The 131982-nt window shown below is 38.0% G+C and overlaps 12 protein-coding genes across 23 annotated transcripts; 9 read left to right on the forward strand and 3 right to left on the reverse strand.

The window, feature by feature from the left end:
- The first annotated feature begins 33977 nt into the window (after nt 1-33977).
- On the forward strand, nt 33978-38503 carry LOC122036269 (probable methyltransferase PMT24). The gene is made up of 8 exons (XM_042595550.1): nt 33978-35779; nt 35860-36009; nt 36448-36718; nt 36822-36932; nt 37011-37185; nt 37468-37740; nt 37822-38016; nt 38103-38503. Exons 1-8 carry the CDS (start codon nt 34250-34252, stop codon nt 38320-38322), a joined length of 2925 nt encoding a protein of 974 aa, XP_042451484.1. The 5' UTR covers nt 33978-34249; the 3' UTR covers nt 38323-38503.
- A 128-nt stretch (nt 38504-38631) lies between these two features.
- On the forward strand, nt 38632-44339 carry LOC122036268 (kinesin-like protein KIN-7J). 6 transcript variants are annotated; one of them, XM_042595544.1, is made up of 14 exons: nt 38632-38769; nt 39756-40006; nt 40139-40228; nt 40301-40401; nt 40476-40589; nt 40646-40727; nt 40816-40883; nt 41009-41068; nt 41147-41271; nt 41542-41875; nt 42009-42116; nt 42196-43200; nt 43375-43706; nt 43789-44339. In XM_042595544.1, the coding sequence occupies exons 1-14, from the start codon at nt 38747-38749 to the stop codon at nt 44111-44113; spliced, it is 3018 nt and encodes a 1005-aa protein (XP_042451478.1). In that variant the 5' UTR covers nt 38632-38746; the 3' UTR covers nt 44114-44339. The 6 variants fall into 6 exon arrangements, with proteins under 6 accessions (XP_042451478.1, XP_042451479.1, XP_042451480.1 ...); XM_042595545.1 differs by having other exon boundaries at nt 43792-44339; XM_042595546.1 differs by having other exon boundaries at nt 42229-43200.
- A 1586-nt stretch (nt 44340-45925) lies between these two features.
- On the forward strand, nt 45926-52527 carry LOC122036281 (CDPK-related kinase 3-like). Of its 2 annotated transcripts, none has more exons than XM_042595562.1 (11): nt 45926-46622; nt 48333-48463; nt 48739-48780; nt 48858-48966; nt 49072-49150; nt 50380-50676; nt 50813-50922; nt 51202-51309; nt 51467-51529; nt 51917-52084; nt 52161-52527. In XM_042595562.1, exons 1-11 carry the CDS (start codon nt 45963-45965, stop codon nt 52299-52301), a joined length of 1908 nt encoding a protein of 635 aa, XP_042451496.1. In that variant the 5' UTR covers nt 45926-45962; the 3' UTR covers nt 52302-52527. The 2 variants fall into 2 exon arrangements, with proteins under 2 accessions (XP_042451496.1, XP_042451497.1); XM_042595563.1 differs by having other exon boundaries at nt 46505-46630.
- A 292-nt stretch (nt 52528-52819) lies between these two features.
- Nucleotides 52820-57535, forward strand: LOC122036261 (protein TILLER ANGLE CONTROL 1-like). Of its 2 annotated transcripts, none has more exons than XM_042595533.1 (5): nt 52820-55018; nt 55140-55206; nt 55312-55904; nt 56003-56098; nt 57256-57535. In XM_042595533.1, exons 1-4 carry the CDS (start codon nt 55013-55015, stop codon nt 56057-56059), a joined length of 723 nt encoding a protein of 240 aa, XP_042451467.1. In that variant the 5' UTR covers nt 52820-55012; the 3' UTR covers nt 56060-56098; nt 57256-57535. The 2 variants fall into 2 exon arrangements, with proteins under 2 accessions (XP_042451467.1, XP_042451468.1); XM_042595534.1 differs by having other exon boundaries at nt 56027-56098.
- A 1489-nt stretch (nt 57536-59024) lies between these two features.
- On the reverse strand, nt 59025-63091 carry LOC122036276 (RNA-binding protein 1-like). Its single transcript, XM_042595560.1, has 6 exons — nt 62869-63091; nt 60951-61072; nt 60658-60868; nt 60522-60583; nt 60348-60429; nt 59025-59549 (listed from the first exon to the last, which is right to left on the reverse strand). Exons 1-6 carry the CDS (start codon nt 62975-62977, stop codon nt 59449-59451), a joined length of 687 nt encoding a protein of 228 aa, XP_042451494.1. The 5' UTR covers nt 62978-63091; the 3' UTR covers nt 59025-59448.
- A 2240-nt stretch (nt 63092-65331) lies between these two features.
- Nucleotides 65332-72018, forward strand: LOC122036265 (E3 ubiquitin-protein ligase BIG BROTHER-like). Of its 2 annotated transcripts, none has more exons than XM_042595541.1 (8): nt 65332-65754; nt 66874-67032; nt 68780-68984; nt 69109-69173; nt 69255-69299; nt 69644-69765; nt 70098-70203; nt 71942-72018. In XM_042595541.1, the coding sequence occupies exons 2-8, from the start codon at nt 66907-66909 to the stop codon at nt 71975-71977; spliced, it is 705 nt and encodes a 234-aa protein (XP_042451475.1). In that variant the 5' UTR covers nt 65332-65754; nt 66874-66906; the 3' UTR covers nt 71978-72018. The 2 variants fall into 2 exon arrangements, with proteins under 2 accessions (XP_042451475.1, XP_042451476.1); XM_042595542.1 differs by lacking the exon at nt 65332-65754 and adding an exon at nt 66153-66452.
- A 2202-nt stretch (nt 72019-74220) lies between these two features.
- On the reverse strand, nt 74221-74963 carry LOC122036228 (putative disease resistance protein At3g14460). The gene has a single exon (XM_042595492.1). It carries the CDS (start codon nt 74959-74961, stop codon nt 74221-74223), a length of 741 nt encoding a protein of 246 aa, XP_042451426.1. The 5' UTR covers nt 74962-74963.
- A 1340-nt stretch (nt 74964-76303) lies between these two features.
- Nucleotides 76304-86789, forward strand: LOC122036267 (F-box protein PP2-A13-like). 3 transcript variants are annotated; one of them, XR_006127341.1, is made up of 5 exons: nt 81047-81181; nt 83075-83270; nt 83453-83571; nt 85198-85274; nt 85337-85660. XR_006127341.1 is itself a non-coding variant. In XM_042595543.1 (4 exons), the coding sequence occupies exons 1-4, from the start codon at nt 76598-76600 to the stop codon at nt 85342-85344; spliced, it is 522 nt and encodes a 173-aa protein (XP_042451477.1). In that variant the 5' UTR covers nt 76304-76597; the 3' UTR covers nt 85345-85660. The 3 variants fall into 3 exon arrangements, 1 of the variants encoding a protein (XP_042451477.1); XR_006127340.1 differs by lacking the exon at nt 85337-85660 and adding an exon at nt 86217-86789 and having other exon boundaries at nt 81105-81181; XM_042595543.1 differs by lacking the exons at nt 81047-81181; nt 83075-83270; nt 83453-83571; nt 85198-85274 and adding exons at nt 76304-76915; nt 77006-77124; nt 78007-78083.
- A 5270-nt stretch (nt 86790-92059) lies between these two features.
- LOC122036289 (phosphatidylinositol 4-kinase gamma 5-like) lies at nt 92060-95430 on the forward strand. 2 transcript variants are annotated; one of them, XM_042595571.1, is made up of 3 exons: nt 92060-92298; nt 92995-93078; nt 93265-95430. In XM_042595571.1, exon 3 carries the CDS (start codon nt 93281-93283, stop codon nt 95189-95191), a length of 1911 nt encoding a protein of 636 aa, XP_042451505.1. In that variant the 5' UTR covers nt 92060-92298; nt 92995-93078; nt 93265-93280; the 3' UTR covers nt 95192-95430. The 2 variants fall into 2 exon arrangements, with proteins under 2 accessions (XP_042451505.1, XP_042451504.1); XM_042595570.1 differs by having other exon boundaries at nt 92995-95430.
- Nucleotides 95431-120308: 24878 nt separating this feature from the next.
- LOC122036241 (protein CANDIDATE G-PROTEIN COUPLED RECEPTOR 7-like) lies at nt 120309-121974 on the reverse strand. The gene has a single exon (XM_042595508.1). The coding sequence runs from the start codon at nt 121931-121933 to the stop codon at nt 120491-120493; it is 1443 nt and encodes a 480-aa protein (XP_042451442.1). The 5' UTR covers nt 121934-121974; the 3' UTR covers nt 120309-120490.
- Nucleotide 121975: 1 nt separating this feature from the next.
- Nucleotides 121976-126392, forward strand: LOC122036240 (DEAD-box ATP-dependent RNA helicase 7-like). Its single transcript, XM_042595507.1, has 14 exons — nt 121976-122627; nt 122910-123044; nt 123135-123275; nt 123354-123465; nt 123681-123751; nt 123872-124026; nt 124119-124230; nt 124322-124423; nt 124505-124565; nt 124653-124824; nt 124909-125005; nt 125085-125179; nt 125319-125452; nt 126009-126392. The coding sequence occupies exons 1-14, from the start codon at nt 122199-122201 to the stop codon at nt 126251-126253; spliced, it is 2061 nt and encodes a 686-aa protein (XP_042451441.1). The 5' UTR covers nt 121976-122198; the 3' UTR covers nt 126254-126392.
- Nucleotides 126393-126805: 413 nt separating this feature from the next.
- LOC122036272 (sorbitol dehydrogenase-like) lies at nt 126806-129405 on the forward strand. The gene is made up of 6 exons (XM_042595554.1): nt 126806-127032; nt 127123-127190; nt 127285-127521; nt 127784-128074; nt 128594-128781; nt 128867-129405. The coding sequence occupies exons 1-6, from the start codon at nt 126918-126920 to the stop codon at nt 129057-129059; spliced, it is 1092 nt and encodes a 363-aa protein (XP_042451488.1). The 5' UTR covers nt 126806-126917; the 3' UTR covers nt 129060-129405.
- The last annotated feature ends 2577 nt before the right edge of the window (nt 129406-131982 follow it).

The raw sequence follows: 131982 nt of genomic DNA on the forward strand, positions 1-131982 counted from the left end.
GGATTATCACATCGCCCGATGACTCCAACGATGCGGGCTCGATCGATTCTGGCTCGGACAATTATGGCTCGATCAATGCTTGCTTCGATGTTTTCTCGACCAAATAAGGTTTATCGATCATTATTCTGGAAGTCGGAAGAGAGTACTTGTGGCGAGCAGTGTCAGCAACCAGAACTAGAGAAGCCATGGAGCCAGCTTGTCCCAGACAAAAGGTATAAATCGGTTAAGAACATAATTTCATGATCTCCAAAATGGAGAATGTTTTTAAAACGTCTCCTCTATCGGAACTTATGAGGAGACTAATAGGCCGCTCGACGTTTTTAATCTGCATCTTTATCATCGAATCTACGGCCTTGGAAGCCGTATTTTCTGCGATTTCTCTGAACAAAAGAATCCGTCAATCCTAAAAGATATGAGAAAATACCTTACCAGAAGACTCAACTGGAACATTCGATGTTGCACCACGACCGATGCAATAGAAGCATCGAGATCGTCGGACAAAATTGGAGAGGAGGAGAGGTGTCATAGTGGCTTCTCTGGTTCTGGCTACGGGCACTCCCGACCACGGAAGCCGATAGCCAACAACTTCTCGGTGTTGATACAGTCTGACCTGGCTGTTGTTTTGATGTTGACACTGATTTAAGTTTGTATCAGATGTTAATTGAACTGATCAAGGGTGATCAGGTGGAAGGAAAAAGTCCAAGTTGGAAACTTGGCACGCGGAGTCGGAGAGGGCTCGGTAGCTCGTTCTCCTGACTAGGTCAGAGAGGGCTAGGTAGCTCGCTCTCTGGACCTGACTAGGTCAGAGAGGGCTCGGTAGCTCGTTCTCTGGACTTGATGGAGTCGGAGAGGGCTCGGTAGCTCGTTCTCCTGACTAGGTCAGAGAGGGCTAGGTAGCTCGCTCTCTGGACCTGACTAGGTCAGAGAGGGCTCGGTAGCTCGTTCTCTGGACCTGATGGAGTCGGAGAGGGCTCGGTAGCTCATTCTCCTGACTAGGTCAGAGAGGGCTAGGTAGCTCGCTCCGGACTGACTAGGTCGAGAGGGCTCAGAGGCTCTCTCTGGACCCGATGGAGTCGAGAGGGCATGGTAGCTCGTTCCTGGATTAGGTCGAGAGGGACCTAAGTGAACATTCCATGGCACATTGGATCGGTCGGTAGACCCAGTGACACATGAATTAGTGGATCGGTCGGTCGATCCGGAGAATTCCATGGATCGGTCGATGACCGATCGGATGACACTCGAGCACATCGAGTAAATCTGATCGGTCCCGATCGATCGAAAACACTCGAGCACACGGGTGCAATCTGATCGATCCGTGAGACCGATCGTGAGAAGAAACTGCGAAGAGAGAAAGGGTGGATCGGTCGGTGACCGATCCACTCAATCTAATCGGTCCCTACGATCGATCGACCTCGCACCGATCGTGATGTTGCCCGATCGGTCCAAGGCATGTGATCGATGCGGTGACCAATCCACACACTCGATTTGTTCATTTGATGATTCCTTCACCGCTTTTGATATACCTCATTCATTTATGTGATATAATCCTCTGTGCTGTTAGCTTTTGAGTTTGCAGGTTAACATGTATCATTCCAAGCCTAATTTCAAATTAAGTTCATAAGAGGAATGCGACAAATGGTCTTTCTTTGGTTTCAGCATGGTGCATTCGGTATCAACGGATCACGTGATCCGCGCGATCCGCTTGACTCACGGGATTGGTTCAAGCTCGAAGACGCCATGATGACCGTGATATCATTGGTGTGAGTTCGAGAGACCCGGTAAGGAGGAAGAGGGATTGGTTGCAGCGATGAATCGGTGACAGCAGAGATCAGGTTTGAGAAGCAGTAAAAACAGCGAGAGGAGAGAATAGAACACAACAAGAGAAAGCTTGAAAGAAAAGTCTGTGCTGTGGTGTGAAGTTCTTGAGCTCTCGGGTCAACTGCGATCTCTGTTCTGCTACTGATCCTCGCGTGGTTGTAAGCATTTTTATTCTCCTTTGCCACCGAGCTTCTGTAAGTCTCGTGCTTTAACTTAGATATTTCTTGAGACGTTGTGGGGAGGTTACTCCACCGAGAAGGAGGATTTGTAGCCGGAAGTTATCTGGGGTGCGATCTACCGAAGATCAAGGAGTCGTCCACCTTACGGACACGCCGAGGAGTAGGGGCAAGTTATCCCCGAACCTCGTAAATCCTAGTGTTAGTGTGCTTGTGTTTTTGTTTTCCTTTAGTTGTCTAATTCCGCTGTGCTAACAATTATCTGTGTAGAAGTTTTGTTTAAGTTTTTAAAAGGGGCTATTCACCCCCCCCCCCCTCTAGCCATCTAAGATCCCAACAAGTGGTATCAGAGCGAGGGGCTCTTTGATTCGGATTAACACCCAAAAGAGCAAACAAGGATGGCTATGAAGGAAGGCTTTAGCACAAATCGATCACCCTACTTTGAAGGAGCAGATTTTCAATATTGGAAGGGTCGCATGGAGTATTACCTCAAGACCGACATTGCCATGTGGTTCTCAGTCAAGGAAGGTTTCACACCACCAAAGGATGAAGAAGGTAAGGAACTCGATTCGTCAAGGTGATCTACCGAACAACTCCGCAAAGCACAAGCCGATGCCAAGGCTATGATCACCTTGCAATGTGGAATCGCCAAGGACCAACTCGTCAAGGTAGGTCCGTTCTCGAGTGCCAAAGACCTATGGAACAAACTCATCGAGCTCCAAGAGGGAACTCGAGATTCTCGGATTGCCAAGAGGGACCTATTCTTGAATCAACTCCAAAATCTAACCATGAAGGACAATGAAACGGTAAGTGAGCTTCATGGGAGATTCAAGGAGATCAACGGTCTACACTCTTGTTAGAGTGTATACTAAAAGCCTAGCTTTTGGTATAAACATTTATCTAGAAATAAGAATCACATTGGTCAAATGTCTACATTTATGATAAATGTAGTTGTTCAATTAATTTATATTGTAGATAACATGGTGTGTGGTGTCACACACAGAAGATCATGTTATCAGTACCTTATAAATTATAAACAGTAGCTCACGACCATAATGGAAAGGAACAAACCATTGGAAGGTCGTAGTGTAATTATGTATTAGTTTATCTTAACTATATAATTACACTAGTACACTTAGAGTGTATTGAGTAGGACCATTAGAGGTCGTTTCTTTTATACTGACTTTATAAAGAAACAAAGACCTCAGTTATTATGGAAGTGTGTGCTCTTAATCCTAATATAATAACAAGCACATATATTTGATATTTATTTCTTTAATTTATCAATGGGTGAGATTTAGTTCGATGAATCAATAAGCCCGATAAGTTGGGAAATGATATCACTTATAGTGTGTGTTGTTGATTATAGAAGGAAACTGTGTCCTAGTAATCTAGGTTGAGAATGTCCCCAAGAGGAGCTCATAAGGATTGTCATGTTAAACCCTGCAGGTGGACTTAGTCCGACATGACGATGAAGTTGAGTGGTACTACTCTTGGAGCTAGATATTAATTAAGTGAGTTGTCAGTAACTTACTTAATTAGTGGACATTTGTTATCTTAAACACAGGGAGACTAACACACTCATAATAAGAAGGAGCCCAAAATGTAATTTGGGATTGGTGCGGTAGTTCAATAATAGTTCTTTAGTGGAATGAATTATTATTGATGAAATTAAGTTGTGTGTTCGGGGCGAACACGGGATGCTTAATTTCATCGGGAGACCAAAACCAATTCCTCCTCTCAGTCCCTATCGTAGCCTCTAGTATATAGAGATTTATACCCACCGCATACCCACCTTCTTACCCATCCAATGGGGCCGGCCAAGCTAGCTTGGAACCCAAGCTAGGGCCGGCCAAGTCCAAGTGGATGAGGCATGTAGGTGGCCGGCCAAAGCATGGGTCCCAAGCTTAGGTGGCCGGCCACTAGAATATTTAAAAAGAATTTTTATTGAAATTATTTCTTATGTGGATATCATGATTTTAAAAGAGAGTTTAAAAATTAAAAATTTCCTTTTATAGCTTTCTACAAAAGATTAAGAAAAGAGATTAATCTCTTTCCTTATTTGTAGTTTAAAAGGATGGTTTTAATTTTTGGTAAAAACTTTCCTTATTTGTAAATCACCTACATGTTTAAAAGAAAGTTTAAAATTTGAAATCTTTCCTTATTTGTTGATTAAAGGAGGATTTTAAATTTTAAGAAAACTTTCCTTTTTAATCATGTTCATGATTTAAAAGAGAGTTTAAATTAAATATTCTCTTTTATAAGTCTCTACAAAAGATTAAGAAAAGATTTGATATCTTTCCTTATTTGTAGTTTGAAAGAGATTTTAATTTATAAAGATAACTTTCTTTTTATCCACATGTTTAAAAGAAAGATTTTTAATTTATTAAATTTCCTTTTTATAAACCAATCATGAAGGGATAAAAATTGTTAGAAATTTTTATAAATTTCTGAGACAATTTAGGAAGTTTTAATTAATTTAAATTTTCCTTGTTTTGGGGAGAAGAGTGGCCGGCCATTGAAAATTTAAAAGAGAAAATTGTTTTAATTAAATAAATTTTCCTTTTTAATGGCAAAAGAATTAAGGAAGTTTTTATTAAATTTTCCTTATTTGCCAAGACCAAGGATTATAAAAGAGGGGGTAGAGGTGCATTCATGGTTGAACAACTCTATTCTATTCTTCCTCTCTTTTCCTCCTTGGTGGCCGGCCCTAGCTTCTTCCTCTTCTCTTCTTCTTGTGGCCGGCGGCAATCCCTCTTGGAGCTATTGATGGTGGCCGGTTCTAGCTAGGAGAAGAAAGAGAGAAAGGAGGTTTTATTTCTTGCATCCCTTGGAGCTTGGTGGTGGTGGCCGGACCTCTACTTCTCTTGGAGAATTTTGGTGGCCGAAACCTAGAAGGAAGAAGAAGGTGCTTGGTGGTTCTCATCTCGGAAGATCGTTGCCCACACAACGTCCGAGGTTAGAAGAGGAATACGGTAGAAGATCAAGAGGTCTTTCTAAAAGGTATAACTAGTATTTTTTCTTTCCGCATCATACTAGTTATTTTTGGAAATAATACCAAATACAAGAGGCTTACGATTCTAGTATTTCGAATTTATTTTCGATGTAGTGTTCTTATGTTTTCTTCTTTTCCTTATGATTTGATTGTTCCTTTTGGTTAACCTAAAGTTATTTTAGGAAATTAAATATTATTTTTCTATAAAAGGTTTTGTCTAGTCGGTGGTGGTTGCTCCCATATCCAAGAAGGCCATGTGCCTCGCCACGTCAGTACTGGGAACCAATTATGGAAATTAATATTTAATGGAATTAATAACTTAGGTGATTTGGATCGAACGTGTTAAGTTCCGCAGGAGATCCAAGTCAAAACCTAAAAGAACAAATAGATTAAGTTTTGGATCAAACGTGTTAAGTTCCGCAGGCGATCCAAAATTTAATTTAAAAGAACACATGGTAGCTAGGAAAAGGTTCAGACCTTTGTACAAAATTTTTGTACAGTGGAACCTCTAGGCTTTCCGAGTAGCAACCAACAATTGGTATCAGAGCTAGGGATTTGCCTCTGTGTATTTGGTATTAGTTTAATTATGCACATGTCATACATAATTTAGGCAGGTTAATAGTAGGATGTGCTAACTTTGTGGATGCAGGATCCAACTATTATGGCTTATAGTTATTATGTGTGTGATTGGACCCTTGGACATGTCAAGGGCATTTTATTGTGTGTGCATGATTGTATTATAAAATACAGCAGGAGCTGTATTTAGTTTTATTAGGATTTTATTTTTTGATCTAGATACATGTACATTCCTTCGAGGAATATAGGATCGAAAAATGTAAAAATTCTATATATGTCGCAAATCGAATCTTGCAAGGCGTGGAACTTTTTGAGGACCAGAGGCGCAGCGGAACAAGGAGCAAGATGGATGCGACAACTAGACCCGGTGGCAGTGGCCAAAGATGGCAGCAGCTAGGGTTGGTGACACACGGAGGATAGCAATAGATAAAAGCCATAATAGTTGAAAATTAGATTTTCTATTTATTGCTTTTATATTGTGTTGTGTGTGTATGTTAGTATACATAGACTAGTATAGTTAAAAATTCTTCGTTTATAAATAACTAAGTGGGAGAGGGATTTTTAAATCCCATGGTCTCCATTACTGGTTTGTAAGTGATGCAAACAAGCTTGCGCGTTGGCTCTGAGTGCCTTCCTCCATAACGGATGAGCTTGTTGTGGATCACTAGAACAGACTTCCAATTTTGGATGACTATAGGAAGTTAATTAAGAGCGTGTGATCTTCCCCAACGGAAGGGGCATAATCTTATTAATGGACTTAGTGTCAAGTAATGGTATACACTTAGGCACGTCTAATAGTATCCTCCCCATCGGAGTCACTGCTATTATTTGTGTGACTGAAGAAAACCAACTATTAATTTGTCAAATAAATAGGTTGACAAGATAATTAAATTAAAAACCCCTCTTACAAATGTTTGATTTTGTATACGTCCACACTAACGTGGCATACAAAATTCACGGTGTTTGAGGTAATTTTATTTGTCATAAAGATTTATTGACAAGATAATTAATGGGTAAAACCCTCCTCTTACAAATGTTTAAATTTTGTATACGTCCACACTAACGTGGCATGCAAAATTCATGGTGTTTGAGGTGTTGGTGAATTTAAATAATATTGTTTGAGGAATCAATGTTATTTTAAATTCAAAGAGTTTTGACCAAATATTTGATCAAAGACAGATCAACTATTAATTTTATTTGTCATAAAGTAAAGTTGACGAGATAATAAAATTAATGAATAAAATCTCCTCTTCGATTTTGTATATACAAAATTCATGGAGATTTTAAGGAGTTGATCTTGACCAAATATTTTTGTGATTCTTAGGATGTTTGTCAATCCCTAGTAGTCATACTATAGAAAAAGACTTAGTAGTCCCAATTGTAATGATTGGAAATAGGACTTGGACATTAAGGTAGACTGTCTTCTTAGAACTAAGAACAATTTAGGTGTATTTAATTCATTAGTTGAAACATGTCTAGTGGTGTTATCTACCGTAACCTGGAGTGTAGATACAAGATGCCATTAATCATGTCTGCAATTCATTGGGTTCCAGGAAACCCGACAACTAAATGAAAGGTAAATCACCGTCCACATGGGCACTACTGTAAAAGTGGTAGTTATTGCAGTGTTTATCCTTTGATAAGAATAAAATATGGATTTTAAGTAATTGTTTTTACGTACCAAGTTTAGAAAGAACCTGATTTCAATTTCTAAACTATTATAGATATTGTGTCTATTTTGATAACAAAGTTGTTATCAAGAAAAATAGGGAAGTTATCTATTCTGGTATGATGGTTGACAATTTATAATCCAATAACTCCCACGATGCAACAAAAGGAAATTAGTAACACATCTTCTAATTTTAAGAGAAAGCAACCTTCAGAAAAGAACCAATTATATCTTTGGCATCTAAAAGCTAGGTTATACTTGAGTAGGATTCATTGGTAGCTGATGAACTTTTGGGTTCATTGGTAGTGGAAATCTTTCCAACCTGCGAGTCTTACTTAGAAGGAAAATAACCAAGAAGCTTTTAAGTGCAAGGGGTATGAAGTCAAAGATATGTTGAAATTGGTTCATTCTGATTTGTGTGATCCTATGACTATCCAGACAAGAGGTAGTATTGAATATTTTGTCTATTTTATAGACAACTATTCAAGATACAAATAAATTTACTTAATGTGCCGCAAGACTAAGTACTTTGATTAGTTCAAAGAGTACAAGGCTGATGCGGAGAAATGTTAAAGTAAAAGCCACTATGGTAAGATTGTAGTGGCAAGTACCTCTTGGGAGAATTTAGGAGTCACTTATCAGAAGTTGGATTTCAATCCCAACTAACTGCATCTGGTACACCCCAACAGAATGATGTGGTAGAAAGAAGGTATAGGACTCTTATGGAATAATTAGATAGATGATGAGTTATTCAGAAAATTACCAAATTTGTTTTAAGGATATGCTCTGGAAACGGAAGTGAACTAGTACCTTCCAAAGTCATAATTCTCTACTCATATAGAGTTGCTGAATAGGCGTAAGCCTATTTTGAAGCATATTCGGATTCGGATAATCCAGCACATATGAGAGATAATGATAAGTTGGATAGGAGTTCACTTGTTTGTAAGTTATCCTAGATAAATAAAAGTAGGTTTATAGTCTTAAAAATCAGAAGGTCATTGTTAACATCAATGACTGTTTTTTAGAAAAGGACTATATAATGAACCACGTGCTCATAAGTAAATTTGTTCTTAAGGAAATAATAAAAGACATGTCTAATCTAGTACCAACTGTACAAGATGAGATACCACAAGAAAAACTGCAACACGTATCACAAATGATACACAATTGCAGAAAATGCCTTGTCGTAGTGGGAGGGTTGTAGAGCAACCTTAAAAGATTCATGTTTTGGGAGAGTTTTTGGACTCGATTCCTGAAGGACATGAACCTGATCTCCGGACATATGACGATGCACTCCAAGATAAATATGCAGCACCTTGGCAAAGAGTAATGAATAATAGAATTAGAATATATGTATTCTAATAAAATCTGGAAGCTTGTAAAACCACCAAGTGGTATAAAAGCCTTTGGGTGTAAAAAGTCTATAATAGGAAAAGAAGGATAGATAGGAAGGTAGAAATCTTCAAAGCAAAGCTTGATGAAAAAGGAAACTTTTTTCACTGGTAGCCATGCTAAAATCTATCTGGATTCTTTTATCTATTTGGCAAGTGGATGTCAAGACAGCATTCCTTAATGGAAGTCTTAAAGAAAGCATCCATATAAAGCAACCAGAAGGGTTCATTGCAGAGGGCTAAGAGCATCTTGTGTAAGCTCAATCAGTCTATGGACTGAGGCAAAGCTTCAAGGTCTTGGAACATCCGGTTTATCAAAGTAATCCAGACCTATGGATTTATTTAGTAACCGGATAAGTCTTGTGTATACAAAAGGCGTGATGGAAACGTGGTGGTATTTCTTGTACTATACATAGATAATATTTTTGGTAGTTGGAAACAATATCAAAGTGTTGTCAGTAGTAAGGGTATGGTTGTCCAAACAATTCGATATGAAGGACTTGAGAGAATGTATATATTCTTGAGATCAAAATAATAAGGGATCGCAAGAAAAGAATATTTTACTTATCCCAAGCTTCATACATCGGAAAAATCCTTGCTCGTTTTAACATGCAAAACTCCAAGAAAGGTTTCTTACCTTTTTAGGATGGAGTAACTTTATCTAAAGATATGTCTCTGTAGACATCAAAGGAGATAAAGGAAATAAAGGCAGTTCTTTGTGCTTCGGCTGTCGGAAGCCTAATATATGCTATGCACGAGATCAGAAATCTGTTTTGCCAAGGGCATAGTTAGCAGATATCAAAGTAACCCTGGACAAGGATAGTAGACTGCAGTAAAGCATATAGTACCTTAGAAGCACTAGAGATTATATGCTAGCTTACAAGGCAGTTAATTTAGTCCTTGTGGGTTGCATGGATTTTGACTTCCAATCGGATAGGGACAATAATAAGTCAACCTCGGGGTTTTGTGTTTACTTTAGGAGGTAAAGTCATAATTATGGAAGAGTGATAAGCATAGGTGTTTTTCTGGACTCCGCCATAGAAGCTTAGTATATGGCAAGCCTCTGAGGTAGCCATAAAAGCTGAATGACTCAATAACCTCAAGATAGACTTAGATATGATTTATGGTTTGTCCAAAGATTATTACAATTTATTGTAATAATGTTGGTGCAGTAGCAAACACGAAGAAACCATAAGTCTATAAGGCAAGTAAACACAATAGAGCGCAAGTACCACCCAATACGAGAAATCGTATAAACGAGGAGAAGTTGTTGCCGCCTAGATTGCATCAGGTGATGACCTATAGATCCTTTCACTAAGGTCCTTAAGGCAAGAGCTTTTGATGGACATGTTGAAGAGCTAGGAATCAGATGTATGGCAGCAGATATGGCAGCTTAGTCTTTTAGTATAAGTGGGAGATTGTTAGAGTGTATACTAAAAGCCTAGCTTTTGGTATAAACATTTATCTAGAAATAAGAATCACATTGGTCAAATGTCTACATTTATGATAAATGTAGTTGTTCAATTAATTTATATTGTAGATAACATGGTGTGTGGTGTCACACACAGAAGATCATGTTATCAGTACCTTATAAATTATAAACAGTAGCTCACGACCATAATGGAAAGGAACAAACCATTGGAAGGTCGTAGTGTAATTATGTATTAGTTTATCTTAACTATATAATTACACTAGTACACTTAGGGTGTATTGAGTAGGACCATTAGAGGTCGTTTCTTTTATACTGACTTTATAAAGAAACAAAGACCTCAGTTATTATGGAAGTGTGTGCTCTTAATCCTAATATAATAACAAGCACATATATTTGATATTTATTTCTTTAATTTATCAATGGGTGAGATTTAGTTCGATGAATCAATAAGCCCGATAAGTTGAGAAATGATATCACTTATAGTGTGTGTTGTTGATTATAGAAGGAAATTGTGTCCTAGTGATCTAGGTTGAGAATGTCCCCAAGAGGAGCTCATAAGGATTGTCATGTTAAACTCTGCAGGTGGACTTAGTCCGACATGACGATGAAGTTGAGTGGTACTACTCTTGGAGCTAGATATTAATTAAGTGAGTTGTCAGTAACTTACTTAATTAGTGGGCATTTGTTATCTTAAACACAGGGAGACTAACACACTCATAATAAGAAGGAGCCCAAAAATGTAATTTGGGATTGGTGCGGTAGTTCAATAATAGTTCTTTAGTGGAATGAATTATTATTGATGAAATTAAGTTGTGTGTTCGGGGCGAACACGGGATGCTTAATTTCATCGGGAGACCAAAACCAATTCCTCCTCTCGGTCCCTATCGTAGCCTCTAGTATATAGAGATTTATACCCACCGCATACCCACCTTCTTACCCATCCAATGGGGTCGGCCAAGCTAGCTTGGAACCCAAGCTAGGGCCGGCCAAGTCCAAGTGGATGAGGCATGTAGGTGGCCGGCCAAAGCATGGGTCCCAAGCTTAGGTGGCCGGCCACTAGAATATTTAAAAAGGATTTTTATTGAAATTATTTCTTATGTGGATATCATGATTTTAAAAGAGAGTTTAAAAATTAAAAATTTCCTTTTATAGCTTTCTACAAAAGATTAAGAAAAGAGATTAATCTCTTTCCTTATTTGTAGTTTAAAAGGATGGTTTTAATTTTTGGTAAAAACTTTCCTTATTTGTAAATCACCTACATGTTTAAAAGAAAGTTTAAAATTTGAAATCTTTCCTTATTTGTTGATTAAAGGAGGATTTTAAATTTTAAGAAAACTTTCCTTTTTAATCATGTTCATGATTTAAAAGAGAGTTTAAATTAAATATTCTCTTTTATAAGTCTCTACAAAAGATTAAGAAAAGATTTGATATCTTTCCTTATTTGTAGTTTGAAAGAGATTTTAATTTATAGAGATAACTTTCTTTTTATCCACATGTTTAAAAGAAAGATTTTAATTTATTAAATTTTCTTTTTATAAACCAATCATGAAGGGATAAAAATTGTTAGAAATTTTTATAAATTTCTGAGACAATTTAGGAAGTTTTAATTAATTTAAATTTTCCTTGTTTTGGGGAGAAGAGTGGCCGGCCATTGAAAATTTAAAAGAGAAAATTGTTTTAATTAAATAAATTTTCCTTTTTAATGGCAAAAGAATTAAGGAAGTTTTTATTAAATTTTCCTTATTTGCCAAGACCAAGGATTATAAAAGAGGGGGTAGAGGTGCCTTCATGGTTGAACAACTCTATTCTATTCTTCCTCTCTTTTCCTCCTTGGTGGCCGGCCCTAGCTTCTTCCTCTTCTCTTCTTCTTGTGGCCGGCGGCAATCCCTCTTGGAGCTATTGATGGTGGCCGGTTCTAGCTAGGAGAAGAAAGAGAGAAAGGAGGTTTTATTTCTTGCATCCCTTGGAGCTTGGTGGTGGTGGCCGGACCTCTACTTCTCTTGGAGAATTTTGGTGGCCGAAACCTAGAAGGAAGAAGAAGGTGCTTGGTGGTTCTCATCTCGGAAGATCGTTGCCCACACAACGTCCGAGGTTAGAAGAGGAATACGGTAGAAGATCAAGAGGTCTTTCTAAAAGGTATAACTAGTATTTTTTCTTTCCGCATCATACTAGTTATTTTTGGAAATAATACCAAATACAAGAGGCTTACGATTCTAGTATTTCGAATTTATTTTCGATGTAGTGTTCTTATGTTTTCTTCTTTTCCTTATGATTTGATTATTCCTTTTGGTTAACCTAAAGTTATTTTAGGAAATTAAATATTATTTTTCTATAAAAGGTTTTGTCTAGTCGGTGGTGGTTGCTCCCATATCCAAGAAGGTCATGTGCCTCGCCACGTCAGTACTGGGAACCAATTATGGAAATTAATATTTAATGGAATTAATAACTTAGGTGATTTGGATCGAACGTGTTAAGTTCCGCAGGAGATCCAAGTCAAAACCTAAAAGAACAAATAGATTAAGTTTTGGATCAAACGTGTTAAGTTCCGCAGGCGATCCAAAATTTAATTTAAAAGAACACATGGTAGCTAGGAAAAGGTTCAGACCTTTGTACAAAATTTTTGTACAGTGGAACCTCTAGGCTTTCCGAGTAGCAACCAACAGTCATTGAAACGGTCTACACTCTGTGGACGAACGAGTGGAGAATCGCGATCTAGTAAGGTACGCTCTTAAATCTTTTCCTAGGAATGCCTTGTGGTCATCTATGGTAGATGCCTACAAGGTATCCAAGGATCTTTCCATTGTTAAACTAGATGAATTTTTCTGTGAGATGGAACTTCATGAGCTTGCTAACAAAGGTCAAAAAGAGAAGGGTATTGCTTTATTTGCAGGACCAAAGAGCAAGGAGGGAAGAAGGAAGAAGGAAAAGAAGAAGGAAAAGGAGATTTCCTCATCCACCTCTTCCGCCGAATCCGATGATGAAAGTGGATCATCATCAAGTGAGATGGCGAACTTCGTAGGAAGGATTATGAGAAGAAGCCGAAGATACAAAGGAAAATGTAAAACTAATGATCAAAATTTTGATAAATCTAATGTTATATGTTATGAGTGTAGCAAGAAAGGACACATTCGGAGCGAGTGTCCGAAGTTAAAGAGGAAGGAGGAACGAGCCAAAAAGAAGGAGGAAAGAGGCAAGAAGAAGAAGGCTCTCAAGGCCACTTGGGATGAGTCCTCATCAAGCTCATCGGAGGAAGAAGAGAAGATGGAAAAGAGCACACGACAATTAGCACTCATGGCAAGGGAGGTTTCGGACTCCGAAAGTGAGGGAGATTCGAGCGACGATTCAACCGCGGCTTCATCATCGTCGGATGATGAAGAGATAACCTCTTCTCATATAGAAAAGTGTTATAAGACTCACTCACTTATCTACATTGCTTAAAAAGTCAAAAACAGAAAATAAAGTGTTAAAAGAAGAAGTAAAAACCTTAAGGACCCTTAGGGAAGATGAGGTCGATGACCTACATCTAGAAGTCCTTGAGGATGAGAACAAGGCGTTAAAGGGTGAGGTTGAGAAACTCAAGAAAATGCTTGAGAAATTCTCAACTAGCTCTAAGACTCTAGACATGATTCTAAATGCCCAAAGGGCAGTCTACAACAAGGCCGGGCTAGGGTATCAACCCAAGGAGTCGAGTTTCATTTCTCTAATGTCTAGAACTCAAAATAGTAGATCACATGTTTCTAGGGCTCATGGAACTAGGAAAGGTATGACCAAGGCATGGGTTCCTAGGTCTTTTGTTGTAGAAGCATTAGGTCCCAAGATTTGGGTACCTAAAACCTCTATCTTCCGTGTCTTGTAGGCATTGGTCGAGGGGAGCATCTATCAACTTGGTTTGTTGATAGTGGATGCTCCAAGCACATGACCGGGGACAGTATACAACCATTCAAAACAAAAGTAGAGGTAATGTGTCTTTTGGTAATAATGGTAGCCTTAAGGTTGTAGGAGTTGGAGACATTCATATATCCGAATGTCTCCGTATCAAGAATGTCCTTCTAGTCAAGGGGATGACTTTTAATCTCCTAAGTTTCAGTCAATTGTGTGACACGGGTTACACAATTGAATTTCATTCAAGTCAATGTTTGGTTAAACACATTGACACACTTGACACGGTACTAGTAGGCACAAGGGTTGATAATATTTATCAAGTATCGTTTAAAAGTGCTACTAATGCTTTGATTAAGTGTTTCATGTCGAAAGAAGAAGAGTCTTGGCTATGGCATAGAAGGTTGGCACATGTAAACATGAAGAACATCCGGAAGTTGGCCAACCAAGGATTAGTGCGAGACTTACCCAGCATCAAGTACCAAAAGAACAAACTATGTGATGCATGTCAAATGGGTAAGCAAACAAAAGCATCTCATAAAGGTAAAAGCACTGTGAGTACATCTACTGCCTTAGACTTATTACATATGGATTTATTTGATTGTAACAATGCTATTTCATTGAATGGTAGTAGATATTGTTTAATAATTATTGATGATTTTACTAGATATACATGGACTTTCTTTTTAAAAACTAAGGATCAAACCATAGATATTTTTATTTCCTTTTGTAGAAGAACTGAAAATGAAAAATCGACAACAATTAAAACCATTAGAAGTGATCATGGTGGTGAATTTCAAAATCATAGGTTTTTAGAATTTTGTCAAGCAAAAGGGTATAGACATGAGTTCTCAACTCCAAGGACCCCACAGCAAAATGGGGTTGTGGAGAGAAAGAACCGAGTCTTACAAGAGGCTGCACGAAGCATGCTCAATGAGTACTCACTACCGAGTTACTTGTGAGCTGAAGCTGTGAATACAGCTTGCTATGTGCAAAACCAAATCCTGATACATAGGTTTTTAGGAAAGACTCCCCATGAACTTTAGTTTGGAAAACCACCTACAATTAAACATCTTAGGGTGTTTGGTTGTAAGGTGTTTATTTTGAACACCAAGGACCATCTTGGAAAATTTTCGGCCAAGGCTGATGAAGGGATACTGGTCGGGTACTCGCTCACCAGCAAAGCCTATCGGGTCTACAACAATAGGACTAAATTGATTGAGGAGTCCTCTGATGTAGCTTTTGAAGAAATCCCTAACTCAAATGATCAATCAAGGGACGTAGGAGAAATTCAATTTGAACTTAGAAGGCTAAGTTTGAATGATCAAAACATAGAAAGAGTCGAAATTGACTCTGATGGTGATGAGCAAAGGCAACAAAGAATTCAATCTGACTCTTTGCCTGATATCGAGTCCTTGCCTGTGCCTAGTGAGACCAGTCATGAGGCACCACCAACACCAAGACAATCTAGGATAGCCACTAGTCATCCCCAAGACCAAATTGTGGGAGACATCCACCAAGGGGTTAGGACTAGGTCATTCTTTAGAAATGAGTCTAATGAAGTCGCATTGATTTCAAAGATTGAACCAAAATTAGTTGATGAGGCATTGCGCGATCCTGATTGGATCATAGCTATGCAAGATGAGTTAGGTCAATTTGAAAGGAGCCAAGTGTGGGACTTAGTTCCTAGACCTAAGAAGACCACCATTATTGGAACTAAATGGGTCTTCAAAAATAAGTTAAATCAAAAGGGAGAAGTTGTAAGAAACAAGGCAAGACTGGTAGCCCAGGGCTATAGTCAAGTCGAAGGTCTCGATTATGATGAGACTTATGCTCCCGTGGCCCGATTAGAGTCCATTCGTTTGATGCTAGCTTTTGCTGCACATAGCGGTTTCAAGCTCTATCAAATGGATGTTAAATCTGTCTTCTTAAATGGGTTCATTAAAGAAGAAGTCTATGTTGAACAACCACCGGGATTTGTGAATACCGAAGCTCCAAACCACGTGTACAAGCTCAAGAAAGCACTTTATGGGCTTAAGCAAGCACCACGAGCTTGGTACGAAAGGTTGTCAACGTATTTACTAGAAAAGGGATTTGTGAGAGGCCAAATAGACCCAACACTATTTCTGCGTAGAGATGGTGAAAATATTTTTGTAGCCCAAGTGTATGTCGATGACATAATTTGTGGATCAAATAACAAGGGCTATTTGAATGACTTTATTTCTCACATGGAAAGTGAGTTTGAGATGAGTCTAGTAGGAGAATTGACATTCTTCCTTGGACTTGAAATCAAACAAACTCGAGATGGAATTTATGTCCATCAGACGAAATACACTCAAGAGATGCTCAAAAAATTCAAAATGAGTGACTCTAAGGAAGTAACCACTCCAATGGCGACAAGCACTCGTCTTGACAATGATGAGAGTGGGAAACCAGTTGATCTAACGCAATATAGAAGCATGATCGGTAGTCTTCTATATCTCACAGCTAGTCGACCGGACATACTTTTTGCTGTGGGTATGTGCGCTAGATATCAAGTTTGTGCCAAGGAATCTCATTTAACTGCAGTAAAGAGAATTCTGAGATATCTCAAAGGCACAATGAGAGTAGGACTGTGGTACCCTCGTACGGAGTCTTTTGATTTGATAGGCTATACCGATTCCGATTATGCTGGATGCAAATTGGATCGGAAAAGTACTAGTGGGGGTTGTCAATTTTTAGGTTCATCATTGGTCAGTTGGTCAAGTCGGAAGCAACATTGTGTTGCTCTCTCCACGACCGAGGCTGAATACATTGCCATGGGAGAGAGTGTATCACAATTGTTGTGGATGATTCACACTCTAGAAGATTATGGACTCTCGTATAAAGGAGTGCAAGTGTTGTGTGACAACATTAGCACAATAAACCTAACGAAAAATCCAGTCCATCACTCAAGGACCAAACACATTGAAGTGTGTCATCACTTCATTAGAGATCACATAGCTAGGGGAGACATTGCACTCACATATGTTGAGTCAAAGTCAAACCTAGCCGACATTTTCACCAAACCCCTCTCGGAAAATGAATTTAGTCACTTAAGGAGGGAGTTGGGGATGTGTTTGGCTCAATAAGTCCTTTTGACCACATCATGATCACTAAGGACCATTGAAATGACAAGAGAAATTGGGAAAATAATTTGGATTACTTGGGAACATCTCACACAAACTATAAGGTTTAACAAAATATTTTTGTTTGCTAGAAATGGGGTGAGATGCTAGGATCAACTAAATTATTCAAAATGTATCATGCATCCCTTGAATAATTAGATTGAAGAGATATAGATTGAGTATGGGGAAGACCTTTACACAATTCATGTGTAATTGGTTCCTAGATCTTACTCATATATTCCAACCAAGGAATCTTGGTTGGACCTATGTCTAGAAATTCTCTAACCTTGTTGTGTTGATTGATACCATTGCTTGATACCTTCCTGTTTGAATTTAGGACAAGTTGGTGAAAAAAAAAATATTTTGACAAACTTGGAACTATTCATTGCAAGGATATATTTAGGTCAAGTTGATTGAAAATTTCAATATATTTTGACAAACTTGGAACTACTCATAACAAGGGGATATTTTGAACCGATAGCCTGAGTACTTGTTTCACTATAAATCATGTTTTCAACAAACAAGCAAACAAAGTAAACTTATTCAGCACATCTGTTATGATGTATCTGAAAAAGTTTCGCGCCCTAAATAATTCTAAACCATTAGAGCTCCTCATTAGAAAATATTCATTGGTATCACTGAATATATTCTGTGGGCTCTCCGGATCCTAGGTTCTGAACTTGGAAGCTGTTAAACCAAAATTTCAGAGCTTTTGATAAGAATTTCAGAGGCTGAAATCGCTGACTATCAGATACTGATCGGTCCAGGGACCGATCAGGATGATATCTGATCGGTCTCTACGACCGATCAGGGGCGTATGCTCAGTTACTGATCGACCTCTGATCGGTCCAGGGACCGATCAGGAGGTTCCCTGATCGGTCTCCACGACCGATCAGGAGGATATGGCACGCGAGGCTCCCTGATCGGTCTCAACGACCGATCCAGGAATTCCCTGACCGATCAGGACGTTCCCTGATCGGTCAGGATTTCTCCTGATCAGACAGCCGTCCGATCTTCTGATCTTCTGACCCTCTTTTAACTTCTCCCCATCCCTCGCTCTCTCATTTCACGCCGAAACCCTAGCCGAACCCCTCCTCAGTCCCGACTCTCCTCTTCATCCTCTCCGAAAACCTCAGATGGCGCCCAGGTAACTCTCCTTCTTCCCGAGATTTGTTCATTCTTAGCATTTTGGCTTCTTTTCACAGTTTCTCTATGTGTGTTGTCTCGGTTCTCTCTGTGTGGCTCCCGTGGACTCCCATTTGCCCCGACCGTGTCCCAATCTTTATCTATTTAGGAAGAAAGCAGCCGGTGAAGGTTCTTCTAAGTCCCCAGCTGAGAAATCCAAGTCCCATGCACCCTCCCGACATCAACCATCCTCCTCTTCAAGGTTTCCGAACCAACAATTTGAACAGGCCTTTCAACAGAGGACTTTCAAGCTGCTTCCATGTCGATCTGTAGATCGAAAATTCATGGATGAGTTTTGTCCCACTATAACCGAGACCCTAGCCTACTATAAACTTGATTCTTTAGTCTACTTAGAGAGGGATATCAACTATGACTTAGTTTCGGAATTTTACAACAATCTTCAGCAGATCGGTATTGGTGCTTATAGGACCAGAGTTGCCAAAAGGACTGTTGATTTCTCCATTGTAGAATTCTTTGAGTATCTGGGTTGTCGGAAGTCTTCAGGAGATCCTTTTTCTCTGTATCCTGATTTACCGGACCCACTACCTGTTGGTTGCTACTCGGAAAACCTATAGGTTCCACTGTACAAAAATTTTGTACAAAGGTCTGAACCTTTTCCTAGCTACCATGTGTTCTTTTAAATTAAATTTTGGATCGCCTGCGGAACTTAACACGTTTGATCCAAAACTTAATCTATTTGTTCTTTTAGGTTTTGACTTGGATCTCCTGCGGAACTTAACACGTTCGACCCAAGTCTCCTTAAGTTATTAATTCCATTAAATATTAATTTCCATAAAAGGTTCCCAATACTGACGTGGCGAGGCACATGGCCTTCTTGGATATGGGAGCAACCACCACCGACTAGACAAAACCTTTAATAGAAAGCTAATATTTAATTTCCTAAAATAACTTTAAGTTAACCAAAGAGAACAATCAAATCACAAGGAAAAGAAAAGACAAAAGAACACAACTTCGAAAAAACATATTCGAAATTCTAGAACGTAAGCCTCTTGTATTTGGTATTATTTCCATAAATAACTAGCATGATGCGGAAATAGAAATTACTAGTTATACCTTGTAGAAAAAACCTCTTGATCTTCTACCGTATTCCTCTTCTAACCTCGGACGTTGTGTGGGCAACGATCTTCCAAGATGAGAAACCACCAACCACCTTCTTCTCCTCCAAGCAAGGTTCGGCCACAAAAGAAAAGCTTTACCAAGGAGAAAAACCAAAATACTAACCAAGCTCCAAGAGATGCTAGCTTTCTCTCCTTCTTCTTCTTCTTCTCCGAGTAGTATCCGGCCACCACAAGAACTCCAAGGGAGAGGGAGAGGTTCGGCCACCACAAGAGGAAGAGAAGGAGATGATGGCCGGCCACACCAAGGAACAAAAGAGGGAGAGGAATAATAGATGTTGTGTCTCATGAAGGCACCCTCACTCCTTCTTTTATATTCCTTGGCCTAGGCAAATTAGGAAATTTAATTACAATAAAATTTCCTCAATTTTCTTGACATGATTTAATTTAGAAAAATAAAATAAATTTTCCAAATCAAACTTCAATGGCCGGCCACATCATTGGAGAACAAATTGGACAAGTTTTAATCAACAATTAAAACTTCCTAATTTGTTTCCGGAAATTTTAAAAAATAAAATTTCTCTTTAAAATCTCTTCATGGTTGATAAAAGGAAATTTCTATAATTTTAATTTTATCAACATGTGAATAATTTTTAAAGAAAAAAAATAAAACATCTCTCCAATCTACAAATAAGGAAAGAGATCTAATCTCTTTCTTTAATCTTTTATAGATCTTTTACAAGAGAGATATTTTAATTTTAATTCTCTTTAAATTATATCTTCCACATAATAATAAAAATTAAAATTAAACCCTTTTTAATTTAATTTGGCCGGCCCCACTAGCTTGGGTTCAAGCTAGGTCACCCAATTTTATACCTAGGCCGGCCCTAGCTTGGTTCCCAAGCTAGCTTGGCCGGCCCCCTTATTGGTGGGTATAGAAGGTGGGTATAGGTGGGTATAGAACTCTATAAATAAGAGGCTACGATAGGGACCGAGAGGAGGAATTGGTTTTGGTCTCCCGATAAAATTAAGCATCCCGTGTTCACCCCGAACACACAACTTAATTTTATCAATGATAATTCATTCCACTAGAGAACTATCATTGAACTACCGCACCAATCCCAAATTACATTTTTGGGCTCCTTCTTATTATGAGTGTGTTAGTCTCCCTGTGTTTAAGATATCGAATGTCCACTAATTAAGTGAGTTACTGACAACTCATTTAATTAATATCTAAGTCCAAGAGTAGTACCACTCAACCTTATTGTCATGTCGGACTAAGTCCACCTGCAGGGTTTAACATGACAATCCTTATGAGCTCCTCTTGAGGACATTATCAACCTAGTATCTCTAGGACACAGTTTCCTTCTATAATCAACAACACACACTATAAGTAATACCATTTCCCAACTTATCGGGTTTATTGATTCAACGAACTAAATCTCACCCATTGATAAATTAAAGAAATAAATATCAAATATATGTGCTTGTTATTATATTAGGATTAAGAGCACATACTTCCATAATAACCGAGGTCTTTGTTCCTTTATAAAGTCAATATAAAAGAAACGACCTCAAATGGTCCTACTCAATACACTCGAGTGTACTAGTGTAATTATATAGTCAAGATAAACTAATATCTAATTACACTACGACCTTCTAATGGTTTGTTCCTTTCCATTTTGGTCGTGAGCTACTGTTTATAATTTATAAGGAACGATAACATCATCTTCTGTATGTGACACCACATACTATGTTATCTACAATATAAATTAAATGAACAACTACAAACAAATGTAGATAATTAGACCAAATGTGATTCTTTATTCATAATAAATGTTTACAAAGCTTAGGCTTTCAGTATACATTCCAACAATCTCCCACTTATACTAATGACTAAGCTGCCATATCTTCTACCATACATCTGATTCCCATTCCTTCCACATGCCGATCGAAAGCTTTCAAGGGCCTTAGTGAAAGGATCCGCCAGGTTATCCGATGCAATCTTGGCGATGACAACTTCTCCTCGCTCACGATATCTCGTATCGTGGTACTTGCGCTCTATATGTTTACTCGCCTTATGAGCTCGTGGTTCCTTCGAGTTTGCAATTGCACCGCTATTATCACAATAAATTGTGATGATCTTGGGCAAACCAGGAATCACATCTAAGTCCATTAGAAAGTTCTGAGCCATACGCTTCTTTAGCCGCCTCGAGGCTGCTACATACTCGACTTCCATGGTTGAGTCCGAAACGCATTTCTGCTAACACTCCTCCATGAAATGGCTCCACCTCCTAAAGTAAACACATAGCCTGATGTAGACTTCATGTTATCCCTATCTCGATGGAAATCAATCCGTGTAACCCACAGGGAGCGGATCGTCTGCTTGGTAAACTAGCATATAATCTCTAGTCCTTCTCGTGTACTTCAATATATGCTTTACCGCAGTCCAATGTCCTTGTCCAGGTTACTCGATATCTGACCATGGCAAAACAGATATCGGTCTCGTATATAGCATTGCATACATTAGGCTTCCTACACCAAGCATAAGGAACTGCTTTCATGTCCTCTATCTCTTTTGATGTCTTTGGAGACATCTCTTTAGATAGAGCTACTCCATGTCTAAAAGGTAAGAAACCTTTCTTGGAATCTTGCATGCTAAAACGAGCAAGGATTGTATCTATATATGAAGCTTGGGATAGACACAACATTCTTTTCTTACGATCCCTTATAACTTTGATCCCAAGAATGTGTGCACATTCTCCTAAGTCCTTCATATCAAATTGTTTGGACAACCATACCCTTACGTCTGATAATACCTTGACATTGTTGCCAATTAACAAAATATCATCTACGTATAGTACAAGAAATACCACCACGTTTCCGTTACACTTCTTATATACACAAGACTCATCCGGACTTTGAATAAATCCATATGACTGGATTACTTCATTAAACCGGATGTTCCAAGACCTTGAAGCTTGCTTCAGTCCATAAATGGACCGATTGAGCTTGCACACTAGATGCTCTTTGCCTTTTCCAATAAACCCTTCTGGTTGCTTCATATGGATGTTCTCTTCAAGACTTCCATTAAGGAAAGTCCTTGACATCCATTTGCCAAATCTCATAATCCATATGAGCAAGAATGGATAAGAGTATCCGGATAGACTTAAGCATGGCTACTGAAAAGGTCTCCTCATAATCGATTCCCTCTTTTGAGTGTACCCTTTGCAACAAGCCTAGCTTTGAAGGTTTCTACCTTCCCGTCATCCTCTTTTCCTTTTGTAGATCCACTTGCATCCAACGGCTTTTACACCATCGGTGGTTCTACAAGCTCCCAAACCTTATTAGAGTACATGGACTCTATTTCGAATTCATTGCCTTTTGCCAAGATCCATCTATATCTTGGAGTGCTTCATATATCCGGGGATCGGGTTCATGTTTACCCGGATCAAGTCCAAGACTCTCCCAAAACATGAATCTTTCAGTCGCTTCACAACCCTCCCACTACGACGAGGCACCGCTGTGGTTGTGTATCATGTGTGACACGTGTTGCGCTCTTGTGATACTTCATCTTGTCCTGTTACTGAAGTAGACATGTCCTCTAAGTTCTTCTAAAACAACTTTGCATCGGGCTTGTGATCCATTATATAGTCTTCTTCTAAAACCGGCATTGGTGCTAACAATGACCTTCCGTCTTTAGGACTATAAAATAAACCACCTTCGCTTCCTTTGGGATATCCTACAAACACGCGAACTTCATACGGGATTCTAACTTATCAAGATCTGGTTTCAAGACATGTGCCGGACTACCCCAATCCGAATATGTCTTAGATGGGCTTTCGCCTATTCCACAATTCTATGGGAGTAGAAGAAACTGAATTAGAAGGTACTAAGTTCGAACGTATACTGCTGTTTCCAGAGCATATCCCCAAAACGAATTTGGTAATTCTGAATAACTCATCATTGATCTAACCATCTCCATAAGAGTCCTATTCCTTCGCTCTGCCACACCATTCTGTTGGGGTTCCGGACAATTGGGATTGAATCCGGCCTCGATAAGTAATTCCTAAACTCTTCTAAGAGATATTCGCCACCACGATCGATCGTAGTGTCTTGATACTTTACCTAGTCGTTTCCACATCACCTTGTATTCTTTGAACTTATCAAAGCACTTTGACTTCGCATTAGGTAAATGTATCCATATCTTGAATAATCGCCCATGAAAGAGACAAAATATTCAAAACCTCCTCTTGCCCGGACGGACATAGGACCACACAAATCGAGTGAACCAATTCTAACACTTCTTTGGGTCTATACCCCTTGGCCTTGAACGGCCTCTTGGTCATTTTACCTTCCAAGCGATTCACAAGTTGGAAAATTTTCCAACTCTAATGAACCAAAGTCCATCGGCTATAAGCCTCGAATCCTACTTAAGTTAATATGACCAAGCCTTAGATGCCAAAGATATGCTTGGTTCATTTCGGTTCTTTTCTCTTATTAGAATTAGAAGATGAGTTATAAATTTCCATGTTTTGCTTTGTGGAAGAAATTGATTTAAAGTATACAAATTGTCAACTAATGCACCAGTAGATAATCACTTTATTTCTTTTAATAACTACATCATATTAAAGGAAACTGAATATCCATCTAAAAACAGTTTAGAAACCAAATTAAATTCTTTCTAAAACCGGGTACATAAAGACAATTTCTTAAAACCAAATTCCTATTTCTACTAAAAGATAAGTAGACGTCTCCCACTGCAATACTGCCACCTTAGTAGCATTGCCCATGTAGACGGTAATTTCTCCTTCAGATAGTCGTCGGGTTTCCTGGAACCCCTGCAAGGAATTGCAGACATGATCAGTGGCTCCGTATCTACACACCAGGTGCTTGTAGATAACACCGCTAAACATGTTTCAACAACTAGAGTATGAGATATACCTTTGTTTTGGTTCCTACAAGGACAACCGCCTTCCAATGTCCCGCTCGCTTACAGATGAAGCATTTGCCCTTCTTCTTCATTCCAAACTTTAAATCCGACTGAGATTTATTCACTTTCTTTCTTGAACCCTTGTTTCTTCTTCTTCTTCCTTTCGGTTTAGAAGTAGAACCATTTTCAAGATAGTGAATTTGAGCATTGTGACGAAATAATCCTTCAGCTGCTTGAAGTCAGGAGTTCCGCTAATGAATAAACCCTCTTATTCATATTATAGTTCAAACGAAACTTCTTAGCGTTTGGAGGATCATATCGATCCGGGTTTCCCATCAATTTCTCCTCCAAGGATCAGTATCTCGTTCGGATAAGCCATCATCTTTAGGATATGATCCTCACAGGAGTACCCTCTTGCATGGTCATCATTATCTTTCTCATGGCTTCTTGCCTAGAAGCCCTATCTTGATGACCAAAGAGTTCCTTGAGATTGTTTATAATATCATAGGCGTTGGTAAATCTTGATGTTGCAATACATTTGACATTGAAGCCAAAATGTAACACCGCGCCATCTCATCCGCTTTTACCCATTTCCTATGATATTCAATCTCCTCTTGGGTAGATTCACCATGGGTGCATCAGGGCAATCTCAGTCAAGACATATTTATAGCTTTCAGTAGTAAGAACAATGTCCAGGTTTCTTTTCCAATCTATGTAGTTTGGTCCAGTAAGTCTATTCTGTTGAAGTATGATGGACAGTGGGTTGAAAGACATCCTAAGAATCACAAATAACTTTTGGTCAGAACTCTAAATTTAGAATAATATTGATTCCTCAAACAATACTATTTTAAATTAACCAACACCTCATAACACCGTGAATTTTGTATGCCACGTTAGTGTGGACGTATACAAATTCAACATTTGTAAAAGGAGGGTTTTAACCCATTAATTTTATTATCTTGTCAACCTAACTTTTTGACATATAAAATTAATAGTTGGTATCATTTGGTCACACAAATAATAGTAGTGACTCCGTTAGGGAGGATACTATTAGATGTGTCTAAGTGTATACCATTACTTGACACTAAGTCCATTAATAAGATTATGCCCCTTCCGTTGGGGAAGATCACACGCTCTTAATTAACTTCCTATAGTCATCCAAAAATGGAAGTCTGTTCTAGTGATCCGCAAACAAGCTCATCCGTTATGGAGGAAGGCACTCATAGCCAACGCGCAAGCTTGTTTGCATCACTTACAAACCAGTAATGGAGACCATGGGATTTATTTAAAAATCCATCTCCCACTTAGTTATTTATAAATGAGGAATTTTAACTATGCTAGCCTACTAAACTTGTAAACTAACATGCACACACAGCATAATATAAAAGCAATAAATTGAAAATCTAATTTTCAACTATTATGGCTTTTATCTTTAATTGTCCTTCGTGTGTTGTCATCCGAAGCTGCTGCCATATTTGGCCACCGCCACCGGGTCTAACTGTCGCATCCATCTTGCTCCGAGTTCCGCTGCGCCTCTGGTCCTTAGAAGGTTCCACGCTTTGCAAGATTCGATCCGCGACATAAATAGAATTTTACATTTTGATCCTATATTCCATAAAAGGAATGTACATGTATCTAGATCAAAAATAAAATCCTAATAAAACTAAATACAGCTCTGTATTTTAATACAATCATGCACACACATATAAATTGCCCTTGACATGTCCAAGGGTCCAATCACACACATAATTAACTAAAAGCCATAATAGTTGGATCCTGCATCCACAAAGTTAGCACATCCTACTATTATCCTGCCTAAATTATGTATGACATGTGCATAATTAAACTAAATACCAAATACACAGAGGCAAAACCCTAGCTCGATACCAATTGTTGGTTGCTACTCCGGAAAACCTATAGGTTCCACTGCACAAAAATTTTATACAAAGGTCCGAACCTTTTCCTAGCTACCATGTGTTCTTTTAAATTAAATTTTGGATCGCCTGGAACTTAACACGCTTGATCCAAAACTTAATCTATTTGTTCTTTTAGGTTTTGACTTGGATCTCCTGCGGAACTTAACACGCTCGACCCAAGTCTCCTTAAGTTATTAATTCCATTAAATATTAATTTCCATAAAAGGTTCCCAGATCGACGTGGCGAGGCACATGGCCTTCTTGGATATGGGAGCAACCACCACCGACTAGACAAAACCTTTAATAGAAAGCTAATATTTAATTTCCTAAAATAACTTTAAGTTAACCAAAGAGAACAATCAAATCACAAGGAAAAGAAAAGACAAGAGAACACAACTTCGAAAAAACATATTCGAAATTCTAGAACGTAAGCCTCTTGTATTTGGTATTATTTCCATAAATAACTAGCATGATGCGGAAATAGAAATTACTAGTTATACCTTGTAGAAAAAACCTCTTGATCTTCTACCGTATTCCTCTTCTAACCTCGGACGTTGTGTGGGCAACGATCTTCCAAGATGAGAAACCACCAACCACCTTCTTCTCCTCCAAGCAAGGTTCGGCCACAAAAGAAAAGCTTTACCAAGGAGAAAAACCAAAATACTAACCAAGCTCCAAGAGATGCTAGCTTTCTCTCCTTCTTCTTCTTCTTCTCCGAGTAGTATCCGGCCACCACAAGAACTCCAAGGGAGAGGGAGAGGTTCGGCCACCACAAGAGGAAGAGAAGGAGATGATGGCCGGCCACACCAAGGAACAAAAGAGGGAGAGGAATAATAGATGTTGTGTCTCATGAAGGCACCCTCACTCCTTCTTTTATATTCCTTGGCCTAGGCAAATTAGGAAATTTAATTACAATAAAATTTCCTCAATTTCCTTGACATGATTTAATTTAGAAAAATAAAATAAATTTTCCAAATCAAACTTCAATGGCCGGCCACATCATTGGAGAACAAATTGGACAAGTTTTAATCAACAATTAAAACTTCCTAATTTGTTTCCAGAAATTTTAAAAAATAAAATTTCTCTTTAAAATCTCTTCATGGTTGATAAAAGGAAATTTCTATAATTTTAATTTTATCAACATGTGAATAATTTTTAAAGAAAAAAAATAAAACATCTCTCCAATCTACAAATAAGGAAAGAGATCTAATCTCTTTCTTTAATCTTTTATAGATCTTTTACAAGAGAGATATTTTAATTTTAATTCTCTTTAAATTATATCTTCCACATAATAATAAAAATTAAAATTAAAATCCCTTTTAATTTAATTTGGCCCCCACTAGCTTGGGTTCAAGCTAGGGCCGGCCACCCAATAATATACCTAGGCCGGCCCTAGCTTGGTTCCCAAGCTAGCTTGGCCGGCCCCTTATTGGTGGGTATAGAAGGTGGGTATAGGTGGGTATAGAACTCTATAAATAAGAGGCTACGATAGGGACCGAGAGGAGGAATTGGTTTTGGTCTCCGATAAAATTAAGCATCCCGTGTTCACCCCAACACACAACTTAATTTTATCAATGATAATTCATTCCACTAGAGAACTATCATTGAACTACCGCACCAATCCCAAATTACATTTTGGGCTCCTTCTTATTATGAGTGTGTTAGTCTCCCTGTGTTTAAGATATCGAATGTCCACTAATTAAGTGAGTTACTGACAACTCATTTAATTAATATCTAAGACCAAGAGTAGTACCACTCAACCTTATTGTCATGTCGGACTAAGTCCACCTGCAGGTTTAACATGACAATCTTTATGAGCTCCTCTTGAGGACATTATCAACCTAGTATCTCTAGGACACGCTTCCTTCTATAATCAACAACACACACTATAAGTAATACCATTTCCCAACTTATCGGGTTTATTGATTCAACGAACTAAATCTCACCCATTGATAAATTAAAGAAATAAATATCAAATATATGTGCTTGTTATTATATTAGGATTAAGAGCACACACTTCCATAATAACTGAGGTCTTTGTTCCTTTATAAAGTCAGTATAAAAGAAACGACCTCAAATGGTCCTACTCAATACACTCTGAGTGTACTAGTGTAATTATATAGTCAAGATAAACTAATATCTAATTACACTACGACCTTCTAATGGTTTGTTCCTTTTCCATTTTGGTCGTGAGCTACTGTTTATAATTTATAAGGTACTGATAACATCATCTTCTGTATGTGACACCACATACTATGTTATCTACAATATAAATTAAATGAACAACTACAAACAAATGTAGATAATTAGACCAAATGTGATTCTTTATTCATAATAAATGTTTACAAAGCTTAGGCTTTCAGTATACATTCCAACACTACCTCCTCCTTTTGATGTGTCACCTGATACCATTTATGAGTATTTCTTTGGACATCCTAGACCAGATGGACTGGATGAGTTGGATGTCGAGTTTTCCACTTTTGCGGCCCTGAGACTGTCTCCTCCTGACTATATCCTGTTTAAGATAGTCACCAATTGTCTTCTTCCGATCACATCCAAACCTTTGGCAGAGATCCGATCATACCACTGCCTGATGCTCTATGGCTTGCGTCGCCGTCTTGATTTTGATATCATGGCGAGCATCTATTGTTCGATCATCTCTTATTCTCAGCCTAGCAGCTCCACCATTTATATGCCTTATGGGCATATAATTACAGATTGGCTCGAGACCCTTCAGATAGATGTGTCTAAGGGTAGGATAGTGAAGATGGTTAGACAGGACTGCAGACTTGGGAAACGAGCATTTTCCAAGTCCGGTATCTTGGGGGAGAATGGGACGGTTCGGTGGAAGGATGGGAGAGTTCTGGGAGAGCTACCACGGGCACTTCCTCGACAAGCTGCTCCTCCTCCTCCTCCTGTTGCTGGTGAGGCCGACCCTGACCTGCGGTGGCAGATTGCGGAGCTGGAGAGCCGTTTCGATCAGCACGATGAGCTACTGGCAGCTGAGCTCCATGGACTGCGCGTACGCATCGACCAGCGCTATGATGATCTCCGCAGTCAGCAGCTGGTGACGCAGCAGCTGCTTCTGGGCTGGATGGCCAACTACCCACCTCCGCAGCGTTACTATGGTCATCCACCTTCGGGCTCCAGCATACCTCCTCAGGGTTACGAGCCTCCTGCAGATGATGATGATGCTCCTCATGTTGAGAACGTTGATTGATACAGTCTGTGTGTCACCTTGTCTGTCTGTATTTTTGTATGCTATTTGATGGATATCTTTGTCTGACCTGATACTTATGCTACTCATATATTATGCTACTCTTATATTTTTGCTATTCATTTGTCCATTTCTTGCTTTTACTTATGCTTCAGTTCATATTAATATGCTGTTCCTATGCCATAATTTGATTGTATCTTCTGTCTTTCTTATTGTCATATTGTGACCTTAGAGGGAACTCTAGGTACATTAAGAGAAGGCAGTATGGGTTAAGGGGAAGCCTTTTGAGTTTTTGTCACCTCATTTGCACCTTTTCGGTGTTTGACAAAGGGGGAGAGGATACCTAAGTTTAGAAATGTATGAAAGCTTGATTTTAGGGGAGATGATAACGGGAAGGATCTTGATTCCCGTCATTGACTTGGTGGTGTATCCATCTTAGGGGGAGGATCTTGATTCCCCTAAAATTATGAAAATAAGAATATCTCTGATCTAAACTTAAATCGTGTTGTCAAACAACAAAAAGGGGGAGATTGTTGATACAGTCTGACCTGGCTGTTGTTTTGATGTTGACACTGATTTAAGTTTGTATCAGATGTTAATTGAACTGATCAAGGGTGATCAGGCGGATGGAAAAAGTCCAAGTTGGAAACTTGGCACGCGGAGTCGGAGAGGGCTCGGTAGCTCGTTCTCCTGACTAGGTCAGAGAGGGCTAGGTAGCTCGCTCTCTGGACCTGACTAGGTCAGAGAGGGCTCGGTAGCTCGTTCTCTGGACCTGATGGAGTCGGAGAGGGCTCGGTAGCTCGTTCTCCTGACTAGGTCAGAGAGGGCCCGGTAGCTCGCTCCCTGGACCTGACTAGGTCAGAGAGGGCTCGGTAGCTCGTTCTCTGGACCTGATGGAGTCGGAGAGGGCTCGGTAGCTCGTTCTCCTGACTAGGTCAGAGAGGGCTAGGTAGCTCGCTCTCTGGACCTGACTAGGTCAGAGAGGGCTCGGTAGCTCGTTCTCTGGACCTGATGGAGTCGGAGAGGGCATGGTAGCTCGTTCTCCGGATTAGGTCAGAGAGGGACCTAAGTGAACATTCCATGGCACATTGGATCGGTCGGTAGACCGATCCAGTGACACATGAATTAGTGGAACGGTCGGCAGACCGATCCAGTGAAACTGAGTTCCATGGATCGGTCTGATGACCGATCAGATGACACTCAGTAGCACACTGAGTGAAATCTGAGATGACACTCAGTAGCACACTGAGTGCAATCTGATCGGTCAGGGAGACCGATCAGGAGAAGAGCCTGCAGAAGAGAGAAAGGGGTGGATCGGTCAGGTGACCGATCCACACTCAATCTGATCGGTCTCTACGACCGATCAGAATGGCCTCAGACCGATCAGGATGTTACCTGATCGGTCCAAGGCACTATGATCGGTCTGGTGACCAATCCACACACTCTGATTTGTTCGCTGTATCAGCGATTCCTTCACTGCTTTTGATATACCTCATTCATTTATGTGATATAATCCTCTGTGTTGTTAGCTTTTGAGTTTGCAGGTTAATAGGTATCATTCCAAGCCTAATTTCAAATTAAGTTCATAAGAGGAATGCGACAAATGGTCTTTCTGCTGGTTTCAGCGGCGCATGGTGCATTTCAGGCATCAACGGATACTGCTGTGATCTGGCTGCGATCTGCTTGACTCCTGGGGATTGGTTCGAGCTCAGAAGACGCCAGTGATGACTGTGATATCATTGGTGTGAGTTCAGAGAACCAAGGTAAGGAGGAAGAGGGATTGGCTGCAGCGCTGATTCGCGCAGTTTTTGACCAGATCGGTGACAGCAGAGATCAAGTTTGAGAAGCAGTAAAAACAGCGAGAGGAGAGAATAGAACACAACAAGAGAAAGCTTGAAAGAAAAGTCTGTGCTACGGTGCGAAGTTCTTGAGCTCTCGGGTCAACTGCGATCTCTGTTCTGCTACTGATCCTCGCGTGGTTGTAAGCATTTTTATTCTCCTTTGCCACCGAGCTTCTGTAAGTCTCGTGCTTTAACTTAGATATTTCTTGAGACGTTGTGGGGAGGTTACTCCACCGAGAAGGAGGATTTGTAGCCGGAAGTTATCCGGGGTGCGATCTACCGAAGATCAAGGAGTCGTCCACCTTACGGACACGCCGAGGAGTAGGGGCAAGTTATCCTCGAACCTCGTAAATCCTAGTGTTAGTGTGCTTGTGTTTTTGTTTTCCTTTAGTTGTCTAATTCCGCTGTGCTAACAATTATCTGTGTAGAAGTTTTGTTTAAGTTTTTAAAAGGGGCTATTCACCCCCCCTCTAGCCATCTAAGATCCCAACACTCGGGGCTCGACAACTATGACAGATCGTGACCTAGTCGCGATCTTACCTAGCGACGACGATAGAGAGATTTTAATTTTGAAGAAGAGATTATTTCATGCTTAGGTATCGCTCTAATACCATTGTTGACAGTGCTAAGCATGAAAAACAGTAAATACCTAAATTGTAAACACTTACAACGATCTCTTGCAGATCTGCAATCGGTGCTGGTAAGATTTGCTGACGGAAGAACGATCACAGAATCGGAAAGTTCTTCATGGTTCAAAAACCAAATCCCTCTTGCGAGATTGGACAAACCAATCTTGAATGCTCTTCTATCCTTTTACAATCTTGTGCGCATGGACGAACCTTACACAGTGACCTTTCCCATATGGGACGAACCCTTTCTCAATTTTGCACACGACAAGTCCCATCCCCCTTTTTTTTTTGCTTGGACGCATATATATATTGAGGAAGATGACTGTTTCTCTTCCTCCATTAATGGGGAAATGAATGGGCTAGAAGATTAAGGGGAAGGGGTGCCCTTTAATCTTCCAACATTCTCCTTTCATCTACCAACAATGCTCTTAACCGCGGTGTGTTTAATGAGGTTGGTGTAGCTGTGAGATACCATCTTCCGAATAGTTTTGAGTTCTTCGTTAGGATCATCACATCGTCCGATGACTCCAACGATGAGGGCCCGATCGATTCTGGCTCGGACTATTTTGGCTCGGTCAATGCTTGCTTCGATGTTTTCTCGGCCAAATAAGGTTTATGGATCATTATTCTGGAAGTCGGAAGAGAGTACCTATGGCCGGGAGTGCCCGCAGCCAGAACTAGAGAAGCCATGGAGCCGGGTCTTCCCAGACAAAAGGTATAAATCAGACAAGAACATAACTTCATGATCTCCAAAATGGAGAATGTTTTTAAAACTTCTCCTCCATCAGAACTGATGAGGAGACTAATAGGTCGCTTGGCGTTTTTAATCTGTATCTTTATCATCGAATCTATGGTCTTGGAAGCCATATTTTCTGCGATTTATCTGAACAAAAGAATCCGTCGATCCGAAAAGATATGAGAAAATACCTTACCAGAAGACTCAACTGCAACATTCAATGTTGCACCATGACTGACGGAATAGAAGCATCGAGATCGTCGGACAAAATTGGAGAGGAGGAGAGGTGTCATAGTGACTTCTCTGGTTTTGGCTGCGAGCACTCCCGGCCACGAAAGCCGATAGCCAGCAACTTCTCGGGGCTCGACAACTATGACATATCGTAACCCAGTCGCGATATTGCCTAGCGACGCCGTCAGAGAGATTTTAATTTTGACGAAGAGATTATTTCATGCTTATGCATTGCTCTGATACCTTTGTTGACAGTTCTAAGCATGAAAAACAGTAAACACGAAAACTGTAAACACTTACAGCGATCTCTCGCAGATTTGCAATCGGCGTCGGTAAGATTTGCTGATGGAAAAATAATCACAAAATCGAAAAGCTTTTCATGGTTCACAAACCAAATCCCTCTTCGAGATTTGACATCTTGAATATTCTTCTATCCTCTTACAATCTTGTGCACATGGGCGAATCTTGCTTAGTGACCTTTCCGATATGGGATGAACCCTTTTTCAACCTTGCACACAGCAAGTCTCATCTCTTTTTTTTTTACTTGGATGCATATATATATATATATATATATATATATATATATATATATATATATATATATATATATATTAAGAAAGATGATTTTTTTTTTTATTAATGGAGGAAATGAATGAACTAAAAGATGAAAGGTTCAACATTTATTTCTCTAACCCACGCCTATCTTAATATACTTATATTTCGAAATCGTTTAAGTTTTATCATATGTATAAAAAAAAACTTGTTGAAAGATTATCATTATCAACTTTAATCAGTGTGCGAAAACTCACTACGATTCATTGTTTGCTATTCTATTTGATCCTTAAATTTTTTTGGCTATTATCTCAAAAAAAATAAAATTTAAAGTACTCTTTATTATTATTATCAATATGAAAAGAGTCTTTTTTTTATATATTAAAATAACATTTGTGCTCCATTTTAGAGCTATTTGAATTGATAATTTACTTCTTTGATAAAACATAATGCACTTTTGGCCTTGTTTTATTTAAAATAGCATTACTTTAAAATTGTTTTATATGAAAAATATTATGGAAAACGGATAAATTGTGAAGGGTAGAAATGAAAACTTCCCTTTCTTTATGATCCTTGGCGGCGGTAGGATACTGGATCACCGGCACCGCCTTCCTCTCCGCTCCAGCGCTCGTCGCCGGCGAGCGATTCGGTCTCTGTCTCCCGCGTTATTCGAGCTCCTCTCCCATCTCTGAGGCTGTGGATCTCTCCGATTCCTGTGCGGGCCTCCGAGCCTGAGGGATCTTGCGCCATTTGGACTCCAAGAACCGATCCTTCCGCCCTCCACTTGTCACCTCTGCGACGCCCTCTTCCTCCTCCTCAAAAGGAGTTGCCTAGGGAAAGGGAGACGACCAATGGCCGGATTAGCCAGGAGTTCTCGCGTGGGTAAGCGCCATGCCTCCTCCACATCCATGTCCTCCTTCTCCTACTATGTCACCATCGTAGTTTTCGTCGCCTTTTGCATCGTCGGCGTGTGGATGGTCTCTTCATCTAACGTCTCCCCGCCTAGATCCACAACTGCTGCTCGTGTATCTTCTTTTTCCTCCTCCAAATCTGGCGCTTCTCGCATTGTCGCCTTCAGAGATCCTCCTCTCGACACGGAGGAGGATTCGCAGAGCAGCCTACATGAAATCTCCACAAAGGGAAATGGTGACAGCGTTGACGAGGACGAGAAATCGGGTTATAAGATATCTTCATTGAGAGAATGGAAGGGATCCGATCGAGAAAATGAGGGCGAAGAGGATGGGAGCAAGTCCATTGTTGAAGATGAATCTAAAGGCAAGCAGGAGGCTGAGGAGGTAGATGAGTCGCCAAGGGGCGGAATGGAAGAGAAGAAGGAAGACGAAGAGGGTAAAAAGAGCGGCGACTTGGACGGAGGAACCGAGGAGGAGGGCAAGCGGCTGAGCGAGGAGGCGACCCATGAACTGGAGCTGAGAGAGCACGACGATCAGCTGCCCTCCGGCGGCGACGGCGACGGTGACGGCGAGGGGAACAAGATGCACCAACCGCAGCAGATTGAGGGCGAAAGCCAAGAGGAGCAGACACACGAGGAGCATCAGAGGCAACACGACGAACAGCTCCCGCAAGACAGCCAGGAGGAGCAAATACAGGAAGAGAACCAGAGGCAACGCGACGAGCAGCTTCCGGGCGATAGTCAAGAGGTGGAAAACCAAGAGGAACAGCAGAAGCAACAAGACGAACGGCTTCCGGGTGACAGAGAAGAAGACAACCAGCAAGGACCACTGCAGACGGCACTTGACAACATAGCCGAGGAGGACCGTGAGCAAGTCGAGGAGAAGATACGACAAGTTACCAATGAGAATGGGCAAGAAACAAATGCGGCAGAGGAGGGGCAACAGGAGAAAATAGAGGAAGAATCACTAAATGAGGGGCAGCAGCATCAACAAGCAGAGACAGGAGAAAATTCAGAAGACCAGCAGCATCAAAGCATAGAAATTGGAGGCGATGAAGAAGGCCAGCAGCAGCAGCAGCCATCAGAACGACAGATGGAAGAGGAAAGTTCAACTGAGCCAAGAGAAGTAAACAAGGAGCCACAGAGTGACGAGAGCCGCGTTGAATACTCTGATAACAATAAGGAAAGGAGAAAAGAGGAGGATTTGCGATCGATCGAAGAAGGTGGTGGTGGTGATAACGTGGAGGGAAGCGTTGGGAATTCACTTGGAGAGGAGTGGAAGCTGTGTAATGTTACTGCTGGTGCCGATTACATTCCTTGTCTTGACAATGAGAAGGCCATCAAGAAGCTGCACAACTTGAAACATTTCCAGCACCGCGAGCGGCACTGCCCAGAGGAAAGTCCGACATGCCTGGTTCCCCTTCCTGTTGGGTACAGACGATCCATTGAGTGGCCAAAGAGTAGAGATAGGGTAATTCTACCACTCTAATATTCGTTGCACATATATATATCTTTGGTACATTGAGGTTGTAATTGCTCCTCATGTTTCAGATATGGTACAACAATGTACCTCGCACAAAGCTTGCAGAAGTGAAGGGACATCAAAATTGGGTCAAAGTTGCAGGAGATTACTTGACGTTCCCTGGAGGTGGAACGCAATTTATACACGGGGCACTTCACTATATAGACTTCATTCAGCAGGTACAATAGTTATTTAGCAAGTCTAGGATTGAATTTGCTATAAATCATGATTGGTTTCAGTCTTTAGCCTAATTTAGTGATAGTATACTTATTTAGCTCATATAGACTATCCCAAGTATCCTACACCGTACAACATCCGGTACAACATCCAGTATGGAATGTAATTGGGTACATCATGAGGCACTAAATTGGGCAATGACGCAATATTGATGCTCTATTCATGTTTTTCTGATATACTAAAGAATCTCCCAAAGGTATTTAAACCATTTTCTGAGATACTGAAGATTGGCTAAAGGGATCAAATTCAAGGATATTGCCAAATTCAACAAGATAGCTATGTGAACTTGAACCATTTTTGTATTGATAAGATTGTGGGATTAACTCACATTGATTTTCTTGGTTTGCATGTGCTTATATAATCACTTATTTTGATCGCAGTCTGTACGTGGTATTACATGGGGCAAACATACACGTGTGATACTGGATGTTGGCTGTGGTGTTGCAAGCTTCGGAGGCTATCTCTTTGACAGAGATGTTCTTGCAATGTCTTTTGCTCCAAAAGATGAACATGAAGCTCAAGTTCAATTTGCACTTGAACGAGGAATCCCCGCAATATCCGCTGTCATGGGCTCTCAGCGTCTACCATTTCCCAGCAATGTCTTCGATGTTGTTCACTGTGCACGCTGTCGTGTCCCATGGCATGCGGAAGGTACTTGTCTCAACTTTCAGCTCTTCCTCTGGTTTCAATTTTCTTGTTACTTTGATTCTTGTCATTAATCAATAATGTCGGATCACTTAAATTAATGGTACAGGCGGCACTCTTCTCTTAGAACTAAACCGTGTCTTACGACCCGGGGGATTTTTTGTCTGGTCAGCGACACCAGTCTATCAGAAGCTCCAAGAAGATGTGGAGATCTGGAAAGGTTTGTTTCTTAGAGTTTGCCTTGCTTTGCTCCATCTAACAGAACTTTGTAAACAAAATTATAACATTACTATTTCAGCAATGCGATCTCTCACTGCATCCATGTGCTGGGAACTTGTTGCGATCAGAAAGGATAGATTGAACTCTGTTGGAGCTGCCTTCTTTCGGAAACCTGTTTCAAATGAGTGCTATGACAAGAGAAAGACTAGCAATCCACCCATGTGTAAAGAGACTGACAATCCCAACGCAGCTTGGTAAGATTCACTACAACAGTATCTTCTTTATCCTACAAAAATCTTATATGTTTCTTGAGATATACAACTTTATGTTCTTCAATTGTTTCTTGATTTCTGGAGGTTTTAAGATCTGATCGGTTCTAAGCTCCATTATAAGTGATGTCAAGTTCAAAAGTGAGTAGACACCTGTGAGGATAAATGCATCACTAGTTGCTATGAAACGGATTGACTTTCTTTGAACTGAGAATCCCTTTCTCTCAATCACTCTTGTTAATTACAGTTGCTATGATACCATTCCAGGTACATTCCCTTGGAAACCTGCATGCATAGAGTTCCAGTCGAACGGTCAGAACGAGGATCGCAGTGGCCCAAGGACTGGCCTCTCAGATTGCAGGTTCCCCCTTCCTGGTTGAATAGCTCTCAGACAGGAGTCTATGGGAAGCCAGCTCCTGTCGACTTCAAGGTCGACTACGAACACTGGAAGCGAGTCGTGGAGAAATCTTATCTATCTGGTTTGGGCATCAACTGGTCCAGAGTCAGAAACGTTATGGACATGAGATCAATCTATGGAGGGTAGGGTAAACTTACTCCAACAATTACCAAGGAAATTCTCTTTTGCATCTAAACAAAACCTTCCTTTATTATTTCTATCAGGTTCGCAGCTGCACTCAAAGATCTAAAGATCTGGGTGATGAATGTTGTGAACGTCGATGGCCCGGACACACTGCCAATCATCTACGAGCGTGGGCTTTTCGGCATATACCATGACTGGTGTGAATCCTTCAGCACCTACCCGAGAACCTACGACCTGCTGCATGCCGATCACTTGTTCTCGAGCATAAAGAAGAGGTTTGTGTTTCACCACCTCCGCGACTTGTTTTCGAGCAGAGAAAAAAGTATTTTTGACAGAACTCAAATCTGCGTGTTCTTTTCAGATGCGACATTGTGCCTTTGATAGCTGAGGTCGATAGGATAGTGAGGCCCGGTGGGAAAATTATCGTCCGCGACGATTCTGCCACCGCGAGTGAAGTGGAGAGTCTGTTGAAATCGCTCCACTGGAACGTACGCCTGACCTTCTCCAAGAACCGAGAGGGGGTGGTTTTCGCAGAGAAGTCAGATTGGCGGCCCAATAAATTAGCTGCTGCTGCTGCTTGAACGGACGCGATCGGCAAGAACATCATCTCCCGTGTCATCGCCACCTTGCCATTTCTTTGGTTCGGTTTCAAATTTTCTGATTTACTTGAGTAAATCATAGTTTTCGAAAATTTTCACTCTTTATGCTATCAGATTTTGTAAGTTTCAGCGCGTGCAATTAGAATTTAATGCATTTATGGCACATGATCTGTCGGGGAGCCGCTTCGCCGGGGGGGCTGGATCCGGACGTGGGGTAGCTGCGCCGGCGATGGAGGTGGTTGCGAGGCTGGTAATGTCGAACATCCCGGGGCTGCGAGGCAGGATTTCGCGCTGGCGTTGATGGCGAAGATGGCGGCGCTGAGGGAGGCGGGGATGGAGGACTCGCCCCCGAGCTCCGGTGGCGGCGGAAGGGGCTAGGAGCTCTGGGACCGTAGGAATTGCTAGAATGCGCGGCGCCTTCTCGAATGGGTATTTCTAAAATTAATTATTATTTATTTTAATTGCTTAAAGATTTTTAAAATAATTAAGGATATATTATTACTGAATATTATTCGCTCTCACCCATGTAATTAATCCTCCACGTGTCACATTGTCCCATTCTCAACAAAGTGATCAACAACAAAAAAAAAAATAAAAATCCAACTATAATTCTTATATTATCATTGTACGTTGAATTCGGATTCATGAATTAGTCAGGGCACTAATAAACAATCTATTAAACACCACATGGAATGGTTGTTCGGTGCCCGCGAGAACAGGGGAGGAATTAAATTGAAAGCGATCGATGAGCAAATCGCTACTAATTTAGTTTAGTTTAGTTTAGTTTCCTAAAGAATTTAAGTGCAATAACTCGCTTTATTTTTTCACTGTCCATAAAAAGATCAATTTTATCCATGGAACAAATTTGTCCTTCATCCCCCCACCTCCCCCGTAACAAGGACGGCGAGCTGGGACAGCTCCGCTTCTGTACTTGCTCTGCCTTCCCTCCACAATGTTTAACTTTTCTTTTCTCCTTCGAATGGCATCAAGCTTCCCATGTGAAATCTGTAATTGAAAAAGGCTGGTAAAGGAAAAGCTGGGAGTTGAAGGCGGGATTGAAGCCCATGGCGGGGACCATACGATCCACGGAGAAAAGACGAAGCTTCAGCGACCACCCACACAGTCGCGAGAAGCAGTTGAATCCAATTAATGGGGACGGCCGCTTCCCGATCCTCCCCATCCTCAAAAGATCAGGTTTGGAGGCGCAGAAAAAATTGGATTTTTATTTTTTGGGGGGACGGCGGAAGAAGAAAATAACCCTCGCGAGGGGTGGGGCTCCCTGCGATTCTTCTTCTTCTTCCTTCTCGTCCTCTAAAAAAAATCCCCATTTCTTGTTGGATTTTTTAGGTCGACGCGTGCCGCATTGTCTTCCGCACTCCATGTTTAACTATCTGGAAGATCTTCGTTTTATGCAGGTCGGAGTGCGTTAAGGTTTCGATGGAGAGCGTCGCCGGCGAGGAGCAGGCGGAGAAGGCCGAGGAGGTCGGCGGCGGCGGCAGGGGAAAGGAGGAGAGAATACTGGTCTCCGTCAGGGTGAGGCCGCTCAATGCCAAGGAGATCGAGCGCAATGACACCGCGGATTGGGAGTGCATCAACAACACCACCATTGTCCTGAAGAACAGCAACCTCCCGGATCGATCTGTGTATCCAACAATGTTTACTTTTGGTAAGTGTTCTCCAAATTGCATCTTTTACTTTTCTTGACTTCTTTCTTGGTCGACTAATCTTTTTCTAGCGCATCTATATCTTCTTGTATGGCTAATACTTTGTCTTCTTTCTTTCCTTTCCATATCGATAGATAGAGTATTTGGGTTCGAATGCAGCACCAGAGATGTGTATGAACAAGGAGCCAAGGAAGTTGCTCTGTCTGTTGTCACTGGAATTAATGGTACTAATTCTCTTTTTCTTCTTCAAAATGAGAGAAAAACTTTCATTCCTTGTGCTTTCTCATTTCATTCAGCAACTATTTTCGCCTATGGACAAACTAGCAGCGGAAAGACATACACTATGACCGGGATAACCGAGCATAGTGTCGCCGATATCTATGATTACATCAAAAGGGTAACAAGTTCTACTTTCCTGCAATTAGCTTTCTGTTCTTGAATCTGTATGATTAAATTGCTTTGATTCCACAGCACAAAGAGAGAGAGTTCGTCGTGAAATTCTCAGCTATGGAGATATATAATGAAGCAGTTAGGGATCTCCTCAGTGTGGAGGCTTCCTCACTTAGGCTTCTCGATGATCCAGAGGTAGAGTTCTCTTGATACTCATTTCAGTAAACAATGTGATCTTATTGTTTTTGTAGAGAGGAACTATAGTGGAGAAACTTACAGAGGAAACTCTTAGGGATGAAAACCACCTTAAGGAGCTTCTTTCCATTTGTGAAGGTGTAGCACACTATCTCCTTCATAATTATACATAGTTTGACCTAGAATGCTATATGCTTACTGTTTTTTTTTTTCCGTCGTACTGCAGCTCAAAGACAGATAGGGGAAACCGTGCTGAACGAAACAAGCTCTAGATCTCATCAGATACTTAGATTGGTTAGTTCCTTTAGTCGTATCAACTAGAATTTGCACTCTTCCAACATATTATCAATCACCTTATTCCCATGTTGTTTGGCTTTGGCGGTTATGTTATTCTAATGTTCTTTATTTTTTTATGCCAGACAATCGAAAGCTCGACTGGAGCGTTTGTAAGTAGAAATAGCTCCGTAGCGGCAACCGTGGTATGGTTTTTGTTCGTAGCCAAATTATGATATTTCAGAATGTAAAATGCCACATCTGAGAATGTTTCCTTTGGACAGAATTTCGTAGACCTTGCAGGTAGTGAGCGTGCATCTCAAGCCTCATCTGCTGGAGCTAGACTAAAAGAAGGTTGCCATATCAATCGAAGCTTGCTTACCCTTGGAACTGTTATCCGAAAGTTAAGGTTGTTTAACTCTTTTACATGTATCCAAGGATTTTAGTCTTTTTTGATCCTTTTGATTCTATATAACCTTTTAAGTAAACACACGTATTTGGTGTTCTTTAATATTGTGAAATCCAGTGTTGTTTGATCTATTTTGAGTCATAGTACATGCTTTACTTTGGACGCATTTATGATTACTACTAAAAGACACCTTAAATTCTGTTCTTAACATGATCTAATGATCTAATTCACACTTTTATTGCATGATCTAATGATCTTATGTTGCTGCAGTGAGGGAAGAAATGGGCATATTCCATATCGAGATTCAAAACTGACACGTATATTACAATCATCCTTGGGGGGTAATGCAAGAACCGCTATTGTCTGCACGATGAACGCTGCTCATAGTCACGTTGAACAGTCCCGGAACACCCTCTTGTTCGCAAACTGTGCAAAACAAGTAGTCACAAATGCACAGGTGAATGTGGTGATGTCTGACAAGGCATTGATCAAGCATCTACAGAGAGAAGTCACCAGATTGGAGAGCGAACTCAGTAATCCAGGATTAACCTCCCGCACTACCCATTTCGAAGCTCTAAGGGACAAAGATTCACAAATCAAGAAGGTCATTAAAGAGATAATGTTTTAGCTCTTAATGCACCAACGTTCAACTTTCTACAACCAAAAGTTTTTTTTACCTCACTTCATCGGAGCTTCTCACTATATTCTGAATGTTGTTTTTCTAAATCCTCATACAGATGGAACGAGACATCATAGAGCTGATGCAGCAAAGAGATCTTGCTCAGTCTCGTCTCGATGATTTGCTTAGAGCCGTAGGTGACAATGAACAAGCTTCAAGACTATGGGTATGGTTCCAAAACAAGTTCACCAAAAGTGTCCTATAAGTCGTCTTTGTCTTGTTAAAGTTTGTTTATATTTGTGTAGGATGAATTGAGTCAGTCTTCTATAGTATCACAGATGCAAAATACCCAAGAAGATGTGTGCTCGATTTCTGGAACATCTAGAGCCGCATATCGAAGTCCAGATTTTTATTCTACAAGATTGTCCAGCTCATCAGGCATTGCATATCAAAGTCCAGATACTGAATCTAGAAGATTTTATGATACATCAGGCACTGCATATCAAAGTCCAGAAATTGAATCCACAAGACTTTGCACGTCACACGAAAGCAATTACGAAGATGAAAATCATTTAGAGCTCCATAGGAAACTGGACAATGATCATGACATCTCACCTAGGCATTCAGTTAGTAGTTCTGCAACCAGCGGAATGATCTTACAGTGGCGAAGGGGCAAGGGCTTTAAATCCACGCAAGAAAAAATTGAAGATCACTGCAAGGAAGTTAGGTGTATCGATATGCATGCTTTGAGCACGAGCAAAAGCGAGGAATCCAGTGCTGCATCAATGATTCAAGACAATGATAGTCTACCATCTCAGGGCGAAGTGACTGACACAACAAAGCTTGAAAATCCTGGATCACATCATGGGGTCGGCATAGATTCAATACCTAGGATGGAGCAACCAATGGATACCACAACAAGTGCAGTTGGCGTTATCATAAAACCATGTGCCGGTACTTCATCTCTGCTGCCCAAAATGGATAAAGTAATGGCCTCTGGGGAGTCGGCACAAACTAGGAGTGGTAATAGCCATGGGATGCTAATGATTGCTTCATCTTTTTCATCTGAAGATGAGACACAACTTGATGCCATATCAGATGGTGTTTTAACAAACACGTCTGAGTTTGGTCATCATGCAAAAAATGTGGCACGTTCGCATGAAGAATCTCACAGAACTATCGAAGTTTCAGGTGATGTGGTCGGAACCGGGGATATTTTGATTGTTCATGAGGACAATGCGACAAACATCAGTAATTGTTCTCCAAGGGTTGTTCAGAGTCAGCATCACAGGGAATTACGTGATGATCAGGTGAGAAATCTCCCTTCTAACATGTGATACCCTTCTTTTATAACCGCATAATAAACCGATGCACATTTGTCCATGTAGGACTAGTGGGCGTGAAGCATCCTAACTTCGATGTCTGCAATTATGCACCTAACGTGCCATTATGCTAATCAGTTTCACTACTGTTTCTTGTTTTAGGAGAACCAAGACTCACAAGTTGAAGATTCTGAAGTTGAGAAAACTATGATGGATGTGGGAATAGACTCAGTACTTTATCCGGTTGAATCTCCTTCAAGATGGTCATTTGATTTTGAGAGGAAGCAACAGGAGATAATTGAGATTTGGCACGCCTGCAATGTGCCCATGGTCCACAGGACCTACTTTTTCCTTCTTTTCAATGGCGATCCAACCGACCCCATCTACATAGAAGTGGAACACAGAAGGCTATCGTTTCTGCAAAACACATCGTCTCATGTTCATTGTGCCACAGCAATAGCACCTGAGAGTAGCCGAAATCCTACTTCTTCAAGGTACATCTCTTCCCTCGTTCCTTCTCTTTCGTCATTCAAACTAGATTTGTATCGTAATACTAGTGCCATTCAAATTTTTCAGCAGCCTAAGGTGTCTCCGTCGCGAAAGAGAAATGTTGTACAAGCATATGCAGAAGAAGCTAACTCTGCAAGAAAGGATCTCATTGTATACCGATTGGGGAATCAATCTTGACTCCAAACAGAGGAGATGGCAGCTCACCCAGCGCATCTGGACCCAAACGGACATGGCACATGTCAAGGGGAGTGCTTCCCTTGTGGCGAAGCTAATCGGTCTCGTGGGGCAAGGGCAGGTCCTCAAGGAGATGTTTGGACTCAGCTTCCTACCACAACAAACTAATCACAAATACTTCATCTGGAAGAACAAAAAGTCAACTTCTATTGCATGATCCACAATTAACTGCCATGGACAGTTTGACTTCTACTAATTACATATATATTTTAATCTTTTTTTTCTTCTCATTTCTGTAATCTTGTGATTCTTTAATTATGGACTCTACCTTGGTTTTCTCATGAACTTGGACAAAAATATGATGATGGTGAAATAGGAGATAACATTTTATGTAGAGTGATTGCATTATGATTATAAATTATAAAGTCTCGGCATCAATTAAAGTTTTATGTAAAAAGTCAACTACGGGATGTAAAAGTCAACTTCTTTACCCTCTTTATAAAAAATAACTCCTAGACTTTCAAAGTTAAAAATGTTGAATAAAAGTAAATGGAGAAAATGTGGAAGAGCAAAAAGATTTCATTGTAAATGGGACTTTAGTCTCATATTAGGAGTGTCATAGTATGATGGTTGATTTATATTGATTTACATGCATTGAAGATGTGTATAAATGTATGGGGAGAGGTTTTCTCTCACGTGTGGGTAGTGGTGCAAATTCAGTGTTCGGATTGCATTGAATCATGTTGACTCGTGTGCGGGCATGATTTGTGCTCGCCGAATGCTGGCCCGATCGAGTCAAAATTCGTCCAAGTGGAATAGAGGTTGCGATCACATGTAAAAACACATAGACGCAGCGAGCAACTCTTGCTCGACAGAGTGCTTGTGAAAGCCATCGCCGGAGGTGGGGGCGAATCTGTTTCAAGGAAACTGTATTAGTTGCAAGCCTCAGTCTGTTTCCCAGTCGGCCTCTCCACTCGCACAGCCAGCTCGACCGACCTGTCTGCCTGCTTCGCCCGGTCGGCCTGACTACTTAGACTGAGTCCGATAAGTCGCTCTTCAGCACGTAGCAGAAACTAGCCCCTGCTGAATTTAGATTTTATAATTTTAAATTCAGCTAAGTCTCTAAAAATCTCCGACAACAAATTATTTTTGTCCAACAAAAAATACCTTTAAATTTTATTTCCCTAATTAGTAAACATCTCTATTAAAACTTTAGAAAAAAGGAAAATGAAAATAAAGGTAGAAGAAAAGTAGCAATTGCATTAATACTATTCACAAGGAAACATATGGAGAGTATGCTTTACCTTTTTCTTTATATAGGTGTTGACTTTGACTTTGAGCTCGTGACTGCTTAGTTTTTAAAATTGGTCAACGTGGATCTAAACATCAATCTTTTATTGTTTATATAGAATACTTCAATTTGCTCTAAAAAAAATGACAAGGACCTAATTCAAAATTTTCGAAAGACAAGCAGCTCATTGGAATATTTTCCTGGGGCCCCCACTCGGATTATTGTAAATTTTGGAACGCGAGATCGCGCACTGCGCGACGCGCCGTGTTCGCGGAGCGAATTCGGCAACCCAAACCCGAGGCCGTCTCCATCCCCTGCACGAATGGAGACTGGTCTCTATGCCGGCTCATTAGTAATTCGCCACGTGTCGATTTTGATAGGTATTGTTCACCGTTATAACAAGTTGCTGTCTGGAAAGTGATAGGGGATTTTAATGGCGATGGGATCTGCAGAAGCGAGACCGAATTGGATACTTCTTCTTGGCTCACTCCACCTCGGGACTTTATGAATGGACCCTTCAAAAAGTAGAAATTCCATTCAAAATGCTACCCAAGCTACGATATCTTCAAATATTAAATTAATAAACTTTATGTATTATAGTATTAAAACTATTAGTAATATGATTAATAGATATCAAATTTTAACATAAATTATATTAAAAAAATCATACACTTGTCATTATTTAGTAAAGCAGCAAATTTGAAAAGTTTGGAAGGGTCTTCATAAAAATAAGATGAAGTAGAGGGCGTAAAGTGAAACGTTCACGCCGCATTTAATGCCACCTCTGTTCATGCTCCTCCTCCTCTCTTCGAGCGCCGCTTCTTTGACTGCCCTCGTCGAGACCGTCGAATCCCAGCGACGGAGGAGAAATCGAGGCTGGAGGAAGCGGCGGGCGAGGGCCATGGGGCAGTGCTACGGCAAGAACGTCTCTGTCTCCGAGGACGACGGCGCCGCTCAGACCTCGGCCAATGGCGCTGGAGAAATCGTCCCGGGGACGCCCGCCAGGAAATCCCGGGGTGGCGCGACCGCGCCTCTCTACTCCTACGGCGCCGGTGCTGCCTGGCCTAGCCCATACCCGCAGGGCTCCGCCAGTCCTCTCCCCGTTGGTGTCTCCCCCTCGCCCGCCAGGTCCACCCCCCGGCGATTTTTCGGGAGGCCTTTTCCGCCGCCGTCCCCGGCGAAGCACATAAAGGCTGCTCTCGCGAAGCGGCAAGGTCCCCCGAAACCTAAAGATGGGCCAGTCCCCGAGGACGGGACTGGGGAGGGGGAGAGGCCGTTGGATAAGAACTTTGGGTATAACAAAAACTTTGGGGCGAAGTATGAGCTGGGGAAGGAGGTCGGAAGGGGCCATTTCGGGCATACCTGCTCGGCTACTGCTAAGAAAGGGGAGATCAGGGGTCAGCTTGTTGCCGTCAAGATTATCTCTAAAGCTAAGGTGCGGTGGTATGTCCAAAACGTGAATTTTCTCTGATTTTTTTTCCCTCTCTTTTCAACCTTGACGAATTGTTTAACTATTTCCAGATATTAGTGATCCAATACTAGACGATCAATTAGAAGATCCAATGTCTCTTTCATCTCCTCGTTTGTAGTTTAGTGCGTGTTTTTTCCGACTTCTGACTGTTAATTCTGTGTTCGACTTTTTGTACGTTGTTTTTCTCTGTTTGTCCTTTCCTATGTGCTTTTTGTGTCGAGTTTGGAGAGAGATTGGCACTGACACAGGTCCTTTTATGAGCTGAAATGTCACGAGATTCTCTTGTGACAAAATTAAAGTGATAGAAAAACAATTTAAAGACGAATAGTTGAATAACAGTTCCAATCTATTTGTCGTCGCATTGCATGTTCTTATGATTTTAAGCACATGAAAAACTGTCTTCATCAAAACGGTTAAGCCCATCTGAGCCTTCTAAACCTCCTCACTGATTAAACAACCTCTATGATAGGTCTAATTACGTTATTGCAACAGAGAAAACATTCCAACATTGCTTATTTGTCTCTCTTATTTCTGATTGATTAGTCAAACTTCCAGATTATAATTATTCCATGGAAACTCTGTGGTCTTATTACATGGGCTTTTCCTGACATAGTATCTCGTTAGTATGTCCAATTAAACAAAGAATACATCTGTTGAGTTGTATTACTGAATAAGCTCATATTAGAATGACCCGCCAAACATTTTAAATTTTGGACAAGCTACTAATTATTTATGTTTTGCTAAATTCTTGTGAAAAAGTTTGTTGCCATAAAGAAATTATATAATCAAAACAAGCCTTATTCCCCTAATTATTTGGGGTTTGTTCCATGTATCTTTCATGCTGTTGAGCTTACTGCAAGATTTCTATAGTAATGTAAGCTCTTTAAAATGACTCTTAGCTTAACTTACCTGCTCTACAAATGGAAGGGTGTAATCTATTTCTTTGAATTCCCAGTACTGTCTTACAAAAATTTCAAATCTTCTTTGCAATAACTTGAAAGGACCTGGTCTTAGCCATGTTACTGATATCATAACTTCACTTTCACAACTAGCATGATATAAACACTTAGATGATCCAACATTCTTTCTGCACAGTATGTTATCCTTAGTAAGTTATATTGTTGCAGTTAAGTCACCCGCTTTTTTTTACCTGTAACTCAATGCATGCAAGTTAAACTTTGAAAATCACTGTAATTTTTCTTCTTGTAGTCTCAGCTATAATGTTTTTTTAGACAGATTGGAAGTGCTTCTATTTATGTTGTTGAGTTCTATTGGTTCCTTTATTTTTTTTGGTGAAAAGCATTAGGCAATTGGTAACACCACAGTTTGTCAACAACTGAGTTGGTTTGCTTGTTACTGCCAAGTTTATATGGTTGAGCTTTGTATAGTCCTATTTAATCTAGTTTTATTGAATTCTTCTTGGGAATGAAAATACAGGCAATAGTGAAAGACGTGGGAATTTTATGATACTTTCTTTTCTGGCTAAATGCATAGATCTCGTTCATCATTTTCTCCCTTGATTTGCAATCCAAAAATTTGTTAATATGAAAACTTGCTAATTCCGAGACTATAGCTGATAATTGCTGTTGTCACGAAAAAGATCACCAGAACTCCATGGTATTTTTAAATTAGCATATGGTTGTCTTGCTGATATTTTTGGGATCTTTTATGCAGATGACAACACCTGTATCAATTGAAGATGTTCGCCGGGAGGTTAAGATCCTGAAAGCTTTATCTGGCCATAAAAATCTTGTCAAGTTTTATGAGGCATGTGAGGACACACTTAATGTCTACATAGTGATGGAGTATGTCACTATGTCCTAATCTAATATTCACTGTTATCATGCTATGAGTATTTTGCACAATTAATTTGTTATTGTTTGTACCACATTATTTGATATAGAATTTGATTCATTTGGCACTTCTTCCTGTGGTTGATCTGCTATTTTGCAGAATCAGAGTCCATCAGAGTATTCATTGCTGTATCAATTTCGTAAATAAACAATGAGGGGGCTTCCCTACATATTTTACTGTGTTGGCATGGCTACCTTATTCTTTCTTCATGTTTTTGTTTTTTCAGATTATGTGAAGGTGGAGAATTGCTAGAGAGAATTTTGTCCAGGTACTATTTTTTGTCATTAATTGTCTTATATATTTTTTATATTATGTGAAATTTCTTATATTTCTTTTGTTCTCAAGAGGTGGAAGATACACAGAGGAGGATGCAAAGGCTATTGTTGTCCAAATACTGAGTGTTGTTGCCTTTTGTCATCTTCAAGGTGTTGTGCATCGTGATTTAAAGCCAGAGGTTGACACCATAAGCCACTTCGTGATGGAAACATATATTTTTTTAGTACTCGTCTTGTCTTGTGATTTTCTCTTTCAGCATTTCCTCATCCCCTCTTTATCACAGAATTTTCTTTTTGCCACTAAAGATGAATGTGCTGACATGAAGCTGATTGATTTTGGACTTTCAGATTTTATTAAACCAGGTGAGTCTAGCAACCACTATGTGAATTTATACTGCTTAAATTTTGTTGTGTGTTGCATTTTGGCAACTCCTGATACGAAGACGGATGGCTGATTACTGACTTGATTATGGGATAATCTGTTGCTAACATTATAGCTTCTGTTTCCTAGCCGATAAATATAATTCATGCAAAGCTATCTGCAGATGTCGATTTCTAGTTCTATGCAGTTGTTTATCATGGCTCATCAGATTATATTGATAGAATTGTAGGGCATGTTTCATTGTGGATTGATTATATTACAATAAGGACTTAAACTAAGATGTTCTTTTATATTTGTATATAGACTGTCATTACAATATAAAAGAAAGGGAAGAAATTAAGGTAATTATCAAATGAATGACATATAGATTTAGTGCATAGCAAAGCCATTGAGAGTTGTGTGGCGTTATGCATTGCCATAGATTGTTCTTTCTTGTTCTACGTAACTCTTAAATAATCTTGCTTTAGTTTTATTCGTAATCTAAACTAAGATAACCTAGCTCCTAAGAAATGAATTTTTTGGCTCAGCTATTTTATTGTATATGTATCTCTCTTGACTTGACACTACATATTAGCTTTTGGATTTTTTTTTTTTTATTTTTTGTATTAGGGATATTGTGGCATGCCAACCTTCGGTAGGAACTACAGACAGTGCTTCTTTGTTTATTGGATTGACTTGCCAAAGATGTCCAAATGTTAGTACAATTAAGAGTGATACTGCAGGAGGAGGATTTGAGAAGAGATGCATTTGAATTCCAAAGATAATGACATTCAAGTGACAGAAATTTATGATGATACATAACATAATTGACATAATTATATGAATTGATACATTACAAAAACAATTTGATACTTTAAATTTAGAGGGACTAACTAATTTAAGACCATAGAAGTGCCTTAGGTAGTTTACCAATTTATATCTTGTAAATTTATTCTAGAGTGTGAGTGTTTGTATCATTGTACATTTGTCACAAAATAACATGGCAGGACAAATTAACACCAACTACTGGCTCCAATCTTAGTTAATTGACTTGGTTGTTTTGTTAATAATTGAAAATCTTAAGCCATGGGCTTACTGACCTGTATCTAGTGCATTTCTCTTGAAATTACTTTCTTCTTTCATTTCAGAATTCGTATCACATCTCTAGTATAGCTGTATATCATCGCACTAGAGCTGGCATTTAAACTTCCATTTAAAAATGATTATGCAGATGAAAGGCTGAATGATATTGTTGGAAGTGCTTACTATGTTGCCCCTGAAGTCTTACATAGATCATACAGTACGGAGGCAGATATCTGGAGTGTTGGAGTTATAACGTATATTCTGTTGTGTGGCTGTAGACCTTTCTGGGCACGAACTGAATCAGGAATTTTTCGTTCTGTTCTGAGGGCTGATCCCAACTTTGTTGATTCACCGTGGCCGGATGTTTCTCCAGAAGCCAAAGATTTTGTGAAAAGGCTATTAAATAAGGATTTTAGGAAAAGAATGACAGCTGCACAGGCTTTGAGTAAGTTGCTAGCTTCTGCGATTCTGAAAATTCTCGATTGATTTCAAGTGATAAGGAGGAATTCAAACCTTGAACTTCACATATTCTATTTTTTCCTTTAATGGTGGTATTTCTCTGTTTTCTTTTTTGGTAACAGCCCACCCTTGGTTGCGAGATTTACAACAGAAAATTCCATTGGATATTGTTATCTATAGACTAGTGAAGTCTTATCTTCGAGCAACACCTCTTAGGCGATCTACCTTAAAGGTAATACAGTGTTAAAATATTCAAATAGTCAAGAGCTTAGCATGATAAGATTTCAGTATTGATATTACTGTGAATTTATGGTTATCTTGGTTGACTATGTAAAGAACTTACAATCTTGAGAGTCATGCCAAATGATGATTTTAACTAGTGTTAAAAGTGGGGAACTGATGCAGCAATTGCCCCCAATTACTAATGTTACTGAGGCGATTAATCTATAGAAACATTTTGTCATAACCTTGCAAATATTTCATAATTTTTGCACTTGTTACGTTTATGCAGGCACTGTCTAAAGCTCTGACTGAGGATGAACTTTTTTATATGAGGTTGCAGTTTAAGCTATTAAAGCCAACAAGAGATGGTTTCGTATCGCTTGAAAACTTTCGAATGGTCAGTAATCAGTTTATTTATCAAGTACCATAATAGAACAGCGCGTGAGACAACTAACTATTTGCCGAGTCTTTCTTGATACGCACATTTCTGGTATATGATGTTGGCGCCATTCTAGTTTTTCTTTTTCTATTTTATGGATTTGCATTTTGTGCAGGCATTACTGCAAAACGCCACTGATGCAATGAGGGAGTCCAGGGTTGTTGACATTCTAAACGCGGTGAGATATCAATAACTTGGCTATCTATGTTCTATGCAACTCTCTTCTCTGGTGTACTTCTATTCGTTTATTTATGTATCGAACTTATTTTTTCTTTGATTTCGAGTGGCGTTTGTCCTTGTTAGTGTTTCCGAAGGTTGTCATTATCTTAAGTTTACAAGGGTTGACCACTGAAATTTTCCTAGGCCCAAGTCACTCATGCCCTTCTGAGCCTGAATAATCTACTTGAATTTCTATTGAAAAACCCAGTGGGTGTTGTCTCTTTGTTGGCATGCAATGCATTCGTTATGCTAAAATTCATCGTTAAGCGAATTTATCATTCACTTGTCTGGTTATCGGTAGCGGAATTCCTTTAACTGTCTAACTTCTGCATGATCTCAACACCAGTTGGAGCCACTCTCGTACACGAGGATGGATTTCGAGGAGTTTTGTGCTGCTGCAATCAGCCCCTATCATCTCGAGGCCTTGGATGGTTGGGAGCAGATAGCAAGGACAGCTTTCGAGTTCTTTGAACGAGAGGGGAACCGAGTCATCTCTATCGAGGAATTGGCCCAAGTAATAACGGCTTTCACACGAACCTTTGAATGTTAAACACATGCTAGACTGCAACTAACATAGCTGTGCTATGCAGGATCTGAACCTGCCTCCTACTGCTTACTCCATGCTGAAAGATTGGATCCGACCGGAAGATGGCAAGCTCAATGTTCTCGGATACACGAGATACTTGCACGGTGTCACGATACGCAGCTCCAACACGAGACATCATCGCTAGATCTTTGGTGACCATTCTTGTAATTGCTTCTAATGGTGTTCCATTAGATCTAAAGCATGCCCCCTTAGTCAAGTTTTTTATTTTTTGTTTATTTGTTGATGCACGTTGATGGTAGTTTCTTTTAGAAGAACACACAGAAAAGAATTAAAACACACAGAGGCTATCGCCCTTGTTATGTGATGTGATGATTTCAAGACCCCCAACCACAGCAAATATTTTATCTTCATCTTCTTGTTTTTTGGTTGATATTCCATATTTTTATCTGAAAATATTCATTGTAATTCTAATCTTTTTTGTTTGTTTGTTTGTTTGCTCTATTTATTTAACATAATTTGATTTGGAAGAATTATTGTTTATTTTTAGTATAAATTTTAATTCTACTCTATAAAAACTTAAATACAAATTAAAATTTTATGTTTTTTGAAAAACAAAAATTTGAAATAAAAAATCGTGAAACTATTTTATGCGTGTGTCCGTTTTCTGGGTTTGTATGCGACTATGGCCCATATTATAATTTCTCGGCCCTTGAGGTCGCCAAGCTACGCCACATCGCATTTGCTGTCGGCAGTCGGCACCAAGCTCTCGCCGCCGTGACGCAGCGATGGCGACGGAAGCGCCGGCCAAGTGCAACTCCGAGCGGTGCCTTCCCGGATCTGGTGCGGATCTGTTGTTTCTAAGCTCCAGGTTCCATGGTGCGTATTTCCGCGGATCGACGGTCGATTGCCCTAACTGGATCTCATCTAATTCGTGGAGTCGCCGGGAAAGCGCATGGATGTGATGTCGCTGGACCACATGATTACTTCCTACCCTCTGTTAAGTCATCTTCCAACGTTCGTTTTCCAACAACCTGTTCGGCAAAAGCTTAGATCTTGTCGTGTCATAGAATGAAATTATAATGATTAATGTATAATTTGGGTTGAGATGTTTATCATAATTGTGATGGTTATAGATTGATCTTACTTGTATGTCTCGTAGTTCTTTATAATTTGATCTTCTTGCTTTCTTATTTACTAAAGTTCTCTCTGATGCAATCTTTCAGACATGTAGTTGAATCTAGTATCAAGATTTCTGCTAGGGTTAGTGTCAAAATTCTATTGTCTTTAAGATGCACAAACTGCTTCTTCCTTATCCTGGATGGCCTTTTAGTTAACTGGTGGACTTGGGTGAATGATCTTGCTTTGTTTGGTTGGGTTTGAGGGTTAAGGTTTCTCACTTGATTAATATTTTTTTATTAAGCTAAAGACACAAGATGGGTTAGATTTGTCAATTTATGCAGGCAGTTAGGAAATGATCAACAAGGCTTAACTAGGTTAGTCTCTATTAGCATATGTAATCTACTTTAACCTTGAAGGATGGATGGATCTTTTGGGAGATGGTCTCTACCAAGATTATTATTAAGGTGAAACAGTGTCAGATTCAGTAAGGGTGGAGCTTTCTCTAAATGTATAAGCACTAAACCCAATTGAGATCAGAGCACTAGAATATGAAGATCCGTGACCCAACTTAGCTTTTAGATGAACCTCATTCTGAAGACCTGAATTGGTTTAGGATCTCTGATACTATGATCTAACCATGTTCCCTCACAACTCTTAGGTAAGGTCTCAATTCTAACAACATTAAGTTTGTTTGCATTCACATAAACACTTTCAAAATTATGTTGACACTGCCTAGCCTAGACCAGACAACTTTTCTTCCTTCCAACAAAATGGATGTTCATCACGTTGTTTAGAGCTTCATAAAGTCATATCTTGTGGCTACAACCTATGGTTGTCAAGGCTATAATACTTAGCCCATTATGGCATGTATTCAAGTTTCTTTGTATGAATTTTTAGTTCCTTAAATTCTCCCAAATTTCTTTTACATCATTATTGCTACAGTTATTTCCATCATGTGTTGTTAATTACATAATATATTCCTAGCCTGCATTAAGTAGCGTATCCAGTTTATATGAATTATTTTATACTGTTCTAATCATATGCCTTCATCTGTTAATAACTTCCTAGCATTAATCTGAAGCTAGGTAACTGGATGTTGATTATCTTCAAACTGCACTAACCAACCCTTAGCATCTTCATGTTTGAACTTCCACAAATTGATAATAATATATTGGAGCAAGCTGGCAACTAGTTTCAATGGACAAAGACATACAAAAAAGACGTACTTTTGTTTTCCACTAAATAGTAGGTAGTTGCCGGTATCCTTTTAGTATTCGACAGTAGAACCTCCAGTATCTGCAATCGGGCATCCATGAATTCATTTTCTAGGGTCATATTGCACTTGAGAGGCCCTAGTATATATCCAAGTTGGAGGACAGGTACATAGTATATTCACTGACTTCCAAGGACTAGAATTTGGTCTTCGATCGGTCCTACCAGTTCCATGCAGAGCTTCCTGTAGCCTTTCAACTTAAGGAATCTCTCTGGCTCAATCCTGCCAAGCTGATGCCACTGAAAGCATCAAGACCACCTCCTTTTTAGTACCTACAGAAATGTTCTTACTACTAGGTTTGGAGCTGTCCGTTTATTGGCCAAGCAGCAACAGAAAGTCTCATTATTTGAAGAGCCTTTTGGAATGCGATATTTCGACCCTCTACTTTTTCATAATGTCTATACATTAATCTTTAAAGCCATCTTGCTTCCGGCGTGTTGGCCTCCTATCAGAGTGCCACCACAGTGCTGCATTTAGTAGAGTTCTACTCCCCGGAGATAACAATGAAGGTTAGTGTTTGAATCCTCCTCTATTATGAAATTTAGGCTGCCATGTAGTAGCTTTTGATGAATATATAAGTTGTGCTCATATTTGGCTCATTACCATGTGCTGTTGGTTACTATGTTACAGATCTTTAACTGGGTGCATCGAAAGTTGTACCCCAACGTCAAGTACAGCCATGTTTCTGGAAAGATAGGTTGAGGATATTGTGATGCTGTATTTGCTTTTCATAATCTTACAGACACAAGATTGATTGGTATGATCTTTTCTGATCTTCTGGTTTTATGTTTCTGATTGCCAGATGTTTACGAAGGAGACGAAGAAGAAAAGCTGGAAATTTTGGAAAGCTTGGAGAAAAAAGCTTTACTGTTTCATGATGTACTCGATAGTATTCTCACGATTGGCACCTTGGGCAGCCAGGTTATGTTTGTTTCAGAATCAGACTGTGCCAAAGAAGATGAACTCACAGGGCAAGAGGAAAATTATTTAGAGATAGAGGTAACGAACGAATGGACAGAAGTCGCACCAGCTCTGGTGGCAGGCAAGCCTCCATCTTGTATCCAGACATCAGAACTCAAATTTCCAGTTGAAGTAGAGGAAAAGAAAATGGAGATTGTCCACGAGACAGATACCACCGAGAAAATCCAAGAGCAGCCTCTGCTGATGGAGGACAAGGAGAAAAGAGAACAGAGGACGACGCTTGCTGATCTTTTTGCTGCCGATGCCATGATGGTGAACAGTCTAAATGAGAAACCAAACAAGAAAACACATGTTAGATTGAAGCAGCACTCAATTATCCATGAGAAGAAGAAGATGCAGAACAGGAAAGAAGCTAAGTGGATCACAGCTACCGCAAAAGGCAATACCAAGAAAACGACTAGGAAGATACAGAAGGTACATGTTCCTGCTCTTCAACATTCACAAGTGATGATAATCGTTTGCTAAGAGTTTTGGTTCCTTGAAATGTTATTGATTTGGTGGTAAATGGGTAGCTGATATCAAAATTGTTGAAGAAGAAGGTCCACCCGGAGATGCAAGGCACGAGATGAAGGAAATGCCTCTGATGTGTGGAGGAGCAAAATCTATCGGTAATCCCTTTCTTTGCCTTCTTCATGTGCCTTTTATATTTACAATGAGAGCTAGTAAGAAAAAAATGCAAATATTTGTTCTCCATCTTTTGGGTGGAGCATCCTAAAGTGGGTTGTGGAGCCCTGCACAACATGGAACATCCTAAAATAATTGAATTTTTTTTTAGAATTACTTTTTAAGGGAAAAAAAGATTATGTGAAAAAAAGGGCACTCATCATTTACGTCCATTTCCAATTAAAGTTAAATGGATGTCTCATTTAATGTGAATTATCCAAAATACCCTTTCAACTTATACATGATGTAGCTGTAGCTTTCACATACAATAACTTTATATCATTTTAATTTTACTTCTCTAATTCATAACTTAATTAAAACATTTCAACAAATAAAATGACCTATGGAAACTCCTTAACATTTATTATATTTTAAATAAATATTATTTTATCATGATCGGCTGGAAATATGTAACTTCTAAACCATGTGAAGTTAGCAACTAGTTTTTACACTCAGTTGAGTGAGTATTTTAGATAATTTATATTAAATGTGATGTTCATTTAACTTTAATTAAAAATAAGACATTCATCTAATGATTTTAGAAATGATTAGTGTCACACCAGGGCAGGGTGGGTGTTATGGTTACGTCCTTCATAGATCAAGAATTTAGAGTATTATTGAGAATTTTTCTCTTTAATAGGTAATAGATTTGACCTGGTTAATTATTTTTTTTTTACTGATAGAATGTCCATTGATTATTGCTCAAAGATTATATTATAAATCTCATTAAGAAAGACTTGTGGTGGGATGTGCTTAACTTGGTTCCTATCCGTTCCGTGTGTGGGCCGAGTATTTCATTAAAATGCTGGTGATCGGGTTGGCAGTGATGGGGCTATTACTTATCCAGTTTAAACCTCAATAATTGGTTGTGTTCTAGTTTGATAAATCGACTCACAACTGTCAATTAATTTAAAGGATATATATAATTGAACTCTTATTTATTTATCCTTATAAAGATATGCAGAAATGGGTATATGTCTGGAAATCATTCTGTTATCACAAAATATCAGCTATTTTTCTTTAATTAATTTGCTGTGTATACACCTGGAATTAGTTTTAAGTGAATAAAAAAAAATACTGAGTCCGATTTGATTGGTTGCAGAATGATGATGCTGGGGGATTTGGTACTATAACAAACATGTTTACGAGCATAGCTTGTTGATTAATGTTGTACAACTGTACAAGTTTTAGGCGTGAGTGTCTATATTTAGACATCCAAATATTCGTTGAATAACTTTCATATTTTTTATTTTCCTTGCTGTTGTCGTTATTGTCATTAAGTTGTTCATCCGTTTTAATCAGCAGTGTCATCATTGTAATTAACCGTGCATTAATTATGACAATGGTTCATATACCATAAACCAATCATTAATTGCTTGAAATGTTTACGAGACCTTTCTTATTCATTAGCAGCAAAACCCGGTCACATCAGTTGGCATGTGTGCTCGCGAATATAAAAAATGGCCGGAGGGATAATTATAACTATGCAGTGGAATGATTTAGCCCAATGATATGAGCTTGATTGCGAGAGATGATAGGACCCAATTGACCGACAGACGGAAGCAACCGACGGCTGTAAATTGCCCTTTTACTGACTGAAAGAGAGAGGCTCATAATTTGTAAAGATCACGATGGTCGATGGATACACGATCCTATAAAAAATTTAATTTAATTTAATTTTTCAGTTCAATAAAGACTAAAATATGATATTTGAGAAAAAAAAACAATTAAAATAAAATTAATGATATTAATAATAATATGTTATATATATTAAATAAATATAATTTATGTATATTTTTATAAGATAATTCATTTAATTTGAAAAAGTTTAAATTATCCTATTTAAATAATCAAGAATTGATTAAATTAATTAATTAAAATTTTAAAAATGAATTCATTGTGCAATCTTCTCTCTATCACCGTGCTGTATTAATACGTCTCCTTGGGATGATACAATGATTGAAACATAAGATACTTTAATATAAAATTTTAGGATCAAAATTTAACACGTTCGAACATATCTTCATCCATGCCTTAACCACTTATACTAATAGTCACTCACGATTTACTTCATCCATGTTAACCTAAGGATTAGTTGATAAGAGCGTAGAGGACGAGCCAATCGTCTTTTTGTCACATCTCCCTATCAATACATTTTGCTGCTCTCCCCTCCCCTCAAGATGCTCACCATTGTTGCTCCCCTTGGTCACTCACACCAGGTCTCACCACCACTCCGCTCTTCACTACCAAAAAGTCGGAAAATAGCCACCTATGACATCTCACATCCCCCTCCGCAAGCTGCAAGAACTTACAATGCCTTTAGCACGTCCCTATCCCTCCACAAGCCACCGACGGTACTGTCACCTCACACGCTCGCACAACCCCTCCACTATTGCTGCCCGCCGAGAAGAAGACGAGGACAATTGGTTCCAATGCCGCATCCAGATTGTTTATAATGTAAGACCAAAAGATTCCACACGATACTGTCCGATTCCAACAATCCATTTCCAATTCTATTACAAAATTTGATCCCAGTTAGATTTAGGGCTTTCAGATCATAGGATCGCTACAATCAACCATGAAAAGGCCATCATCCGAAACCAAATAATGAAAGATTCACCAGCACCCAACCCGTTTAAATTGGATTCAAACAGACCCCAACGCACCAGTCTTGAACCTCGAAGTGCACAACTACAAAAAACTAACACTCCGGCAAAAGGAAGTTACGAACCCCAAGACAATGGAATACAACATTAGACTTAAAATCACGTTTAACCTCAAAGTATTAGACAAATAAAACCTCAGAATCCTGGTACTAGACGGGGTGCAAAACATCGCAAGCTAAAGAGTAATACACAAGTAGAGCTAATAGAACATAAAACAGGGGTGTTAACTTAGCCCAGTACAATTAACGCAATGTCACCAATTCAGAAGACAAAAAAGCAAGAACTCGTCATATAGTAACAATCAAAAGGATTCTACGGGGTACACCGTGCCTAGTCATCACTTCAAGAAGTGCTCATGTAGCAAACAAACTTTGGCGGTCAGCAAAACAAAAGAAATACAGCAAAGGTTCACAGGTAAGTATGTTATAGCTAGTTCTAAGGGGCAGAAACCAGATATAGATAATCTAATATGCATCAAGCAAGCGAGCCTCCCAAATCAACAGAACCTACAAGAATGCGATCTCACAGCTATGTCCCTGTTCAGCTGAGCAACGCTTTTGTCGAGCACAACACTTACAGAGAAGGTAAAGCATTGATCTGTGCATCGCTTGGAAACGAAAACCCCACGTTTAACGCCTACCACGAGGCCCACCAAGCCTGGGACCAGTAAAGCGAGCAAACTGCAGCCTCAAGTTGGCTGAATCGCGATCATTTTCGTCGAATTTATAACCTGCAAAATCGAATCGTGACTAGTGTGGACGGAGGCAGATTTTTACCCAAGATTAGCGGATTTCCGTAAACGTAAATAGCACACTTTAAAACACGTGATTTTCACAAATATAACAATGGCAAAAGAGGGCAGTAACACGCGCATGACTTCAGCACTTGCCAACGAAAGCTTGCGACATAACAAACTTAAATGGAACGTGATTCGCACAAATAACTGATGGTGGCAAATTCAACATAACGCACATCCCCTGTTGGGAAAGGAATGTGAGAAATCCAGTAGAAGATCATGCTCGTATTCCAACCGTCAAAATGGGTAATGGTGCACTTACTATCACCTTTCGATCATCGGAAGTGCCGAAGGATTAGGGAAATAACTAATTTTCATTTCGTTTCACAATCTACTAGCAACAAAGACGTCACAGGCCTCCGCAACACCTTTCGATCATCATAAGTACCGAAGGATTAGGAAAGTAACTAATTTTCATTTGGTTTCACACTCTACTACCAACAAAGACGTCACAGGCCTCCGCAACTAAACCACTAAATCTGTGTTCGAATGAACAGGTCGGACTATAATTTAACTTCCTGTTGTCAGTTTGATGAAAAAAAAGACAAAGTTTTAGCAAAATTGTACAAAAAAGAGGTATCCTACAGCAACAAATATCTTCCAAAAAAGTATTAAAGATTACTGTGCAGTCCGAAACATAAGACAGTAAAAAGGAACCAAGAACTTGAGTAGAAAATATAGAAACTACCAAATAAAGTCTGATATCAAGTATACAAGACATAGTATCATCACCTTGCAAGGCTTCCAATGCAACTGCAGCTTGGGCTGGAGTAGTAAAATCAACAAAGCAAAGGATAAGTGGATCTCCATCAGGCTGAAAGAAAATTGAAAAGGAAAAAAAAAATGAGGACAGCAATTGCCAATTTTGAAGTGATATCAAAAAGAACTTTGTGAAGTGTAACTTACATGTCTAGAATCCTTGTTAACAAGCCTCACTTCACGAAAACCCACAAAAGGACGGAAAATATCTGCAAAAGAAAGTAAAGGAATTTCCATGTACTCGATCTTAATCTTAGAAGATTAAAAAAAAAAATAAGGATACGAGACACCTCCCTGCGTGTACAGTTCGCAGGGACACCCTCCACGAACAAAGTATTGGAAGCATCGGGAGGAAGTGGAGGTTCAGGACGTCCAACATATCCTACACTCCGACTATCCAAGCCCCCAACACCTAGTATTCGCCTATCATCAACAGGAAGACCACCAATGCCTCCACTGGCCCTAACAGGTTCACCGCCAGGATATGCAGATACCTACAGGAAAGTATGAAAATCAAACTCCAACAAAAGAGTTTACACAAATGTCAGAAACATTAACATAAAATACGGCACCCACCCCATTGCGCAAGTAACGGTCATATGATGCACCAATAGACTCAGTGTCTCTGATTGTGTGATGGGTTCCCCTGTCATCTTCCCGAGGGTAATAGCCAAGCATTTCAGGTCCACCAGGAATATCTGAAGTAAAATAAGTTCTGTTAGTAAGATATAATATTCTATGAAAATAGCAATGTATAGAACATTGTATCACCCATGCATATCCCAATAGAGCCACTATGTTACTGAAAAGGAGTTGTCAACAATTAAAACAAGCCATTCTTCCAGGTCAATCAAGTAGCAATATTTAAATAACTTTGGTTCAAAAATTCTATAGACTATAGAGGATCATCTAAAGAGTCCCATATGAAAGGTTCACATATCACCATGCTCCATTCTTGTCATGAACCCATCATAACCACCATTGCCGTCATGAAGCAGTTTTTTCCCTACCTATTTGAATCTTACAAATTTTAAGATTTTTATCAGTTGACTAAGCTCTATATATGACTATAACTTTATAATATTTAATTAACTAACTTAATTTATATTCTTTTTTTCTTGATCTCCCTTTGCCCCTAACACCTTCTAATATGATAGATTCACTGTAAAATTTATTACAGTCTTTGAACATGTATATATCTCACAGCCTATTTTCTTTTGTTCTATCATACTTTGTAATATCTCTACATGTCCATTGTATCATTTCCTATCTTCGTGACACTAACACTTTTGGCATAACAGGAGCACAACAATCACATACAAGCTTCTCTACAACAATACCATTAATCTTATTAATGATATTCTCAATATTATCCCATCCTCTTGAATGATAGATCTAAGGTATCTAAAACTCAAGTTTAATGTTCGTTCATTTTAATATTTTCATTGATTCCATTCTTGTTTCTGAAAGAACACTTCATATATTTAATTTTTGTTCTATTTAAGTTAAGACATTAGTTTCTAAAGTTTTTTCCTATACATACATATAAAAATAGTGCAGTTAGATGATGAAAAATATTTTACGTGAGAGAGTTTCACGGAAAATAAACTTTTATAACCCCTCCTAGTGAGCTCCATGAGGGGTTTCTATAAATTTTTGTTTACGACATAAATGGGAAAAAAACAACATAGATGGCACAAAAAACTATGCACAAAAACTACAGAGATGACACACAAAAACTATGTACAAAATAGCAACCCACCACCAAGCACAGTGGTAATAGCATCTGGCAGGTTTCAAATACCAGAATTTTAGTTGAAGATATTACACAATTTGCAAACTAACAACACCAAATGGTTCAAATTTTTTTGAAAAAGAAAATATAATAAACTGTGGTATCGTGGAAAAAAAACTATAGGCTAAGGATATTATTGATGTTATAAAATTTATGGATCTAAAAATGATAAGTTATTTGTAATAGCAATCAATTTATTAGATGTGCACGAGCATATAAATTGTCGGAATAATATGAAAAAAAATGGAAAAGCACATGATAGAATTCTACACTGAGAAACAGGGAAGTTGCCTTCGGAAGAGAAAAAAATTCTCAGAGTGACTGCTAAAACTTGGCTAGAAAACTATTCTTTCAGTCTAGGGAGACAGACCGTAAAATGATGTCAAGTTGGGAACACAAGTGCATGAGGATTGTGCCTTATTACACAAGATAATAATCCAAAGAACTACTCAGTGCATCATCCCCCCTCCAAAATAAGGTTGGATGCACCTTCCTAGCTACACACAGCCCCAACCCAAAACGGATAATTCTCTCACTCGACAATCATCGACAGCCACGACTTTATCCACAAGAAAACAAAAAACTAAACCTAGCAGATCTCGGGAAAAGATGTAAGAAGAATCAAGAAAACATATAAGATGACAAATCAAAAGGGGACTGGATGGGGAAACAGGGTAGCTTAGCAGCCAGATGACGAACCAGCGTACTCCGTGCGAGGGCGCTTCAAAGCGGCGGCAGGAGCGACCATGGACGCCGCCGCGGCTGCCTGTTGCAGGGCTTCGCTGTACCTCCAGTATGCGTCTGCCATCGTCGCCGAGCCGAGAGAAAAAAACGGTAGATGAAGAGGGAACTAGGGTTTGATTCGAAGAGGACACAGGACTTGCCTTCGCCGTCTATAACTGAACCCTAGGGACGATGCAGTATATAAAGGAGCGGCGACAGACGCATAATAAACTGCTGCGGACTGACGCAATTAAGCAGCAGCCGCGCAGGGAAACTTCTTTGCGACAGATCCATCGTGGGATGATCTGGACCGTCTATTGAGATTTGATGATCATCTAAAATTATGTAACATGGCGATCGAAGAAATTATATTTAGGCCTCTTACGATGCCATTTCATTAGATATATTTTAAACTTATTTCATGGAATTTTATATAGTATTTAAAGTCAATATATTTATAGTAGATGATATCGAACACTTTATTAAATTTGTATTCGATTTAATAGACTTAAATGCACTAATATGACAAATATTTAAAAGCGATATATCGAACTGAATGAGATGTAGTTATCATCATTAAAACGGTAAATTGAAAATTGAAACAATGGCTAATAATGGGCAAATCTAAATCCATAGCCATTGATTTTACTTATCTTCTGAGTTTCTATAAGTAAAGAATATTTTTTTATAGGAGTGGATGACAATTCGTTGTCCTTCTCAATGATAAAGAGAATAGAGGTGAAGAAAGAATCTAAGATTCCGGGTGTCCAAATTAATCAACTTCTTCTTTTATATATCTTGACTCATCCTATAAACATTATCCTTATAAAATCCATAATCCATTAACAACTCCTTATTATCAATGAAATGGATTAAATTATTATTAATCAAATGGATTAACGGATGTACACATTGGATCCATATCTAATAACAAATTTTCTTCGTACTTAGAGTATTAGATCACTGATACGACGAATAAGTAGCTTAGAGTATATACCTTGACTCATCCATTAACAACTCCTTTGAAGTTGGGTTAAAGTTAAAAAGGTTAACTGAAGTGGTGGTCAAAGTCAAGGAGTGGTCAACACTCAGGATTAACATAATCGCATGGTCGGTCGAGCACTTCAGTCGATCGGATCTTTTGTTCGATTGGATACCGAGTCCTCCTAGCTTAGTGGAGAATTGAGTCCTTCCTGATCTAATCGAAGCTTCTAGACATAAAGTTCGATCGTACTATTATTCGATCGGATGTCGAGTCCTCTAGATGGTCAACCTTCCGCAGCAAACTTAATTTATCCGAGAAAAATGTTTGATCGGACAAAGAGGGGACTCAACTAGCTCACTGTTAAAGTACGATTCATCGTACCTAAAATCCAATATCCCTCTTTGGCATTTTTGTGGGACCATTATTAGAGAATCGAGGAAATATTCTCTATGCAGTTTGTACGGTGAAAAATTTCATCCTGGAGCACAGAGATTATGAGCCTAATTTTGGAAAAATGGTAGAGTGTCAGAATGGTTGATCTTATTTTAATAATCTCTTGATATTCATACATAGAGAAAATAATATTATATAAGGGGTCTCTACCAATGGGCACTAGTAAGCTTTACTATTAGAATTTACCATTCACCATCCTCCCATTTTTCCTCATCACTCACTCATTTAACTTGACCGTCGAAGTATTTGCCGAACACTCCTCCCTAGCTCGATTGTTGATATTTTTTTCCCTTTTACATTTTTCTTCGACACGCAAGATTATTCGTAGCATGAGATTCCTCCTACTTAGAATCTTCTCACGATCAATCTCAAAGCTAGCTAGCCACCATATCATCTCACTTTATTTCAGTTTCAGATGGCATCAATCATTTAATTAGAGTTTAATTTTTTAATGGCACAATTATTATGTGTTGTTGTTAATCAAGTATTGGCCCGTCAAATATAAATTAAAACTTTCAAGATTAGCTATTATTTTTATTTTTTTGTGACCTAATCATTAAATTAATTTTGAAATATTTGGTTGTATTTTTTTATAATTGATTTAGTAGTATTTAAATGATCTTTTTAAAAAAATTGTTCATTTTAAAAAGATATTTTACTACATTTACACGTTGGAATTGAAGAAGATATTTTAATTTAAATTACGGTTGGTAAGATTTTATTAAATTGATAGAAACATATATTACATTTAATCTTAATAATTTTTTTTTTTAATATTGTCGATCAAAATTATTTATAGAATATTTTTTAATCATGATAATATCAATTTAAAATGTAAGATTAAAAATAAAAAAATATTAATAAATTTTAAAATTATTTTAAATTAAAAAAACAATAATTTAATTTTAAATTCCATCCAAATTAATTATTAAAAGTTATTCTTAATTAAATAGTTTAATATGACATATTAAAGGAGCAAAATTTAATGGCTGGGCGAAGCAAAAAATTAGATAAACCATGAGGGCAAAAATGAATTTTTCGTCGAGCACAACGGAAGACTTGGAGCTGGGAGCTGCCATGGCGATCGGATAGGGCGAGACGGCAACGGGCGACCGCACAGGACTCAGCAGCCGGCATGACCGAAGAAACCGCGTAGCTGATGCTTGCATGCTGTCGGTTTCCATGCATAGGGCCGGTGCTGGGCCACAGCAAGGGGAGACCTGAAGTCAATACGCCAATAGCGGACCAGCGCTGCTTTACTCCGTTCCTTGACGAACACGCTCCGCCGACCAGATGGTTCTGGCCCGCCTCCAACTCTAAAACGGGAACCTTTCCGCACGCCATCCACCGATCCACCTCAAAAAACTATATATGTGTTTGCGCAGAGAGGGCAGAGGTAGCGGGAGTAGCCGACACATCGAAAAGTGAGATTTCGTTCTTAATCGTCAAAATTTCGTGCTAAATTTTGAATTTTTTTTGGTCCTTCCATCTCTTTTACTTTGATAAAAGGTGTGCATGGCTGAGTAGGTGTATATGCTTCAACTATTTGAGTAAGATTTTAGTTGGTGATCGATTGCCTCTTTATCTCTTGAATTTGGGGAAGCCAGATAGAACTGGAGTGGTGGTGTGCGCTGTACCAACTTTTCTGGGAGTATTCTGTACTCTTTTGTTGGGAGGATGAGTGTTTCTATTTGATTGGTCCTTGAGAACAACTTTTTGGGACAGTAATCAATGATGATTCTCTTGGTAGGATCCGCACCAACTTTTCACTATGCTATTCTAGATAGAAAGTAAGCTGGCCAGTTCTCTAAATCTGCGTAATCGTTTTTCTATTATGTTTATTTGGTGTTTTCATCGTTTTTTTTTTTTTTTGCTTGATTTGTTGGAGTTCTCATTTTAATTGTTTCTTTAGCATAGTTGAATTAACTTTATCGGGATATATTTTTTTTTAACAAAATTGTCTAGTTTCTTTCCATCTTATGGTTTGAGCATCCTGTTTGAGTTATGTGAAGAGGAATTTATCCTGGAAAAGTGTCTGGGAAACTATCATGTTGCATATAGTCTTCTGCGCAGCTTATCTGCCACAGGATCAATAAGATGGTTTGCAATTGCATTGGGAAGGGTAAAAATCAGATATCCTTTACTCTCATTGATTCTTTTATATCTTTTTTAACAAATGTTTATACTCTTCCTGTTTGGACTTACGAGAAGATCAGTTGAACCTTAGTAGTCTTTTCATTTCTGTCATAGGAACATGCAGAATTTTCTTATATTTTAGCTGTAGAAGATGACTCATTGCACCAGTTACGGCTTTGAAAGGGCGCAAAGCTTCTTAGAATCTCATCTTTTACTCATTTGGTGTATTTTCCCTCTGCCTGCACCTACTGCAATAATTCTTCTTTCCTAACTATCTCCTATGCATTTAACTAATTATTGTACATCAATAGTATTCTAGTCAATGGAAACTTCATTGAAGAGATTAAGTGTGTGTTGTCTTCTGTATATTTTGCTATTAATACTATTTTTAACTAATGTTCCTTCAGAGTAAAAGAGATTCTTTGAGGTAGACTGTGAACATGGTGGAAGAACTTGCAACTCAGGAAAAGCAGGAAGTAACCGTTTACGATACAGGCACTCACGTGGTAAAAATCTTGGAAGATCATATGGAAGGAGCTTATTATCTTGATGAAATAGCAGTTCAGGTGAGTTCTCTTAGTGTTTTCCTTTTTTTTTTCCACCTGTTTCTGAATGGTCACTAAACACACAAGATTAAGTTAGCTACCTATGCATGTGATTTTATATGAACTATGAAACTTTCCAATAAAATATTTGCATTTGTTTATTGCTTTCAACCATACAAGGAGAGTCTAAATCCCTGACGTAACATATTTGGATTACTATTTACCTTCTGCATAAATTCAAGCATATCGCCTGAGGCAATCTGAAGAAGAAATTGTCTATTTCCCTTTCCCATCTAGTGATCCTTTCATTTTTCTTATGATAGATATTCAATCCTTTATCTTTCAATTGAACCAATGCATCTAAATTTATAAACTGGTTCGTTAGACATTAAGAAAGGAAAAAGCTTCATCCTTTAGACAAGACAATGAATTGGGGGTGGATTTTCTCCTTGTCCTCTTTTTGATCTTAAAGGCCACTGTAAGCCTATTAATATTTAAAGCTTACATCTTGTAGAGGGAAATTGATCCAGAGAAATGACAAAAAATAAATGCAGTGTTTTTAACGTTACCATCCTCTAATTGGGTATCCAATTACATTTTTGAAACTGTTTATGTTTATATAGCTAATGATTGCTCTTAGGAATTATAGATAAAATGAAACACATAACTTGGTCCTTGGGCATGTGTTGGTTTACTAACATACTACGCAGAAAGAAAAACAAAATCTATACAGAGGACATATCATATTCTACATTTATTTCTTAAGTTTTCATGTTGCCATACTCATACTATGAGTAATAGTACCATTTTGTGACGTGGGAATCCATCTTAGTGTGAAAGGATTACCATGCAAGACTGCTTGCTAGCATTAGATTCATATACACAAGGGGATGCATCCTAGACCTTGATGTCTTTCGCTATTATATCTTTCACCATGTGGTACTATTTATCCCGTGTGCATATCTCAAATTTTTCATATTTTTAACATGTTAAAATAATTGATACTTAGTTGATACAACCTGCCTATTGGCTTCACTTTATTAAAACATTTTTTGTTAGTTTCTTAAGGAATGTATACCTTAGATTTTCCCCACTAATTATATTTGTAATTCTTAAAGGCAAGGGGGGGGGGGGGGGCATGGTTAAGTCATAGTGGGAGATCAAGAAAAATTGAAATTCTCATATATTATGATCTAATTGATTTGAACATTACCGGGTATTAGCTTTGCATGAATCCTAGTGAAGGGACATAATCTATGTTGGGGGCCCTAAATAGTTGAGGCAAACATGGTAAGATATATGTTGTTAATAAATATATTCTTAGTACTTGAAAAAAATTTGGTTCTCCATAGAACTTTGATATCGTGACTTGTCATAAGTATTGTTTTTTGTTGAAGTTAATCAGTGACAAGTGATTCATCTATCTTGAACTTATATTGTTAAGGCTTGCCCTCACACATGGGCAGGCACAAGCCCAACATATGATTGACTAAACCGGTGATATGTATTTAGAATAGTATACTGTCACTGATAGAATTAGAACACAAAACCTACGTTTTTGTACCAGTGGAGAAGAAGAGCAATCGAAAGTTTAGGGGATTCATATTAGGTTGTTTCTTAATCATATCCCCTAAATAATATCCTCAGAGAATTATATAAGGAAGCCCCCCAATATGGCAATATTACACATTACTCCAACATTTTTACAAAGGAAATGTTCTTACTCACCAGTTAGTACAATGTAAATTTCTGTGCACCTACTCTGCAGGCAAGTGTTTATCAGTCGTTCCAGGAGAATTCAGGCAATAGATATAGACCAAATCATGAGATTGGCCAAAGCAGCCAAAGGACTCGTGGTGAAAGTAATCTCCAATCAGCATCAGCATATGATGAAGTTCTAGCTCAACAGTGTCAATTACTGGAGGATTGTTCTGCTGATGCACTAGAAAGTACAATAAATCATCCAGGAGATGGTAAACCATAAATCAATTTTGATTTTAACTTCTTTGTGTATTTATGTATTCTGAGTATGATTTATTGCATAATTTATGTTCATTCTCATATGTATGTTAATTTCGTTTTTGTGGCGTAATTTAGGTGTAAACACAACAGAGTCTTCTACACGAAATGCTGGATCTTCATCTAATGGCAATCCTAGACTGGTAGTTGTTTGGCAATCCAACCTTTTTAATGATAATCTATGGTATTCTACACATCTTGGTTAAATGTTTCATGATATACAGGTTATAAGAGAAGACAACATCGACTCAGATTCCATGTCTTATGAGGTATAGTATGTCAACATGCTTATACTAATAGAAATTTGTTTGCCTAATTTATCCTCGATGATTTGATAAAAACAGTATATGTGGGTGGAGTAGCTGAGAGAAATGTTGATATTCCGAGACCATGAAGAGTGGGCCGCGAAGGACCTTTTAGTAGAATGGAACTTTAAGATTTTTGGGACAGATAGAGAAGGTTGAGTGAAGATGCTAGTAACTAATTAGGGCACATATAAACAGAATTTTGACAATCCACATCCACCAGAATTGAGTTTTCATTTTCTAAAAACAGCCCCCATAGCTAATGTAGGATTCTTTCTGCTCTTCTGAATTCGTTTTGTTATAAACAGCAATTACAGTCGCTAGAGGATGAAATAGGTAGCGAAAGCAGAGGTTTGTCGGATGAGCTTATTTCTTATTTGAGGGTGCTAGAGCACAGACACAAATTCTTCTCAAGAAAGGGCAACGAAGAGTATGTATCTTAGTCACTTAGAAATGGTATTTTTTTATCAAGCTTTCGTTTAAAATTGCTGAAGTTGTTTACTCTAAAAGTCCCTGCATGTTTATCTTAATTACCTTGTTTTAACGTCCTTGCAAATATTTTTCAAGTAAATTGTGTATATATGTAGCAAATATAGAACATTTTGTTGACGTGCCAAATGATGAATAAAATTGTTTTGCATATTTTACTGCTGAAATTTCATTTATATAAATAGAACATTTTGCATATTGTACATTTATAAAATTGTTTGGCAAATATAGTACATTTTGCATATTGTACTGATGATGAGCTTCCTTATGCAGATGTGTCATTTGCAAATCAAATTACAAAAGACAGAAGTTGATCACTTTGCCTTGCTGCCATTGTTACCATTCGCATTGCATCATTCGCTGGTTGAAGGAAAACAAGGTTACATTTTCGTACTTTTTGATGTTTATGATTTCTATATATGGAAATTGTGTTTTTTTATGTAGAATAAAGACTGAAAAATGTTTTAGCATTATTATGAAAAGAAAGTATCAACCTACAACTGAAGCTGGAAATCTTAATTAACTACAGATGCTATAAAAAGGAAACTTGATGAAAGGGTATGGAGCTCACAGTTAGAGAATCATGTGTAGGAACAAAAGAATTTAGATATCTCCACAATGGTATGATTGTTCACTTTGAGCCTAAGTCCTCATGATTTTGTTTTTGGGCTTTACCCAAAAGGTTTCATACCAATAGAGATATTTTTCCCATGTGTTTTCAATGTGAGACTTCATTTGCAACCTTGCAACCCCAACAATCTCTCCCTCAAACGAAAGACCACAGACCTCCCTCAAGTGGAAAACCTATCCGTTTGACGTCCGATTCTCGACCCACTTGTCTTTTTGCCCCTCGGTTCAACCGACCTACTAGGTTTTCCTGCCCCTCTTTCCACTCGACCTAAGACCTTGTCTAGCCGCAACTTGGCTTCTCTGCATGGTTGCCCACTAGGACTTACTGCCTGATGTATGGTCCTCTTGATCCGGACATGGGAGCCCCCACTTCTTTTGTTCGAGATCAATATTTTACTCATATGACTCAATTAGATCATAGCTCTTATGTACCGTCAGCGGTTAGATTTTCTGATAATTCATACTTTGATACCAATTGTAGGACTGAAAGAATTTAGATATCTCCACAATAGTATACCAATTGTAAAACCAAAGGAATATAAATATCTCCACTATAGTATACCAATTTCCATTTTGGACCTAAACCCTCATGGTTTTATTTCTGGGTTTTATCCAAAATGCCTCATACTAATGCTTTTCCATATTTTTCAATATAAGACTTTGTTTACAACCTTGTAACCCCAACTTCATGAAAATTTGATAGTTATTGGAAAATTACCGTTGGCATAAGTTTATCTTGTAACTAATCTAGCAGCTTCAAAACTGAAATAGATATATGCACTAGAATATATTAGAAATATTCGCTTTTCAATACTCGTTGAGTGAAATCAAAATAGGTTGAGATAGTATGTGCATACTCTCAAAGACAATTAATAGATTCTATAAGTAGAAGAGTGAAACTATGCTTTATTTATCCATATGAAGGGGAGAGGTGTAGGAGAAGGGGAAGGCGAGGGGTAAGAGTAGAGACGAGAGATCTGAGAGTAGAGGTGGTTGGGAAAAAAAGAGTTGATCAAGATATATTCTTGGATTAGGAGTATTATCAAGTAAAGTACTAAAGTTTTAACTGAAAATACAACACGCCTAAGTTTATTTTTCCTCTAACCTTTGTGTTTACCCACTTTTGGAAGGGCAATATAAGCGCTCCATTTGAACTCTGTTCCTATCCTTTCCTCTCCTATTGAGTAAATAAGTCCTTAGAGTGGAAGGTGCATGAGACAAAGGGACTCAATATTATAGAAAATATAGTAGGAGATCGAGGTTAATGACATAGGAGGATCCATATATACCGATCTCACTTAATGGAATATTGGTTTGATTGTTATTATTGTTGTTGAAGAAGAATACTCATGTTGCTACATGATATTTTGATTGACATGTAATCTCATTCTTCTTTTTCCAATTGTTGTGATAGTTTCATGACGACATTAATAACAGAAAATCTAAATTTTGTTGGCTATCTAAAAAGAATCTTGCTATTCAAGCAGGCATGCCCGATTTGCAAGGAGGAGGTATTTGGGTGAAAGTTACACTGGATCAAATTGCAGAGGTCTACGAAAATGAAGAAAAAAGGTGGAAAAAAAAGAAGCAAAGAACCTATTTTTATTCTTCTTTGGGGCTGTGAAAATAAACTCGCACAACCTTGTCGTATGATTATGAATAATCTCTTGTTGTTGTTGTTGCTTGGCTTGTGAATGTTTTTATCAGTTTGAGTCCAAACAGAAGACAATACAATTAGGCATTACTCTGATTCCTTTTTCTGTGGTTTTTCAAGTTTATTTTGATTTAATGTTCTAGCTTAGCTCCAACGAACTCATATCAATTTCTATGTAGTTTCTAAATGTCGGAGTACTCAATGTCGGTTGCTATGGCCTAATATGAGTACTCAATGTCGGAGTAGAAGTTTGTGAAGTTAACCAAAATGATAAGAAAAAAACATTATAAGTTTTCAAAGGGCAAAAATCGAAAGGTATCTATCATTTATATTTTCGTCCCTTCGAAAAAAAAATCAATTGAGCGCTCGTTATTTCTAAAATACTCTTGGATCTACTGTTGTTGTAAAAGTTATTGGCTTAACTGATAGCTTCTAAACGTTATTAAAGTTACACGTTAGTTATACGTTGGATTATGATTAAATTATGTTAATTTGGAATGTAACGAGAGTTACGGAGTTGGAGTTAAAATATTATTTTAATCAAATTATTATTTAAAAAATTAAAATTAAAATAATATAAAATTATTATTATAAAATTTAACAATTAACTTCTGCACATTGCTCTATAAATGATTAGATAATATATTTATAGAAGCTATTTGCTAAATTTTATATGTCGTAAAGCTAGATGTTATCTTTTATAAATTATAAAAGTTAGTTGCTACTATATGATCGAATGATCACATAATGTAATAATATTTTAGATCGATTATTTTAAAAGGGATGTTGAGGGATATTTCAGGGCCGTCTCAACCATTCTAGAGGCCCTAGTTATAGCAAAAGGTGGAATTTGCCACCGTAGCAGCTTAACACGACCGACCCTACGACCATCTGTGAGGAGGTAAATCGGGAAGCTGTAGTTGGCCACTATGAGGAGAACATTTTTCTTGACTTTACCGAGATTCAACATCTTGCCCATTGTAACAATATCTATCCTGTATTAGTCAACTTAACCATATTCCGGAGGCGACATAGTCAACTTAACCATATTCCGGAGGCGACATTTAATTCTGTTAGTAAGATTTAAAAGGGTATTTTTATATATTTGTCAATGATTATTTACACAATTAAAAGCAGTGACCAACTAGGCCACTTAGAAATAACTTTATGTTATGTCAAACCTCACTTTTTTATTATTAGTAAAATTTTAAAAATAAAAAATATTGTATGTTATCTAATTTAGAAACAGTAAGAAATTATTGTAACACTATTAATATACATTTTAATTACAATTTTTTTTTAAAAAATATCAATCATTTTTAACTTCGAGGAAGGAAAGTCTCGACACAATAGTAAAATTATTGTGTGACCTAGAGGAAATAGATTCGAGGACTAAATATAGTCACTACGTATAATAGACTCTTCCTCGGAATCCTTCATTAACTAGAGCTTCATGAATTAAATTGTCTTTTTATGAATTTTAACTTCGATAAATTATTAATAAAATTTATTTATCCAAAAATATTTAGCCAGAAAATATTGATGGTGAATTATTAAAAAAATGAAAGAAAAATAAAATTTAAAAAGAAATAATACTACATTATTGAATATATTTTTGACTTTCAAAAATATTATTATCAAAAAAAGTATATATCAATTAAGTGTAACCAATAAATATTTTTAATTTATTAACAAAATTTAATTTTGATTAATAAATTAAATTTTTATCATAAAAAATTTAAAATTACTAATTAAATTTTAATAGAAAAATAAAAATAAATTACCTACTAAATTTAATTTTAATAGTAAAAAATTAAAATTATCAATTAAATCTAACACGAGTTAAAAAAAAATGATCCAAATTTAATATATATAAAATTTAAATTTTTTGACCAAATATAGTTTAGCTAGTAAAAAATTAAAATTACATATAAAAATAAACATCAACTAAAATTTATTTTAACTATAATTTTAAATATTTAATATTCATACTCATATGATTTTAAATTAATATTCATATTTAATTTATATAGATATATATATATATATATATAAAATTTGTGGGTCCCAATATAATAGGGGCCCTAGGCATAGGCCTTAATGGCCTATGCCTTAGCCGGCCCTGCATTCAAGAATCAATCTCCTGAGAAATTTTTTGTTCGCAAGCATAAAGTTTCCGTTTCTTGTCCTTGTTGCCCTTTCCAATTTATCTATCCGTAAGTGTCTTAGATTGCACAAATATTGCAACTCGTCCAAGTCACAACCTCCATCCATCTTGCTCATGGAGTCACAATGGCCGACAAAAAATCCCAAAAGAGTGCTGAGATTTTTCAGCTTCCCAACTCCCGTTGGAACATGGGTGAGCGGAGTCTTCTCAATTCGAAGGCACCTCAAATTGCTTAACTTTGTGATCCCCATTGGAAGTTCATGCAGTGATTCACACTCCGACAGATTCAAAGTTTGCAGGTTTGCAAGACACCCAATGGATTCAGGAAGCCTTCTAATCTTTGTTCGATCAAGATCCAAGTATTTTAGATGTAACAATTTCGTAAGACAATCTGGGAGGCTGTCTATGGATGTATCACACAAATCCAAGACTCTGAGACGCTTTAAGCTTTCAAATGCATGATTCTCTATTCGGTTGATTCGAGGGCAATTGATGAGGCGTAGGACTCTTAAACACTTTTGCTCTGTTATCACATTGGGAAGAGATAACACATCATCACCTTGGTTTGAGATGGACAAACGACGAATCTTTGTCAAAGAATTTCTACTTGTGCATTGACCATTATTAATGATAATCCCTTCCTCTTCCATCAATTTTTCTCCAAAAGATCGTAAAACATCATGCATAACAACTCCTACACTATTTATATTTTTAGTATAATTTTGCAAAAGCCGATGTTCACAAGGGCGGATCCACCGGGGGTGGCATTGTCGGTCGCCCCTTGTCGATGTTGAAATCATTAGTATTATGGGGTTTCACCGGTGTAGATGGAGAATATCGTCCCTTGTTCCTTGCATAAATAATCCTTTGTTCTGGAGCTCTCCTGTTCATGTGTTTCTATCTTTTTTTTTTCTCTTTTAAATACATCGAACGATACAGACGTGTCGTCTGCTTTGAGCAAATGTCCTTCTATACTTAAATTCCTAGATCCGTCATCACTGAATATTTATTTGATTTTTTTTTCCAAAGGTGTTGATCTAGAAAATGCAATGTTCTTTGGATTTTTACCCATTTTCAAAATAAAGAAAATGATGGAGAACAGAAACAATGAACACTGAATTATTAGCTCCAAAAAGCATCATTTTCATTTCTATTTTTATATATATAAAAAAAAACAGAGAAACTATTCCATCTGAACTGTCTCTATCCTTCTGTCTGATTGATAAATTCAATCATGGGATTGGGGACCAAAACAGCGTTAGATTTTTATTATGTAAATTTAACATTTTCTAGTTTAGATCCCTTTTCTGTACCTCTCTATTTGTAATACTATACACCATATTCCATATACGTCATTTGTTAGTCAACATGCCTTGTATCAAACTATAATACAACAAACTGCACTTAATAATTTAATTTAATTTAATTTAGAATGATTCAACTTGCATGTTTAATAATTTAATTTAATTCGGAACAATTCAGCATGTCCACTTTAATCATCCATTATGAGCCACCTGCCACAAACAACATGATAGTCTTATCACTTTGCCCGTGACCTTCAAATTCCCTTTTTCTTTAAAAAATATAAAAAGAAATAAAATAAAATAAAAAATGTCCTTTTGCCCCCTCACGATCCAACATTCTCGCAAACGATCTAATCACGTGCCAAAATAGGACACATTTTATAATATATATTTAAATCAAGTTTAGTATCGTTTTTAAAATACCTTTAAATTTTTTGCAAATTATCAAAAAAAATCCACTAGTATCATTACTTTAGTTAGGAAAATAAGTCAAAAGGGCATTTTACAAATTTCTTAAATTCCTATAGGCGAAATGCAAGATTTCCGGATTTTATAATCTAACCCAACATAAGCGCTAAGATATCTGACGATGCATACCAATCAATGGAAGTAGTTAGGTGAATTGAAAGGTTAAACTAATTATCCAAAAATACAGATTTTTTTAAAAAAAAATTATAAATATAATAAATATTGCAATAAATGGAAGAAACTGCTGGTTATTCTGCTTCTTCTTCTTTAGTTTATAATGATTTGTAATATCCAGAACCACAAACACTAGTTGTTGGCTTTGGCCGGAAGAATGGATGGTCGGCTTCTCCTCCGCCACCTGAATCCACCGCTTTCACCGGCTCGATCCGCCGTCGCCCTTTTGCTCACATCCAAATCCCTCACACTCTACCGCTTCCGCCTCACCTAGCCACCCCCCAGACGCCATAGAAATCGCTCCTTTGCTCGCCGTCGTCGTCGCCGTCGCCGTCGGAGCGTACGGTTCGCGGAGGCTAGAGTTAGGGTGTGAGGAATGGGGGCCGGAGGTTCGAGCGCCGCTGGATCGGAAGGGGGAAGCGGTCGGACCGGCCTCGGGGATTTGCCTGAGGGCTGCGTCGCGGAGATCATGCTACGGCTGGACCCGACCCAGATCTGCCGGCTCGCGCGCCTCTCCCGGGTGTTCCGACGGGCGGCCTCGGCGGATCTCGTGTGGGAGACAAAGCTTCCGAGGAATTATAGGTATTTGCTGCGTAGAGCGTTGGGCGAAGAGAGTTCCGGTGGACGCGAGCTTGGCAAGAAGGAGATCTTCGCGCTGCTTTGTCGTCGGAATGCCTTCGACGGGGAACACACGGTATGGTCAATTTTCTCGGTTTCTTTTCTTATTCTATAGATCTTGATGCTGTTCTTGTTTGATGAGGAACTTTGGTGGTGGAACTTGCAGGAATTTTACTTGGACAAAAATGGAGGTTTGATCTGTATCGAGATTTCGTCCAAGGCATTGACAATAACTGGAATTGGTGATAGGAGATACTGGACCTTCATTCCAACAGCTGAATCAAAGTAAATATCCCTTCTGCTGCCTTTCTCATATACTTTCTAGTGGCATTAATGGTTCAAAAGATGATATACTTAAGAGCCTTGCTTTGATACAGGAAGTTAAATCAATATAATTCTGATGAGATTCATGATGCTTTTCATATGTGTTTCAAGCATTTCTAGCTTGTCATATGATAGTTAAAAAGATGATTAGTAAGAAGAGTAATGCAATCGATCAATAAGAGTAATAGTTGAATAATCCACACGAGCGAGCTAACAAAGTAGTTGTGAAGTTTAATGGTAATATTTAACATTCTATTAGCTTGCATTGCCTGGTTTTCAGCTCTTTAACAAAATAATATTTTTCAATATGCATATTTAAATTGCTAGTTAACCACTTTTGTCAGAACCAATAAGCAGTGCATTGCCTTCGGGGCTACGGTGCAATGGTTATGCCTTTGAAGTAGTTAACTAGGTATCCAAAGTTTGAATCCCAACTGCGGGAATTTTACTCGGACTACAAACCTAAGAAAGCTGACTTCTTGGACGGACCTCTGTGAGACTCCCTGACTTACCCTGGCCAGTGGGAAACTTTTGTGCGACCGAGTCGGTCACTTCTAGAATTAGTTGGTTTGAAGATCTTGATACCTGAATTATAAAAAATAATAATAATAAGCAATGCATTGCTACAGAATAGTTGACTGGCTTCATTGTTTGTGATAGTCTGATTGCTTATTGTTATTACTGATATTTATTCTTTATGATATGATTAGAAAGGTTCTCCATTGTCTATTTGTAGATACAATATCGCTCATCGTTATGTCTTCATCTAAAGTGTTTCTTTTTTTTCTATTTTTCCATCTTTTTGTTTGGAAAGTTGTAGACATGAAGCAAATTGTCGTGTAGGTTTCGCACGGTTGCTTACCTTCATCAGACTTGGTGGCTTGAGGTTCGTGGGGAACAAGAATTCTGCTTCCCTGAAGGTACATATAGTCTCTACTTCCGCCTCCGCTTAGGCAAGGCCAATTTGCGACTCGGTAGTCGGGTCTATAGCCCGGAGCACATCCGTGGGTGGGACTTGAAGCCTGTTAGGTTTCAACTATCAACCTCAAATGGCCAATTTGCTCAGACTAAGTGTTACTTAGATGACCCTGGAATTTGGATCGATTACCATGTAGGGGACTTTGTTGTGGGGAACTCCGATGCACCCATTACAGTCGAGTTCTCGATGATTCAAATCGATTGTACGCACATGAAAAGAGGTCTTTGTGTTGATTTAGTTTCTATCCGGCCAAAGGACTTCAATTCTGTTCCCTGCCCTCTTTAACTCGGCATGGAACGGCGAGTTTCCTGCTTAAAGCGTAGCTATGGACATCTTTACATAATCATGTATTATGAATGATGGGTGAGGTTTTGTTACATCATCTTCTTCTTTACTAGTTTTCAAAATCTAGGACTCAAACTCTTTTCCTCCCTAGAATAAATTCCTTTTCTTTGCAAAAATGTTCCATTATATTTAATGCTGAAATGCCTATGAATTTTAATAATCCTTTAGATAAAAGAGTAATATTAAATCTTAGACCATGGTTCTGCATGTGATGTGTTGAGGTTTTAATTCCTTTCTTTATCTCCCCTTCCTATTTCCTCTTTTGCTTCTGTACTTGATAAATAGAAGGTTCTTCTACATTAACAAAATTTTTGAATTATTGCGATTTTTGTTATTAGAAACATTTTGAAATTTCATTTGAAAATGTTCTTCAGGATTTTAAAATAGTCAATATTTCTCTCATAATTCATGCACTCTTTATCGTTTACCATTCAACTAGTTGCATAAAATTTATGTGACAAACAAATGATGTTATTAAATTTGAGTTGAAAATGTGGTAACTTATAGATGGTAATTAATGATTAGGGATTAAAATAATAAGAGTTTGCAAAATATTTTGACTATATTGCAGGGTAAATACAAGAAATATATAGATTTTCTTAAAGATCTCATTGGATTCATTCCATTTGAGGTATTACATGTTTGAACTCTTAACAATTTTTTTTTCAAAGAAAATATACTTAAAATTTTAAGGTAAGGTTTGGAGTATCATGATATACATATGCAATGCCTCAAGGGCATAGCCAAGTAATTAGACAAGGATTGATTTTTGGTGAAGCCAATAGAAATTATATTATAGGTAATGCTGAGTATATGTATTATTTTGCATCTCTACGTTCTTGATCATTTTTTAAAAAATTATGATTGACATTTTATTATTTTATTTCCCATTTTTAATTTTTAAATGAGATAAACAATTCTATTTTTTAATATTTGATTTTTTTTTTTCTCAGAACTACATTAAACTTATCAATAAGCCAACGTGGAATTGAACTCAAATATAATGCAAAATAAAAAGAGATGATTTCATACATCGCCCCTAATAGATTCTCTTGCATATATTATCATCGATTTAATATTTTTTCCTTTTTTAAAAAAAAAATCTCAGTCCATTTTTTTAATAGATAGTGCATCTCTAAAAATATTTAAAAATTAACTATTCTTTAAGGCTGTGTATTTGTATAATGAATGCAGTCATTATGAAGATTCTATAAATGTTCAACGCACCCACACCGCCAGAGTCCACGTCGCAAAGTCCGATCGCTATCCTCCACGTCACTCTCTCGGACTTATCTGACAGCTCGCATCCTGCTTCATCCGACGGTCTTCCTGCTTCTTCCAGACTCTTCCATTCCTTCAGCCTGCCTCTCGCCACACATCTACCACTCCTTATGCGGGTCCCGTGCCGATCTTTCTCTCCAATTATCTGTTTCCGCTCTGATCACTTTGCACGTGACGATTCCCATTCTCTTTTTAGATAAAATAAAATTTTTAAAAAAATTATTTGCTTCGGCTCTGAACCAGAACCGACCCTGGCCAGGCCGCCTAGATCCTCTGGATGCAACTTCTGATTTACTCCTGGATCAAGATTACTGATAGATACAATTTTATAGATCCTACTTGTATAATAAATGTGGTTCATAAATTTTCAACTATGAATGAAATGATTCATCTTCTAAAATACATTTTACGGTCCAGAGATTCTTTCCTACTGGCCAGGGCTATTAGGTCTAGCCCCGGGCTTACAAAAAAAAAAAATTCTTCAAAATCTAAAAAGATTTATATATATCAAATAAAAAAATATATAATTCCATTTTTCTCTATTTTATTTTCGGTTAATTGAAGAAAAAATTTTAACCATAACTTCAACTTTACCTGCAATCTCCATATCTAAAAAATTGTATTTCTTTTCTCTAAAATTTTATTTGTTTCAACTCTCTCAAACAAATATCTTACCTAATTACTCCTCATATTGTTTTAAGTATAAAAAAGTCAAGAAAATGAGTATAACTTCTTATTCCTCTTAAATTCAACACATTAAATTATAATTATATTTTCTATCAAAATTACCACTTATATTTTTTTTATAAAAGTCTAAAAATAAATATAGTTCTTGCTAAATTCAACACTTTAAATTAGAATTGAATATATTTTTTTATCAAATTGAGCATGACTTTATTCCAACTTAATATAATTTTTTTAAATTCAGTACCATTTAAAAAATATTTAATATGTTTTTCATCTAATTGAATACTATTTTAAAAAAATCTAATATATTTTTCATCCAATTGAGATGAAAAAATAATCGTACTTAATTGTACTAAATTTAATAAAAAATATACTGAATTTTAATTTACTGTGTTGAATTTATGTAAAATTATATTGATTTTAAAAAAAATTAACTTAAAATTATGAGGAATCATTAGATAAATTAATATTTATTATATTTGATTATGAAAGTTAAAATAAAGATTTTTACATATGACACTGCATGCAAAGTTCACGTTTTAATTGGGGCTGCATGTAAAATTTACCCTTTATTTTTGCCCGTACAGCATTCCCTTTTCCCTTCTTTGTCCTGTTTTCCCAGCCACTGCCCTACCACTTTCTCCCATTTTGTGCTCTCCTTGAGTTGCTATAGGAGCTGCCGGAGCGTGTCGAAGCTAACTAAGGTTGCTAATGCTAACGAAGAAGGTAAAGTTTTCTCCTTCTCACAGCAGTAGTTTTCCTCTTCCCCTTTGTTTTTGCTGCTGGTCAAGTGTAGCAAGGAGTAACTGTTTCTTTTCTAGGACTTTATTTCCGCAATTGCAAACCTCTCCTCTTTTCTTTTGCTTTGTTTTCTACAGTTTTTGTTTGTACTATAAGACCAATTCTGTGTTGTCTTTCCTTATTGGTTTTTTTGGTTGTCATGGTCGAGCTCACCAGAGCTAGCTGAGGAATTCCAATGAAGTAAAAATTTCCTTCTTCCCCCTCTTCTTTTGTCAGAATAGCAACATCTTCCCTTTATTTTCCTTACGATCAACCCTTTATGAGGACTCATTTTTCCCCTTTGTCCCACCACAACAACAAAAGGAGTAAATTTTCATTTATTTCGAGCAATATTAGCTTGGGATATCTTCTACATAGACAATTTTGTTTCGTTAATCGATGAAGAGTTAATATACCTGTGTCTTTAATTGCACGAATAAGATTCTAAACAATTGAATTGTTATATATTTTTTTTATAAACTTATAGGATATGTGTGTAAGAACTTAGAAGTAGATTTCAAATGGAAGAAAAATTTTCCAGATCAAGTTTTATTATTCTTTGCTTATTATTTTATTGTATTTGTTCAATTATCTATCATCATGAAATAACTCTTTGGATATCAAAAAAGATAACAAAAGAAAAAAGAAGAAAAGATAACATAAAGTTTAAGAGATTCATTGAATAAATATTTTAGCAAAGAGTCTAATTTAGATTTTAACTAATGAATCAAATATAAATGAAGATTTTATTGAAAATAAAAAATGATGAAAATAAAAAATTTGTGAGAATCAAAAGTGATAAGAATGAACAATTTGTAAAAAATGAGAACAAAAAGAATAGAGATTTTAATGATTTGAATGAAATTTAAATTGACAAAACTAAAGACATTAATAATTGTTATAATGATGAGTATACAAACGAATACCAATGTTCAACACCTAGATATAATTTGAACATATTTGATCTAAGAGTTCGAGATAATCTTGATAAAAAATGAGAGATTTATTTGTGAAAAGTGATCTTAAATGAAAAGTTATTCTCAAGTTTTCTTTAGATAAAAAATCTCGACACTTTTCTCATACTTACTATTTTCAAATGTTACCAAATATTGAGACATGATCAAAAATTGTTAGTGTACTCGAAGGAGTTGGACAAAGTATTTTATATTTGTTGTAAGTTGTTTAAAGCAATACACATCAAAAGTAATTTAGCAACGGAATGAGTTAATGGTTGAAAACATTTATGTGATAAACTTAAACAACATGAAAATAGTGTTGAACACCTCACTAATCTAAGAGCTTTTGTTGAACTACAAATGAGATTAAAGAAAATATTGACAATTAACAAGGAAATGCAAGAACAAATTAAAAAGGACATAAATCGTTGGAAACACGTTATGTTGAGTATAGTTGTTGTCGTTAAATGTCTTGTTATGCATAATTTGGCATTTCTTGGTACACATGACAAATTAATGAAGATGGTAATAGTAATTTTTTAGGTCTACTTGAAATGATTGTAGATTTTGATCAAATAATGCAATAGCATTTTCGACTCATTGAAGATAAAAGGATTCATTATTATTATCTTAGTTATACAATTTAAAACGAGTTAATATCTATTCTAACATCCAAAGTCAAAAATACAATAATTAAAAAAGTAAAAGAGGTAAAATATTTTTCAAAATTTTTTTATTGTACACTAGATACAAGTCACAAAGAACAAAAACTCTCATATTAAGATATGTAGATATTTCAGATACTTCAATTAAAATAAAGAGTACTTAGAATTTTTAAATGTAGAAGATACAATTGATTTATGTCTTTTCTATGAATTGCAAGTTGTTCCGCGCGCCTCTCCTGGGTGTTCTGAGCGGCGACGGCGGCGGATCTCGTGTGGGAGACAAAGTTTCCGAGGAATTATAGGTATTTGCTACGTAGGGCATTGGGCGAAGAGAATTCCGGTAGGCGCGACCTTAGCAAGAAGGAGATCTTCGCGCTGCTTTGTCGTCGGAATGCCTTAGACGGGGAACACACGGTATGTGTCAATTTTCTCGGTTCCTTTTCTTATTTTATAAATCTTAGAATTTGGGAATTCTGATTCTTTTTCCTTGTTTATGCATAGAGAGGGATCTTTTATCATCTCGGATCAGTTATCTGATTCACTGAAAAATTGATGTTGTACTTGTTGGATGAGAAACTTGGTGATGGAACATGCAGGAATTTTACTTGGACAAACATGGAGGTTTGATCTGTATCGAGATTTCGTCCAAGGCATTGACAATAATTGGAGACGGTGATAGGAGATACTGGAGCTTCATTCCAACAAAACAATCAATGTAAATATCCCTTCGTAGCTACTCATATGTTGCCTTTCTCATATACTTTCTAGTGGCATTAATGGTTCGCAAGATGATATACTTAAGAGCCTTGCTTTGATACGGGAAGTTAAATCGATATAATTCTTGAGGAGATTCATGATGCTTTTCATGTGTTTCAAGCATTTCTAGTTTGTCCTATGATAGTCAACAAGACGATGAGTAGGAAGAGTAATGGAATCGATCAATAAGTATAATCATTGAATGATCTGTTGGATTTGCAAGGTTACAAACATAGTCCATATTGTAAAACACATGGAAAAGATCATGGTTTATAAATAGAAAAGATATCTCCATTGGCATGAGGCTTTTTGGGGAGAGCCCAAGAGCAAATGTTGGATAAAATTATCCCTATTTGGTGGGCTTATTTGTAAGTTGCACACGTTAATATGATCCGACCTCTTTAAAGTGATCTAACTTATGTCTAGTGGGTTTCGGGTAATTGGATGTGGATCTCATATGTGTAGAACCTATAGTCCCACATCTATTATCTTCGATGAAGAACCATGACGATTCCGCTTCATTCAGGTTCTTTGTAATTACAGTATTTATTTCCTTATGCCGTGTTCTCGAGATCCGTTCTTGTTTTTCCTATACGAATTCTTACTTTGATTGTCTAGCATTCATGCGGCCTAGGTTTTACGAGAACCATTCAATTGGTATTAGAGTCCGGATTGCCAGAAGGTTTAACCACCGACTGCGCATAACAACCATGGTCTGATTAAGCTATGCGGATACAATATTACCTCGAACAAAGAAAATGGGGGCTCCTATGTTCGAATTAAGAGGACCAGACACCAGATAAGGAAATCCTAGTAGGTCGGGTGGACCGAAGCGCATGAAGACCTGGTGGGTCGAAGGATCGGACTTGTGAAGCATGTGATCCTTTGTTTGAGGGGGGATTGTTGGGTTTGCAAGGTTGCAAACATAGTCCCACATTGTAAAACACATGGAAAAGATCATGGTTTATAAAGAGAAAAGATATCTCCATTGACATGAGGCCTTTTGGGGAGAGCCCAAGAGCAAAGTCATGAGGGCCTAGGCCCAAAGTGGACAATATCATGCAAATATGGAGATATCTAAATTCTTTTCGATCCTACATGATCCACAAAAAAATAAGATTGCATTGCCTGGTATTCAGCTTTTTAACAAAATAATATTTTTCAATATGCATATTTAGATTGCTGATTAGCATCTTTTGTTAGAACCAACAAGCAATGCATTGCCAACCCCACAGCATTGCATCGCTGCCCCCATGGCGCAAGTGGCAAGGCAATAGTGACATGATTTGGGGTCTATTCCTAAATCCTGGTAGCCTGTGAAAAACTTTCGTAGTGCCAAACTTCTCACGAAAAAAAGAAACAATGCATTGCCACATAATAGTGACTTGCTTCATTTTTGTGATAGTCTGGTTGCTTATTATTATTACTGATATTTATTCTTTATGATACGATTAGAAAGGTTCTCCATTGTCTATTTGTAGATACAATATCGGTCATCGTTATGTCTTCATCTAAAGTGTTTCTTTTTCTATTTTTCCATCTTTTTGTTTGGAAAGTTGTAGACATGAAGCAAATTGTCTTGTAGGTTTCGCTCGGTTGCTTACCTTCATCAGATTTGGTGGCTTGAGGTTCGCGGGGAGCAAGAATTCTGCTTCCCTGAAGGTACATATAGCCTCTTCTTCCATCTCCATTTATGCAATGCTGACATGCGACTCGGTCGTCAGGCTTATAGCCCAGATCATATCCGTGGGTTGGATTTGAATTCAGTTAGGTTTCGACTCTCAACCTCAAATGGCCAATTTGCTCAGTCTAAGTGGCAATCGGAAGAGCCCGGAATTTGGCTGGATTACCCTGTAGGGGACTTTGTTGTGGAAAACTCCAACGCACCCATTACAGTCTAAGTTCTCAATGACTCAAATCAATCGCGCGCGCTTGAAAAGAAGTATTCGTGTCGATTTAGTTTCTATCCGGCCAAAGGAAGTGAATTGTCGGCCAAAGTGTAGCTATGGACATGTTTACATGATCATGCATTATGAATGATGGGTGAAGTTTTGTTATATCATCTTCTAGTTTTCTAGACTTTAGTTTCCAAAATCTAGGACTCACTCTTTTCCTCAGAATAAATTCCTTTTCTTTGCAAAAATTTTCCGTTATATTTAATGCTGAAAGGTCTTTAAAATTTTCTATTTGCTGTAAAAATGCTCCTGAGTTACCTTAGATTTTAATAATTCTTTAGATAAAGGAGTAATATTTAATCTTAGACAATGGTTCTTTAATTCCTCCTCCATGCTTTGTCTCAGGAGACCAACTGTTACAAGAGCTTGCGGCGTATCTTTGTTGAGCTTTTAATTGCTTTCTTTATCTTCCCGTCTATTCCTTTCTTTTGCTCGTGTACTTGATAAACAGAAAGTTATTCTTCTGCATTAACAAAATGATCTCTATGCAGTCATTCAGTTAGTTAGAGTTAGAGGACGACAGATATATTATAATAAGAAAGGAATCAAATTTTGATGAACATATTATAAGTATCTTATGTTAATTTTAATATGGTCAATTAAATTAAGTTAGAGTTTGTATATTTAATCTTTGTGTCTAAGTATGCAGGAGTATAAGAACACAAAAAGTCGAGCGAAAAACGTAGCTAGTGAGAAGGGTGACACGAGAAAGAAGTCGGCGGGCTCGGTGCATCCGAGAAATGAAGTGCTGTGGAAGAGTACATTGATAGCTGAGAAGTCGGGAAGGAACCATGCTCGGGGAGAAAGTCCGAGTTGAGTTCGGGTGAGCTCAACTCCGAGTAGCCAGAGCATCATCCACGCAAAGAGATCAACTAAGGAGTTGATCTGTCTCATGGAAAGTGTCTTTTGTAACTTGGAAGACGTCTTTGATTAACAATGTTAAAGGTGTCTTCCATCATATAGAAGATGTCTTCTAGTGACAGTTAGTCGAAGATAAAATTTTATCTTCGATGATAAAATTTCTCTAATTGAAGTCGCCTTGGAATGTATTGAAGGCCTCTTCCAGCTTTGAATAGAGTTTTTCATGGGCTACAAAAGACCCCTTGAGTTAGGAAATATTTAACAACTCTTGTATTCATTTTTTAGCATATTTCTGAGTATTCAACGAGTGTAAAAGGTTTCTTCTCTTTCAATGAATGAGACTTTATAGTGTTTTCATTTACCTTAGATTAACATCTACCTAGGTTGTAACCAATTAATTTTTTCGTTTCTTTTATTTTTTTTAGTTATTCAATTAATTTATTATAATTGTGCTACTAATTTGATTTGAAAGCTTGAGAAAGATTTATTTTTATTCTTTCGGACAATTCATCCCCTCCTCTTGTCGGCTTACCTGCGCTAACAAGTGGTTTCAGAGCCCAACCACTTCAAAATGACTAACACCAACTGAAGTACAAAAACGATGATCGGACCTAGCATCTATTCGCTTAAGTTCAAGGGAGAGTTTGTTATATGGAAGAAGTGTATGGAGGTATTTTTAAAATTGATTTTGAATTACTCTTAATAATTAAATATATTTTTATAACCCTCAAGGGCCTACAAGGAGTTGAAAAAAAAGAATACCAATAGACTAAAAAAAGAACAAGTCGACTTCCAAATTTCACCTGCTGAGTATACTTCCACTATAGGAAGTCAGTCAAATCAGAACTTACAAATCAGTAAAAAATCTTTGAGAGAAGTTTCTGGAGCTACACGAAGGAACGTCCGAAACAAAGCTCGCGAGACGGGACATGTTCCAGAACTAAATCAGTAACCATCGAATGGAAGAAGGCGAATTGGTTGCTCATCTATATGGAAAAATCAAGCAGCTAATCACCAAATTAACAAACCTCGGAGAAACGGTAACTAATCGAGACTTGCAACGGTATGTTCTAAATGTGTTCTTGAGAACACCGTAGTGGACATCTATAGTAGACTCTACTATATCTCCAAAGACCTCGAGGTACACTAATCTCGGTACACGAATCTCGATGTGCAGGACAAAGAAAGGGACCAAATCAGAATCTAACACTACAAGCCTAGAAGAGCGGACCAGATTCAGACTCATCGATGGAAGAAGATGAAGCGACGAAGCAACCTTCATGGTAAAAAAATTCTCTACGTATTTTAAATCTAACAAATTTAACAAGTAACAGGCCACGAAATTTGTTCCAGAAAAACGGAGAGTAAGATGCTATTACTGTCAAGAAGAAGGGCACGTTAAGGACGATTGCTCGAAACTGAAAAAGAAGGAGAAAAATAAAGGGCTAAGCAAACCAAAATATAAAAATCTGAAGGCAACGTGGGATGAATCATCATCGGAGTCCAAACTAGAGTATTCTGGACTAGCACTCATGGCGAGTCACCAAAAAGGAAAACATCAATGAAGGAGAAGTTACATTCGAGGAAAACAGCAACGAAGGGAGAGCATCCAAATTCGAACATAATATGGTAAGTGAGATATACTTTCTATGTCTTGATCAACTTTATTCTGAAATAATATTAATGTCTAAATTCTTATATAAGCTAAAATTTAAAATTTAAAAATAATAAATAAAAGAATGAAAATGTCAATTTGAAAAGAAAATTAATTAAATGCATGCCCACTACAATTGTTTGAAAAAATTAAATTTGAAAATAATAAATTAAAAGAGAAAATAGAATATTTAAAAATTGACTATGCATATTCAACTTCAAAATATTTATGAAATTTAAATTTTAGAAATTATAGATGGTTCAATTGGTATATCAAAAATCATAGGTGTCAAATTAGAAAAATTGTTAAAATTATGTTCCATCAAAATTCTTGATTAATCATTTAATCTAGTAGAAAATAATTTATATTGGATTCCTAAATGAATAATTTAAGTTAATCTTATGCCTGCTTTAAAATTTAATGTGTTTTATTTTCTACATTGTTTAAATAAATTATTTAAATGTCATTGTTCATAGTTTGAGTTGCAAATTTTTACTATGCTATCTGATAATTTGATCTACAAATAGAAATTTTCTTATTTTTTTTACTGTTTAGTTATTTAAATTTATTAACTAAAATGATATTTTAAAAATTAAAAATATTTTGTAGATATATATTTGAAATTTTTTATTTTTTTTGTGATAAAACATAATATTTTCTATCATAATAAATTTTTTTATATTTTTTTTAAATTTTATCTGAATTATTATAAATTATTTTTTGAAAAGTTAAATTTTAATATTAAAAATTTAGGAAAATAGAAATTTGGAACTTTGATTTTTCTAGTATTAGACAATTTGTGTTCCATATCTAGTAAAATTAGCAGAATTTTCATAGTTGAAAAATATATCTTTTAACATTTATGTTTGAAAATTTGATTATTTTGATAAGATAAATCAATTCTGTTTGATAAACTAATTTTTTCTGTGATTTATTTTTTACTGATATAGATTATTCTGTTTAAGTTTAATAAAAAGTTTCAAGATTTTTCGAAATCTAAAAGTATTTTTTAAAAATTATTTTTGTTAAAATATTTTTTAAAAAATATTTCTGAAAAAATATTAATCGTCTAGTAATTCTTATAATTTGTCCCTAGAAAATTATTACTAAATTTTTTATCTGTTCATTTTATTTTTCGTAATTTTTTTATCGGACCAAGGGGAAGAAATAGTACAAATTCAGGGAAGTTAGGGATAATATTTTGAAAGTTTAGATTGTATTACAATCTTTTGTTATAATTGTAATTACTTTATATAACCATGTTTTTACATTTTGTTTAACTCTAACTTTAACTTCAATTGATGCACATCAAAAAAAAAAAAAATTTACAAGTATCCCATGATATTTTTGATGTGGTCAACCAAATTAAATCATGTGTATTTGATCCTTGTGTCTAAGTATGCAAAAGCTTAGGAACACAAGAAGTTGAGCGAAAGACATAGCTAGCGAGAAGGGAGTCGACGGACTTGGTGCATCTGAAAGACCAGGAACGAATTTATGTAAGGGCTGGGCTGTGCTGTAGCCCAGCCCTTTGACAAAATCATTGAAAAATTTGAATTTCACACCTCTATCTCAAAGTCAACTTTGGTCATCTCACATGAGAAGAAGATCTTTTTACCGTACATAACAATAACTAATAAATTTAATTACATAAATATTTTAGACACATATTAATTCACCCTATCAATAATTCTTTCCCTATAAGAAAATTAGAATATATATATATATATATAAATTTCCGTATAGTAAAAGTCCGTAGTTAATTTTGAGATAAAAATATTACATTTCTAGTTGGATTAAAAAATTATTTATATATTTATTTTAAAATTAACCAGATAAAATTAATTTCAAATAGAATTTTTATCTCTAATCTTATTTTAAATATATTATTAATCTACCTCAAATAATATATCAAATATAATTTTAATTTATTTAAAATTGTTTACAGTTCTATTTATAAATTCGTATATAATTTTGTTTAAAATTTAATAAAATATAGGAAAAGGTAAAATGATAATGTGCTCTTATAAAGTAAACTCGGACCCCTTCTATAATATCCTTGACAAACTCAATCAACTCAGAATCAACTCAGTCCACTTTAATTCCTGGATCCGTCCTTGCGAGAGACGAGGTGCTGCGGAAGAGTACATTGGTAGATGAGAAAGGCGTGTGTGACGTTCGAGAGACAAGAAGTCGGGAAAAAAACCTGCTCGAGGAGATGATCGGAGTTGAGTTAAGGTGAGCTAAACTCCAAGTAGTCGAAGCATCTCCCACGTGAAGAGATGAGCTAAGGACTTGATCTGCCTCATGAAAGGCACCTTCGACCAACAGTGTCGAAGGCGCTTTCCAACTTATGGAAGCGCTTTTTAGTAACCATTAGTCGAAGATAAACTTTTATTTTTGACGATAAAATTTCTCTGATTGAAGGTGGCTTGGACCATATTCAATGCATCTTTCAGCTTCGAATGTAAGAAATTATTTTTATTTATATTGGATTAACAATCACCTAAGTTGTAACTATGTAATTCTTCCGTCTCTTTTATTTGTAAGTAGTTCAATTAATTTATTATAATTATACTATTAATCTGAATTTAAAAATCGGAAAAATTCATTTTTAATTTTTAGGATAATTCAATATATATATCATCGGAAAAAAAAAATTCCGACAGTTCCTAATCCCCTGCCGCTCTATTATAAATTGATTTTGTAATTTATTTTTTTTTAATATAATTTGGATAATTTGGAGTCCCGCAATAAAGATCGTCTAAACGTAATGGCTAGCATTAACAAAATGATTGAGCAGCATACCAAATCTTTGAATTATTGTGATTTTTTGTTTTTAGAAATATTTTGCAATTTCATTTGAAAATCTTTTAATTATTCCGATGTGACAAACAAATGGTGTTATTATATTTGAATTGAAATGTGGTAAGTTATAGATGTTAATTAATGATTACGGATTAAATAATAAGAGTTTCCAAAATATTTTGACTATATTAAGTGGAAAAACAAGAAATATATAGATTTTTCTTAAAGACCTCATTGGAGTGGATTCCATTTGAGGCAACAAATTTCTTTTCAAAGAAAATAAATTCAAAATTTTAAGGTAAGGTTAGGAGTATTTAATTTGCATCTCTACTCGTGATCAATTTTAAAAAATTGTGATTCATATTTTTTTTAAAAATTTTATTTTTCATTTTTAATAGAGAGAAAATTAGAATCGATCATTTCAGATTTATCAAAATCCATCCTGATTAATTTTTTTATTATTACATATATCTTCGTCGATTTAATTTTTTTTCTCAAAAAAGAAAGGAATCTCTGTCCATTTTTTTAATAGATCGTGCATCTTTAAAAATATTTAATAATTAAGTATTCTTCAAGGCTGTGTATTTGTATAATGAATGCAGTCATTATGAAGATTCTATTAAAGGTCCAACGCACCCATTCCGCCAGAGTCCACGTCGCATCAGCGTTCGCCAAAAATAGTCCAATCGTTATCCTCCACGTCATTCTCTCGGTCTTATCTGACAGCTCGCATCCCGCTTCATCCGACGGTCTTCCTGCTTCTTCCAGACTCTTCCATTCCTTCGGTCCGCCTCTCGCCACAAATCTACCCCTCCTTATGCGGGCGCCGCGCCGATCTTTCTCAAATTGCAAAAAAGGTAAGGAAACGAGTACCTACATACAAACTCTTCCATTTATCATGCCTCCCTGCCTAGCCAAATATACCAATCGATTTATGTGGGTCCCATAAGCAAGGTCCTCCAATTAGAAGCAGGGGTATTCGACTGAGTAGTATTAGGACCAGTGGGACGCATCGTGTGGTTGATGGGGACGTCTTCGGGAACGGTGATTGATCGTGTCGCGTAGGGACAAAACTATGAGGACGCGGTATGATGAAACCTTGACCCGACCATGGTTCGTTCCTTAACCCTTATCGCCGCCATGGCGAGGACTGCGAAGTTGTTTTATTTAAGGGAGAAGCAGGGGATTGGTTTGGGATCGGGGTGAAGCGTGGAAAGGAGGGTACGAAGCCGCTCGTTTAGGGTTCGCCGCCCCCTCTCGCCGTGCTGATAGATCTCCCGGTCCGTGCCGTGCTGCACGGGGTCGGATCTGACGGCCGGCATCGGTTTTCCCTGTTTCGCTCGCAGTTCGTGTTAGGATTTTGGATCTCGTGCTGTTGATGGGTAGATCTTAATCTGCTACTGTTCGTGTAAGTGTTTTCTTTTTTGATTTGCTAGATCTGGCTTTAGGGTTGGCGTCGATTTCGGTTTGGCAAAGCTGCTTCGTGCTTATGGCAAGTTAGATGGATAACACCGATTTTTAGCGTGTAAAATTACGTGCGTCCGCGGTTCATTTTATGTATTGTCGGAAAGGCGTGTTGTTTGAAATTTTCTTCCCATTTTTTTTTTTTTTGTAGGAAAGTAAACTATCTACTATCTGTTCTGTAATTTTTTTTTTTCGTTTTTGTTTTTTCCTCTATAATTACCAATTTCCCCGTGTCGAATGATGGTTCGACATCTTTGAATCTACTGGTTAGTTTCTAGCTTTCAACGTTCAAGTCGTGGGACGTATATTTGTTTCCGGTTGGGAGATATGCATCGATGGATTGTGAAGGAACTTGTTTTCAAAAGGCTTTCTATTCTTGAGGTATCGCTTGGCTTCCTCATGTAGTTTGCTGCTTTTACGAAGTAATAGATTCGAGATTCTATATGCAATCAGATCGCCTTTTTCTTCGATATGCCGGTAAAAAAAAATATCTTTTTTTGCGTATCATGATTTTTTTCTGCTTCCTTTTCATCCCGTTCATTGCGCAAAGAAAATGGAGCCGATCGATTTTAACCTGTAATTGTAACTTCACGTCTTGTGCATATCATGGCTCAGTTATGACGATTTATTATTCTTGCAGCTTTTTGGTTCTTCCTGCACATAAAATGGCTCTGGGAGTGTAAAGGAATCGCTTTGGCCTCCATAACATCTCTCTGTTGTTGACGTAAGGCGTGTGGTCTCCTTCCAATTAATGATCGTTACTGTACATCTTCCCCTTTCCGTAACCGCGTCGGCCTCTGTGTTTGGCGTGCGCACGAAGAAGCGGAAGAAGATTTTACGTTCATTTCACTAACTACGCTGATTTTTTTCCTCGCGCCTTTGTGATTTCCATGACTCCCAACTTGGACAGTCCTGTTCAGACCCAAATGGCAGTTGCAGTGTTACATTCTTCCAGTGGTGATTTCTGTGGCAACAGAGTTTGTGATGCTAAACCAGTAGGAAAGAGACGAGTCTTTGTCCAGACCGAGACTGGCTGTGTGCATGTTCTCCAGTTAGACCGTCGAGATAACGTGCACACTGTGAAGAGAAAACTGCAAATTGTTCTCAATGTTCCCACTGAGGAGAGCTCGCTCACGTTTGGTGATCTTGAGTTAAAGAATGATCTGAGTGCTGTCCGCAGTGATTCCCCATTGCTTCTAACTCGCAATTCCATGCACAGGAGTTGCTCTACTCCATGCCTGTCCCCGACCATGAAAGATTTTGAACAAAGGGACTTTGGTGGGCCAATTGAGATTTTGGGTTGCTCAAGTTGCTGTGCTCGAACGAAACAGCTTATCAAAGATGCGGCAAAGGCTATCAAAATTGGCATTGATCCTGTGCCTATTCATAATGGACTTGGAGGTGCCTACTACTTCAGGAATAAGAAGGGTGACAAAATTGCAATTGTGAAACCAACTGACGAGGAGCCATTTGCACCTAACAACCCTAAAGGTTTTGTTGGAAGAGCCCTTGGTCAGCCAGGTCTTAAAAGGTCCGTGCGTGTTGGGGAGACAGGCTTCAGGGAGGTTGCCGCTTATCTTCTGGACTATGGAAACTTTGCAAATGTTCCTCCGACTTCGCTAGTAAAGATCACCCACTCAGTGTTCCATGTCAACAATGAGATGAATAACAGTAATTGGAATGGAGTTAGGAAGCAACGGGTTATCAGCAAGATTGCTTCATTCCAGCAGTTCATGCCACATGACTTTGATGCTAGCGACCACGGAACATCGAGTTTTCCTGTTGCCGGGATACATAGAATTGGCATACTTGACATCCGTATTTTCAACACGGATAGGCATGCTGGGAATTTATTGGTGAGAAAGATTGAGAATGGGGTTGGTAGATTTGGAGGAAGAATGGAATTGATCCCTATAGATCATGGTCTCTGCTTGCCAGAGGGCTTGGAGGATCCTTATTTCGAGTGGATTCACTGGCCGCAGGCATCTGTGCCATTTTCGGAGGATGAGTTAGAATACATAGCTAATCTTGATCCAGTTAAAGATTGTGACATGCTTCGGATGGAACTGCCAATGATTCGGGAAGCCTGCCTCCGAGTTTTGGTTTTGTGCACAATTTTCCTGAAGGAAGCAGCAGCTTTTGGGCTTTGCCTATCGGAGATTGGCAAGATGATGAGCCGAGAATTTAGTGAAATGGAAGAAGAGCCCAGTGAGTTGGAGGTCATATGCATGGAAGTAAGGAAGTTTGTGGAAGAGAGGGAGGTATTTTCCTTGAATTCTGATCTTAAAGAGGAAGACACATTCCAGTTTCTCATGGAATACAACGAGGAAGATCAGCATATTATGTATAACTCACTGCAATCCTTTGGTTGTGGACTCACTGGAGGTTGCTCGAGAAACCCTCTGTCGAAGTTGGAGGAAAGCATAGAGGAAGATGATGAGGACAGTGACGAGGAGAATAAAAATATCACCGTGGCAGAAAGCAATGGCTTCTCAAGTCATCAGGGGAAGCTACCTTACACCGCCAACCTTTCTGCATCACTCAAGTCCATCAGCCTCAATGAAAAGGCACAAAGGAACAAGGTTGGAGCTTACAACCGAAACACTGCTCTTAGGAAGGTGATCAATAGGGATACTGTGGGTGTAAAGAGCAGGAGCGCCGAAGAAAAGCTTCCTTCTAGTACCAGTTTCGTGAAGCTCTCCGACATGGATGAAGAACAATGGGGGGCTTTTCTCGAGCATTTTCAGGAGTTGTTATCAAATGCATTCTGCAATCGCAAAAGCTTGACCTCTAGCCAGAAGCAGAAGCAAAGATTGGGCACTTCTTGCCAGTTTTGAGTAGGATGGAGACTATAGAGGAGGAGAAAATGGGTTTGGGTTGTGCTTGCTAATGTTTTCAAGTTTTGTTGGTTGGGCTTGCCCTTTTCTTGTAGGTGTCATACGCTTTATCCAATGTTGTGGGAATAACTAACACCTCAGAAATTGGTGAGAAAGTGAGCTTGTGCGTTGTGCTGCTCTCTGTATATTTGTAGGTTGTAGTTGTTTGAAATAAAACTAGAAAAAAAAAATCATCTAAATTCTTTGTAGTTCTATAAACCATAACCTTGATCATCTCTCTCTCTCTCCACATTCTGCTTTCATCTATTAGTTTCAGGGACAGTGACAATGAATGAGCTCCGCGACCTCATCCAAAGTTATGGGCAGCAGCACTGTCCTGTTGCAGACACCGGGAAACCCATGCAGTGTCTTGAATCCATGCAGGTAGCAGAAAACCAGCGCCCCACCTCAATTGAATGTTCCCTGAACGTGCAGTTCGCAGGTCACCCTCACAGCAGCACCACGCAACCCTGCAACTTTTGTCACTCTCAAGATGAGATGATAAGATCGATGGGGAATGGTGGCGATATCCACAGGCTGGCTAATTTCATTGAACAATGTTGGGCTTTGATTCCTGGACAAAACAGGTCGAACAGAATAACCAGTCCATAAGGCCCGTCTTATCAGATTCTGAGAAACACTGTCAAGATCAATCTGAACCTACAAGCTCCAACTTTCTCAATTTCCAAACCCTCACATCCTTAGACAAAAATGGCTTGCACCTACTCTAGCACAAATAAATGATCTTTTGAAGTATTTGTACATTACATATTTGCCACCCATGAACGACTTCAACCACTTGCAGCTGAGCTTCTCTCGTTCACTGGTATGCATTTCATCGAACGACTTGTGTGCCGAAGGCGTCGACGGTCAAAGTCAAACGGGGTCAAGGAATCCTCAAACGGTTGGTCTTCTTCCTCGAAGCCGCGGAGAACGAAGGTAATGGTCGGTTCACTCAAGAATCATCAAACCGTTCATATTGATTTGAACGACCCAAGTCATCATCATCGGCAAGCGATTTGGCCTTCTGCAACTGCCTATAAAATTGCAACACCAGAGCTTCTTCTCCCAGTGTTGAGCAAAACAGAGCACGCCTAAGCCGAGAACAGGGAGCGCTCTGCATCAAGCCGTCAACTAGTAAAGCATGGGAAGTTGCTTCTCCAACTCCAAGTCTCACCGCGGGGCGCCGCCGGAGGCTTCACGGCCACGGCCGAGGAGGAGGTACGATGAAGCGGAGGAGGAAGAAGTGGCGCCGTGGAAGGGGAGGTGGGTCGCCGACGTCGACGGTAAGGCAGCGGATTTCATACACAAAGAACGCCGGAGGATGAATTTTGAAGCTTGAACTAAATCTATAAATATTAGATTTTTATGTTAAGATTTCAGTGAGTAGGAATTGCAAAAAGAAAAAAAAAATACAGGGAGGAGATTTAGATCTTTCTGTAGTGAGAAATGTATTTTACTCTGTTTCTCGTTCAGTTTATAAGAAAATAAATAAGGGTATTTTATACTGAAAAAAGAGTGGATGTTTTTAATATTTTTTAAACATAAAGTCTAAAAAACGTAAAAAAATATATTTTATTTATTATTTATGTTGTTAAAATAGCATTTTTGAAATAAAACATGTCAAAATCAGAATTTTATCTTAAAGCAATGTTGCTTTAAAATATAGATATATTATTTTAAGGGGGCGTTTGGTATGAGCATGGGAATGAGAATCGGAATGAGAATTATTGTATTATGGAATGAGAATGAGTATGAGTATGGATATCACTCTTAAAAGCAATGTTTGATTAAATCATACTTTCTATCGAAATAAATCAATATTTCCTTTTTTACCCTTAAAAGAAAATAAGAAAAAAAAATTAGATGTGAGCGAAAGATGAATGTGAGAGAAAAATATGATGAAAGAGAATGATGAGAGAGAAAGTGCGATGAAAAAGAATGAAGAGAGATAAAGTGTGATAAAGAATGAAGAGAGAGAAAGTATGATGAGAGAGAAATTGTGATGAGAAAGAATAAAGAGAGAGAAAGTATGAAGAGAGAGAAATTGTGATGAGAAAGAATGAAGAGAGAGAAGTGTGATAAAGAATGAAGAGAGAGAAAGTGTGATGAGAGAAAATGAGAAAAAAGAGTGTGATAGAAGAGAGCATGATGAGAGAAGATGAGAGATAAAATATGATGTGAGAGAAATTATGATGGGAGAGGATGAAGAGATAGAAAATGTAATGAGAAAAAATGAGGGGAGAGAGAGTGTGTGATGAGAGAGATTGAGGAGAGAGAACGTATGATGAGAAAGAAAGTGTAATGAGAAAAAAAGAGAACAGTGAGTGTGATGGGAGAGGTTGAGAAGAGAGAAAGTATGATGAGAGAGAAAGTGTGTTGAGGAAAAAAAGGAGGGAGTGTGACAAGAGAGATTGAGGAGAGAGAAAGTGCGATGAGAAAAAAAAAGAGAAAAGAGAATGTGATGGGAGAGATTGAGGAGAGAGAAAGTATGATGAAAAAAAAAATGAAGAAAGTGTGATGGAAGAGATTGAGGAGAGAGAAAGTATGATGAGAGAGAAAGTGTAATGAAAAAAAAGGAAAGAGAGTGTGATAGGAGAAAGAAAGTGTGTGATAAAATGATGAGAGAGAAAATATGATGAGAGAGAACAAGGAGAGAGAAGTGATATGAAGAAAAAATAAATAAATAAATTTTGATATTTGATATTAAGTGAGAAAATTTTAGTTTTAGGTCAAGGGTATTTTTGGAATAAGAGAATATTTTGATTGATAAAAATAGGGTAATGACTCATTGAAGGGGAGGTACATGGGAATGAGTTATTACCCAATTTCAAGGATTCATTCCCTTATTTGTATTCCTATTTCTATAATCCAAACATTAACAATGACAATCAATGATTCTCATTCCCATTCTCCACTCCTATTCCCTTAAACCAAACGCTTAGAGATAAATTATTTTAAGAGCACGATCATGATCAAATTTTACATTTTGAATTAATTTAAAGCAAATTTACGGGCAATTTTAATTATAGTTATTTTAAAATCTAATATAAAAGAGAGTTTACATATTAAATTATGGATAAAATATTGTTTTAATTATTTTTAAAAGAAAACCTACTTTTTTTAACATTATAAACAATTAAAAGCGGGGCCCTTCATATTCCATTAATAACTAATTTATTAATGAATTTTATGATGACATCATCAATACAAGACGTCAGCAGTCCAAACGTTGACTATTGACGTATCAGTAGATCAAGTCTCCCTAATCGAACCGATCAATAATCTTAATCTTACTTGCTAAGTGTCAGTCCAGGTGGATTAGGTTTAAGTCGAACCAAACTTCAGCCTATTCAATTTTATTTGATAAGATTTAAAATAAAATAAATCATTAAAATAATTGTTCCACTTGATTTTTGTTATATGAATTCAAGCTTAGTTCATTTATATGTTATCAAATTTAAATAATATTTTATAAATTTAAGAATATTAAATAATATGATTTTATTTTTTTATGTAAAGTTTATTTATTTATTATATTGATAAGCGTTTTATTAGAGTAAAAGGTGATATCACTTACTACAAATGACTTAGTATCATCGGTCCAACGATAAGATATATAAGCAAATAAATCACGAGAGACATTATATCATAGCGTAATGACCTTTTGCATAAGAATAAGAGTTTTATTAATAAATATAGTTTACTAATTTTGTTGGTTAATATTATTCATTTCTTTTTGGATAATCTAATTATCTGATCTTTGGGTCTAATTAATCTTAGAAGTGGATGACTCTGCCCCACAAATCAACCACCAGTCAAATCTAGAAGCGCAAGCGACTTCTCGCCCAACAATCTATTAGAACCTCAAGTAAGTTTATGTTAAGTCATTGAGAGATTTAATATGTGTGTCTAAGTGTACAAGAACTTAGGCGAACACACATGTACACAATGACTAAGGAGCATCGGAGACAGCTAGCCATGGCAGAAGACACAAGCGAGTAGAAAGGATGACATGAAAAAAGAGCCGACGAACTCAATGCATCCGAGGTACGACAAGCTACGGGAGAATACTCCAACGGAATGAGAAGGATGCACGAGAGCAAGCCGAAAAGGCTTAGTGCATTCAAGGGACAAGAAGTTGGAAGGAAAACTGCACAAAGTGGCAATCGAAACGAAGTTTTTCCAGGCGACTGAGTCGACATACAGGTGATCGAAAGACAACAAATGGTCAAGTCCGGAAGTTGACAATTCCAGGTGCCCGAATAACTTCTAGGAGCTCGGAGTCCAAACGCTTGAAAGCTCTCTAGGAGCTCAAATGCTCTCACCATGTCAATAATATTCATTGACGAAACGAATCAAGACGACATCCACAATAGCATAATCTAAGCGTCCGGAGCAGTTTAGGGCACCAGGAAAGTGAGGAGTCATCCAAAGCTATTAGATAACCACTGCTAGTGTGGATTGAGTTTGACGAATACAAATGTCTGAAGCGCTTCTGGGCGGTCGGAGAGTGTCTCACATTAGTAAATGGTCAGATTAAATATACAGGTTATAAATAGAGGGATGAAGTTCGAAGTTTAAAACAACACACAATTCGAATACTTCTGTTTATGTTCTCTAGTTTCTTTACAATCTATGCTTGTGCTACATTGCTGTAAGAGGATTCTCTGCCTCTAAATCGATTTCCGAAGAAGGGGAAAATAATAGAGCTTTCATAGTTCTTAGACTAATAGCCCAGGGTTGTAACCAAGTAAACTTAGTGCCCTCTTTCTTTATAATTGTTTTTTGTTTTTAATGTGTGTGTCCTTGCTAAATAGTTAGCAAGAGAAATAGTCGTTTTTAATTTATAGATCGCTACTCACCCCTCCCCTCTAACGATTCAAATTACTTTCGCAACACCAACAATTGGAATTAGAGTCAAACCGCTCAGAAGGACTAACCGCTAACTTAGCAACTAGACTAAGGGATCAAAAAATGGTCAAATCAAACATCTACCCACCTAAGTTCGAGAGCAAGTTTACAATGTGGAAAAAGGAAATAGAGGTACTTTTTAAAACTAGTTTTGAAATTATGGTTTGTATAAAATATGGTTTAAAAATGACTAGAAACGAGGATAGAGTAGAAATTGATGAATAACGATGGAACAAAAAAGCAACGAGACAAGTTCATGACAAATGGTAAGACAAAGTTATATCTTCTTATGTGTTACCAATATAAGAGCTCAATCGGATCAGCGTCTATGACTCAGTTAAAGACCTCTAGGAAAAGTTTCTAAAAATTCACGAGGGAACCTCAGAAATAAACTTGGTCAGAAAGGTTTGTTGAGAAATCAAGTGACTCATTTCTGACTAGAGAAGGCAGACACGATGGCCCAACAATATGCGAAGCTAAAAGAAATAATTACTAATCTAAACAACCTTGGAGAGATGGATTCAAATCATAATGCTCTCAGATATGCATTAAATGCATTTCTAAGAACCCAATAATAGACATTAATAGTGAATTATTATTACATCTCGAAGGATATGAAGGTAAATACTTTAAAAGAATTATTTTCAATATTGAAATTACATGAATTTTGATGTGAAAGATTTAAAGATATAGAAAAGTCCAACAACAACATCGCTTTACAAGCCAAGCAGACCGAGTCAAATTCAGAGTCTTCGATAGATGGGGAATGGTGGTGATATCCATAGGCTGGCTAATTACATTGAACAATGTTGGGCTTTGATTCCTGAACAAACAGGTCGAACAGAATAACTAGTCCATAAGGCCCGCCTAATCAGATTTTGAGAACATTGTCAAGGACAATCTGAATCTGGGTCTGCAGATCAGACAACTGACATGAAGACCTAGTGGGTCAAGAAGCTAGTCAACCGACTACAAGTTGGTAAGTGAAGGTAAGTCACTGAAGGAGAGTGACTCGGTGAGAACACATCTCGATTAAGGGACAGTAGACGTCAATCCAATTTAGGTCAATTTTAGATCCCTAAACTAAGACCTTAACTAGATCTTGGTCTCGAGGAGATAGAGATTAATTACTACTCATTATTGTTATGTTAACACTTGTCTTGCAAGTTATTAGACTAACACTTTTTGCAGGGCAAAAGGAGCACAAAAGGCATCGGGTGAACAGTACCCAAGGCGCCTTCAAGCTTTGGAAGGCACCTGCGCATTGTTCAAACAAGGCGCCTTCGAGGTTATGGAAGGCGTCTTCCATAAGATAAAATTCAAATTTCATCGCAGATAAGTACCGGGTTGTTCGGGATCAGATTTACCATATTAGAGGCACCTTCAAGGCTTTGGAAGGCGCCTTCCATTCTCAATAAAAGGAGTGCTCGCCCAAACCATCATATCTATCACTGATATGAGATTCTGCGCTGCCAACTACTCTGGCTTCCTCCTGCCGCTTAAAAGAAGTCTGTCACCGAGCTATGCTTCCGAGTCAACCGATCATCTTCGACAGACCTACAGCAACACATGAGCGTGTCCAAATTGTTGATAACTTAATTTTGTTGCAAATTTTACACGCTACTGCTTTTAAAAGGAAGTATAGGTTGTTACACTATCTCTATTTTGTATTTGATTTCCACTTCCGGCAGTTCTGGAAGAGGCGTTTAGTGGATTGTCCGTCGATAGGTTTGTAGAACTTGGGTCTTGAAGTAGGAGTTGCTAAAAACTCCGAACTAAGTAAAATTGATTGAATTTTCCTTGTATGTTGTTCGTCTTAAATTTTTTCGCTACGTAACTCCATTCAACTCGTGATTGTTGATGAACGTGATTTACCCCCATCTCCTCTCACGATCCAACAAGAAGAATGCATGAGATCAAGTCGGAAGGGCTTTGTGCATTCGAGGGACAAGGAGTTGGAAGGAAGACTGCGCAAGGCGACAATTGAGATGAAGTATGTTCGGGCGACCAAGTTGACATACAAGCGATTGAAAGACAACAAATGGTTAGGTCCGAAAGTCAACCACTCCAGGCGCCTGAATCACTTCTAGGAGCTCAAAGTCCAAGCACCAGAAACCTCTCACCATGTAATTAGAGCCATTGACGAAATGAATCAGGACGACATCCACAACAATAGAATCCAAGCGCCCAGAGCACTTCCAGGCACTAGGAATGTGAGGAGTCATCCAAAGCCATTAGATAACCGCTGCTAGTGTGGATTGAGTTTGATGATTACAAACACTCGAAGTGCTTCTAGGCGGTCAAAGAGTGTCACATTAGTAAACAATCAGATTAAAGACACACTATACATAGAGGGATGAAGCTCGAACTTTAAAACAACACACAATTCGAATACTTCTGTTTTTGTTCTATAATTTCTTTACGATCTATGCTTGTGCTACATTGTTGTAAGAGACTTTTCTGCCTCAGAATCGATTTCCAAAGAAGGAGAAGATAGTGGTGCTTTTATAGTTCTTGAACTAACAACCTAAGGTTGTAATAAGTAAACTTAGTGCCCTCTTTCTTATAATTATTTTTTATTTTTAATGTGTGTATCCTTGCTAAATTGTTGCAAGGGAAATAGTTGTTTTTAATTTGCAAGTCGCTATTCACCCCTCTCCTCTAGTGATTCAAAGTGCTTCCGTTGTACTAACAATCGGAATCAAAGTCAAACCGTTTAAAATGACTAACCGCCAACTTTGCAACTAACTAAGGGATCAAGAAATGGTCGGATCAAATATCCATCCACTTAAGTTCGAGGGCGAGTTCACAATGTGGAAAAAGAAAATGAAGCTACTTTTAAAAACTAATTTTGAAATTATGGTTAGTATAAAATATGATTTTGAATTGCCTAGGAATGAGGATAAAGTATAAATTGATAAATAATAATAGAACAAAAAATAACGAGACGAGTTTATAACAAATGGTAAGACAGAGTTGTATCTTCTTATGTGCTACCAGTATAAGAGGTCAACTGGATTAGCGTCTACGACTCGATCAAAGACCTCTAGAAAAATTTCCTAGAAGTTCATGAGGGAACCTCGGAAATAAAGTTAGTCAGAAATATTTGCTAAGAAATCAATTGACTCATCTCTGAGTATAGAAGGGAGAGACGGCGATGCAACTATATACAAAGTTAAAAGAAATAATTACTAGTCTCAACAACCATGAAATGTATTTCTAAGAACCCAATAACATTACATCTAGAAGGATTTGGAGATAAATATTTTAGAAAAATTATTTTCAATATTAAAATTACATGAATCTTAATTTATAAGATTTAAAAATATAGTAAAGTCAAACAATAACATAGCTTTATAAGCCAAATAAACCTAGTCAAATTCAGAGTCTTCCTAATTACATTGAACAAATGTTGGGCTTTGATTCCTAAATAAACAGATCGAACAAATAACAATTCCATAAGACCCGTCTAATCAGATTCTGAGAACACTTGATCAATCTGAACCTGCAAGCTCCAACTTTCTCAATTTCCAAACCCTCGTATCCTTGTGCCCCGAAGACGAACCGGCCAAAGGCGTCAACTGTCAAAGTTAAACCGGTCAAGGAATCCTCAAACAGTCGGGCTTCTTCCACGAAGCGACGGAGAACGAAGAGAATGGTCGGTTCACTCAAGAATCATCAAACCGTTCATATTGATTTGAACGACCCAAGTCATCATCATCGGCAAGCGATTCGGCCTTCTTCAACTGCCTATAAAATTGCAACACCAGAGCTTCTTCTCCAAGTGTAGAGCAAAACAGAGCGCGCCTAAGCCGAGAACAGGGAGCGCTCTGCATCAAGCCGTCAACTAGTAAAGCATGGGAAGTTGCTTCTCCAACTCCAAGTCTCACCGCGGGGCGCCGCCGGAAGCTTCACGGCCACGGCCGAGGAGGAGGTACGATGAAGCGGAGGAGGAAGAAGTGGCGCCGTGGAAGGGGAGGTGGGTCGCCGACGTCGACGGTAAGGCGGCGGATTTCATACACAAAGAACGCCGGAGGATGAATTTTGAAGCTTGAACTAGATCTATAAATATTAGAATTTTATGTTTAATATTTCAGTGAGTAGAGGAATTGCAAAATGAAAAAAAAAAATTACAGGGAGGAGATTTAGATCTGACTGTAGTGAGAAATGTATTTTACTCTGTTTCTCGTTCGGTTTATAAGAAAATAAATAAGAGTATTTTATACTGAAAAAAGAGTGGATGTTTTTAATATTTTTTAAACATAAAGTCTAAAAAACGTAAAAAATATATATATTTTTTATTTATTATTTATGTAGTTAAACTAGCATTTTTGAAATAAAAAATGTCAAAATCAGAATTTTATCTTAAAACAACGTTGCTTTAAGATAGAGATATATTATTTTAAGAGCACTAATAAATTTGATCAAATTTACTTTAAGTTTGAAATAAATTATTTTAAGAGCACGATCATGATCAAATTTTACATTTTTTTGAATTAATTTACGGGCAACTTTAAGTATAGTTATTTTAAAATCTAATATAAAATGATAGTTTACATATTAAATTATGGATAAAGTTTTGTTTTAATTATTTTTTAAAAAGAAACTTACTTTTTTAACATTATAAACAATTAAAAGCGGGCCCTTCATATTCCATTAATAACTAATGAATTATATGATGATGTCATCAGTACAAGACGTCAGCAGTCCAAATGTTGACTATTGACCTATCAGTAGATCAAGTCTCCCTAATCGAACCGATCAATAATCTTAATCTTAGTTGCTAAGTGTCAGTGCATGCGGATTAGGGTTAAGCCGAACCAAACTCCATCCTATTCAATTTTATTTGATAAGATAAATAAGTCGGCCAACTCGGATTTAAAATAAATTAAATCATTAAAATAATTATTCCACTTGATTTTTTATATGAATTTAAGCTTAAGTTCATTTATATGTTATCAAATTTAAATAATATTTTATAATTTTAAGAATATTAAATAATATGATTTTATTTTCCCATCTAAAGTTTTTCTATTTATTTATCATATCAATAAAAATTTTATTAGAGTAAAAGATGATATCGCTTATCACAAATGACTTAGTATTAATGGTAAAATATATAAGTAAATAAATCATAAGAAACATTATATCATAGTGTAATGAGATTTATTAATGAATATATAGTTTACTAACTTTGTTAGTGAATATTATTCATTTCATTTTTGATAATCTAATTATCTGATCTTTCGATCCAACTAATTTTAGAAGTGGATGACTCTACCCCATAAATCAGCCACCAATCAAATTTGGAAGCGCAAGCGACTCCTCACCCAAGACTTAGTATTATTGGTCTAATGGTAAAATATATAAGTAAATAAATCACAAGAAACATTATATCATAGTGTAATGAGATTTATTAATGAATATATAGTTTACTAACTTTGTTAGTGAATATTATTCATTTCATTTTTGATAATCTAATTATCTGATCTTTCGATCCAACTAATTTTAGAAGTGGATGACTCTACCCCATAAATCAGCCACCAATCAAATCTGGAAGCGCAAGCGACTCCTCACCCAAGAGTATGTTAGAACCTCAAGTAAGGTTTAAGTTAGGTTCTTGAGAGATTTAATATGTGTGTGTAAGAAATTAGGTGAACATAGATGTACACAATGACTAAGGAACATCGAAGACAACTAGCCATGGCAAAAGACGCAAGCGAGTAGAAAGGATGACATGGAAAAGGAGCCGACAGACTCTATTATGAGGTACTAGAAGCTACGAAAGAATACTCCAACGAAGCAAGACTGATGCATGAGAGCGAGCCGGAAGGGCTTAGTGCATTCGAGTGATGAGAAGTTGGAAGGAAAACTGCACAAAGCGACAATGAGACGAAGTTTGTCTAGGTGACTGAGTTGACATACAGATGATTGAAAGACAACAAATGGTCAAGTTCGGAAGTTGACCATTCCAGGCGCTCGAATCATTTCTAGGAGCTCGAAGTCCAAGCGCCTAAAAGCTATCTAGGAGCTCGAATGCTCTCGCCATGTCAACAATATTCATTGATGAAACGAATCAAAACGACATCCACAGCAGCAGAATCCAAGCGCCCGGAACACTTTCGGGCACCAAGAAAGTGAGGAGTCATCTAAAGCCATTAGATAACCACTGCTAGTGTGGATTGAGTTTGACGAATACAAATGTCCGAAGTGCTTCTAAGCGATCGGAGAGTGTCACATTAGTAAATGGTCAAATTAAAGATACAGGTTATAAATAGAGGGATGAAGTTCGAAGTTTAAAACAACACACAAATCGAATACTTCTGTTTCTATTCTCTAGTTTCTTTACAATCTATGCTTATGCTACATTGCTGTAAGAGGTTTCTCTACCTCTGAATCGATTTCCAAAGAAGGGGAAGATAATGGAACTTTCATAGTTCTTGGACTAACAACCCAGGATTGTAACCAAGTAAACTTAGTGTCCTCTTTCTTTTATAACTATTTTTGTTTTCAATGTGTGTCCTTGCAAAATAGTTAGCAAGAGAAATAGTTATTTTTAATTTGTAGGTCGCTATTCACCCCTCCCCTCTAGAGATTCAAATTACTTTCGCTGCACCAATAATTGGTATCAAAGTCAGACCCGCTCAGAAGGACTAACCACCAACTTAGTAACTACACTAAGGGATTAAAAAAATGACCAAATCAAACATCCACCCACCTAAGTTGCAAGGTAAGTTTACAATGCGGAAAAAGAAAATAGAGGTACTTTTTAAAACTAGTTTTGAAATTACAATTTTTATAAAATATGGTTTCAAAATGCCTAAGAACGAGGATAGAGTAAAAATCAGTGAATAACCATGGAACAAAAAAGCAACGAGACGAGTTCATGATAAATGGTAAGACAAAGTTATATCTTCTTATGTATTACTAGTATAAGAGCTCAACCGGATCATCGCCTATGACTCAGTTAAAGACCTCTAGGAAAAGTTTCTAAAAATTCACGAGGGAACCTCAGAAATAAAGTTGGTCATAAAGGTTTGCTGAGAAATCAACTGACTCATCTCTGACTACAGAAGGGAGAGACGATGGCGCAACTACATGTAAAGCTAAAAGAAATAATTACTAATCTCAACAACCTTAGAGAGATGGTTTCAAATTGGAATGCTCTCAGATATGCATTATATGCATTTCTGAGAATTCAATAATAGACATCAATAGTGAATTTTTATTACATCTCAAAGGATTTAGAGATAAATACTTTAGAAAAAATATTTTCAATATTGAAATTACATGAATCTTGATGTGCAAGATTTAAAGATATAGAAAAGTCAAATAACAATATCGTTTTACAAGCCAAGCAGACCGAGTCAAAATTCAAAGTCTTGGATAGATGGGGAATGGTGGTGATATCCATAGGTTGGCTAATTACATTGAACAATGTTGGGCTTTGATTCCTGAACAAACAGGTCGAACAGAATAGCTAGTCCATAAGACCCGTGTAATCAGATTCTGAGAACACTATCAAGGACAATCTGAATCTGCTAGTTGGGTCTGCCGACCTGACAATTGGCATGAAGACTTGATGAGTCAAGAAGTTAGTCAACTGATTGCAAGTTGGTAAGTGAAGGTAAGTCACTGAAGGAAAGTGACTCGGTGAGAACACATCCCGATTAAGCGACAATAGACATCAATCCAATTTAGGTCCATTTTAGATCCATAAACTGAAACCTTAACTAGATCTTGGTCTCAGGAAGATATGGTCTAATTACTACTCATTATTACTATGTTAACACTTGTCTTGCAAGTTATTGGACGAACATTTTTTTTTCAGGGGAAAATGAGCACAAAAGGTCTCGGGTGACCAGTACTTGAAGCACCTTCTAGCTTTGGAAGGAACTTACGTATTGTTCAAGCAAGGCGCCTTCGAGGATATGGAAGACGCCTTTCACAAGATAAAATTCAAATTTAATCCTAGATAAGGACTGGATTGTTCGGAATCAGATTTACCATATTGGAGATGCCTTCAAGGCTTTGGAAGGCGCCTTCCATTCTCAATAAAAGGAGTGCTCGCCCAAACCATCATATCTATCACTGATACGAGCTTTGGGCTTCCGATTGGGCTTCCGACTGCTCTGACTTCCTCCTGCTACTTCAAAGAAGTCTGTCTGCCACCGAGCTATGCTTTCGAGTCAATCGATCATCTCTGGCAGACCGACAGCAACACACGAGCGTGTCCAAATTGTTGATAACTTTAATTGTGTTTCAAATTTTTCATACTATTGCTTTTAAAAGGAAGTATAGGTTGTTACACTATCCTTATTTTGTATTTAATTACCTCTTCAGACGGTTCTGGAAGAGGCGCTTAGTGTATTACCTATCGATAGATCCGTAAAACCTGGGTCTTAAAGTAAGAGTCGTCGAAGGCTCCGAACTAAGTAAAATTGACTAAATTTTCCTTGTATGTTGTCCTTCTTTAATTTTTTTCGCTGCATTACTCCATTCTACTCGCAATTGCTGACGAATGTGATTTACCCCTCCTCCCCTCTCACGATCCAACAAGAAGGATGCACGAGATCAGGTCGGAAGGGCTTTGTGCATTCGAGGGACAAGAAGTTGGAAGAAAGACTGCACAAGGTGACAATTGAGATGAAGTATGTCCGGGTGACCAAGTTGACATACAAGTGATTGAAAGACAACAAATGGTCAAGTCCGAAAGTTGACCATTCCATGCGCCCGAATCACTTCTAGGAGCTCGGAGTCCAAGCACCAGAAACCTCTCTAGGCGTTCGGATGCTCTCACCATGTCAACAGAGCCATTGACGAAATGAATTAGGACAACATCTACAACAATAGAATCCAAGCATCCGGAGCACTTCCAGGCAATAGGAATGTGAGGAGTCATCCAAAACCATTAGATAACCGATGCTAGCGTGGATTGAGTTTGATGATTACAAACGCCCGAAGCGCTTCTAGGCGGCCAAAGAGTGTCACATTAGTAAACAATCATATTAAAGACAGACTATAAATAGAGGATGAAGTTTGAAGTTGAAAACAACACACAATTCGATTACTTCTGTTTCTGTTCTATAGTTTCTTTACGATCTATGCTTGTGCTACATTGTTATAAGAGGTTTCTTTACCTCCGAATCAATTTCCAACGAAAGAGAAGATAATGGTGCTTTTATAGTTCTTGGACTAACAACCCAGGGTTGTAATAAGTAAACTTAGTGCCCTCTTTCTTTTATAATTATTTTTTATTTTTAATGTGTGTGTCCTTGCTAAATTGTTGCAAGGGAAATAGTTGTTTTTAAATTGCAGGTCGCTATTCACCCCTCCCCTCTAGTGATTCAAACTGATTCCGTTGTACTAATAATTAGAATCAAAGTCAGACCGTTTACAATGTGGAAATCCAACCACCTAAGTTCCAGGACGAGTTCATAATGTGGAAAAATAAAATGAAGGTACTTTTAAAAACTGATTTTAAAATTATGATTTGTATAAAATATGATTTTGAATTACCTAGGAATGAGGAAAGAGTAGAAATCGATGAATAATGATAGAACAAAAAACAACGAGACGAGTTCATAACAAATGGTAAGACAGAGTTATATCTTCTTATGTGTTACCAGTATAAGAGCTCAACTGGATCAACGTCTACGCCTCGGTCAAAGACCTCTAGGAAAAGTTCTTAGAAGTTCATGAGGGAACCTCGGAAATAAAGTTGGTCAGAAATATTTACTAAGAAATCAACTGACTCATCTAAGACTAGAGAAGGGAGAGACGGTGGAGCAACTACATGCAAAACTAAAAAAATTAATTACTAGTCTCAACAACCATGGAGAGATAGTTTCAAATCGGAATGTTCTCATATATACATTAAGTGTATTTATGAGAATCCAATAATATTACATCTGGAAGGACATGGACGTAAATATTTTAAAAGAATTATTTTTAATATTAAAATTACACAAATATTGATGAGTTAGATTTAAGAATACAGAAAAGTCAAATAATAACATCGCTTTACAAGCGAACCAGACCTCAAATTCAGAGTATTGAGGAATGATGGTGATATCTTAGGCTGGTTAATTACATTGAACAATGTTAGACTCTGATTCCTGAACAAACAGGTCGAACAGAATAACTAGTCGGCTGCGAAGACGAACCGGCCAAAGGCGTCAACTGTCAAAGTCAAACGGGTCAAGGAATCCTCAAACGGTTGGTCTTCTTCCTCCAAGCCGCGGAGAACGAAGGGAATGGTCGGTTCACTCAAGAATCATCAAACCGTTCATATTGATTTGAACGACCCAAGTCATCATCATCGGCAAGCGATTCGGCCTTCTGCAGCTGCCTATAAAATTGCAACACCAGAGCTTCTTCTCCAAGTGCAGAGCAAAACAGAGCACGCCTAAGCCGAGAACAGGGAGCGCTCTGCATCAAGCCGCCAACTAGTAAAGCATGGGAAGTTGCTTCTCCAACTCCAAGTCTCACCGCGGGGCGCCGCCGGAGGCTTCACGGCCACGGCCGAGGAGGAGGTACGATGAAGCGGAGGAGGAAGAAGTGGCGCCGTGGAAGGGGAGGTGGGTCGCCGACGTCGACGGGAAGGCGGCGGATTTCATACACAAAGAACGCCGGAGGATGAATTTTGAAGCTTGAACTAAATCTATAAATATTAGATTTTTATGTTTAAGATTTCAGTGAGTAGGAATTGCAAAAAGAAAAAAAAAAATACAGGGAGGAGATTGAGATCTTCTTGTAGTGAGAAATGTATTTTACTCTGTTTCTCGTTCGGTTTATAAGAAAATAAATAAGAGTATTTTATAATGAAAAAATAGTGGATGTTTTTAATATTTTTTAAACATAGAGTCTAATAAAAAGAAAAAAAAATAAAAGCATTTTATTTATTATTTATATATTTAAAAGAGCACTTTATTTATACCTTCCTCGTAAAATAATTTTAATCTAAATTATAGTATATTAAAGTAGTTACTCTAAGATAGAGATATATTATTTTAAAGCACTAATAATTTATAACAATTTACTTATAAGTTGGAGATAAATTATTTTAAGAGCTGAACCAAATTTTATATTTTTAAATTAATTTTAACTTAAAATTACGTCCAACTTTAATTATAATTATTTTAAAATATAATATAAAAGATAGTTTAAATATTAAACTACGTATAAAATACTATTTTCCTCATTTTTAAAAGCGAAATTTACTTTTTTACAATAGATAAATAATTAAAGGTGGGCACCTTCTCATTTCATTAATAATTAAAGAAATTATGATGACGTCATCAGAACAAGACGTCAGGAGTACCAGATGTTGACCATAGACCTTATAAGTCTCCCAAATCAAACCGGTCGATAATCTTACTTGATTGGTTTTGGGAAGCCCAGCCAAATCAACTTGAGCCGAAAATAAATAAAATCAAATGGTTATTCAAGTTAACTTTTTTTTTTAAGTTTAAATTTGATTCAAAACTCGATTTGAATTTGATTCGTATCATTGATAAACTGGTTTGATTATTAAAAAATTATAATTTTAAATTTATTTTTATGATTATTGAACTTAATAATACCAATTTATTTATATTTTTTTTAAAAAAATAGTTTTTTAACCTACAGATAAGAATTTTATTAATTAATAAAATTCACAAGTTGACAAAGATTACATTTAAATTTATTCATTTAATTTAAATATATCATAATGTTTTCGTTTCCTCTCCTACTCTTGTACCAAAAGTTATTGGTTTAGAATGAGAATTGACTATAATCTACGGAATCACTTGATTTAACCTACCAGTGTCGTACCTGAGATTTTGATGGCCTGAGTCGAACTTCAATAAAAAGGGCTCCTTACACCATCTTACTACTATATTAACTTAAAAAATCATCTACAGTTCAAAATATAATGAAAATATAGCAAATGACTCTAGTTGTACTCATAACTAGTCATGAAAATTTTATGCTACTACAATTCAAGTATAGCACAAGGGATCCTGTTCATTGCTTACTTTTTGCCAGGGAGGTTAATTCAATTAGGTCCTCCTTTACAATGACAACTGAGCATAAAGTGACATCAAAATGGTAGATGGGAGCTAAAGAGCAAAGCTTAAACAGATGAACAAGAAGAAAACAACTACTTATATCTAAAAAAGTCATCTTAGCATATCTCCTGCTTCAGTGAGTTCACAATCAAATTTTATGAGTCTACATTCTTGTACTTGGGGCCAAGCCAATCTAAAGGAATTGTTTTGGGCACAAACAATTGACCAATTGTTGCTGAAAAATTTATCAATTTGTCTTTATTTTTGATGTATTTAGTATTTAATACAATGAGCATTAGTGATCAAAACTCAATTAAATTGTTAGATGTGGATTTGTTTGTTACATCTCTCATGCTTTTCCTATGAAGGAGGTGCAGAATCCTTTTTTCTAGCTCACTTTTAGATGCAAAAAAAGCTAACTAATTTAATGATACAAATTAATTGAATTAAATTGGATGGAGTTAAAAGGAATTAAGGAGCAGGAGCAGAGCGGCAGAAGAGAACAAGAAAAATCAGCTTTGCTTTTGTCTCCCTCTCACCTTTTCCCTTGCTTTTGTAATCGCACAAAACACAACAATTCAAAAGCAAGAGAACTAATGTCGCAAGCAAGAAGTCAAAAACAACGAAGTTGATCAGAAATAAAAACTACACAGATCAAATAGAAATTTAACAAAATGGAAGATTAATCGAAGTGGCTGGCAGGTTGCTATCGTCGGCCGTGTAGAAAACTAGAAACGACCACCCTTGAATAGGAGAGTTCACGGCGAAATTAGGGCAAGGATTGACACTTCGCGACAACGAAATTAGGAGAGGATCGACACATCAGCACTTCGTGACGGCGAAATTAGGGTGAGGATCGGGCGATCAACATAGTGGCACTTCGCGATGGTGAATTTAGGGCGAGGATCAGGCGATCGACAAAGGGGCACTTCTCAAGTCACGATGGCGAAAAATTAGGGAGAGGAATAGATGATACAAGTTTTATTAAAATTAAAATATACATATTAAATTACATGACACACTGATAATATTTGGGCCCCTCTTTGAACTGGGCCTGAGGCAAGCGCCTCCTGGGCCTCACCTCAGGTCCGGGCCTGTAACCTACATGCCTTGATTTTCTATTATTTCAAGTATTTTTTTCACCCTTCAGGTGCATGTTCTTCTATATTAGCTCTTCAGTTTGCTTGAATGGTAAAATTACTATATTCATTATTACTTTGACATCTAACTTCTATGCCATCTACTTGTAATATTTTCATTAGATGTGGAGTATCATTAACGAAATCAAAATTCTCAACTAATATATTTTCATATTGGGTAAGCATTAATTTAATCATAATCTGTCTAATTATAAAAACAAATTTTGAAAATAACATATTAACCTAAGGTCGATGATAATCTTCAATATTTATCTTCAGGTGAATATATGAAGGGGTATTCCTTCACGTGTTTATGCGTCTTCATTATTGTAAGGTTTCTGAAATGGAACATGACATCATCAGTACATGACGTCAGCAGTATCATATGTTCATTGACCTGGTCAAGTTTCCCTAATCAAACCGGTCAATGATTCTTACTTGCTATGTTTTAGTGCTTAGGGTTTTGGACGAAGCCCAGTCAAACTACCCTATGTTCATACTCTATGTTCATACTATTAATTATTTAATAAGATACTCGAGTTGGATCAAATGAAATTTAAAACAAATTAAGCTATTAAAAAAAGATAGATCCGCTACCATAGTACCTCTTAGTATCGATCCCATAAATATGGAGAGAGGTTCATGTAAATACATAGATGATAAACGTATGATGAGATAAACCCCAATCATAAATTAAGCTATTAAAAAAAAAAAAAGTAGATTCGCTACCTTAGTGACCCCCTAGTGTCGGTCCCACGGATATGTAGGAGGTTCATGTAGGTACACAGGCCATAGACGCATGGTGGGGTAAATCTCAGGTCGTCAGTTTCTGAGAATCGACCCCTGATCATTACGCTAGAGATATCATGCACCCACCATCTGTGCTACATCCTGGGGGCATAAATTAAGCTATTAAAATATTTATTGAAGGTTGACTTAATTTTTTTTATTTATGAATTTGAATTTTATTTGTGTACGCGTTAACGAATTTAAACTTATTTAATTGTTAGAACATTTTATAATTTAAAATTTATTTAACTGATTATTAAACTTAATAATATAAATGTATTTATAACTAAAAAATTGTCTTTATTTAGTATATGATAAAAAATTTGTTAATTAATATAATTCGTGAACATTCTTATTTAATTTAATTTAATAAATTGTTCAAATTTATTCATTAAAATTTTTTTGTTAGATATATATTGAACGAATAGCTCTTATTAAATTCAATCTCAAATTTGTTCATCGACCTTTACTTCATTACTAACCGTCGTGAAAAAAATAAATAAATTCACATAATTCTATACTAATATAATATTATTCATTTTTTACTTAAATTTTCATGACTTTATTTGTAAGTTCTATCAAAAAAAATTTTATACATACCAATAAAAATATCATATATCTTTTCAAACTAACAATTATTTTTAAATCTTTCTAACATAGGACTTTAATTGAATCCATAATAATTCTCCCTTCAAATAAGAGATCACAATTATTTTTATGATCCGAGCCTCCCCGTGAGCATTTGATCATCCTAATCTACTTCGAATCTCCCCGCAAGCATCCATATCCAGTTATCCTGACCTGCTCCGGATCTTTCTACGAGCATTTGGTCATCTTGATTTACTCCGGGTCTCCCCGTAAGCATTTGCATCCGATCATCCTAACCTGTTATGGGCCTCCCCGTGAGCATTTGGTCACTCTTTACTGTTGGTGCAACCTTAGGTCAAGGTTGACCTGGTTGACCCGACTCGAGGTGACTTGACTCGAGTTGTATTTTGATGTTTGACTTGGGAAGATTGTCGGTGCAACCTTAGGTCAAGGTTGACCTAGTTGAGTTGCATGTTGATGTTTGACACTCGTGAGAGAGTTCTATTCTTGATATGGGACAAGAATAGATGTTTGGGAGGTTGTTGGTGCAACCGTAGGTCAAGGTTGACCTGGTTGACCTGATTCGGGAAAATCCTGGTGAGTGAAGCCAGGTGAAAATCCTAGTGAGTGAAGCTAGGTGAATGAGAAAGTCCTAACTGGGATGTTAGGCAGTTGGAAAGTCCTGGTGAGTGAAGCCAGGCAGTTGTGGAAATCCTGGTGAGTGAAGTCAGGTGAAAACCCTAGTGAGTGAAGCTAGGTGAAAGTCCTGGTGAGTGAAGCCGGGCAAGGGAAAATCCAGATGGATCAAGGGTGATCGGACATCTGGTGTTGAGAGGATCAAGTAGGTCAAGGGAGTGACCGGATACTTGACACGAAAAGGAAGTCCAAGTGGGTCAAAGGGATTGACCGGACACTTGGTGAGGAGTCTTAGCAGGTCAAGGGAGTGACCGGATGCTAAGCATGATGTACCAACAGGTCAAGGTTGACCGGATGTTAGTGTGGAAGCCTTAGGTTTAGGGCTGAAGAGTTTGGATCGGGCTGCAGACCGATCCAATGATACATGGCTCATCTGATCGGTCTGGTGACCGATCTGTGACCGATCAGTATGCTACTGATGGTTATCTGATCGGTCTGGAGACCGATCAGAAGAAGATCAGTGGCAAACTAGCAAGAAGCCTGATCGGTCTAAGGACCGATCAGAAGGTTTCCTGATCGGTCTGTGGATCGATCAGGAGGTTTCCTGATCGGTCCATGGACTGATCAGGGACGGAACAGAAGCGAAGGCTTCTTTCCTGATCGGTCTGCAGACCGATCAGGATGTTGCCTGATCGGTCCACAGACCGATCAGGGTTCTAGCCGTTGCGACGCAACGGCTAGTTTCTTCGCTGTTTCTTCTTCGCAGGTATAAAGGGGTCGAGGGCTGCTGCTGAAAACCTCTCTCTTCTTCTGCTACGAAGTGCTGTTGTGCTTGAGCTTTGTTGAGCTCCTCCTTGTCGAAGCTTCGCGTGAGCTTCATTCCACGACTGGATCAGCTGCTGCTGAGTTGCTTGTTGCATCTGTCCGTGAAGTTGCTACTTCATCCGGGACCCCAGTCGACGAGAAGGCAAGCTACTGTGTTTACATTCCTGTTGTATTTTGTTCTTGCTATTCTCTTGTACTCTTAGCTTGCTGTTGCAAGTGATTGTGGCGAGGTTTCTCCACCCACAAGGAGTTTGATTTAGCCGGTTTTCCGGGGACTCATCCACCGACGGATTGATAGGCTTCGTCCACTTTACGGACACGCCGAGGAGTAGGTGTTTCATCTCCGAACCTCGTTACATCCTTGCGTAGAGGTTTGATTTCTTCTCCTGTTTTCTTTCTGCATTTAGTTTCCGCTGCGCTAACCCTAGTTTGTAGAAAGAAACGCGAGCAATTGGGGTCGGCTATTCACACCCCCCCTCTCTAGCCGAGTACGAAGGATCCTAACAAGTGGTATCAGAGCAAGGTCGCTCTTCGTTGGATCAACACCCGGGGGAGCACGAGCTAGAGATGGATCAACTCGGAGAAGACATCACAATTTCACCTTTCTACGATCGCGACGACTTCGCGTTTTGGAAGGTAAGAATGAAATATTTTCTTATGACTAACCTTGAAAATTGGAGTTGTGTTCAATTAGGGTTCAAGCCTCCGATGGATAAGAAAGGAGAAACCCTAGAGAAGAAGAAGTGGACCAAGGAACAAGTCCACCAATCCCTAGTCGACGACGAGGTAATGAAAATATTTGAATTCTCATTACCTAACGATATATTGTGTAAGATAGGTGGTTACAACAATGCCAAGGAATTGTGGAACAATTTGGCCAAGTTCCATGAGGGGAGCTCCAGTCATCCTGATCAATCCTGGCCAAGTTCGATTATCTCTGCAAGCATCCAGTCATCCTGACCTACTCTGGTCCTCCCCATAAGCATTCAGTTATCTTGATCAACTCCGGGTCTCCTCACGAGCATTCGCATATAGTGACTCCTACCCTATTCCGGATCTTTCCTGTGAGCATCTGGTCATTCCGACCTACTTCGGGCTTTGCCTACTAGCATTCAGTCACTCTTGACCTATTATGGGCCTCTCCGCAAGTATCCAGTTATCCTGACATACTCCGAACCTCTCCGTAGCTTGTTCAAGGTCATTCTACATGACATCTAGTCCTAACTATGACTCTGATATTATTTGTTATGTTTAAAAAAATATTAATATATCTTTATAATACTATGATATTCTTTATGAAGTTATTTTTAATTTATACTCTAGAGATTTCAAACTAATAAAAATATTATATATGTTCTTTTAAATCCATAATTTCTATCAAATCTTTAATTAACGCCGCCGCTGACGAACGCCGAAGATGAACGGACCAATGCAGTCAATAGTCAAGTCAAACTGGGCCAAGGAATCCTGAAACACTTGGGTTTACGGATAAATAAGAGAATGGAATCGACTCTCCTCTCAAGAATTACGCATCAAACCGTTCATATTAATTTGAACAGCCCTCGTGCATCATCATCTGGGAGCGATTCGGCCTTCAGCAACAGCAGGGCAGAGCTTCTTCTCCCACTGCAGAGCAAAACAGAGAACGCCTACGCCGATCGAGAACAGTAGCGAGCGCTCCGCATCAACTAGCTATTAAAGCATGGGAAGTTGCTTCTCCAGCTCCAAGTCTCACCGTGTGGCCCGGCCGGAGGAGGAAGAGGTAGGGCAGTGGAAGGAAGTGGAGGGGTGGTGGATCGCCGACGTCGACTGGAAGGCGGAGGATTTCATAGTCAGAGAACGCCGGAGGATGAATTTCGAAGCTTGAACGAACCTCGAAGATACGTTGTTTGATTAAATCTAGAAATATTAGATTCTTAATTCGAGGTTTTTATTTTTAAGATTTCAGAGCGAGTAGAAATTGCAATCTGTTTCATGTTCGGTTTATAAGAAAATAAATAAGAGTATTTTTATAATGAGAAAAATAAGTGGATGTTTTTAATATTTTTTAACATAAAGGGTAAAAAGATAAAACAATTAAAAGAATATTGCTTTTTTTTGTAAGTATTAAAATAATATTTCACCAATAATTTAATATCTTAATATCCACTATATTCTTAAGTATGATCTGGTTGTCCCTAATGGCGTGTTATATGATTTATCATTTTTATGCTCGATCAAAAGTATGTTAAATTATCATTTAAATATTTACGCCCATCCCAAATTTAGTATTATTTGATTCATCATTTTTGTCATGATGAATTTTATTTTTAAAAGATATGTGCTCAGAATTATGGTACAACGGAAGGACGTGAGACACTTACGATTTGATCCTCAGCTATGTTACATGTGTAGAGATTTTTTTTTCCAAACGATGTGCATAATCATGGAATGCTGGACTTCTACGTCGTTCATTGTGGGCATTTTCCAATTTTCCCTAATGATATATGAAAAATTTGTATGAAACAATATCAATCGCCTCAAACTCGATGTTAACTGATTTATCATTTCTATCGCTAAGGAATGTCGAATTAATTAGAAAGTAGCATACTTGTATGGATAATATAAGGATCAATTACCTATATGTACATTTCGAAGAAAAAACCCCCTTCATTCTTATCTACTTAGACGATCATTTATCTCCTGAGGACGGACGGTAAGAATCATAGTGAGACTAATCATCTACTATTAAGATAAAAATAAAATATTTTATGAAAATGAGCAACTTTTATGATCAGTTGGATTTGGATCGCTTTAGAATTACTATTAAAATGGTGCAATTTTAATATAAAAAGTATTTTGAATTTTAAATTGTGGATAAAATATCATTTTAATAGTCGAAAAACTAGAAGTTAATTTATTTTTTTTTTGGAACAATTATGCGGTGATAAAGGGACTCATTATATACGGATCAAACGACAAAGATAGCAGTTCACGTAGAAGTCGAAGTTAAAGAGATCAATTGCAAAAGATTGGACGTTGAGGTGCCAAGCAAAACTCTCCAGCAGTGGTCAACCGGGCATATATTTGCACGATTGACAAAGGGTCGATCTAAGCGAAACGCTTGTTTAGCCAAGACCATCAGACGATCATCGCAAAATAGATAAGTGTGCACACACAAAGGAGCAGCCGAGCGGACGAATACTCAATCGAACGGCTATCCCACTCGGGCAAGCAAATGGATTACTGACTTATCCTTCCGGGAGATAGCACCGCTGACACAAGACTTGGTCAACGAACGGATTATATGACGGAAACTTATATTATTTTGTAGGGATATGCATACTCTCTTAAGATATAGTAGTAGAGACACTTTCCTAACACGTCCTTTCATAGGACAAATTAGAGAATGTGTTCACGTTGTGAGAGAAATACCTACGTCGCACATCAAGCCATCTACTGTTACTCCATCTTTTTTCCTTTTTTCCGATAACTCATTTGATCATCGAATGACCAACGTCGGAGATCCTTTTCGTGACTCGATACTGATATTTTTTATATTTTAGAGTGAAACAAAATCTTTTCAATCAACGTGATAATCATATTTTTAACTTGTCATCTCCATGATTTCTGAACAGATAAAGTAATATAAATAATTGAAAGCAGGTCCTCGTCATTTCATTAATAACTAAAGGATTTTAGGATGGCGTCAGCGTGTCGAAACATGTACAAGACGCGGACTGTCGACAAGCCAATGTAAGTCAAGTCTCCCTCATCGAACCAGTAAAAGATGATTGCACGGTCAATAGTCTTACTCGCTAATTATAAACGCGTAGCAAATCGGATTTAATGCTCTAATAGGATTTTGTGTTCGAAAAGAGGGATCAAATATATATAAAGAACAGAATTTGTCCACCGGCAAAAGATGTAATATATTCGACGAAGAAAATCATAATACACGAGAAGAAAGAATCACAGAACATGGCATTATCTATAGAATGGTTGTTGTTCAGAAAGATACATCAAATCTCAAAGGACATAATCAAACCACCACGAAGATCTCGAGTAGAAGAATCACCGATGGACAAGAGAACGAATGCTGAATTTCTACCAGCAACATGATTGAGGCAATGAACAAGATAAATCAGTGGCAAATAGAAGACAATTCACAGAATTTTCAAACGATTGATATCTTAATTTATACCAAACGAACAGAGAGATGATTCTTTTATTGCACAATTAAATTGCGACTATCAATTTCCTATGGAGTATGAAGACAAAATCTAACCTCTTTTTTTTCAGCTTCTGAGCAATTTGAGCCAAAAATGGAATCGGCATCACAATTCGAACGCATCATCGTCGAGCTTTAGCGCCTCCGCAGCAGCCTCCTCCTCCTCCTCGTCGATGGTTAAGTAGGGGTTGTGCGCCGCCGGTCTGAACTTATACCCGGTGAAGACGTAGAAGGCGAGCGTGGCGAGCTCGCCGGCGACGACGCTAGTCCACAGGTAACGGTAGGAGATGAAGTTGCTGAGCGCGTAGACTCCCACCCTGGTGAAGTAGATGTAGCAGATGACGACGATGTAGTACTGGCGGAAAAGGGTGAGCTTCATAAGGTTCACGGCGGCCTTCCCGTTGGTCCTGGCGGCCTCCCGTAGGTTCTTGATGGACCAGACGATGGGGAAAAGGACGGCGCAGCAGCAGACGACGTCGACGAGGAGGAAGACCTGCTTCCAGGTGACCCAGTCGCTGGAATAGCGGCCGGATTCATCGATGGCGACCTGGGCGATGTTGGCCACCACCTGGAGGGGGATGATCGCCATGAGCACCTTCTTCTCGCGGTCCTGGAGGTAGGGTTTGAGGAAGGACCAGCCGGTGCCGATGAGGACAAGGAGGGTGAAGAGGGAAATCCCCTTGAGGAAGCTGAAGATGTAGAAAAGCACGTCCCAGCCGTGGGCGGATCCGGTGCGCTCGATGTACGATTTGTCCTCGGCCTCGCAGAGGAGATTTAGGGCTTTGAGAACGATTACCGCGAGCATGAAGTAGTGAATGCCGAAGACGGCGGCACGGCGGCGGAAGAGGACGGCAGCCCAAGCGATGGCGAGGGCGGCGTAGGCGAAAAAGAGGAGGGAATATATGAAGGGCAGCGGCGCGGCGCCGGCAGAGAGGAAGGCGCGGCGGGAGGGTTCAGGGAAGTTAAACATGGCGGATCGGACGGACATGGAGACGCGGAGATTGGGGAGACAGTTGGCGAAGAGAAGAGTGAACTGGCCGGATTGGTCGGTGAGGTTTTCGGCAACGCCGAAGGAGGTGGATCTGGCGACGGGGACGCCGGAGGGGTTGGGAGGGGGATGGAGGCGGTCAAATTCATAGACGACGTGGACGTCGGGGTCGCTGGACTGGAGGGCGCAGGTGATGTCGAGGTCGCGGATCTGGCGGAGGACGCGCAGCCATGCTTCGGGGGTGCAGAGGAAGAAGCCGAGCTGGGAAAGGGCGAGGTCGGCTTTGCTGGAGAAGGAGATGCCGGAGACATTGAGCTCGAGACCGCCACGCCGTGTGAAGCCGAAGTCGTCCAAGGGGATGATGGATCGCGAGTCAGATCGGACCTCCATCTGCCGGATCTCGGCGCGAACAGAAGGGACGACGGCCATCATGGACAACGCCAACGCCAGTCCAATGATAGGTCTCGCGGATGCCGCCATGGATGCCATCTTCGTAGCCTCTCCTCGCTGATCTCGATTCCTTCTTATCTCTCCCCCCCTCTCTCTCTCTCGCTCGCCCATCAATGGCGGCGGTGGTTCGTCAGTCAACGGAGAAGGCAGAGGATATTTCCAATTAACTCCAAATATTTAACCTTATTATTATTTGGTTGGAGTCGTGACTTAAGCCGTTACAGAATTCGTGTCATGGTTGGCTAGGTTTTGTCGTGTATAAATTTCCGAGCCCTCCGCGAACGCTCTCACCGCTCTTGGTTGCCTCCTGCGTCGCCGCGCTTACACGCTTAACCCTTCCTTCCTACGACGCAAGCGAAAGCCCTCGACTGCCGACATGCCTGCTCTTCTCTCCGACCCTCTCTCCCCTGAGGAGCTTAAGGGATCGAAGAAGGCGAAGGTCTCTGAGAAGAGCAAGAAGGATAAGAAGAGGAAGGCCGAGGAGGAGGAGGAGGATAAGAGCGACACCACGTCCGAGTACTCATCGGAGGTCCCTGAGAAGAAGAAGAAGAAAAAGAAGAAGGCGGATGCTAATGGTCCTTCGCCGAAGAAGATGAAGCTGAAGGAGAAGGAAGAGGAGACGGATGAGCCGGAGAGCTGTAGTGATGTGGATGACCCGAATGCCTTGTCCAATTTCAGGATCTCGAAGGCCTTGGTAGAGGCCTTGAACTCGAAGGGCATAAAGGCCCTGTTCCCCATCCAGGCCATGACGTTTGATCTCGTACTTGATGGGTTTGATTTAGTGGGTAGAGCTCGGACTGGTCAGGTTGGTGCTTTCTTCCTTTTCGTTCTCCTTTCCATTGCATACTTCAGATATTTTACTATTTTAGCTGTTCTGGTTCGTGCTAGTAATATAGCCAACTAGAGGGCGGCATAAGATGCTTTTTTTTCCTTTTATTGAAAAAAAAAACAACAGAAAAAACAAACAACAACGTAGCTTTTGTGTTTCTATGCATTTATGTTATTTCCCTCTCAATAGTTGTTCCTCCTGATGTTCATGGACTGTATTGTTTATGATGGTCTGTTATATGTATGACCTTATTCATAGGGTAAAACCTTGGCTTTTGTATTGCCTATATTGGAATCGCTGACAAATGGAAGGCTCAAGGCATCAAAGAGAACATGTTATAAGAGGCCTCCAAGTGTTTTGGTACTACTTCCAACTCGAGAACTTGCTATTCAGGTACTCCAAATTAGAGGTTAAATATGTTTACTATGAAACTATTTCATGATTCTTTGTGCTGAAACTTGATTGTCGTGACAATTAATCCAGGTACACTCAGAATTTGAAGTTTATGGTGGGGTAGTGGGGTTATCGTCATGCTGTGTATATGGCGGGTCTCCTTATCGTGCTCAAGAAATGTCCATAAAGAGAGGGGTTGATATCCTTGTTGGAACACCAGGACGTGTAAAAGTAATCTGTTTGACTATATGTTCATAAATCCTGCTTGGCTCAGTGAAGTCAGTTTCTTATTTTTGTATTTGTTAACAGGATCATATAGAGAGAGGAACTCTTGACCTTAGAGCTTTAAACTTCCGGGTCCTTGATGAAGCAGATGAAATGTTGAGAATGGGTTTTGTGGAAGATGTGGAACTAATTCTCGGTACGAGTAATCTTCAGTGCTTTTTCGTTGGCTATTGATAATTTATATCCAGGCAAAAGGTTCTCAGAGATACATTTATCATAGTTGATGTTTTGTGTTAGACCTTCTCTAGATGTAGTTTAATCTGGTCTAGTTGTAATATATGTCATTTTCATTGCTTAATGATGCTTCACATAGTCAATATTTACTGAGTTTTTTCCTTTAATGTTTTGCAGGTAAGGTTGAGGATGCTAACAAAGTTCAAACACTTCTCTTCAGTGCTACCTTACCTGATTGGGTGAAGCAGGTATAAATTCATAATCATGAATTCTTCTCATTTGAGTAAATTTTACAAAGAGGCACAAGCGATTTTGTATACGTTGTGGCATGCCTTCATTCCACATAATACTTTTTCTAACGTTCCCAGATTTCCTCAAGATTTCTTAAGGAAGATAAGAAAACAGCTGATCTTGTTTGCAATGAGAAACTGAAGGCGAGTGCTACTGTTAGACATCTTGCTCTTTCTTGTTTAAAATCAACAAGACACCAAATTATTCCTGATATTATTCGTTGCTATAGCAGGTTTGTAATTTTATGATTTCACTTTATTGTTTGATTAATTTTCTTTGTTATGATCTGGTTCCTAAAGTACATATTTGTTTTCCTATTCACAGTGGTGGTCGAACCATTATTTTCACTGAGACGAAAGAATCTGCATCTGAGCTTGCAGGATTATTGCCTGGGTCAAGAGCATTGCATGGAGATGTAATGCAACAACAACGAGAAGTATGCACTTTATGATAACTGATTACTACATAATCTATATCTTGTCCAAATGAACTTCTTCCATTAATATCTGGGATTTGAAATTATGCAGGTTATACTAACCGGATTTAGGTCAGGCAAGTTTTTGGTTTTGGTTGCAACAAATGTTGCAGCGCGTGGGCTAGACATCAATGATGTGCAGCTGATTATTCAGGTGCATCTTTATCTCCTGGGAGTAATTAACCATTTTAAATAACAGATTCTAAAGTATTATTTGAATCAATTACATTTTCAGTGTGAGCCCCCACGCGATGTTGAAGCTTACATCCATCGGTCTGGGCGAACTGGAAGGGCTGGTAATTTTTCTTGAAACTTTCACCATGTAATTTTTAGTTTTTCTTTTTGTGTGGTGTGACAAGTGCTATAAGAGACATCTCTTTCAGGCAATACTGGTGTTGCAATTCTCCTTTATGAACCCAGATATAAGTTTAGTGTTTCCAGAATTGAAAAGGAATCGGGTGTTAAGTTTGAGTACATATCTGCACCTCAGCCTGCTGAGATTGCTGAATTAGTTGGATCTGAAGCAGCCAGTGCTATTTCAAATGTCTCCGACAGGTGAGCTGATGTTTCTTCCTTTTTTTTTTTTTGGAAATTGTTTAATTTGGTAATATTCTAACTATGAAGTTGTTTATTTTGCAGTGTTATTCCAGTTTTTCGTTCACAAGCAGAACAGCTCTTGAGCACTTCAGGACTATCGCCTGTAGATTTAGTAGCAAAAGCACTTGCTAAGGCTGCTGTAAGTCGCACATTTAGTATTGAAGCAATACATTGTTGTATTTAGTGCTCTTCTATTTTAATGGTCATCTCTATTGCAGGGGTTTTTGGATATAAAAAAGAGGTCACTGCTCTCATCTTTGGAGAACTACGTGACAGTGATTCTTCAGACAGGAAACACTATCTATTCACCATCGTGAGCGTCTCTCTTTTTTTTTTAAAAAAATTTGGAGTGGTTGGATATTCAATAGTTAGACGAACAGCCTTTAGCTATTGCATGTTTGCCTATCGTGCATAGATGCATAACTAACCTATTGTCTCCATTGATTTTTCAGGTTTGTTTTCAGCGTCTTAGGGAGACATTTGCCTGAAGAGAAGATCCAAAATCTCGAAAACGTCTCTCTTACTGAGGATGGTTATGGTGCAGTGTTTGATGTGCGTGCTGATGATGTCGATGCATTTCTTGAAGGTATATAGATCTGAAAGCTCAGCTTGACTTTTCATTGACTAGTTTTTCCTGTTGGGCACAGAGAATACTGCTTCGAATTGGTTTTAACTTGCGTATCAAAATGAGTAATGATTTAACTTTCCATCCTCCGCTGCTGATTGTGCGAGCTAGAAGCAGGGCAGGATTTGGAGAGGTTAAAATGAAGTATTCCTTACTTTTTTCCCCCTCATAATGGCCGAGGCAAAACATGCCATGGCATAAAATACATGTCTTATTTCTGCCCCATCTATATTATCGATGAGTCTGGATGGTTAGCCTTTGTACCTTCTTGAGCTTTTTTTGTATGCTCCTTTGCGATATGGAAGATTTTAAGAGGTAGTGAAAATCATGCCGAGAAGGCCTAGGCTGTGAAAACTTGTCCCTGCCCTTGTGCATTCTCAAGCTTATTTCCCATGCTTTTTGGTGGCAAAACGATAGGCTTCGAACTGCTTTTATAAATGAGTTTGTTTCTTCATTTTGTGCATCATGTAATGTAATCAAGCCATAACATTTCTCTACAAATCTCTCTTTTTCACAGTTCAGGGCAAGACCAGCAGCAATTTTAGTATTGAGGTGCTGGAAACATTGCCTCCACTACAAGATAGACAAAACAGAGGCACCAACTCAGGGCGAGGAAGGTTCGGCCGTGGTGGGGGTGGTTTCTCCGGCGGCAGAGGTGGATTCTATGGCGGTAGAGGTGGTGGTAACAGATTCTCTGGCCGAGGCAATCGTGGAAGAGGTCGCGGTGGGGGAGGCTGGAACAATTTTTCCCAGAGGAATTGAGAAGATAACGTAGTTTGTTGTTTCCAGCCAAAATCCTTAGCTGGAATTTTTTTTAATGAGAAATTATTGAACCTATATTTGTTCGTGAAATGTAATGTTGCCCAACAATCTTATATATTCTTACTCCATTGTTCAAAAATGTAATTTTGTGTTAAAATTATAACAAAACAGACCTTAATAATTTTATAAGGTTGGTTTAGTTTACTTCACTTAATCTTAAAGGTGACAGGAAAAATTAAAAAATATTAACCATCGTTTTTACGTCACCCACCATCCACTAATATTAATATACTTTTTTATGGACCTATTAAAATTGTGGAATTAATCACATCAAAATAGTGAAAATTAAAAGATACATCCGATTTTGATATTTGCTCATATTTTATATAATATTTAAAGAAAATGACAATAAAATGATGCAAATAGATTTTATAAGTAAACAAATTAGATTCAAAATGATTTTAATTATTTTTAAAAATTAAAATAATGTAAAAAAATCTCTAAATTTTGAAATATCCTTGCAACCTTAGAAATACTGGATAAGGATCAATCATGAGTTTGACCTACGGACCAAGCTTCCTTCGACGGTCGCTCATCAATCTCCAGAACCTCCTCTTCCTCCATCAAATCATCAAGGAGTTGATCCACGCAGTGCGAGAAGGAGATGGGGAAAGGCGGCGAAGGAGGCGGAGATGCCGGGAAGGCAGAAGAGAACATGGCGGCTTGGTTGGTCTCCGTCAACACTCTCAAGATTCAGCCTTTCCATCTCCCGCCGCTCGGTTCGTCTTGAATAATCAGGGTTTTTATTCCCTTTTGGTTCCGATTTGTCATTGGGGGTGCGATTGTTGATCCAAGTTGATTTTCTCTAGGGCCTCACGATGTTCGTGTGAGGATGAAGGCCGTCGGCATTTGTGGCAGCGATGTTCACTATCTTAAGGTTAGGCTTCCCTGTAACACTGTTGATCTTATCTAGTTGGACCATGGCAGGACGAACCAAGTGATGCCTTTTTCCCCTCATCTGCGTGCCGCAGACACTGAGGTGCGCCCATTTCGTTGTTAGAGAACCGATGGTGATCGGGCATGAGTGTGCTGGGGTCGTACAAGAGGTGGGAAGCGATGTCAAATCCCTGGTTTCGGGTGATCGCGTGGCGTTAGAGCCCGGCATCAGCTGCTGGCGGTGCAAATTCTGCAAAGGTGGCCGATACAACCTTTGCCCTGATATGAAATTCTTTGCTACCCCTCCTGTTCATGGATCCCTAGCTAACCAGGTGATCAATCTCAGACTCTCTTTTTTCCCTAACAATATCTATTTGGGAGTTTTTTCTTTCCTTCAAATTGTTCGTGTTATCTGATGCGTACGTCTTCTAGTTGGCATAATTTGATGAACTTTGCAAATTAACTGAAATCAATCCTCAATCATGATTTTCCATAGACAAACAAAGTAGCAATTCTCAAGTATTTATCTTTTTCACCTTTTGATTTGTTATTCCAGACATTAACCTTGCCAATACACTTGGTTTGGATTTCCAGGTGGTTCATCCTGCAGATTTATGCTTTAAGCTTCCTGACAACGTGAGTTTGGAGGAAGGGGCAATGTGTGAGCCCCTAAGTGTCGGTATCCATGCTTGCCGTCGAGCCAATGTAGGTCCAGAGACTACTGTGCTAATTATGGGCGCTGGCCCTATCGGGCTAGTCACAATGCTTGCGGCTCGTGCTTTTGGTGCACCAAGAATTGTCATAGTGGATGTTGATGGATACCGGCTATCGGTTGCTAAATCTCTTGGTGCAGATGAGTTTGTGAAAGTTTCTACAAGCACTCAGGTCTTTGCCTAACTCTTAATATTCATAAGATGCAAAAAAAAGTTGCATGCATTTGATATCAAATCACCTACGCCACCATTCATTCTATTTCAGTTATTATGCTTTTGATTGTTGGGATTTGCTAGTGGTTAGAGATTTATATAGATCTATATAAAAGTTGTTTGTATAACAATAACGGATATTGCACAATTCAATATATGAATAATGTTTTTGTGATGGTGATATACAACAACCAATTTTATCCCACTAAGTGAGATCGGCATTTCTGTGATGGTGATATATAAAAGAAATTTGAGAAAGATGTTTAGCTCTTGATTTTTGCGTATGTTTAGTCAACATACTAAAGCTAGTAAGTTTCAGTGTTCTAACAACTACTGTTTGATAAGATTGTTAAATGTACTTGAAGAACAAAATAAGATCTATCTGTTTATGACATCGTAACATCCTGCTTGTGTGATATTTAACCACTGTGGTAGTGCTTTGTGGCTTCCTTTTTTCTTTGATACAATTCATCTACAGGATCTTGACGAGGAGGTTCTTGAGATACAAAAGGCAATGGGCAGTGATATCGATGTGAGCTTCGATTGCGCTGGGTTTAGCAAAACAATGTCGACCGCCCTGAATGCCACCAGGCCAGGTGGTAAAGTTTGCCTTGTGGGCATGGGCCACAATGAGATGACTGTCCCCCTTACTCCTGCAGCAGCAAGGTCTCTACCTCATTGCTGAAGAGTTGAGAGTTAGAAATAAGCTGAACTTCCTCTTGATGACTGATCACTGTTCCTTTGTTTACAGAGAGGTTGATGTCGTCGGCATCTTCCGATACAAAGATACTTGGCCATTGTGTATCGAGTTCCTGAGGAGCGGAAAAATCGACATCAAGCCTCTGATAACGCACAGATTCGGGTTCTCGCAGGAGGAGGTGGTGGAAGCATTCGAAGTCAGCGCTCGCGGCGGAGATGCCATAAAAGTGATGTTCAACCTTTAGATGCTGAGGCATTATTTGGTCTGAAGAATAATTCTGAGACGTTGTATCAGATCTCTAGCTGCCATGACAAGGTCATCAATGTTGGTATTGTTAGTAAGCTGGTTGAATAAAAAGGGTTGATCTTATAGCTGAGAAATCATGGTTTCCTTCTATTAAATTTGGATGTACAACCATACGACCTGGTTGATTCAATCCTCCAGTTGCTTATGAATTGGCTGTATTAAACCGGAACCGGATTGATCTGAGAAAGTTTCGAATAAGGTCCTTTGGAGAAGAACAGGTCAAACTATACAGAGCCCTTTGGATCTCTAAGGTGAAATAGAGGATGTCTTTCCCTTTTCGAATATTTTATACAATCGCTACCTTTGTCGAATAAGGTCCTTTTGGCTTTGGATTTTAATAATGATTTTCATGCTGAAATTATGTATAGAAAAAAAATCATTATATATATAAACTTCGTTGTTAATAATTGTTTCAGAAGTGGGCCCAGTCCAATGTAATTGTACTGGGTCCACGTACATTAAATCAGGCTTAAAGACCTTATGACATTGACATTTATATCCACTTATATAATAACTTTATTTTAAAAAATAAATAAATAAACAATAGTAGAGCAAGCTCACTAAATGGAATCCAAGAATGAAAAGATAATGGGATCCAAGAATGAAAAGAAATACAAAAAATATAGAGGAAAAAAGATTAATAGCTAAAAAAGAATTAATGTGGATCTCCATGCTTAACAACAACCAGATGGATCTGATTGCAAGTTGTAAAAAGATAATCTTAATTAGTTTTATTAATTATTCTGGGTGATTGGTTTGGTCCCATACAAAATTTTCATCAGTCACTAGGGTAAATCAGGAAGCGCGCTCAGTGGATAGCCCAAGAACCCAACATCTTTTTATTGTGATCCCTATTTGAAGAAAAACTTCTATTAATATATCATAGTTGGAGATCGAATGACGGATACATAGATGACAATCTGAATATTCTATCGTAATATTATAGTCCAAAGACACAATTTGTAGTAACTAAAGGACAGTGACGAGGAAGCAAAAACTTATTATCATGGGGATGAGATTAGAATTCTATTGTAAAGTTACGACTGAGGCAAACTAATTAGTAAGAAGAAATGCCAACATTAACTAGTAATCTAATCGAGATTTTAGGTAATTGACAATATTTACTTTAATTCAAATCAGGCTTTGTAAAGTTATTTAAGCTCTAAAGTGAATAACAAACTCCATATCTACTGAATGACTACATAGGTATATAATCCAAAGCTTATCACTAGTAATATTTAATTCTATTTATTGGTAGTCGGTTATATCAATTCGACTGCTATATTTTCTATTAATCAGTCTAATCAAATTTAGACTTTTAAAATTGAGACTAAATTGAATTATCCGAATTAATTTATATTTTTTTTAAAAAAATAAATCTCTACATTAATCAAACTGAACTTATAAATCTAAATCTAAGGTGATTAATGATGCGGTGATAATGAAAGGTCTCATCCCGCTGCTATGGTGGAGAATCAAAGGAGATCAAAATTAAGACGGTCTGGTTGGGCGAAGCATGCCGCGATCGAGGAGAAGGCTCCGATCCGTCGCCGCCTTCGACACGAGGAGGAGTCAAAAGACCGACGCTCAAATGATTATTAGACGCCGAACGGAGGAGGAGACGACGTGTAGAAGTTGAACCGAGTGGCTATCTCGCTCGGCCAGACAACAGAGCTTCATATGGGTAGAGTTTAACTTTGGTCGAGCGGCTATCTCGTTCGGCTTGACAGTAGGTCTCGACAGTGGTAAAGTAGATTTTCGGTCGAGCGGACACACATGCAGGAGTAGCGAGGTTCGGGCCGACCGGACAATCCACCAGAGCGGCTAAATTCCGATCGAGCGGCCAACTCGCTTGCTTGGTCTAGTAGTACACTCCTTCTAATATCAAGTAATATCCTTTTCGGAGGGTCAACGTCGCGGATCCCTTTCTCAGCTCAGTACTGACGTAATTTATATTACAGGTTCAAGTAGAGTCTATAGATAATTAGCGGGAGTGTCATATTCCTGATTTTTCATTTCTTCGATTTTCGGATATGATCAATTAGCTTCGTGGTGACACGGGTCCAGAAGGTACTCCGGCGAGAACTAGAGGCTAACTTGTTGACTAGGGAATAACTCTAAGGCTTGTGTGAATAGAATTAGACAATTGAGGCTGAATATAAGAAAATAGTTTTTCTCTTTTTAAAATCATCAACTTTTTAAAATACTAATATATAACAAAGTTATCTTTTACATTCTCTATATATCAAAAAGAATTATAAGGAAATGAAAATTTAGAAAAATGAATCATATGTTTTTTCTCCACATTCGTCTTTGTTTAAATAAGTCCTTGTATCGGACTTTTTAAACCTATGAAATTGGAATCCCAATTTTATAATTCTAGTGAATTTCTTTATTTTTGATAAAAGGGGAATAAGAGATTGTATTCTAATTATCAAAAATGGAATTTTAAATTCCAACAAAAGTTATATCCCATTCCTTTTTTTCGATGCTATATTATTTACATAATTCATCATTGACTAATGTAGAGCCAGTTTAATTGGAATAACAAGCGGATAAGGATAGATAAAGTCACATATTTAATTTTCAACCAGAAAGATAAGATGGATGAACTCATATATCCATTTTCTCGATTGTTTGTTTGATAAAATAGATCAAATTCGCAGAGCACGGATCCTCTTGTCCCGCTTGTCCTAGTCTACTATTGGACCAGGGGTGGATCAGGACAGGTGGGACCAAACAGATGGGGACCATTAAGTCCCTCCAATCATTGTCCCAGTCCACGAGCGGACCAAGACAGGCGAGATCAGAGGATCCCGTCTAAAACTCACGTTTTCTTCCAGAGATAAATATAATGAAAG

The sequence above is a fragment of the Zingiber officinale genome, unplaced genomic scaffold, assembly GCF_018446385.1.
Source record: "Zingiber officinale cultivar Zhangliang unplaced genomic scaffold, Zo_v1.1 ctg135, whole genome shotgun sequence".
Classification (NCBI taxonomy): Eukaryota; Viridiplantae; Streptophyta; class Magnoliopsida; order Zingiberales; family Zingiberaceae; genus Zingiber; species Zingiber officinale.

Coding starts and splice junctions, on each gene's coding strand:
- LOC122036269 (XM_042595550.1), top strand. CDS start 34,250: ATGGCCGGATTAGCCAGGAGTTCTCGCGTGGGTAAGCGCCATGCCTCC. Junction 36,010..36,447: donor ATATAGACTTCATTCAGCAG/GTACAATAGTTA, acceptor TTTTGATCGCAG/TCTGTACGTGGTATTACATG. Junction 36,719..36,821: donor TGTCCCATGGCATGCGGAAG/GTACTTGTCTCA, acceptor TTAATGGTACAG/GCGGCACTCTTCTCTTAGAA.
- LOC122036268 (XM_042595544.1), top strand. CDS start 38,747: ATGCGCGGCGCCTTCTCGAATGG. Junction 38,770..39,755: donor CGCGGCGCCTTCTCGAATGG/GTATTTCTAAAA, acceptor CGTTTTATGCAG/GTCGGAGTGCGTTAAGGTTT. Junction 43,707..43,788: donor CGAAATCCTACTTCTTCAAG/GTACATCTCTTC, acceptor CAAATTTTTCAG/CAGCCTAAGGTGTCTCCGTC.
- LOC122036281 (XM_042595562.1), top strand. CDS start 45,963: ATGCCACCTCTGTTCATGCTCCTCCTCCTCTCTTCGAGCGCCGCTTCT. Junction 46,623..48,332: donor AGATTATCTCTAAAGCTAAG/GTGCGGTGGTAT, acceptor TCTTTTATGCAG/ATGACAACACCTGTATCAAT. Junction 49,151..50,379: donor TTCAGATTTTATTAAACCAG/GTGAGTCTAGCA, acceptor ATGATTATGCAG/ATGAAAGGCTGAATGATATT.
- LOC122036261 (XM_042595533.1), top strand. Junction 55,207..55,311: donor CCATGTTTCTGGAAAGATAG/GTTGAGGATATT, acceptor TCTGATTGCCAG/ATGTTTACGAAGGAGACGAA. Junction 55,905..56,002: donor CGACTAGGAAGATACAGAAG/GTACATGTTCCT, acceptor GTAAATGGGTAG/CTGATATCAAAATTGTTGAA.
- LOC122036276 (XM_042595560.1), bottom strand. CDS start 62,977: ATGGCAGACGCATACTGGAGGTACAGCGAAGCCCTGCAACAGGCAGCC. Junction 61,073..62,868: donor CCCTCGCACGGAGTACGCTG/GTTCGTCATCTG, acceptor ATTTTACTTCAG/ATATTCCTGGTGGACCTGAA. Junction 60,869..60,950: donor ACCGTTACTTGCGCAATGGG/GTGGGTGCCGTA, acceptor ACTTTCCTGTAG/GTATCTGCATATCCTGGCGG.
- LOC122036265 (XM_042595541.1), top strand. CDS start 66,907: ATGGTGGAAGAACTTGCAACTCAGGAAAAGCAGGAAGTAACCGTTTAC. Junction 69,174..69,254: donor CTAATGGCAATCCTAGACTG/GTAGTTGTTTGG, acceptor CATGATATACAG/GTTATAAGAGAAGACAACAT. Junction 69,300..69,643: donor CAGATTCCATGTCTTATGAG/GTATAGTATGTC, acceptor TGTTATAAACAG/CAATTACAGTCGCTAGAGGA.
- LOC122036228 (XM_042595492.1), bottom strand. CDS start 74,961: ATGCATGATGTTTTACGATCTTTTGGAGAAAAATTGATGGAAGAGGAA.
- LOC122036267 (XM_042595543.1), top strand. CDS start 76,598: ATGGGGGCCGGAGGTTCGAGCGCCGCTGGATCGGAAGGGGGAAGCGGT. Junction 76,916..77,005: donor CCTTCGACGGGGAACACACG/GTATGGTCAATT, acceptor TGGAACTTGCAG/GAATTTTACTTGGACAAAAA. Junction 77,125..78,006: donor ATTCCAACAGCTGAATCAAA/GTAAATATCCCT, acceptor ATTGTCGTGTAG/GTTTCGCACGGTTGCTTACC.
- LOC122036289 (XM_042595570.1), top strand. CDS start 93,245: ATGACTCCCAACTTGGACAGTCCTGTTCAGACCCAAATGGCAGTTGCA.
- LOC122036241 (XM_042595508.1), bottom strand. CDS start 121,933: ATGGGCGAGCGAGAGAGAGAGAGGGGGGGAGAGATAAGAAGGAATCGA.
- LOC122036240 (XM_042595507.1), top strand. CDS start 122,199: ATGCCTGCTCTTCTCTCCGACCCTCTCTCCCCTGAGGAGCTTAAGGGA. Junction 124,027..124,118: donor ATTATTCGTTGCTATAGCAG/GTTTGTAATTTT, acceptor TCCTATTCACAG/TGGTGGTCGAACCATTATTT. Junction 125,453..126,008: donor TGTCGATGCATTTCTTGAAG/GTATATAGATCT, acceptor TCTTTTTCACAG/TTCAGGGCAAGACCAGCAGC.
- LOC122036272 (XM_042595554.1), top strand. CDS start 126,918: ATGGGGAAAGGCGGCGAAGGAGGCGGAGATGCCGGGAAGGCAGAAGAG. Junction 127,522..127,783: donor ATGGATCCCTAGCTAACCAG/GTGATCAATCTC, acceptor TTGGATTTCCAG/GTGGTTCATCCTGCAGATTT. Junction 128,075..128,593: donor AAGTTTCTACAAGCACTCAG/GTCTTTGCCTAA, acceptor ATTCATCTACAG/GATCTTGACGAGGAGGTTCT.